The sequence below is a fragment of the Notolepis coatsorum genome (genome assembly GCF_963971535.1).
Source record: "Notolepis coatsorum genome assembly, chromosome: 16".
Lineage (NCBI taxonomy): Eukaryota > Metazoa > Chordata > Actinopteri > Aulopiformes > Paralepididae > Notolepis > Notolepis coatsorum.
Window position 1 is genome coordinate 81,282,891 of NC_140180.1, and position 129,536 is coordinate 81,412,426.

Consider the following 129,536-nt stretch of genomic DNA (forward strand, 5'->3'; position numbering starts at 1 on the left):
AGAGCCCTAAAACCAAACTTTTACATGGCTCAAGGTGCAATATATTCTTTTCAATCTGTACAGCTCGCGTGGGAAGTCTCTCTGTGGATTTCCGTTTCCTTCCTATGGGAGGGTGGTGGGATGTAAAAATGTGAAAAAAATGTACCCCCGGCTGTGTAGACTGGGATACATACTGTTGGTGCTTCCTTCTTTTCTTTTAAAAAGAGTTGGAGTTAGGAAGTATCACACCCCTCTTGTCGTTCCCCTGGGCGCCTTGGGGATTCAATGACAGGTCTAAATAGCCTGTTCATTGATGTGGTTGTGTCCCGACGCACGCATAGTGCTAGCTCGGGGTGTTCTGTAATCAGGCGACTGACTGGCACGCCTTGGTTGCTTGAGGTTAAAACAGCGTTTTTATAAAGCAACTGGGATGGAGGTTTTTCCTCTTCCGACGACCTGTTTTGGTTGTCGACGGATTCTCGTTCATATCTGGGGGATGATGACGGAATGGATCTGAACATATGTAGAGGGGTCTCACGCCCTGGGGGTGGGCCACCAGGCGCGGTTCGCCCCGAACGTCTGGGTGGCGCCTTCTTTTCATGTTTAAGATCCACACGCATATCTGCCCCTTCTCCTGGAGTAGGCATGTCGGCGTGGTTAGGGCACGGGACTGGTTCTGGTCACGCTGGTCCGGATCAGTTAAACCCGTTGTCCGCCGGGGATGCAGATCTGCTGTTCTGGTACCCTGAGGGACTTGGGCTTTTTCAGGGGGAAAATGCCAGGTCGGTCCGGGTGTCACGGGGTTAAGCGCTATGGAGACCCTGGTTGGGTACATTTTGTACTCTGCACTGTCGTAATGGCTTACGGCCATGCCAACCTGTACACGCTCGATCTCGTCAGATCTCGGCCGCTACGCAGGTTGGTCCTGGTTAGTACTTGGTCGGGAGACCGCCTGGGAATACCAAGTACGGTGTGCTTGGGGCTGGTTCTCCATTATTTTCGCTCCTCTCTCACGCATGGCGAAGAGGGGCCTGTTGGGGTGGTCTTTGACCTCCTCTGGTGACCCTGTGCTTCCCGTATTTCCGGGCCCGGTCGGAAGTAATGTTTCGTCGACCCGTAGGCCTGGGTTAACCCTTTTTTGGAAACTGAAACACTTGTACTGCGGTATAGCCGGTGTATACCCGCAGGTGTGTTTTGGAGTTTTTTCTTGAGGGGTTATAGGAACAACCACCGCATTGGGTAACACCAAGGTGGTTGATTCCCTGGTGTGTTGGAGCAGTGTCAACTCCCGGGTTACCCGGTTGAGGGTGCCCCTGCACGTTCATGACGTCTGCCAATCGTGTCAGCCTTCTCTGCCTCAACCCCTCTGGGTGGGTTTTTTTTTTAAATGGAGGCTTGGTCATGCAACAACGCCAGCATACGCCCCTTCCGCCGGGGCGGCTGTGTTCAGCTGTCCCCTCTGGCGCCTGTCTCGTCCGCAGTCTCCAGGCTCGGGTTAACAGCCTGTTGCCTGGTTTTTCCCCGGTGCGCTGCCTGCTTCCGTTGGTTAACCTTTTTTGTGTGCTTACGGCCATGCTGACTGCCTGTTCTGCAGGGTCAGTGTGCCAGGCGGTGGACTATTGGGGGGACAGGGCCCGCTCGGCTGAGGGGCCTTTGTCCGAATACGCTGGCGATGTGGGGGGCGGGGTCACTAAGTGCCCACCTGGTGGGGTCTTGATGCTGGCATCATGGACTTCTCCGGGCCCCCGTTCCAGGGGGTCCAGTCCCTTTGGTGGGTCTGGGCCTTCCTTCGCGCTCCGCTGCTACGGCCTTGCCACGGGGTTGGGTTTACCCTTGACCCCGTGATTCTGGGGACAGTAACGAGGTTGTTCCCTCCGTTCGTTCCCGGGTGGCATGCGGGTTGTGCGTGTGTGTAGTCGTGGGGTCAGGCCACGGTCTGCTCACCCTGTGCGTTGAGTTGCTTGAGTGCCTCTTCGCACGGTCAGGTCCGTCGCCCTCCCGGGGACCTCCAATAGGGGGGGTGCCCTCCATTAGGGGGGGTCCGGGGGGGCTCGGCCCTCCCTGTTCTGATGGTTGTGGGGGGCCTCAGCGGGGTACATTTGTCGAGCTTCTAGCTCCCGCTCAGCTCCTGCTATGCAATATGACGCTGAGCGGAAGCTAGTATGAAGCAGAACGTTAGGTTATGTATATAACCAAGTTCTGTTAATACTAGTGACGCTCAGCGTCTAGACGCCGCTGCGGCCCTTGATTTTTCATTGTGGTGAAATTTGTTGGGAAGGAGATGAGTGTGTGGCACCACCCCTGCTTATGTAGGTAAGCGGATGGGGGTGTGGCCAGATGAATGCTGGCATGTAAAGGTACATTTTGAAATGTATTCAGTGTATATACGCTGAAGCGAGATATATGCAATATGACGCTGAGCGTCACTAGTATTAACAGAACTTGGTTATATACATAACCTAACGTTATCAACCATGTTTTGTTCTTCCTCAGTCCCTGCCAGAAATTTACTTTACAGTTACACTTACTGTGGCGGATAATTTCAATAATAAGGTAAGTGCCTACCTACCGTGTATCTGTGTATTGAGCAGAGGTGTAAAAAGTACCCAGTAATTATACTTAAGTGAAAGTATGGGTACCGTCTCAAAATCGTACTCAAGTAAAATTCAGAGTATCTGGCTAAAAACACACTTGAGTAAAAGTACAAAAGTTTCTACTTTTAAATGTACTTAAGTACTAAAAAGTTAAAGTTAAAACTTTTTTTCTGACTGTCTATTCTTCTGATAGCAGGTGTTTAACCAAAGATCCCCGCTTTCTAGTCTTGCACAAGGACCAATCAGCAAGGGTAGGGCGGGTTAATTTTCCATTGATGGGGATTTGATTGGCTGTTTTTAAATAAAGTGCGGCTGCAGGATTAATAACGTTAACGTCAGTTCGGCCAGAGAAACAAATATACTTATTAAAACCTGCGAGATTTGTACTTTGTAGGTCTGCGTTTTAAATGTAAAGAGTAAAAAGTATGTTTTTTTTCTCTGAAATGTAATTGAGTAAAAGTACAAGTATACAAACCTAATAATACTCAAGTAAAGTACAAATCCCCAAAAACAGTACTTAAGTATTGTAACGAAGTACAATTACTTACTTTACACCCCTGGTATTGAGCAACATTATATCGCTTTGCTGCATATATGGACTGTCCTGCATTCTGCTTTGTCTTTCAGATGTTGAAGGATGTAACAATAATAGTGGTCGACACCAATGACATGACACCAGTATTTGTGAACACTCCGTATAACGCCAGATGGGATGAAGTAAGTCAGTCATCTTTTTTTTTTAAACTTACATTTTTATTGAACATTTATAGACATACAACACAACATATACAATAACATCAATAACACAACAGTACAATGATGTGGGCCCCTTGAACTCGGCTGCGCTCATCCTCCCAGACCCCCGCAAGAGGAACCCCCCCCCCTCCCACCCTCCCCCCCTAGAAACCGGGCTCCCCCGCATCCCAGGTCCGTCCCACGCGGGGTCCAGCACTCAGCGACACGGGCATCTTGAATCTGATTGGGCCCGACCCAGTAGAGGGGCGAGGGGCAATACTCCCCCCCACCGAGCCAAGCCCGCTACCTCCCATGCCACCAAGCCCCCCACCCCACGCACAACCAACCCACAACCCACGGGATCCCACTCTCCCGGGTCAAACCGCATAAACGCTGACCCCCCACCCCCGACTCCCCCCCCCCCCCCCTGAGTTGAGCCCATTGGCGCCCGCCATATCTTAGGCCGCTGCGCCCGTAGCCGGGCCCCCATCGACACGGGTCCCTTGAATCAATTGGGCCAGGCCCAGTAGAGGAAAGGATAGGGGACTCCCCCCCACCGAGCCAAGCCCGCTATTCCCCATGCCCCCGAGAGCCCCACCCCACGCCCATCGGCCCCCCAACACACAGGGCCCCGCCGGGCAAAGCCCAGCCTCTCTGATCCCCCTGTGAGAGACCCCTCCCTCCCGCCCTCCTCCCCGAGAGATAGAACACCCCCATATCCTGGTCCACCATGCACAGAGCCGAGCCCCCAGAGCCCCCACCCACCCCCGCCCGACCGCCAGGCCCCCGGCCCACTAGAGCCCCAAGCCCAGGTCCGCAGAAGGTCTAAGCACCATGCCTCAATGGCCCCCCGACCCCCCGCGACGCCAAGCCCGGTGCCCCCCCGGCCCCGACACCTGAGGACCCCAGGAAACCCACTGTACCTCCCATGTCACCGACATCACCGCACACGTTTATGAAAATAAAACTAACAATACAATAAGCGCACTCTTTCCCCAGTTGGCGGTTTGGAGGGGGATCAGCCCTCCTACTGGAGAAGCCCCCCCCCCAGAGATGAAGATACCCCCCGCAGGAGGCTCTTCAAGCCTCTCTTCATGTCCAACATTTTGAATTTTTGTCCTTCATATTTGTCCATGTGCACATTTAAAACATATATACTTTACCCAAGGTGTACAGGGGATCCATATGTCACCCCCTCTCCCCTGCTGGTAGGTGCAGAGTATTGGCTCTCTTGTTGAGAGGGCTCTGCCTAGTGGCGAGGGGTGCCTGATGTCTTGGCCCCCCTTCATCTCACTATAATTGTCCAACATTCGTGTTATCTATTGTGCTAGAGCTCCTGGTCAAAGTTCTCTGTCTGCTTTTCCTCCTGTTCCGAGACCCCCACCTTCCAGTCCTCCCGTGATTCGAGTCCCATGTTCCATTGTCTCTCCTTCATCCCAGTCCAATGTGTGTAAATCTCTGTGTGTTTATAGTTCTCCATTATTCTATGTGTTGTATATTTACCCTCCTAATTATTTCCATCTGCAGTGATTATAGTGCGCGTTCGTGTATGTGTTTCATTGGGCATTATTGTCTATAGCTGGGGTGGTTAATCCGTTCTTTATGTACTCCTCTCGTTCGCCTCCCCGTGTCTCACCTCGTCTCTTCCTTCACGTCTCCTTATCATTTCCTTCACCTTGAATCTCAAAAAGTTAATAGTAATCGCTCTCGGGGGGCCTGCCAGCGGGCTGCTTCTTTTTATTTCTTTTCGGGTCTTTATTCATCCGTTTTTTTACTTATTCGACCAGGAGCTCCAGCACACGCGTGCTACCCGTTTCCTCTCGTACCGGAAGTCCCTGTAAGTCAGTCATCTTAAAGTGACTCCTTTAATCACTTTGCTTATGCATCTGATGCTAACATGGTGAGCATCTCCATAGGTCAGAGGTCAAATAAGATTCCCTTTAGCTTGCTTGTTTGATTTTCTTTGGGAGATGTGAGCTATTTGTCATGTTCAACTCATCACCTGGTCTCTGTCATGTTCAACTCATCACCTGGTCTCTGTTTGTCATGTTCAACTCATCACCTGAAATCCGCAACACCCCAACCCTGGACACCTTCAAAACTGCTCTCAAAACACACCTTTTCACCAAGACTTTTCCCCATTAGTTAGTTTAGATTAGATTAGGTTCATTATCCCTTACCTGCCCTCATCCCCCCCTTTTTTCCCCTATTTCCCCCTTTCCCTGCCCCTCTTGATTGTGAAGCGACCTTGGGTTTCCTGAAAGGCGCTATAGAAATCTGATTTATTATTATTATTATTATTATTATTATTATTATTATTATTATTATTATTATTATCATCATCACCTGGTCACTGTTTGTCATGTTCAACTCATCACCTGGTCTCTGCTTGTCATGTTCAACTCATCACCTGGTCTCTGCTTGTCATGTTCAACTCATCACCTGGTTTCTGTTTGTCATGTTCAACTCATCACCTGGTCTCTGCTTGTCATGTTCAACTCATCACCTGGTTTCTGTTTGTCATGTTCAACTCATCACCTGGTCTCTGTTTGTCATGTTCAACTCATCACCTGGTCTCTGCTTGTCATGTTCAACTCATCACCTGGTTTCCGTTTGTCATGTTCAACTCATCACCTGGTTTCTGTTTGTCATGTTCAACTCATCACCTGGTTTCTGTTTGTCATGTTCAACTAATCACCTGGTTTCTGTTTGTCATGTTCAACTCATCACCTGGTCACCTTTATTTCACAATATCATTGGTCGCTATCAGCAGTCTGATTCTTAAATAACGAAAAATTAAATCAAAAGCATGTATGATCACAAGTAGGCTAAAGGCAAGAATGTTACAAATGTTTTTTTTTATAAAAAAAAATATATATATATTACAAACTACTATGACACATTTCAGTGCCTTTGTTTCAATAGAATATTTCTTTGTTTTTTTTATAATTATACAAAGGACTCATATTTTTGGGTGACCAAGAATGTGCCTATCCAGGCTGAAGCCAATGCTATCTCTGCTCCCCTAAGCATAGATCATAAATAGTCACCCCTATTGAAGTTACATATTGTTCGGTCTCTATGGTAACCCACTGAGAGACATTATTATCGCTCTTCCTTCTCAACAGAACACCAGTGTGGGCACGCCTCTGTTCACGGCGACCGCCACCGACGGTGACTATGGCATGGCTTCCCTTGTGAAGTACAGCATCAACGAAGTTAGTTTTCTCGCAAAAACAACGTCCTTGCCACATTGACACTCAATTGCGACGCTCCGTTAAATCTATTTGGAACCCGTTTTGCTCTGTAATTCCCAGGTCATTCCGGATTCCGGAACCCACCTGTTTAGCATCATGAACACCACCGGCGAAGTCACATTACGCGGAAGTCTGGATTACAGAACTCAGACATTATATCAGATCATTATAAACGCAACTGTAAGTATTTCCCTATATATACCAACTTATTCCTGTTCTCACTCTCGACATAATGTAACATATATGGTCTACATGGTCTACATGGTCTGTATGGTCTACATGGTCTACATGGTCTACATGGTCTGTGTGGTCTATATGGTCTATGGTCTACATGGTCTACATGGTCTACATGGTCTACATGGTCTATATGGTCTACATGGTCTACATGGTCTGTGTGGTCTATATGGTCTATGGTCTACATGGTCTACATGGTCTACATGGTCTACATGGTCTATATGGTCTATATGATCTATATGGTCTACACTCTACATGGTCTACATGGTCTGTATGGTCTACATGGTCTACATGGTCTGTGTTGTCTACATGGTCTGTGTGGTCTATATGGTCTATGGTCTACATGGTCTACATGGTCTATATGGTCTATATGGTCTACATGGTCTACATGGTCTATATGGTCTACATGGTCTACATGGTCTACATGGTCTGTGTTGTCTACATGGTATGTGTGGTCTATATGGTCTACATGGTCTATATGGTCTATGGTCTACATGGTCTATATGGTCTACATGGTCTATATGGTCTACATGGTCTACATAGTCTACATGGTCTACATGGTCTGTGTGGTCTACATGGTCTGTATGGTCTGTGTGGTCTACATGGTCTACATGGTCTGTGTGGCCTACATGGTCTGTATGGTCTGTGTGGTCTACATGGTCTACATGGTCTATATAGCCAAAGCTATATATTTAGGTTATTGTATTATATGAATGTTTATATGTTTATTTGTATAACCTTACATTGAAACGGCATTAGGAATATTGATTGATTGATATTGAGAAGGCGAGGGTGGAGGAAATGATGTTGCAGAAGTGATTCATATAGTGGTTAGGCTTGAGGGGGAGGGGGGAGTGAGGAAATTAGGTATGTTCGAGTTGCCCAAACTCATTGACGAGCAATTAGGTGAGGTAAAGTACGCGAGAGTTTTGGGGGATGGGAATCTGGCCGTAGGGTGTGTTAGTGAGGAGCAGGTGGAGAGGGCTAGGAAGATGAGGAGCATTGGTGGGGTGGGTATAAGTAAGGTAGTGAGAGTAGGGGAGAAGAGGGAGGGGGGATGTAAGGGGGTGATAGCTGGGGTACCGGTCGAGGTTAGCGTAGAGCAGCTGGTGGAAGAGTTAAGGGGGGACGGGCGTAATGGCATAGTTAAGAGTGCAGAAAGGATGAAGAGGGGAGCAGATAGGATAGTGACGGAGACGGTAGTGATTAAGTTTGAGGGTGGGGTTGTTCCTAGTGAGGTGTTTGTAGGGCATAGGGTGTTTAGGGTTAGGGAATTTGTTCAGAGTCCTCTTAGGTGTTATAGGTGCCAGGAGTTTGGCCATATAGCTATTACGTGTAGGAAGGGACAGAGGTGTGCTAGGTGTGGCGGGGAACATGACTATGGGAAGTGTGGAGAGGGAGTGAAGCTGAAGTGTTGTAGTTGTGGTGGAGAGCATAGTGTAGCATTTAGGGGGTGTGAGGTGATGAAGAGGGAGGTCGTGGTTCAGAGAGTGAGAAGGGAGGGTAAGTTATCGTATGCTGAGGCGGCTAGGAGGGTAGGACAGGAAAGTCAAGATAGGGTGCAGGGGGTTGGAGAAGGGCATTTGGCAGAGAGGGTAGAGCAGGAGGATAGAGAGAGGGTATGGGAGGAGAAATTTGGTATTGTGGCCTTCGTGGCAGGGGTAGTTAATGTTACGGCAGAGATTAAGGGTAGAACAGATAGGGTAAAGATGATTGTTAGGATAGCGGTTCAACATTTGGGAATGGAAGGTCTGAAATGGGAGGAGGTGGTTAGGGAATTGGATAAGGGGGTTGTGAGGGACCAAGCAGTCCAGAATAAGATCGCAGGGGGCAAGGAGTGTCTCGCAGAGGGGGGCTCAGACAGGAAGTAGCAGCATTAGCTGCACTCCATTGGACAATGTAGGGGATGACGGATTCCAGTAGACTGCGGGAAATTCAAAAGAAGAAAGAAGAAGAAGAAGAGCTCATCAAAAGAACTGCCGAGGGCAGTAATACGCCACGATGCGTCTACACTGCCGGAAATTCAAAAGAAGAAGAAGAAGAGCAGCAGTGTGTATCTTGAAATAGGACTGAACAGGACTGAACAGATAGACGAAACAACATACTGACGTCTGCATTTCTCAACCAAAGTGCCAAGCCTACCGGTTTGCTGTGGAAAGATCCGGCAAGTTGATTTACGGCTTTCCAGTGTGGAGGAATTGTGTCGAGTCGGCTGTGATTTTGGAGAGTGGGAAAATACAGTTTTCTTATCTTGTAGTAGTACGTGTAGCTTGTATTAGTACTTGTAGCTAGTAGGAGCCACTTGTAGTAGTATTTGTAGTAGTGACAGGAATATCTAGGAAAGTAGATTTAGGACCACTTCTGTAAAGAGAGACTTTGCAAATAAACCATTTGGATATCTTTACTTTGCACTGGAGCGGCTGTGGACATTGCTTTTCTTTATCAACGGACGTACTACTCACAAGTAAGTAATTTGACCAGTGGAGTGGATCGTCGGCCCTCACATTAGTAAGAAAACTGTATTTTCCCAGTCTCCAAAATTACCGCCGACTCGACACATGAAAATTCCTTCGTAATGTGAAAGCCGTAAATCCACTTGCTGGCTTCTGGCTTCAGTCCATTGTTGAGTCCATCCGTTCGGTCCTGTTCAGTCTGGTCGAAGATGCAAAACTGCTGCTCTGAGAGAATTGTTGACTATAGATACACAAATGTTCTAGAATGTTTGGTTATGACATCATACGGTGACATCACCAAGGTTCTAGAATGTTTGATTATGACATCATACTGTGACATCCATTTGTGGCTGTGGACATTATTTTTATTTATCAACGAATGTACTACTCACGAGTAAGCAACTTTATTATGCAGCCAGTAACGTTTGTTTTTGTCCTGCTGTGTCACTGAATCCAATTGCTCCTTGAGGAATCCCGGTCATATAATACCTCTCAGAGTGACCGACTAGCTGTCTGTCATTTCTCTAACGATGAAGTTCCAGTACAAAGAGGAGCACCCCTTTGAGAAAAGACGGTCCGAAGGCGAGAAAATAAGGAAGAAGTATCCGGATAGGGTCCCTGTAATTGTGGAGAAAGCCCCCAAAGCCAGAATAGGAGATCTGGGCAAGAAGAAATATCTTGTCCCCTCTGACCTGACAGTGGGCCAGTTTTACTTCCTCATTCGGAAAAGAATCCACTTAAGAGCGGAGGACGCGCTCTTCTTCTTTGTAAACAACGTCATTCCACCCACCTCAGCCACCATGGGACAGTTGTATCAGGAGCACCACGAAGAGGACTTTTACCTCTACATTGCCTACAGTGATGAGAGCGTGTACGGGGACACCCAAATGGAAATCTGATCCCCCACCACCATCACTCCTGCCCACCCCCCAAAGCCCTCCACCACCCATTGAAATATTAAATCCAGCTCAGCAGCCTAGAGTTCCCAGAGTAAATATGTAAAATGCACTTTCACATCCCCCCTCCCACCCGCTTAAAATCTTTATTTTTCTTTATCAACGAACGTACTATTCACGAGTAAGCAACTTTAACCAGTAGAGTGGAACGTCGGCCCTCATATTACTAAGAAAACTATGTTCCAAGAGGAAAAAGGAATCAACACAAACTACTGGAGCGCTGAAAGAAGGATAACAACAAAATGTCGGAACCTAAGAAGGTTGATATGACACAAAAGGTCTATGAGGAAGATGTCCGTCATGCCATCAATAAGAGAAGAGCTAAGTTAGGTCAGCTAACTGGTCACATGAACAAGATGAATCAATTAATGGATGAGGACGACGACGGTAACTTGGAAGGTGTACAGACAAGATTGGTAGAATTCAACAAGCTATTTGGAGAGTTTGGTGAGCTTAATACTTCAGTCCAGGTGGTACTAAGCAAAAACATAAGCAAGACATCAGAAGAGGAGATGAAGAAAGATCAGGATGGATGGTTCACGCCGAAGGCTGACACATTTTACAACTTCACAGTAAAGGCTGACACATGGATGAAAGAGGTGCATCAGCGTTTAGCAGAGTCTAAGAAGCACCAAGATGAGGTCAGGCCTGAAGACAGTGCATCCGGCGTCGTAAAAAAGAAAGGGTCTAGAGCAGTGTTTCTCAACTGGTGGGTCGCGACCCAAAAGTGGGTCGCGGGGCCATTTTGAGTGGGTCGCGGAAGTATGTGTAAAAAAAAAAAAAAAAAACGTAATTTTTTTTTTTTTTTTTAACTTTTTTAAACTTTTTTTTTTCTCACTACCTATCTTTGTGAAAGTGGCTTCTCAGCTCTGGTCCAGCTGAAGACAAAGCGGAGGAACAGATTGGACATTGAGCATGACCTCAGAGTTGCTTTGTGTGAGGTTTCTGTCCTTGCTCACTCACTCGTTCTGTTCCTTTAAACCACCTCGCTCTGTTTTCATTTGTTTCTGTTAATCATTCAATTCCCCCATTCACACGCTTCTTCCCAGTGACGTCGTCAGAGACGTCGTTGATTGGTTCTCTCCCGTCCGCACGCTTTTCAATCACATTCCCCAGCTGTCACTGCTTGTCAATCAATCAATCCCGTATTATTTATACCCCGTTCTCCACTCTAGTTTTGTTGGATCGTTTTGATATTTCTCTGTTTGCATTCTCCGTTCCTGCTGCTGCTGCTGTTTGCTCTCTGTGCTTTACCTCCAGGATATTCCAAGAAGCCTTCCTCTTGGACACCTTTTCCCCGTGGCGACGTGCTCGCTCCGCTGCTGTTCCAGCACTCATTACGCACTACGTCTGGGTGAGTTTTTTACTGACTGTCTTGATCAAATTCCGTTTTCGTGTGTTTCTATAACACTGAAGATTACCACCTTTTTTATCAGACAGTCACTCACCCAGCGATCGCCTTTTTGTTGTTCTCACTGGGATAATATTTTGGGACTTTACATCTCCCACTGTGTGTTGTTTCACACCGAAGATATTATTCACATTGGATTGTTTTTTGGACTTCACTCTCAGTGTCTATTTTTGCACCGAAGAGATCCACTTGGGATTGTGTTTTGGAACAGTGCTCACTGTGTGTATTTACACGAAGATATTCACTTGGGATTGTGTTTTGGAACTTTGCTCACTGTGTGTATTTACACGAAGATTAGTTCACTTGGATAACTTTGTATTTGGGTACAAGTCACCTCTCCTGTTCTCCTGCTCGTTCTACCTGCACCCTTGTTGACTCGCTCCCTCTCTCTCCCTCTCGGTTCCGCAACACCTCGGAGATTTTGCCGAGAGAAGTCTGCAGAGCGGCTCAGACGTCAGCATCCGCTACCCCCTACTACCACCACGGGAGAAGCTGCAGAGCAGCAGAACATTTCCCCCCTTGCTTGTGTACCTGTCTTGTTAGACTTGCCTATTCTGTGCTCATTAATTAGTCTCAATAAACAAGCCCTTGTTTTTGGCAACTCTGAATTCCTACTCTCTTGTGTCGTGCGTTTGGGGTCGGTGTCAAACCATAACATTACGATCCAACCAAAATGACGACCCCAGCCGACACAGAGAGGGTCAGAACCGCACTTGCTAATCAAGTCGAGTTGACCAGGGATCACAGTCTCCAATTAGAGCGGGCTGCGGCTGCGGTGCAGAGTCTCAGGGATCAGGTCCTGCCTATGCAAGGGTCAATGGCCGCTATGGCGGGACAACAGTCCAACATTCTCGCTCAGCTTCACTCGCTGGGCGACACCGTTAATGCTTTTCATCTCTCACAACCTTCAGGAGCATTCCCCGCAGCCCCAGCAGATCCCGCACCTCGGGAACCCCGTCTCTCCGTCCCACGGCTGTTCGACGGCAATCCCGAGGAGTGTGCCACATTCATCATGCAATGTGAGTTGGTTTTCCGTCATCAACCAAGCCGTTTTTCTGCTCGTGGGTCCCAAGTGGCTTATATGACGAACTTGCTTTCAGGCCATGCTGCCCAGTGGGTCACTTCCTCCTGGGCAATGGAAGCAGATTTTGTGTTTTCCTATCCAGACTTCGTGGCGGAGCTCCGCAGAGTGTTCCACCATCCAGCCCGAGGTCTGGACCCTGGAGCCCGGTTGGGGACTTTCCGACAGGGGAGCGGCAGGGTGACGGACTATGTCTTGGAGTTTCGTCTGGCGGCGGTGGAGAGTGGATGGAACGAACCTGCTCTTCGCCTAACCTTCTTGAGGGGGCTCAGTGACGCAGTCCGGGACCAGCTCGCTACCCGGGAGTTGCCCGACTCCCTCGAGGATCTGTTTAGCCTCGTCATCCGTATTGACGGACGCCTCCTGGAGAGAAGGCGCGAGAGGACCCGACTGTTACCTCCTGAGGCACCCCGGATTCCCCGGACGCATGACGTCACTCCTGGACGCCCTGTCCTCAACACTACTGGTGGTAGCAGGCCCCCCCGTTCGGTTCGCGAGGAGGAACCCATGCAGCTGGGACGCTCTCATCTGAGCCAGGCGGAGCGTGAGGCAAGGCTCAGGTCCGGTCTCTGCCTCTACTGCGGAGGTGCGGGACACCGAATCGCCGACTGCCCCACCCGGCCAAAAGATCAGGCTCACCGAGACCCCGGGAGATCCTGGTGAGCCGTTTTTCCCATTCCCAGCGCCGCGCACCACCTGACCATCTGATGAGCGTCACCCTGGCCTGGGGGGACCAACGAGCCACGGTGGAGGCCCTCATCGACTCAGGGGCAGACGAGAATTTCCTCGACTTCGAGTTTGCCACCCGAGCCAACATTCCACTTGAGGACCTTGTGAGGCCCTTGGAGATCTTTTCGTTGGACCAACACCGCCTGGCCGACATCTCTCAACGCACCGGCCCAGTCGTGCTGACCATCGCTGGGAACCACGTCGAGAGAATCCAGTTCCTCATCACCCAATCCCCCCTTGTCCCGGTGGTCCTGGGTAGGCCCTGGCTCGCGCTGCACGAGCCCCACATCGCCTGGTCCTCCGGTACCATCAGGGGCTGGAGCTCCTCCTGTCACGCCCTGTGTCTGCAGGCGGCGTCCTGTCCCCCGCCCCGGAGGCCCGCTGGTGAGTTGCCTCCGGACCTCTCGTCCATACCTCCCGAGTACCACGACCTCTTGGAGGTTTTCAGTAAGACCAGGGCTCAGGCCCTTCCACCTCACCGCCCCTATGACTGCGCCATCGACCTCCGCCAAGGGGCTCCCCTTCCCGGCAGCCGCCTCTACAGTCTGACTGTCCCGGAGAAGAAGGCGATGGATCTCTACATCTCTGAGTCATTGGAAGCAGGACTCATTCGGCCTTCCTCCTCCCCGGTGGCGGCCGGGTTCTTCTTTGTTGGTAAGAAGGATGGGGACCTGCGACCCTGCATCGACTATCATCAGCTCAACGAGATCACCATCAAGAACAAATACCCTCTACCTCTCATGAGCTCCACCTTCGAGCCACTGACCCAGGCCTCGTTCTTCACCAAGCTGGACCTCCGGAGTGCCTACCATCTTGTCCGTATCCGTGAGGGCGATGAATGGAAGACCGCCTTCAAGACCCCCAGGGGCCACTACGAGTACCTAGTAATGCCGTTCGGCCTCACCAACGCCCCGGCGGTATTCCAGGCACTCATGAACGACGTCCTTCGTGACATGCTGGAGGTGTTCGTGGTGGTGTACCTGGACGACATTCTCATCTTTTCCAGGACCCTCGAGGAACACATCCAGCATGTCCGCCGTGTGCTGGAGCGCCTCCTCCACAATCGGCTCTTCGTCAAGGCGGAGAAGTGCCGTTTCCACTCCAACTCCGTCGACTACCTGGGCTTCATCGTTGAGAAGGGCTTGACCCGAGCGGATCCTCGCAAGATCCAGGCTGTGGAGGATTGGCCAGAACCCACCACTCGGAAGGAGTTACAGAGTTTCCTCGGGTTCGCCAACTTCTACCGAAGGTTCATCCGGAACTACAGTCAAGTGGCGGAGCCACTTACCAAGCTGACCTCCCCCGCTCTGCCGTTCGACTGGTCCCCAGTGGCATGCGCTGCGTTCGTATCCCTCAAGAGAAGGTTCACTTCCGCCCCTATCCTGCTCCACCCTGACCCCAAGAGACAGTTCATCATGGAGGTGGACGCCTCGGATTCTGGCCTAGGCGCTGTCCTATCCCAACATTCTCTTTCAGACCAGAAGGTGCATCCTTGCGCCTTCTACTCGCGTCGCTTCCTCCCTGCCGAGAGGAACTACGACACCGGCAATCGGGAGCTGCTGGCGGTCGTGGCTGCGCTGGAGGAGTGGCGTCATTGGCTAGAGGGTGCCGAGGAGCCTTTTACCATCTGGACGGACCACAAGAACCTGACGTTCATCCGCGCTTCCAGGCGCCTCAACGGTCGGCAGGCGAGATGGGCCAGTTTCCTCAGTCGGTTCGACTTCTCGCTGACCTTCCGCCCCGGTTCTCGCCGACTCCCTGTCCCGGATGCACTCCAAGGGGGCTCCACCCTCTGAGGACCCTACTCCCATCCTCCCGGAGGCCCGAGTGGTTGGAGCCATCACCTTGGGCATCGAGGGTGTGGTAAGGCGTGCCCTACGCTTCCAACGTGCTCCTAGCAACGTCCCTAGGAGTCGTCTCTTCGTCCCCGACTCTGTCCGGTCCCAGGTACTGCTGTGGGGCCATACCAGCCGGTTCGCCTGCCACCCTGGCGTCCATCGCACGTTCTCCTTCCTGGCTCGTCGTTTCTGGTGGCCCACCATGCGGAACGACGTCAAGGAGTTCGTATTGGCCTGCACGGTCTGTGCCCGCAGCAAGGCCTCTCACCAGGCACCCTCCGGGCTCTTGCAGCCACTTCCCGTTCCGAGCCGTCCGTGGTCACATGTGGCGCTGGACTTCGTCACTGGTCTGCCCTCCTCCCAGGGGAACACCTGCCTTCTGACCGTGGTGGATCGATTCAGCAAGGGGGTTCACCTCGTGGCCCTCTCCAAGCTTCCCTCGGCGGCCGAGACGGCGGACCTCCTGACGCACCACGTGTTCCGCCTTCATGGGTTTCCCCAGGACATCGTCTCTGACCGGGGGCCCCAGTTCACCTCCCAGGTATGGCGGGCCTTTTGCAAGGGATTGGGGGCAACGGTCAGTCTTTCCTCTGGTTATCATCCCCAGACTAACGGGCAGACGGAGAGGATGAACCAGAGCGTGGAGTCTGCTCTTCGGTGTGTGGCAGCCGAGAGACCAGCATCCTGGAGCCGTTTCCTTCCCTGGGTTGAATACTCCATCAATTCAATGGTCAGTTCCGCCACCGGCCTCTCCCCCTTTGAGGTCTCCCTGGGCTACCAGCCCCCTCTTTTCCCCGCACAGGAGACGGAAGTGGCAGTTCCCTCCGCGCAGGTCCACCTCGACCGCTGCCGACGAGTTTGGGAGATCACCAGGACCGCGCTGCTCCGGACATCTGAGCGCGCCTGTCGTGGTGCCGACCGGCGCCGGGTTCCTGCGCCGACTTACCGCCCTGGGCAGAGGGTGTGGCTCTCCGCAAAGGACCTCCCGCTACGGTCCTCGGCCAAGAAGCTCAACCCCCGTTTCGTCGGACCTTTCGAGGTCCTGAAGGTACTCAGTCCGGCGGCCCTGCGCCTGAAACTTCCTGCATCCATGCACATCCACCCCGTGTTCCATGTCTCCCGGGTTAAGCCCGTCTCCCTCAGTCCCCTTATGCCTCCAGCTCCTGATCCGCCGCCTCCCGTGTTGGTGGATGGTCACCCCCAGTGGCAGGTCCGCCGGTTGATGGGCGTTCGTCGGCGGGGCCGGGGGTTCCAATACCTGGTGGACTGGGAGGGTTACGGCCCTGAGGAGCGTAGCTGGGTCTCCCGGCAGCTCATCGTGGATCCCGGCTTGATCACTGACTTCCATCGTGCCCATCCTGACGAGCCGGGTCGGCCTGGTCGCCGGGTGGCTCCCGTGGAGGGGGGGGTACTGTGAGGTTTCTGTCCTTGCTCACTCACTCGTTCTGTTCCTTTAAACCACCTCGCTCTGTTTTCATTTGTTTCTGTTAATCATTCAATTCCCCCATTCACACGCTTCTTCCCAGTGACGTCGTCAGAGACGTCGTTGATTGGTTCTCTCCCGTCCGCACGCTTTTCAATCACATTCCCCAGCTGTCACTGCTTGTCAATCAATCAATCCCGTATTATTTATACCCCGTTCTCCACTCTAGTTTTGTTGGATCGTTTTGATATTTCTCTGTTTGCATTCTCCGTTCCTGCTGCTGCTGCTGTTTGCTCTCTGTGCTTTACCTCCAGGATATTCCAAGAAGCCTTCCTCTTGGACACCTTTTCCCCGTGGCGACGCGCTCGCTCCGCTGCTGTTCCAGCACTCATTACGCACTACGTCTGGGTGAGTTTTTTACTGACTGTCTTGATCAAATTCCGTTTTCGTGTGTTTCTATAACACTGAAGATTACCACCTTTTTTATCACCCAGCGATCGCCTTTTTGTTGTTCTCACTGGGATAATATTTTGGGACTTTACATCTCCCACTGTGTGTTGTTTCACACCGAAGATATTATTCACATTGGATTGTTTTTTGGACTTCACTCTCAGTGTCTATTTTTGCACCGAAGAGATCCACTTGGGATTGTGTTTTGGAACAGTGCTCACTGTGTGTATTTACACGAAGATATTCACTTGGGATTGTGTTTTGGAACTTTGCTCACTGTGTGTATTTACACGAAGATTAGTTCACTTGGATAACTTTGTATTTGGGTACAAGTCACCTCTCCTGTTCTCCTGCTCGTTCTACCTGCACCCTTGTTGACTCGCTCCCTCTCTCTCCCTCTCGGTTCCGCAACACCTCGGAGATTCTGCCGAGAGAAGTCTGCAGAGCGGCTCAGACGTCAGCATCCGCTACCCCCTACTACCACCACGGGAGAAGCTGCAGAGCAGCAGAACATTTCCCCCCTTGCTTGTGTACCTGTCTTGTTAGACTTGCCTATTCTGTGCTCATTAATTAGTCTTAATAAACAAGCCCTTGTTTTTGGCAACTCTGAATTCCTACTCTCTTGTGTCGTGCGTTTGGGGTCGGTGTCAAACCATAACACTTTGTCTACCATCACCCCAGACTTTGAGACTCTTGTCAGGAGCAAACATCATCCCCAGTTATCCCATTAGTTCCCTGCATGTTAAGCTAAGAAGTCTGCTAAGAAGGATATATTATTTATTATTATTTTATTTCATTGTGTTTTTAGCCCTTAGTTGCACTTTTGTTGCAACCCCAGTTATCCCATTAGTTCCCCCAAACGTAGGTCTGTTATGTTAAGCTAAGAAATCTGCTAAGAAGCATATTATTTATTATTATTTTATTTCATTTGGTTTTAGCCCTAGTTGCACTTTTGTTGCAACCTCTGTTATCCCATTAGTTCCCCCAAATTTAGGTCTGTTATGTTAAGCTAAGAAATCTGCTAAGAAGCATATATTATTTATTATTCTTTTATTTCATTGGGTTTTTAGCAATAGTTGCACTTTTGTTGCACTTTTTTGTGTTTATTTCATGTTTTGAAAGATTGCGTATTACTGCAATTTTTTTTTACATAAATCATAGTGGTTCAAAATTTTTGGTCGCGACTTAATGACTAAGGAAAATGTTGGGTCCCGAGGCTAGACCATTTGAGAACCACTGGTCTAGAGCACCATCCGCTACATTTTCCAGAACATCTGCAAGCATGCGTCTGAAAGCTGAATTAGAGAGGGCTGAGTTGCTAGCCCAGGATTCCGCTCTAAAACAAAAACGACAACTCGATGAACAGGAGGCTCTGCTCTTAGCTACCTCATTAGTTACCTCATCTAAGCTAAGAGCAGAGAGGGAGGAACAGGAGGCTCTGCGCTTCGCTAATGAGGCTCTGCTCTAAGATTTACAGGTCCAGGCTGCTTTAGCTGCCGCAGAGGCTAAGTGCAAAGTACTGGAAGAGTACGAGGGCCAGCGAGCCTCATCCAGAGTGTCCCATAGGGATGGAATGAACTCTTACATAGAGAAAAAGAAGCCCTTCGAATCCCAAGCTCACGAGCAGGCTACACCTACTCCCCAGGCCGTAGCGATAAAAAGAGAACCTGCTTACAGTAGCAGCTCCAGAGCACCAGGCGGTGCTACACAGAAAGAACAAGAGTCTCCGCAACAAGAGTCCACACGAGCCATGGTGGATTTCCTAGTGAAGCAACAAAACCATGCTACTCTGCCCCCTCAACAGATTCCTATATTCAAGGGAGACCCTATGGAGTACTATTCATCAGGGCCTTTGAACACAGAGTGGAGGACAAGACAGATAGTAACAGAGACTGGCTGTACTTCATGGAGCAGTACACGGATGGACAGCCAAGAGAGCTGATAAGAAGTTGTCTTCACATGGAACCAGAGCGAGGCTATCACAAGGCACTGAACTGGCCTACTATTAAGTCTGATGACGGAGAGGCGCTCCACTCCTTTGGCCTCTATCTCACTGGATGCCTCAATGCTATGGCTGACGTGGAGTACATGCTGGAGCTTGACAGCATATCAAATATGCGTGCCATCACAGCCAAGCTTCCGTACAAGCAGAGAGAGCGGTGGAGAAGCAAAGCCTATGCTCTTCTAGAGAAAGATCAGCGCAGCGCCAAGTTCAGCGATCTTGCCGATTTTGTCAACCTACAAGCGCAAGAAGCCCTACATCCTCTCTTCGGCAACCTCACAGATGGAAACAAGAGCCAAGCTAAGGCTCACAAAGATGAGAAGACATCCAGAAAGAGCGGCGCTTGGGGAAGCTTCACAACAGCTGCTACAGCAGTCCAGAACCCGGCAGAGACTAAAGCAAGGACCAAGGGGGATGCACTCTGTGCCTTCTCCAACCCTTGCCTCTTCTGCCAAAGAGAACAGCATGCCATGGAGCAATGCAAAAAGATGAAGAAGTCTCTTGACAAGGAGAAGATAGATTTTCTCAAGAGTAAAGGCCTATGTTTCAGCTGTCTGAAACGGGGTCACATGAGCAAGGCCTGCCAAGAAAAGATGAGCTGCCAAGTCTGCCAGCTTACCCACCCTACAGTTCTACATATTAATAACAAAGCTGCCTATGATGAAGCAAGGCACAAGAAGGAGACATCGGATGATGCGCCCAAAGAAAATAAGCACAGGGGCGGGGAAGAAGAAGGTGAAGCCAGTTCTAAGGTCAGTGGATGCATCAATGCAGAAACGAGGACCTGCAGAGCTACTAGGGCCGGCAACGTCGAAAGCATCTTGGCTATCGTTCCGGTCCACATCAAAGCCAAGAAAGGCAACAAGATGGTGGCTACCTACGCGCTCCTTGACCCAGGCAGCAACGTTACTTTCTGCACAGAGAAGTTAATGGCAGCGCTTAACGTCACCGGCAGGAAGACAAGTATCCTGCTAAGGACCATGGGAGGCGAGCAGGTCGTGAGCAGCCAGATGGTGTCTGGGTTAGAAGTCTGTAGCTTGGATAGTGACAACTTCCTAGAGCTACCCAACACCTTCTCTCAGAAGTCAATACCTGCTCGTAAACAGAACATCCCAGTGCAAGAGGAAGTCGATAAGTGGCCCTATCTCAGTGAAGTGAAAATACCGAAGATCCAGGCAGAGATAGGGCTTCTCATCGGGACTGACGTACCCAAGGCAATGGAACCATGGCAGGTGGTATCCAGCGTGAAAGAAGGGCCGTACACGGTGAAAACACGATTGGGCTGGTTCGTCAATGGCCCCCTCAGAGGAGAAGATGGCCATGAAACTACCAGTGGACTCATACAAGTCACGTCCAACCGCACATCTGTGGCCACGCTAGATGCACTTTGGAGTCAACAGTTCAAGAACGACTTCCCAGAGTGTCAAGACGACCGGCTTGAGAAGTCGAGGGACGGCATCCAGTTTCTGGAACTGGTCTCGCAGTCCGTGAAACTTACAGAGGGACACTACAGCATCGGCCTACCAGTGAGGAACACAGTCGTCAAGATGCCAAACAACAGAAGAGTAGCTGAACAGCGAACTCTCAACTTAAAGAAGAGGTTCACGAAGAATCCCCAGTTCCATGCTGATTACTGAGTGTTCGTCGACGACTGGATCGCAAAGGGCTGCGCAGTCAAGGTTCCCAGTGAGGAGCTCAGCCGCAGCAATGGAAAAGTTTGGTACTTGCTACACCATGGCGTGTACCATGCCCAGAAGAAGAAGATCCGCGTGATGTTCGACTGTGGGGCTTCATTCCAAGGCACCACCTTGGACAACCAGCTGCTACAGGGGCCGGAGCTAACGAGTACTCTCCTGGGAGTCGTCAGCACCACTGTGCCCAAATAAATCGCAAACAGAACCAGTAGGTTTCGCACCTTCGTAGCGAATCGAGTGGAGACCATCTTGAAGCGGTCAGAAGTAGGACAGTGGCGGTATGTAGATACTGCAACAAATCCTGCTGACCACGCGTCGAGAGGACTCAATGTGGAATCATTCCTGCGTAATGAGACTTGGATACAGGGGCCGGAATTCCTCACCAAGCCCGAAGAGGAATGGCCTCAGAACCCAGAACACTGTGGGGACCTAACCACGGAGGACCCAGAGGTAAAGAACGCTGTGGTCAGCGCTACTGCAGTACGCAGTTCATGTTTGGTTATGACATCATACGGTGACATCACCAAGGTTCTAAAATGTTTGATTATGACATCATACTGTGACATACTGTGAAATCACCGCCGACTCGACACATGAAAATTCCTCCACACTGGAAAGCCGTAAATCAACTTGCCGGCTCTTTCCACAGCAAACCGGTAGGCTTGGCACCTTGGTTGAGAAATGCAGGCTTCAGTCTATGTTGTTTCGTCTATCTGTTCAGTCCTGTTCAGTCCTGAATCTCAGAGCAGCAGTGTGCATCTTGAAACAGGACTGAACAGGACTGAACAGATAGACGAAACAACATAGACTGAAGCCTGCATTTCTCAACCAAGGTGCCAAGCCTACCGGTTTGCTATGGAAAGAGCCGGCAAGTTGATTTACGGCTTTCCAGTGTGGAGGAATTTGCATGTGTCGAGTCGGCTGTGATTTTGGAGACTGGGAAAATAGTTTTCTTATCTTGTAGTAGTACGTCGTGTAGCTTGTATTAGTATTTGTAGCTAGTAGGAGCCACTTGTAGTAGTGACAGGAATATCTAGGAAAGTAGATTTAGGACCACTTCTGTAAAGAGAGACTTTGCAAATAAACCATTTGGATATCTTTACTTTGCACTGGAGCGGCTGTGGACATTGCTTTTCTTTATCAACGGACGTACTACTCACGAGGAAGTAATTTGACCAGTGGAGTGGATCGTCGGCCCTCACAGTGTGTGGTCTACATGGTCTACATGGTCTATATGGTCTACATGGTCTGTGTGGTCTATATGGTCTATATGGTCTACATGGTCTACATGGTCTGTGTGGTCTATATGGTCTATATGGTCTACATGGTCTACATGGTCTGTGGTCTACATGGTCTATATGGTCTATATCAGTGGTGGGCAACTTTGTATATGGTGAGAGCCACTAAATTTCCACACTCAATCTGGGGGGCTGCATTGTTTATCGGCAGTCTCGCCAGTAGAGTAGAGTAGACGACAGAGTACAGCAACTTGCAATGGGCCTGGTCTACAAGATACACTACACCACAAAGGTACCCATGTACATATCAAAATACTTCCCAAAGGTCAGTGAATACCACGACCACAACACCAGAGGGAGTTCCACAAATCATGTTCAACCCAGATTCGGCACAAACAAGGGTCTAAACATGTTTCGCAATTATGCCACATTAATGTGGAACGCCCTACCCACAGCCGTAAAAAATGGGAATCCCTACCCACCTTCAAAACCGCTCTCAAAGAGCACCTACAGGAGGCTGCTGGCCCCTGTAAATGTCTGATCCTAATGTACAATTCCCTCCCCCTCGTATGTATATATTTACTGTTAGGATCTCTGTTTAACAGTACTGTATATTTGCATATCTTGTATGATTGGTTTAGATTAGATGATTAGAGTCGATTTGTATATCTGTATATTGTTTATGTCATAAATGTCATGAATTGAAAATGGGGGACCCTGATGTAAACAAGACGAAAGTCTTTCTCTGGTCTGCATCCCCTTAACAATTGTGTGTATTGAGCTGTACTGTACTGTACCCATTCTGCAATCTGTTAATTAAAGTTTTCAATCAATCAATCAATCAATCAATCAATCAATCAATCAATAGTACCCCATCACTCAAATAGCCCATAATAGTCACAGATGTGATAAATAAGGCATATAAACAATTATAATTTGTAGGGCTGTCAGTTTATCGCGTTAATTAGATTAATTAATTACACAGCAAATTATCGCGTTATGAAAATTAACTCAAAATTAATTACAATTTTTTTTTTTTTTGCATGTTCTTGGTATATGATTCTAGGAACATCTATGGATCTCAGGGAATGTATTCTCAGTGTCATAAATACTGTGTCTGTTACTAGGCTTTGAGTAAATGAGTAAATGAGTCAAATGAGAATATCAATCAAATATTTTTTTATCTTTGACTGTGAATAACACCATGCTAAAATTGACCAGACCTGAAAAATCTAAGCAAATTAATAGATGATTAAACAGAAGGTTTTGTAGATACAGTACTGAAATCTGCCATCCGGACACATGCAATTTGAAATATGATTATAGAATAATAGAATATCAGGCATAAAATGGTTATGCGATTAAAATGCGATTAATTAGATTAATTAATTACAAATCCTGTAATTAATTAGATTAATTGTTTTAATCGCCTGACAGCACTAATAATTTGTTGTAACTTTGTTTTATATTCCATTTCAAACGCATTTAGTAATGCTTAATTTCAACTTTATGAATTTATAAATACAGCTGAATTTTAAAGTATTGCTGTGTAACCCAAATATATACAAAAATGACAAATTATAATTAAGGCTTCTATTAAAATAAATGTATGAACTTAAAGCCCACTGCTCAACAAACACAAAGCAGCATTCCTGCTGCATTTCACTACAACAGTAAATCAAAAGTGCAATAATAAATGATTTTTTTAAATGTATAAACTTGTATCCTGCTACTAAACAAAACATTCCTGAGTGCTTCATATCCATAACATGCATTTCAGTGTTATTAGTGTTATCTGAACACTACAAAAGTAAACAAGTAGCCAAGTGCAATACTCATCAGAATAATGAATTCCTTTTTGTGCAATTCTACATGCCTCCCATTGACCCTTTATCAAACTGGCATGACATTCACCCTCCCCCCACAGTGGGTCAATAATGGTTCTGTCTTTAATGAGACACTTGTGGTCTCTCCTGTTGGAGCACAATAGAAGGAATGTCAACTTCAATGTTTGTGCATGCAATCTGCATCAGATGAAATAACGTTTAATTTGTGTGTGCACGTGCGTGCACATCCGTGCGCGTACTTCTGCTCAGAAAAGTGCTGGGACGGCGTGGTACCGCGTGGCATGACCACTGCACCCCTGATTATTAGTGACCCACAATAGATGGAAATAAAGGTAGCGAACTTACCTGATGTATAATGCATTATACAACGGCATGCAAATTTCTCGATTCTGATTGGCTGAAACAGTCCATTTACACGTCTTTATTGGCAACAATCCACGGTCCTGGGCTCAGGACCCGCCCACAACCGAATCACATATCACTCCGCCGGCTCACTCCGGGAGAAAACAAGATCGCGGACAACAAATGGATATGTTGATAGCGCCATAACGACTAAATATGAAGCGATTCTGTCACTGCGAATGTGTTAGTCCTTTAAACAATGTTGGATGATGTAATTGATGGGTCTTGAGTCATTCTAGAACAAAAGAAAAATCGCGATTTGATTGATTGATTAATTTGCATTTTTTTTTTTTCAATTTCTTTTTCCTTCTCTCTGACTGTCAGCGCTAGCTCTAGTCTCCACCCACCGCCACCCCCCCCCCCCCCCCCCACACACACACTCCTGTCTGCAACGCGGGTCAGACTGAGAGAGAGCTGGGTGCTGCGCTGTTCTAAGTGAGCATGGCCTATTGAGTTGATTGATTGATTGATTGCTAATTTTATTACTGTACGCTTGGTTTCCAACTGGTTAAGTTTAGGCCCTCTACAGTAGGTTTAAAAAAATAAATAAAAAAATAGGGCGAAGAAAACGTTTTTTTCCTATAGGGCAAAGAAAACGTTTTAATTTGTTTTACCTACTTTCTATAGAAGCATCTAAGAATGAAGTTCTATGGAAAGTAGGTCTGCATTCCCTTAACAATTGTGTGTATTGAGCCGTACTGTATTGTACCCATTCTGCATCTGGTAATAAAATTTTCAATCAATCATTCCAATAATACACAGTTGGATGTGTTAGTTGGTTGGATGCACTTCAAGCTGCTTCCACATGAGGCAACTTCTCTCAATCATTCCAATAATACACAGTTGGATGTGTTAGTTGGTTGGATGCACTTCCGATCTGCTTCCACATGGAGGCAAATTGTCTTTTTTGTAGTTGTGGGAACTACTTTTTCTGGCGGATGGTTTTTTCAATAAATCTTCGATTAATGTGTGTTTATTGTATAGAAATAAGGTTGGATGAATGTGGCAGTTGTATAAAAGCTTTACACCACTTGCAGTCGTGATTTGTGAACAATAAACCATGCCTAGGGGGGTCTAACGACCACCCCTAGGCATGGTTTATTGTTCACAAACCACTCCTGCGCGTGATGTAATGCTTAAGTGCAGCATTGGACACTCAACGCCACTCTGCTTTAGAAGCCCGGCGAATCCTGTGTGTTTTCCTTTCATTGTGGGTGCTCCATCGGTAACAACAGAATCCTGTGTGTTTTCCTTTCATTGTGGGTGCTCCATCGGTAACAACAGCGGACAGTTTATCAAACCCCCCATATTGCTGCACGGCACGTTCAACAGCGTTGAATATGTCCACACTAGGGCTGACCCCTATTAGTCGAATAGTCGACTAATCGATCGAAAGGAGCCGTAGTCGACTGCCAATGTCTTAGTCGAATGCAAATATATATATATTTTTTTATTAAATATTGGCCTGGGGCCGCATGGAGCGTCGGTGAGGGCCGCATGCGGTATACAATCTTAAGACGGCAGGTTGTAAATTAAAGGTGCTATAGATTGATTTAATATTTATTTCCCCCTTGTAACTCTTTGAAGGTTGCCACTAGAGCACCAGCATGTCATTTATCAGGTGCATTCCATGTGGGGAAATGAGAAGTAGGTAGGGGATACATGCACACAACATTCATTTTGGACCCGCCAACATTTTTTTAAATTATAATTCCTAAAAGCTCTGTGGGTGTATTATTTAAAAGAAAAGTATTACTCTACATACAAATTTGATCTATAGCACCTTTAAGTCCTGTTTTGTTGGCGTGACACCTTACTTAACATTCTTAGTATCACATGGACTGCTGCATAACCTTGTATTATTTTTAGTGCTGTCAGGCGATTAAAAAAATTAATCTAATTAATTACAGGATTTGTAATTAATTAATCTAATTAATCGCATTTTAATCACATTACCATTTTATGCCTCATATTCTATATTCTATAATCATATTTCAAATTGCATGTGTCCAGATGGCAGAATTCAGTACTGTATCTACAAAACCTTCTGTTTAATCATCTTCCATCTATTAATTTGCTTAGATTTGTCAGGTCTGGTCAATTTGAGCATGGTGTTATTCACAGTCAAAGATAAAAAAAAAAATTATTGATATTCTCATTTGGTTCATTACAATTTACTTAAAATAAAATGTTCATTCAATCAATCACAGCGCAGATTGATTGATTGAATGAAAATGTTATTAACAGATTGCAGAATGGGTACAATACAGTACGGCTCAATACACACAATTGTTAAGGGAATGCAGACCAGAGAAAGACTTTCGTCTTGTTTACATCAGGGTCCCCCATTTTCAATTCATAATGAATTGTAAGTAAGGGTGCAACTTGCACCGTGCAATCCATTCTTTGTGGATCTAGCCCACAGTATTTCTGACACTGGGAATACATTCCCTGAGATTCATAGATGTCCCTAGAATCAGATACCAAGAACATGCAAATGGACCATATTTAAAAAAAAATCTGTAAATGTGTATTCTACATGCTTATGGAATGAATGAGATACAAAAAAAATATTATTAAAAATAAAAAAAATAAAAAACCTTTTTTTGTAATTAATTTTGAGTTAATTTTCATAACGCGATTATTTGCTGTGTAATTAATTAATCTAATTAACGCGATAAACTGACAGCCCTAATTATTTTACATCAAATTTTATTACAATAACCTTGTCCCATAACAGGATGGTGGAGGAGTTACGTGGAATGGAAGCACTGTGTACCAATCAAGCATCGCCCACGCCTTCATCACTGTTCTGGACGTCCCGGACCTCGATCCACAGTTCCAAAACCTTCCTTACACTGAAGAAGTCGAAGAAGGGTCTCGTGTGGTACGTAGGTGTTGCTAACTCAAAAGTAAAGATAGTAATACTGTAGAGAGATAGGGGACAATGAAAATATGCGTGCTTAAAGTAACACGCAAATGGCAAATGTTCTTACCGTCTTCTTCAGAGTGAAACAATAAGATACAAATTTCCTCCCTGTGTGTTCAGTAGAAACTGAAGCTGCAAGCTAGCCTAGTTTAGCACAAATTAATGGAAGTGGATACTTTCATACTTAAGTTTTACACTAGGCTCCGGGAGAGTTTTCTTTTGGGCAACAGCTTGGCTACTAGTGGTCCATATCCGCTTCCATTCATTTGTGCTAAGCTAGACTAGCTTGCAGCTGGATCACTTTCTACTGAACACACAGGGAGGAAATTGATATATATCTTCTTGTTTCACTCTGAAGAAGACGGTAAGAACATATCCCATAACGTTGGTGTTATGTTGTACGTACGTAGTATTTTGTATGTAGGTAGAGGTGTAGTAATAAGACTCAGGAAGCAGATTACTCGTTAGCCTTTTAGTCAAGCATAGCAGGGTACAAGCATGGTCTATCTCATACAGCGTGGTATAGCAAGGAAGGACTCTTCTTCTTCTCCTTCTGTATGCATAACATGGCATTGTATCAACTACGCCCCATAGTGGAGACTCTTGGGAGTACAGCTTCAACATGTAATGTTAGAGGACACAACAGTTGGCATGCCCCACTGGGCTGATTTTGACGTGGTGATTGGTGAGGTGAGGATAATGTGAAATTAATGCAACTATATGTCTATGTTTGATGTCGCATATGTGACAAATTACTACATCAACAATGGAGATTTTTTTTCTGTATGACATATATTGTCACAGCAGATGTGTTCATATAGGGAGCTGTATCTGACGTCGCTTTGGTCCGCCCGCGAGGTCCACCCTTTTATTTATCATTGGGAAAATGGATTATCGGCTATTGTAACAATTCTGCCGCATTGGAAATTGAAAAGCTTTCCATTTTTGCACAAAATGAGTTCCATTCTATCACTAACATTATTGTTTAAGCATTTTTGGTTGAAATAAATGTCTGCGATTTTCTTTTATGATTAATTGCGAATATTTTCATGTTGAGCTATAGATTGTGGATAAATAAGCACAGAAAGGTACACCATGCAAATGTTAATGCTTTATTTGTTTTAAACGAGACGATTTAGAAATGGGCAATGGGGAAATACATTGCGTTGGACAGAGGGTGGAACACGGAAAAACGGCAATGACGTAACCACTATTTTCACATGCATTGTGTCTGACTTGACAAAGTTGCTGTGTGTTCTGGTTTGATGTGGCGTTCAAGCCAGAATTCAGCAGCTAGAGTATAATGCGTGCAAATACTATTTCCCATTCAGAAAAGTATTTTCTCCCCCCTGCGATCCGGTCGCCGGTACGGCAGCATACGAACAAAAACAAACCGGTACAAGAACAGTTTCTACCCACAGGCAGTAAGCCTGATGAACAGTTAAGCCCAAGCGGTCCGGTACTGGTACCAGATTGACATTGCGCCATAAATCCAAGGCGCTGAATGAGCTCAGTGGCAATTTTTCATGTCTGGTCAATTTTAGCATGGGGTTATTCACCGTCAAAGTGATTCTCCTTTGGTTCATTACAATTTACTCAATGACAGACACAATATTTCTGACACTGGGAATACATTCCCTGAGATCCATAGATGTCCCTAGACACCAAGCACATGCAAATGGACCTTGTAGAAGTGGAGCAATCTTCCATTTACTTAGGTATGTATTTTTAGGTGAATTTTCAGAAAATAATGGCTAGGGCTTAAGAGGTTAATCCACTCATTACTGTTTTCAGAAAGGTCTATTTGTCCTCCTCAGGGCCAGTATGTGTTCAAGGTGCTCGCCCTCGACCAGGACAGAGGAATCAATGACGCCATTGTCTACAACATTGAAGGTGAGTGTCGTGACTGAATTCGGCACGTTTGGTTCAGGATCCGTTCGGAGGAGAAGAAAAGGCTGGAAACAAGTGGTTGCGGATCAATGGTCCAAAAGTGATAGTTTGTTTTATTGGCAAACAGCAGCAAGGCAGTTTCCACAGCAGTAAACAGGATATCAAAATCCCCCTGACACACAGCTCGGTCTCCTGTCGTATGTGTCAGCACAATCGTAAATACAGTCCTATATAAACAATATCTTGACCCCCGTCCCTATCCAGGATCGACTGGTCCAAATAGCATAATTACAATACATTTATTTGATAACAAAGGAATGCCTTTCGTCCCAGACATTAAATGGTAATTCACTCAGTCTGGCTCGGTGTAGGGGGTGATTTGGTCCAACCGGTGTGTGTGTTTTCGTGTGTGTGTGTGTGCGTGTGTGTGTTGTTGTGTGGCTTAATTAAATCAGTTTAGTTTTGTGTGTCTGTGTGTGTCTCCCAAATTCATTTGCATTGGCTCTTACGAGGGGATATAAACCAGTTTAGCCTGTTCAGTGGTTTGTTCTGGGTGAGACCGCTGGGCTGTTTGTTCTGTATCGTTAGTGGCTTAGCTTGGCATCACTACTGCACTATCTCGCGTACGTGCACGCGTACTGAATAAACCACAAATGTACCTCTAATACCAGTATTAGTCTGACCACACCCCTCATCAGCTTACCTTCATAAGCAGGTGTGTGGTCACCTGCTCTCCTCCTTCTCGCTTTCACCACAAGGAAGAAGTGCCTCGGTAGATCCCCACACTTGACACCATGATGGAAGAAATTGGATTAGGAACAGCTTGGGAAACAAGGATACGTTGACATCATATCTTTATTTTCTCTCTCACTATTTTCGAGGAAATACGGCGATATTGTCTTCGTACTGGAGTGTCTAGAAGATGATGATCATTCTAAAAACCCTCCACCGGTTTTCGTATTGGGAGCACGCCGCTGCATGCTTCTCAACTGCAGTTCCTTGCTGTGTTTGTTGGGGTGAAACCTGTCAGGCCACAGCTGAACTGTCGGACATGCCGCTGTTGTGAGGAGCGGTGCGTTCCAGGTTGGGTGAGTAGTGTTTGCTGGCGGGCTCCACTTGTCTGTTAGTGCTATGGGGGCTACTTGACAAAGTTTATGGAAACCGGCCCCAGGCTAGGGTCCTTTGTTTAGCCGCCTAGGCGACAGAAGGCCTTGGTCTGGAGACCATTATAGTTTTAACTAGTGGGCCGCGACCATTGACACTGGTGATCCCTGTGTGTTCTGGACGAGTGGATTCTCTCTGTCACCGTGTTAAGACCCCATCTTTCATATCCAAATGAGAGTATTCCTTCACGAGGGGATATGTGCATGTAATGTGCGATAGCGGCAGATTCATGTTCAAAGTCAGCTATACAGGCCAGTTGGTACTGTGCTGATTCCGCCGGATGTGGTAAAGTCACCGTTGTGAAGCGGTGTTGACGTCTTGTTTTCTCTTTTCTCTTAAAAAGTGAGGAGAGGTTCAGAACGGCGGCCTGTCTGGGTGAGTGTTATGTCATTGTTTACATGTTCATAGCTTACGGTTAGCCGGTCAGCTGTTAACTGCTGCGTTAGCCTGCTGGATCGCTGCATGGCCATGGCTGGCGCGGGGTAGCTTAGCTTCTCGCGCGCCGCCGGGAGCTCGCTTCTGATCGCCGTTAGCTTGATGCTATTCTGTTGAACGTGCTTTGATTTTAACATGTTTTACACTCTTGACCGCGACGTCATCCTTGACAGGGGATGTTTCGTCGACCCTGCCCTGAGCCTGGACGGGGATTGCGTCAACAAAGAGGACTGTAGCGACTGGTTGGAGCGGCGACGCTGCCCGGATCGAACAACACAGGACGGCTGTGTTCTACGGTGTCTTGTGACTGCACTTCGCTGATCTGCGTTCCGGGTAGGAACGGGGTTGGCCAGACCTCATAACACGTCTTCTGGTTTTACTTTGCTAAATGTATTGTGGATAACGGTGTTTTTTCCCAAAACGTGTGTTGTTGCAATGCATTTAGGGTACGTTGCGGGTTATGTGTGAGCTGTTTTTGTCACTGGCAGTTAGCTTCTCCGTGCAGATCGTGATGTATTGATCTGGTTGTTGTGTGAGAAACATCATGGTGTTTATGTGTACCGTGTACTCACTACTAAGGCAACTAACCTATGAAGCTATGCTTGGTGACAAGTGAGTAAAAGAATGTTCTTTCTCAGACTGTAATGACAATGAACAGTGTGTTCACACATTAACAGGTTTTCCTGTTTTAACTGGCCGTATTGAGGGTAAAATAGGAGGATTGTGTTTTCCCCCCCGGTTCCCTGGGGACTTTATCACCTCCTATCAGACATGTTGTGCATTAATTGTGTCTTTTGTGTGGTAGGGATACGATGTAACTCTTAGCTTGATTGCTGAGGTTGTGCTAAATCTGCTGGAGAAACTTATTTCCTAAAGGGAAATTGGTTTGGTTGCTGTCATGTGTGCTTAGCAAGGCCTGTGGTCGATACTAATCAAGAATGATGTATTCTCTCATTGTGAAAAAAACGGCGTTCCTCTGTTGAGTGTTTTTGCCATTTTTTGTAGGTGATGATGGGTTGTGTGTGTCATGTGACCTACAACTGGGTTGTACTGGCCACAGAAGCACATGTGTATGTTGGACCGGGGTTCTTAGAGCCCTCTCTATTCTGTGTTTTTCCTTAGTAAAAATCAGATAGCAGGTTAGCTCATGCGCTGTGTGGAGCTGTGAAACGCTTCATAGAGCTGACTATGACTGTGTCATATTCTCTTTTTGTCGTTACGTCGTATCATGGGTGTGGGGTCGTAAAGGGGTGAACTGGTAACCTTTCCTCTCCCCATTGTTCTGTCGGTCAGGGGTACACCCCCTGTCCTTCAAGGTTCCCGTCACGTGGCGGTTCGGCACGTTACGGGGGGGGGGGGGGGGGGGGGGGGGAGTTCCTGGTCCCACGGCCTGGTATATTGGGCGTGTGCACCGCAGGAATTCCCCCGCCATAGAGTACGTCACCGTGCGCGTCTCTGTTGGTAGGACTTCCGTGTGCTGTTCAGGTCCATGTGATGGATCTGTTTTCAGGGGGGGTGGTCAGGGCTCCTCCTCACCAAGCGCCTATTCAGGCCTTCTGTGAGTTCGGACTCCTTCTTCCATGTGAGGAAGCCTCCATCAGAGTACAGAGCCTTCCTCCTCAGATTGTCAAAGTGAGTGGACCCTCTAGAAGGGTCCTTTTCTATTGTGTGTATATTCGATTCAATTCGTTTATTGAGTGTGTATGGGTTCAGTGCCTCTTCCCCGGAGGCCCTAAAACCAGTTTTTTACATGGCTCAAGGTGCAATATATTCTTTTCAATCTGTACAGCTCGCGTGGGAAGTCTCTCTGGGGATCCCCGTCTCTTTCCTATGGGAGGGTGGTGGGATGTAAAAATGTGAACATTTTTTACCCCGGCTGTGTAGACTGGGATACATACTGTTGATGCTTCCTTCTTTCTATTCCAGAAGTGTTGGAGTTAGGGAGTGTCACACCCCTCTTGTCGTTCCCCTGGGCGCCTTGGGGATTCAATGACAGGTCTAAATAGCCTGTTCATTGATGGGGGTGTGTCCCGACGCACGTATAGTGCTAGCTCGCTGTAAACAGGCGATTGACTGGCACGCCTTGGTTGCTTGTGGTTGAAACAGCGTTTTTATAAAGCAACTGAGATGGGGGTTTTTCCTCTTCCGACGACCACATCCCATGACCTGGGTGGGTTGTCGACGGATTCTCGTTCATGTCTGGGGGATGATGACGGGATGGATCTGAACATATGTGGTGGGGTCTCACGCCCTTGGGGTGGGCCACCAGGCGCGGTTCGTCCGAACGTCTGGGTGGCGCCTTCTTTTCATGTTAAGATCAACACGCATATCTGCCCTTCTCCTGGAGTAGGCATGTCGGCGTGGTTAGGGCACGGGACTGGTTCTGGTCACGCTGGTCCAGATCAGTTGAACCCGTTGTCCGCCGGGGATGCAGATCTGCTGTTCTGGTACCCTGAGGGACTTGGGCTTTTTTCAGGGGGAAAAATGCCAGGTCGGTCTGGGTGTCACAGGGTTAAGCGCTATGGAGACCCTGGTTGGGTATGTTTTTACTTAGCACTGTCGTCATGGCTTACAGCCATGCCATTCTGTACGCGCTCGATCTCGTCGGATCTCGGCCGCTACACAGGTTGGTCCTGGTTAGTACTTGGTTGGGAGACCGCCGGGGAATACCAGGTGCGGTGTGCTTAGGGGCTGGTTCTCCATTATTTTTCGCTCCTCTCTCACGCATGGCGAAGAGGGGCCTGTGGGGGTGGTTTTTTGACCTCCTCTGGTGACCCTGTGCTTCCCGTACCGCCAGGCCCGGTCCGAAGTGATGTTTGCGACCCGTAGGCCTGGGTTAACCCTTTTTGGAAACTGAAACACTTGTACTGCGGTATAGCCGGTGTATACCCGCAGGTGTGTTTTGGAGTTTTTTCTTGAGGGGTTATAGGAACAACCACCGCATTGGGTAACACCGAGGTGGTTGATTCCCTGGTGTGTTGGAGCAGTGTCAACTCCCGGGTTCACCGTTTTGAGGGTGCCCCTGCACGTTCATGACGTCTGCCAATCGTGTCAGCCTTCTCTGCCTCGACCCCTCTGGGTGGGGGTTTTTAAATGGAGGCTTGGTCATGCAACACCGCCAGCTTACGCTCCTTCCGCCGGGGCGGCTGTGTTCAGCTGTCCCCTCTGGCGCCTGTCTCGTCCGCAGTCTCCAGGCTAGGGTTAACAGCCTGTTGCCTGGTTTTTCCCCGGTGCGCTGCCTGCTTCCGTTGGTTAACCTTTTTTGTGTGCTTACGGCCATGCTGACTGCCTGTTCTGCAGGGTCAGTGTGCCAGGCGGTGTACTATTGGGGGGACAGGGCCCGCTCGGCTTACGGCCATACCAACCTGAACACGCCCGATCTCGTCCGATCTCGGAAGCTAAGCAGGTTCTGGCCTGGTTAGTACTTGGATGGGATTCCGCCTGGGAATACCAGGTGCAGTAACTGAGGGGCCTTTGTCCGAATACGCTGGCGATGTGGGGGGCGGGGCACTACGTGCCCACCTGGTGGGGTCTTGATGCTGGCATCATGGACTTCTCCGGGCCCCCATTCCAGGGAGTCCAGTCCTTTTGGTGGGTCTGGGTCTTCCTTCGCGCTCCGCTGCTACGGCCTTGCCACGGGGTTGGGTTTGCCCTTGGCCCCGTGATTCTGGGGGCAGTACCGAGGTTGTTCCTCCGTTCGTTCCCGGGTGGCATGCGGGTTGTGCGTGTGTGTAGTCGTGGGGTCAAGCCACGGTCTGCTCACCCTGTGCGTTAAGTTGCTTGAGTGCCTCTTCGCACGGTCGGGTCCGTCGCCTTCCCGTGAAGCCTCTAATAGGGGGGATACCCTCCATTAGGGGGGGTCGGGGGGGCTCGGCCCTCCCTGTTCTGATGGTTTTGGGGGGCTGTCAGCGGGGTGTATTTGTCAGCCAAGTGGCTCCGCTTGGCCTCCCTTGTGCAGTAGTGATGCCAAGCTAAGCCACTAACGATACAGAACGATAGGTTATGACTATAACCAAGTTCTGTTAGTTAGGGGCGATGCTTGGCATCAGACGGCCGCTGCAGCCCTTGTCCTCACCTTGTGGTGAAAGCTTGGGAAGGAGGAGAGCAGGTGACCACACACCTGCTTATGAAGGTAAGCTGATGAGGGGTGTGGTCAGACTAATACTGGTATTAGAGGTACATTTGTGGTTTATTCAGTACGCGTGCACGTACGCGAGATAGTGCAGTAGTGATACCAAGCATCGCCCCTAACTAACAGAACTTGGTTATAGTCATAACCTATCGTTCTCACTCATAGAAATTAAGCTATAATAACTGACTGTTGTTATTTGTCTAATAGTCTTCAAAAATATACCACATGAGCATAGCATTTTATTATTTTTTAATTTTTATTTTATTTTACAAGTAGTAGCACCGTGTTGAATTAATGAATGAATGAATGAATGAATAAATGCATATGTTTTGACAGATTCCACAGCAGAGAGCCTTTTTGAAATCAACCAAGATAATGGAGAAATATCAGTCAAGTCCGAAATCGACCGTGAAACCATTGGCAACGGAAGTTTTGTTGAGGTTGTTGTGATTGTTAAGGTACATGTCTCTTTTATTTATTTATTTCCAATAATAATGATTTAAATTACTACTACTAGTCTTAGCAGTAGTCATAGTAGTAGTAGTAGTAGTAGTAGTAGTAGTAGTAGTAGTAGTAGTAGTAGTAGTAGTAGTAGTAGTAGTAGTAGTAGTAGTAGTAGTAGTAGTAGTAGTAGTAGCAGTAGTAGTGTAGCAGTTGTAGTAGTAGTAATAGTAGTACTAGTATTACATATGAGCCTAGCAGTAAAGTTATCAATTAATCTATGAAGGGACAGGACAGCCCTACAGAGAATAATTATCTTCTCTCCTCTCCTCTCCTCTCCTCTCCTCTCCTCTCCTCTCCTCTCCTCTCCTCTCCTCTCCTCTCCTCTCCTCTCCTCTTCTCTTCTCTTCTCTTCTCTTCTCTTCTCTTCTCTTCTCTCCTCTCCTCTCCTCTCCTCTCCTCTCCTCTCCTCTCCTCTCCTCTCCTCTCCTCTCCTCTCCTCTCCTCTCCTCTCCTCTCCTCTCCTCTCCTCTCCTCTCCTCTCCTCTCCTCTCTTCTCTTCTAGGCTACTGAGGCTAATCTGAACATCCATGGGGTGTATGCCTTCACCACTGCAGAGGTACAGATCAGAATTCTCGACATAAACGACAACAAACCCGAATTCTACAGGTGCGAAGATACATGTGTCCCGCAGGACACCTTCACAGGAGAGATTATTGAGCACTCATCAGGATCCATCCCCCTCGACATCACTGTCAGAGATGCGGACCAGGTCACAGGATTTTTTTAATTCTTTTTTTTTTTAATTCTTTAAAAAGATAAACAAAAACAGAGATATTGAAAAGAAAAAACAGTCTCTAATTTGATGTTTATTAGATTAGATTAGATTAAAATGTATTGTCATTATACAGCACAAGTACAGTACAACAAAAAGAAGTTTGGCATCTAACCAGAGTGTACCAGACTGTAACAGTTAAGTGCAATAATAATATACAATGTACAAGTAATTAAATGTGATATATATAACAAGCTACTGGTAATATATGCAACATGTATTTACAGTATAATTATATAAAGTGATACAGGTAATGTACTAAGATAAGATAAGATATTCCTTTATTGATCCCCTTGGGGAAATGCGGGCATCATACAGTAGTAGCATGGGGGGGGGGTACATGGGAGAGGGGCATGGTAATAGTATAATACATTAATATAGGCAATACAACTATTGTAATGATACAAATAAGCAGTGTAAACAATATAATTAACTCTGAATATAAGAATATGGTGGTAAGCCATGCTGGCCAGTGGTATAACTATTGAGAGTAGGTATGGGATATATACAGATATAGATATAATATATACTGTACATATTATTAAAGTTTATTATACAGGTATGTGAATAGGGAGGGATATATGCAGACATATCCAACAATTATAGATACATATATATACAGTATATACTGTATAATATAATTATTATCACTGTTTCAAAACACTTCAATGAAAAAAGCAGAGACCATGTTGTCCTGTTGTACTGTCCAACTTGTGATTAAGTATGAATCATTATGTTTATTGTGCAGGGAGGACAAATCAAGCTAACCCTGGCTGGAGACGACAAGGATGTGTTCGCCGTAGTTCCTGTGTTTACCGTTGCAGAAAGCGCAACTCAAGTTCAACTCATGGTCCAAAAACCCTTGGAGCTGGATTTTGAAAAGAAAGAATTTATGGTTGTGCAGGTAAGGAGATGCAAAATGTAAGAATTGAAATATCAAAGTTGCTTTATGTAGAGTAATCATTAAAACATCACTACTTCATACAGTATGCTGTTCGGTTGGTACTGTGTACAGTCAGTACATCACTACTTCATATGTTCTGTTGGTACTGTGTACAGTCAGTACATCACTACTTCATATGTTCTGGTGGTACTGTGTACAGTCAGTACATCACTACTTCATACAGTATGTTGTTCTGTTGGTAATGTGTACAGTCAGTACATCACTACTTCATACAGTATGTTGTTCCGTTGGTACTGTGTACAGTCAGTACATCACTACTTCAGTGTTGTAGTCGAGTCACTAAATATCGAGTCTGAGTCGAGTGTCGAGTCCCCAGTGTTTGAGTCAGAGTCCAAGTCCAAGTCACCAAAGAAGAGCCCAAGTCGAGTCCCCATTACCCGAGTCCGAGTCCAAGTCATCAAGGTTGAGTCCACTCCACTCTGGCAGTCGAAGAGCTGACATACAAATAAAAAAAGGTCTACATTAAACATAAATGACACAGCGTTCACCATTTAAAATGGAGTTTATTTACTTTGTGACACAATAGTCACAATAAATAGACACAATAAAGAAATCTAACCCTAACTAACCTTACTGTCATGCACTTGTCCTAATAAACTAACCTACACTGTAGCACTCAACACTTTGATTAACATTGTTACTCAGCTGATAGAGTTGTACCCTTCCTGATGACTTGTCGTACAGAACTTGTAAGTCGCTTTGGATAAAAGCGTCAGCTAAATGACTAAATGTAAATGTAAATAGCCAAACAAATGCACTAGCCATCAATATCTTATTACAAATGATTAGGGCCTATTACCAAAAAATAACTAAATAAATAACAAAATAAAAACTAAAATAAATGTATCAATTCACAAGTCCTTGTCTGCACCTTCCGAGTCCGAATGCAGTCAATGCTCGAGTCCATGTCCAAGTCCGAGTCCTCAGTGCACAAGTCCAAGTCGAGTCACGAGTCCTGAAAATCAGTCCAGTACTCGGACTCAAGTCCAAGTCCTGGACCCGAGTACTACAACACTGCACTACTTCATATGTTGTTCCGTTGTCATGTTGCCTCTCCCTGAACGTCAGCAAAACAAAGGAGATGATTGTGGACTTCAGGAGGTCGGGGGTCAAGGACTACAGCCCCCTCAGCATCGACGGGGCACCGGTTGAGAGAGTCAACAGCTTTAAGTACCTCGGAGCCTACATATCCGAGGACTTGACATGGACCACACACATTGACAGTGTTGTGAAGAAGGCACGACAACGCCTCTACTTCCTCAGGCGCCTAAGGAAGTTCCAAGTCAGTCAGAAGATCCTTAAGAACTTCTACTCATGTACAATAGAGAGCATCCTGACTGGCAACATCACCTCCTGGTTTGGGAATAGCACTGCACAAGACCGAAGCAGACTACAAAGAGTGACACGTTCAGCCGAACGCACAATTGGAGGGGGGCTCCCCACCCTCCAGAACATTTACAACAAGCGGTGCAGGGGCAAGGCTAAGAGAATCATTAAAGACTCCAGTCACCCGAACAACTGCCTCTTTGAACTGCTGCGGTCAGGCAAGCGATACCGGAGTCTCAAGGCGAGCACAGAAAGACTCAGAAGAAGCTTCTATCCCCAGGCCATCAGGCTGCTCAACGAACAATGAACACTACACAACAACCATCAAACGCACATAGCACACACATCCACACGCACACACTCACTTTAAACAAACACACTGTAGCACCCACTCCCCACACTTTATAGCACACACTCACTTTAAACAAACACACTGTAGCACCCACTCCCCACACTTTATATTTATTGATGAAGGATTGCACTACAACTCGTACACCTTACTGTAAATTGTACCTAAATTGTACCTCATCCCATTTCTGCTTTGCACTATATAGTATTGTACATTAGTACACTGCATAGTATTGTATATTATATGGTAACTCAGTTACGTCTATTCTGCATCGAACATTGTACATATGTCTATACTGAACACTGTGACCTCATTTTCTACTTCTAATTTACATGCTATACTATGTTATTTGATACTATCTTGTCTAGCACAGTCTCTGGAGCGTAACAGTAAGAAGCATTTTGTATGAAAGTATTCTGTACTTCTGTATGACAACTATTAAAGAAACTTGAAACTTGTGTTGTTTTTCTGTCATGGTGCAGGTGATAGCTGAGGATCAAGGTAACACCACCCTCCGCTCCACTGCTACAGTCACTATCGCCATCAAGGACGCCAACGACAACAGCCCTACGTTCCCACAGGACACCTACGAGCTGCGGGTGCCCGAGCACAGTCCTGTTAACACATCACTGGGCACCATTGTAGTAAGTCCTTCACAATCTACTTTGACAACTCAGTATACTGCTATGTTCAGCCTTGCTGCTCAATTCTGATTCGTCGCTCAGATCCGATTGGTTTGCTTGGCTGTTCACATTCTTTTTCGCTTGAACAGAAATATCACCCCAGCGGCTGGGTGGCGCAGCGGACTAAGCGCTCGTCACCAACGCAAGAGACACTGGTCATACTGGCTCGATTGGCAGAGTCAGCGGGAGGGAAGCCGGTGGGTGGGTCCGGGTCGTTGTAAACAGTGACTCCTACAGTTCGGTCGGGGCGCCTGCACGGCGAGGGAAGGATCTGGAGGGAGGTAGTGTGACCCTTCCACACGTTACACTCTCCCAGTGAGAGTCCGCGCTGCCAGGTGAAAAGAAGTGGTGGGCTGGCTACACATGTGTCGGAGGAAGCATGTGATAGTCTCCGCCCTCCCAGACCGACGGTAGGGGGTAGAGTGCGCAACGACCAGGAAGGGGATTGGGATTTGGCATAACGACTAACATTGGGAGGGGAGAAAAACGGAAAAAGAAGGGGGAAAAAGATAATAAAAAAAAGAAGAAATATCACCCCAAATACTAAACACCCCGCTGTCCCTCCATTGACCACCTCCGTCACAAGCTGTCCTCCATGTTTGTATTCACAGAGTGACTCCCGCCGGCGCAGAACTGTGATGAATGTCAATCTAGAGTGACGTAATAGTCGCATGAATTTCGACATGACTGTTCAGGTCACATTGCAACAACAATCAGACCTGTATCTGATTTAGGACCCAAAAGTGGCCCAAGTGGCCCAAATCAGAAAGTGGCCCAAATCAGAAAGTGGCCCAAATCAGAAGTGAAAAGATCAGATTCCATGTAATTTGTGCTGTTCACACTGATCTGATCTGAGTCACATTATGAGCAGATTTGGGCCACCCTCGCCTGCAGTGTGAACAGATCACTGATCACAGGTCACTAACCCCTGAAACACACTGGAAGCTAAAGAGATGCGGAACAGACAGCGAAATCTGACTCGGGTGGAGCTCTGTGTGGCTCGTGGAGCTCTATGTGGCTCGTGGAGCTCTATGCGTGGCTCGTGGAGCTCTGTGTGGCTCGTGGAGCTCTGTGTGTGGCTCGTGGAGCTCTGTGTGTGGCTTGTGGAGCTCTGTGTGGCTCGTGGAGCTCTATGTGGCTCGTGGAGCTCTATGTGTGGCTTGTGGAGCTCTGTGTGGCTCGTGGAGCTCTGTGTGGCTCAAAGAACTCTATGTGTGGCTCGTGAATCTCTGTGTATGGCTCAAAGAACTCTATGTAGAATAGAATAGAATAGATCTTTATTGTCATTGTTACAGTTGTTACAACGAAATTTAAAATGCAGCCCTAGGTGCTAGTAAAAATATAAAAACACAGTCCTAAACACAGTATTAAATATAAAAAGGAGTAAGGCATAAATAACATTAACATAAACAGAGGGGTGTAAAAGATAATTGCACTATCCCTTAATGTTGTGTGTGCGTGGGGGGGGGGGGTGCAAGGGAGACTGTTGTTTTAAATTTTAGCTGAGTTTAGTGCACATATGGCCCTAGGATAAAAACTAAACTTCAGTCTGTTAGTCCGGGTGGGCATGACGCTGAAACGCCTGCCCGAGCGCAGCCGTACGAAGTGTTTGTTGCCCGGGTGGTGTGGGTCTTTCAGTATTTTTACTGCTTTTTTAAGGCAGCAGGAGTTGTATAGTCCTTCCAGTGAGGGGAGAGGGCAGCCGATAATTTTCTGGGCCGAGTTGACGACCCTCTGGAGCGCCTTCCTCTCTGCGGCTGTGCAGCTGAGGAACCACATGTTGATGCAGTAGGTGAGGATGCTTTCCACGGAGCAGCGGTAAAAAGACACAAGCAGGTCTTGTCTGAGGTGGTACTTTCTCAGTATTCTCAGGAAGTAGAGTCTCTCCCATGAGTTTGGGCACTAGTCTGTCAGGCAGGATGGTATTGAATGCAGAGCTAAAGTCCACGAAGAGCAGCCGTGCGTAGCCCCCCGCTCTCTCCAGATGGGACAGGGTAGAGTGGAGAGTTGTGGCGATGGCATCCTCCGTGGACCTGTTGGCTCTGTAGGCGAACTGGTGGGGGTCTAGTCCGGGTGTGTGGCTCAAGGAGCTCTATGTGTGGCTTGTGGAGGGATAATAGTGCGTCTAGGCTGCTTGGATTTGGTGCGTCTACTCTAGTGCCAAGCCACCAACATACACCTCTCACGCTGCCTCGTTCTGCCTCCACTTCCAGTTAGTGGGGGGCCGTGTATGGGTAATTTGTTGTTTTAATTTCAAATTGATGCGAAAGTTTAGTTTTCACTACTAATTTGAAGGTAAGGGTCTATAGAACAATTTTGGTTCAAGTGTCAAGCGTTCAGATATAAACTGGCCTCTAGGGGCTGTCGGTGGTTCCTAACCCCCAACCAGTGCTTGAATAACTCCTTGCACAATAGTTTAATAAGAAAGTAGCTAACAAATCCCATATACATGTCAGTCTTGGAAATTGCTCTGGTCCAGATAGTTCTCACATTTGCACTTCAACTTTGTCCTCATGCACTTCACATCCAGATGTAATACCTTGACGAGGGGCAGCGTGGTCCAAATAGGAAGCAGCTTGCCGTCATCTTCCTTCCACCCATGTTTCAAGTTCAAGTTCAAGATTGTTTTTATTTGTCACATATACACGTGCATGTACTTCACAGTGAAATACTTTGTTCTGTATGAGCCCCTGAGAATGTGCTTCATACAGTAAAAAAAGTAAAGGAGGAATAACACTACAATATACAATACAATATACAAACTAAAGTACAATCTAAGTACAGTGAAAGACAATGAGGTACAAATGCAGACTTAATGAGGTACACAACTTTTAAGGCAAGGTGCAAATGCAAATTAGGAATGAATGTAGTGCAAATCTTTTAATAATAGATAAATATAATGTAGTGTTAAAGTGTCTAAAGTGAGTGTTAAGGTGAGTGTTTGTTTAAAGTAAGTGTGTGCATGTGGATGTGTGTGCAATGAGATGGATGGGTTGATGATGTTACATAGAGCAATGATCCCCCCATGATCATTGGGGTTGTTGACAGGCATCATGGACCTGAATTAATTAATGATTTTATTTGACATAATAATACAATACACAAATGCATACAGATGCATACCTTTGGGCTGTCGTCCAGATTCTTGCTTGGAAGACACTCCTTTTGAGATGTTGATCCAAAACATCACTGGTTAGGGGAACTCTCTCCATGTCCCTAGTCTTCTGTGAGAATAGCCTCATTCGGACAAGATCAACACCATTGTCCTCGTTTGGCTCGTTGTTGTACAGCCTGCCCTACAGACAAAGTTTGTTGCCACTTCTTTCGGCCTTGGCGATGTTTGGAATGGCGTGTAGACGAGGAATAGTTGCAAATTCCTCCATGAGGAATGGCACTTTGTGCATCAACTTGCAGCAGGATCGCTTACTCTTGAACTTGAAGGAAAATTATCCAGTGAATGCCTGGCAGTGAGCCATGGCTTTGCATGTTGTCGTGCCCAGCTTCAGGACGATAGTGTTCAGGGAGATCGTTCTGGTTATCGTTCCAGCTTTGAAGGAGATCCAGATTTCCGCAGCTGCATTCAGAGTCTTGATGTGATGGAAATTAGTCAGAAGGATTACGACAACATCTGTGTCTCCAGTATGCACCCTCCCAAGTGATAATGTTTGGAGGGCGTGGAGATGTACTATAGCAGTGGTTCTCAACTGGTCTAGCCTCGGGACCCAACATTTTCCTTAGTCATTAAGTCGCAACCCAAAATTTTGAACCACTATGATTTATGTAAAAATAAACACAAAAAAGTGCAACAAAAGTGCAACTATTGAGTAAAAACCCAATGAAATCAAATAATAATAAATAATTATGCTTAGCAGATTTCTTAGCTTAACATAACAGACCTAAGTTTGGGGGAACTAATGGGATAACTGGGGTTGCAACAAAAGTGCAACTAGAGCTAAAAACCCAATGAAATTAAATAATAATAATAATAAATAATTATGCTTCTTAGCAGACTTTTTAGCTTAACATAACAGACCTACAGTAAGTTTGGGGGAACTAATGGGATAACTGGGGTTGCAACAAAAGTACAACTAGGGCTAAAAACACAATGAAATAAAATAATAATAATAATAATAAATAATATATCCTTCTTAGCAGACTTCTTAGCTTTCCATCCCAGGGAACTAATGGGATAACTGGGGATGTTGTTTGCTCCTGACAAGAGTCTTAAAATCTGGGGTGATGGTAGACAAAGCAACTCTGAGGTCATGCTCAATGTCCAATCTGTTCCTCTGATTTGTCTTCAGTTGGACCAGAGCTGAGGAGGCCACTTTAACAAAGATAGGTAGTGCAAAAAAAAAAGTATTAAAAAAAAAAAAAAAAAAAAAAAAAAAAAATCTTATTTTTATTTTTTTACACACATATCCGCGACCCACTCAAGATGGCCCCGCGACCCACTTTTGGGTCGCGACCCACCAGTTGAGAAACACTGTACTATAGGACACGAGTCCGTTTCCTCATGGTTGCATTGATCCATTAGTGGACTGTTTCCAGGGGTGTAAAAAGTACCCAGAAATTATACTTAAGTGAAAGTATGGGTACTGTCTCAAAATCTGACTCAAGTAAAAGTCAGAGTATCTGGCTAAAAACACACTTGAGTAAAAGTAAAAAAGTCCTACTTTTAAATGTACTTAAGTACTCAAAAGTAAAAGTACATTTTTTTTGAAAGGGATAGACCAGGGGTCTCAAACTCATTCCATCGTGGGCCAAGTTTTCATTTTAACTATACATTGCACCAGGTGAGTTAGTTGAAGAGGTGAGCCAATTAGTGAAATCATCAGCTGGTGTTTAGGCAAGGCTGGAATGAAACCAAGCAGACACTCTGCCCACAATGGAATGTGTTCTGCGATAGACAATGCTGAAATGAAAGAACAGAGGACACTTTTTTTGCATTACAATTATTTAATGCACTTCTCCATTGAAGGTAAACTAACATGGACGGCATTAACATCACAGCATGAATAATATTACAATATTTAAGACCGAATACTGTAGTATCCTGAATAATATGACAATATTAAAAACAGAATGGTGTATCCTGAATAATATCACAATATTAACCACAGCATACTGGATTATCCTGAATAATATCACAATATTAAAAGCAGAATAATGGAGTACCCTGAATAATATCACAATATTAAAGACAGAATACTGGAGTACCCTGAATAATATCACAATATTAACCACAGCATAATGCGGATCTGACTGTCTATTCTTCTGATAGCAGGTGTTTAATCAAAGATCCCCGCTTTCTAGTGTTGCACAAGGACCAATCAGCATGGGTATGGGCGGGTTCATTTTCCATTGATGGGGATTTGATTGGCTGTTTACCTGCGGTCGCAGGATTAATAACGTTAACGTTAGTTCGGCCAGATAAACAATTCAAATATACTAATTAAAATAGTTGGACCTGTGAGATTTGTACTTTGTAGGTCTGCATTTTAAATGTAGGAGTAAAAAGTATGTTTTTCTTCTCTGAAATGTAATGGAGTAAAAGTACAAAGTATACAAACCTAATAATACTTGAGTAAAGTACAAATCCCCCAAAACAGTACTTAAAGGGGAACTATCTTATAAATGGCCTTTTTGAGTGTTTAGCATTGTTTCCTAGCTATGTGAACTTATATTAATATGATCTATGTCTCAAAATTCTCATATTGGCGCATTCTTCCAATTCTCCTCTCACAATATTCACCCTCACTGAACTGAGTCGTTTGAAAATGTGCCTATATGTGATGTCATATAGTCACTGCTGCATGTTAATGTTCAGGCGGGGCCGACGGTGCACAGTGGTTTAGGAGCCCAGGCTCAAAACAGCTCGAGATCTTGAGGTAGAAAAATGCTGTTTTTGAGGACTTGATTAGAAATACAAAACAATGAATAAAAAAAATATATATATTACAGAGGTGTTCCATAGACTCACAGGAATTGTGTAAAAGTGCCCAAATAGTGAAAGAAATAGTAAAATAGTTCCCCTTTAAGTATTGTAACGAAGTACAATTACTCAAGTACTTTACACCCCTGACTGTTTCCAACATGGTGGACTTGATCACCTACAGACAGTGATGTAGACATCCTTGTCATCTGGGAACTGTCCATCTATTAAAAAATGTATTTGACAGGAATGAGAACAGTTCTTTCTTGTTACACCAGGCTCAACTAACTCCCCGTCGACAGAAATGTTGCTACTCGACGTGTATTCTGTCTAGCACAATAAAAGCTTTCCCATAGAGCTCTGCATGATGTTTGAAGTGCTGCATTCTCAGCTTATTTGCTGTCTTCTTCTGCGTTTTCTTATCATGGAACAACAGTAAGTTATTTCGCTTGATCGGTGCTGTCAGAAGTGTGTAATTTGATTCAAGCTCACTCTTCCTGAAATTGTTGTACTGCTCTTGTCCCGTATACTTGAGTTGATGTACAGATACGGCAGCAGCCACAGACTCACACTCACCTTATTGTCTAATATATTAAGCAGGTCTTTACTGCCCTCCTCAAAGGGATTCCCATTGCTTAGCAACACCTCCATCAGGTCTTTGGCATGGCGTTGAAATCGTTGCTGAGATGCAGATCCTTCCCCGTGACGAGGACGTTCTTCACAATCATCGTTGTTGTTTACAGTTCTCATATCTAACTCTCTCCACATATTTATTGTCTCATTTGTGTGAAATATCATATAAGATATGCTCCAATCATGTTTATTACATTTTTATTCAATTACTCATTCATGAAAACCTTGGTATAGGCACCAACATCACCATTCTAGGTAATTCTTATTAAGCGTAATTCGAAATAAATACAGAAATTGGCAGCCATCTTTGATTTTTGCCATACCAGAATATTCAAAACATCAATATTTGAACTCCAGTTGATTCCTCACACAGTAGGCCCTATTGACTTAAAATAGCAATACACAATTGTGTGAACATTTAAAAAAAAAATCATGATTTCGATTGTGGCCATTTTGGAAAATGGGCATAAATTCAAATTTGGTTTCTTGACACTCAAGCCAAAATGGTTCTATAGATCCTTATCTTCAAATTAAAAGTGAAAACTAAACTTTCGCATCAATTCGATATGACTGAGTGTCCAGGCACCCCACTAAGTGTGCTTGGGGGGTATAATAACCCACTTTTTGAGTTTCACTCACTAGACAGGTTGACGCTCATTTACAGCACATAATTGTTTTCTCTGTTTTTCCAGGCGACTGATCTCGATAAGCTAGATGAGGGCAAAATCACCTACACCCTGCTTCCCGAAAGCATGTATGTCTACCCTCATATCAAAACAAACACAATGCCGGCACTCACAGATCAGTAGTCTTCTATTCATTGTGGGCAACAACAAACGCATTTCAGCTAAAAGCCTGACTCAGTTTTACCATGTCTACCCTTATTATGACAGTCAGAGCTCAGGTAAGCCTCAGGTAATCAGAGCTCAGGTAGTCAGAGCTCAGGTAGATATCAGGTAGTCAGAGCTCAGGTAAGCCTCAGGTAGTCAGAGCTCAGGTAGTCAGAGCTCAGGTAGGCCTCAGGTAATCAGAGCTCAGGTAATCAGCTCAGGTAGGCCTCAGGTAATCAGAGCTCAGGTAATCAGCTCAGGTAGGCCTCAGGTAATCAGAGCTCAGGTAGTCAGAGCTCAGGTAAGCCTCAGGTAGTCAGAGCTCAGGTAGGCCTCAGGTAGTCAGAGCTCAGGTAGGCCTCAGGTAATCAGAGCTCAGGTAGGCCTCAGGTAGTCAGAGCTCAGGTAGGCCTCAGGTAGTCAGAGCTCAGGTAGGCCTCAGGTAGTCAGAGCTCAGGTAGTCAGAGCTCAGGTAAGCCTCAGGTAGTCAGAGCTCAGGTAGGCCTCAGGTAGTCAGAGCTCAGGTAGGCCTCAGGTAGTCAGAGCTCAGGTAGGCCTCAGGTAGTCAGAGCTCAGGTAGGCCTCAGGTAGTCAGAGCTCAGGTAGGCCTCAGGTAATCAGAGCTCAGGTAGTCAGAGCTCAGGTAGGCCTCAGGTAGTCAGAGCTCAGGTAGGCCTCAGGTAATCAGAGCTCAGGTAGTCAGAGCTCAGGTAGGCCTCAGGTAGTCAGAGCTCAGGTAGTCAGAGCTCAGGTAGGCCTCAGGTAATCAGAGCTTAGGTAATCAGAGCTCAGGTAATCAGAGCTCAGGTAATCAAAGCTCAGGTAATCAGAGCTCAGGTAATCAGAGCTCAGGTAGGCCTCAGGTAATCAGAGCTCAGGTAATCAGACCTCAGGTAGGCCTCAGGTAATCAGAGCTCAGGTAGGCCTCAGGTAATCAGAGCTCAGGTAATCAGAGCTCAGGTAGGCCTCAGGTAATCAGAGCTCAGGTAGGCCTCAGGCAGAGCACTAACATACAGTTTTTGACCCAAGTGTACCCCCGATCTTCATCAGCTGACATTATTTGACAATGTAACCATTTCCACATAGTTGTCATCATTTGTGTTTCTTGATTCCGATTCTTCAGACGGAAGTATTTCGACGTGGAGCGGACCACAGGCACTGTCTACGTGACCGACAGCAGCCTGATTAACCGGGAGGTGATGTCTCTGCATTTCGCTACTCTGCAAGCCAGAGACTCTATCAATGGCATGGGCACCACAGTGCTGGAGATCACTCTGCTCGACATCAATGACCAGCCGCCAGTCATGAACCCAGACAAGTACTATGTTCCTGTCAGTGAGGGTGAACAACTTGAGCTTCAAATACAGGTCAATACTGCATTGTGTATCTACAGATAGATTCCTGTGTGTGTGTGTGTGTTTTTTTGGGGGAGTATTTTAAAGTAGACATTAATGGCTGAAGAGGTGCCCTAAAAACACTCTTTCAATATTAGATTAGAATCGATTAGATTAAAATGTATTGCCATCAATGAAAATAATAATAATAGTCATAATAATTTGGCATCCAACCAGAGTGCAAATGTAACAGTAAAGTGCAATAGCAATATACAATGTACGTGATTAAACTGGATATAAAATATATAAATGAGTACTACTGAGTAATAGTGCTAATCAGATGTATGTTCAGTGTGTTATTATTACTGTATGTACAGTGATACAATAATTATAGTAAAATTATTTACTGTAATAAAGGTATACAGACACTATGGTAGTAAGTCATACTGGCCAGTGGTATAACTAGTAAGAGTAGGTACGGGATATGTACAGGTATAGATATAGTATCTACAGGTATGTAAAAATTATTATATGCAGTTATATACAGACAGATGTGGATAAATATATATATACCATGAATATAAAATATATGTATAGAGTATATACAGCATTATTGTACATGCTTGTGGACACAACAGGACCAGACCCCTTTGACCCAGGCCCCCTCTCCCATTGGCTGAATCACTATGTAGAATGGAATTGATTGATTGATTGATTGAAAACATTATTAACAGAATGCAGAATGGGTACATTACAGTACGGCTCAATACAAAACAAACTGCTAAGAGGATGCACACCAGGGGTCCCCCATTTTCAATTCATCATGACATTTATGACATACATGACAAACAGATATACAGAACTGTGTAGTAAAAAGATATCATAAAAAATATATACCTCCGAAGGGGAAGAAATTTACAGGGGGCGGGGGATTTGGACATTTACAGGGGCCAGTTTCTAATTGCAGCCATCCGTAGGTGCTCTTTGAGATCGGTTTTGAAGGAGGGTATAGGGATTCACATTCCTTCACGGTTTTGGGTAGGGCATTCCACATTATTGTTGCATAATTGCGAAACGTGTTGTGGTCGTGGAATTCACTGACCTTTGGAAAGTATTTCGACATGTAAGGTAAATAGCTACATTTTATTAGTAAAGCGCTTTTCTAGATTAAAATCACAAAGTGCTATACAGGCAGTACAAAGTTAATCAGAATAAGATAACCACACATATTACATCACATACAAGATTGTAGAATACTTCAAAAACAAAATCAGGGGTAGAGCGGGTCGTCCAATGATTGAAGGGTTGGTGGTTCGAATCCCGCTCAAGCCCATGTCCATCCCGTTGTGTCCTTGGGCAAGACACTTAACCTACTTGCCTCGTATGAATGTGTATGCATGTGAATGAATGTTGGTGGTGGTCGGAGGGGCCGTAGGCGATGATTATTCGCCACGCTTCCGTGAGTCTGCCTCAGGGCAGCTCTGGCTGCAATTGGAGCTTACCACCACCGGTATGACTGTGTATGAACGAATAATGGACTCTGTAAGCACTCTGGGGTCACTGGGGTGTCATGAAGAGCACTATATAAATCCAATCCAATCCATTATTATTATTATTATTATTATTATTATTATTATTATTATTATTATTATTATTATTATTATTATTATTATTATTATTATTATTATACATGATCAATACATTTTTTTTTACATGGGTATCCCAGTGGTGTAGTGTATGTTGTAGACCAGGCCCATTGCAAGTTGCTGTACTCTGTTGTCTACTCTAAGCCATCCTAGGTTGTCAAAATGTGCAGGGGTAAGGTGGGTTTTGTGAGTAAGGCCACTAGGAACTCCTAGTATTGTGCAGTAGCACAACTAAAACAGACATAGCCATAAACAGCATGTTGAAAAGTCTCTTATCTTGGCAGGCCTCTGATGCGGACGACCCAGAGTCACCAAACAGCCAGATCGTGTATAGCATCGTGCCAAGTGAGTACAGTAATAACTTCACAATTGACAACAAAACCGGTGTGTTGACGAACATCAACGAAATGGATCTAGAGGCTGTGGATCGGGACCTGCAAGGGAAGATTGAACTGGTTGTGATGGCTACTGACAAGGGGGAAGAATCCTTGAATGACACCGCTACAGTTATCATTGATATAAGGGTGAGTCTCAAACGATTTCTGTAAAATCATTGATATTGTTTAATTTTGTGCCTTGATGTTTTTGGTATATGGAAAGGGTTATGATCATAGAGATATACCTTGAATGATGATGATGATGATGATGATGATGATGAAGATGACGACCATGAGACCCATTATAAATAACCCTTTCTTTTAATTGATCACAGGATATCAATGACAATACTCCAGAATTTAAAGCAGCTTCTTACAAGTTCAGTGTTAAGGAAGGGGCGAAGGGTAAGCATTTCATTTTGGTAAATGGCTTCCAGGGACATTTATATTGTGATTCATGCCAGTCGATTGCAGAAGTAATTGGCTTTTCTCCCCCAAACAGGTGCATTTGTTGGCTCCGTCTATGCTGAGGATTTGGACCAAACTGCAGAATTCAACCGCATCTCCTTCAGCATCACTGAGGGAAGCTTAGGTAGGTTCAGCATCCGCAGCTTTCTGGAGAAAGGGAGCTACAAGGGCGACATCTCCCTGGACGCTGGTGTTGACCTGGACTACGAGAGCGTCAAGATCTTCAAACTGCAGGTGGAGGCGGCCAACCTAGACCAGGTGGTCGCCGTGGAGGTGGAGGTGGAGGTGATAGATGTGAACGACGAGAGGCCAGAGTTCAACCCCACCACAGCTACTATAAAAGTGTACGAGAACACCAACGTCACCAGCATTGGTTACTTCACAGCCCAGGACAAGGACGGAAACCATTCTTTGGTCTTCAAGCTGGAGTCTACTAGGTGTCTGTGCAGCTCAAGTTGGAAACCCTGCAAATGGTTTCTGTTGGAGGACACGGGGGAAATCATCACCAACCCAAATATCACTGTGGATTATGAACTCTGTAACCAGGTGGAGATGAAGGCCCAGGTGGTGGACCGGTACACGGAGATGGGAGAGAACAACAGTGCCACATCAGGTCAGCGCTGCAGTGCCACAGTCCAACAGCAGTGTAGCCGGCCAGCAATCAATGTTTCAAACGGGCTCCTCTATAAAATCTGCATGTAAGATAAGATAAGATAAGATGATCCTTTATTAATCCCCTTGGGGCAATTCAGGTGTCAAAGCAGCATGGGGGGGGGGGTACAGGGGGGGGATACAGAGCTTCACAGTCCTTTACAGTCCAATATCTATATAATACTATAGATACAATATAAATACAAATACAATAAAAAAAAAGCTGTTTCACAGCACTAAATCAGTGCCATGGAATTCTAGACCATTACTCCTGCACAGTGACAGCACTCTACTGTTCTACTTGTAACTGTAATGTGATGCTGACAAAAGTGAATTTCACTGTCCTATACTCAAACTACCTACAAGTAGAATGACAAGTCTTGACAACATGTGTATCTAGCTAGCTGTGTCACACACATTTATATCCATTTATTTCCACGAATGGAATGAATTCTTGTCATGGCTGAAGTGATAAGAAATTGGCTTGTGGCCTAGCTATATATCAAGCAAGTTTAGCCAGTTACTAAGCTGAATGAGTAGAAGCAAAACTACAAAACCATGATTTCAGCTAATGATAAATGAAGTAGAGCTACCACTAAATAAGCTTGCTAGCTCACATATCCCGACATTCAAACAAACAGCAAAACTGTTAAACGTAGCGCTAATCGATAGTATAATCATAGCAAACGTCTGATAATGTTTGCTACTCAGCTGTCAGGAATTCATCTGAATGCCATGCTGATGATTCCCTTCATTGTATGGTTTGTATTTTGTACAAGACAACATATTTGCTGACATTAGCAATGCTAATCGTGACTAGTTGAAAATAGGATATAAGCTCCTCCTGTGTGTTGCTTAGTTTCTGACATTTGTATCCATTTATTTCCATGAATGGAATGAAGTCTTACATTTGAAGAAACAAATCCCTTTTTGAGTCTGTTTGAGTTGTGCCATGAATTACACATAGGCCTATGACGTGTATATAATTTAAAAAGATAATTCTGCATTTCAAGAATGTTGATTCACTTAGTTAGCTAACGTTAGCTAGGGGCTCGGGAGGTAAAGCAATCTTCTGGTAATCCAGAGGTTCCCGGTTTGATTCCTGCTCCTCCCGGGCAGCGTGTTGAAGTGTCCTTGAGCAGGACACTTAACTCCTAACTGCTCCCGATGAGCAGGTTGGCACCTTCCATGGTTGCCTCTGCCGTCGGTGTGTGAATTTGTGAGTGAATGGGTAAAATGTGAGGAACAAATTGTAAAGCGCTTACAAATGCACCATTTACCATTTACCATAGCTTTAGATGCTATAACGTAACGTTAGTTAGCTGATAATTAGACTTTTAAATTGACAAACATCATATGTGTAATTCATGGCACAATTCAATATGTCTTCTGATCCCATGGTGGTCCAGTGGAAGGGGAGGGACTCCTCTCTACAGACAGACACACACATAACAGACGGACATTGTTCTGTCGCCGCTTTGTGGCTATATGCCACAAAAAAAGAAATTATTGACCCAAGTAATTTACCTTACTAAGATTGTTGCGTTTGGAAACAAGTAGGAAATTGTAGAGTCAACTCAAAGGAACACACCAACATTATGGGAAATGCACTTGCCGTCTTCTCCAGAGTCAGACAAGAAGATAAATACCCATTTCCTCTCTTTGTGTTCAGTAGAAAGCTATCCAGCTGCAAGCTAGCCTAGCTTTTTTTTTTATCCACCTTTTCTCCTTATTTATTTTTTTCTCCCATCGCCAATTCTCCCTTCAATTCTCCCCTCCCCTGTCTCGACGTTGCTAGACTATGCCTCCCACTGGTCGGCTGTAGTGAGGACCAAGCCTTGCATCACGTGTCCCCTCCGGTACACGAGGAGGCAGCTGTCGCATCTTTTCACCTGAACAGCACGATCTCTCAGTGGCGAGGAGTAACGCGTGGGAGGCTCACGCTGCCCCCGATACTTCCTGATTCTGCTGTACAGGCGCACTAACCGACCTGTAGGAGTCGCTGTCCACAACGTCCAATCCCCACCCACCGGCTTTCCCACCCCTAACACTGCCAATTGTGTTAGTATGACGACCGGCCAAGCTGGTAGCAACGGCGAGAGCTGGGCTCGATACCAGCATCTCCTGCGTTAGTGGCGAGAGCGCCTTGCCCACTGCACCACTCAGCCGCCCTGCAAGCTAGCCTAGCTTAAAATTAATGGAAGCGGATACTGACCACTAGCCTAGCTCAAAACTCCAGGGCCCTCATTCATCAATGTGTGCGTAGAACATGTTCTATTTCCACACGTAAGCACGGAATGTAGAACCAGTGTACGCACAGGGAAGTCGGGATTCATCACACGTGCGTACGCAGGCTCTACGGACACCTGTCATGATGAATCCCACCTTGGCTCTGCGTCGAGGCTCGTGCACACTTTCACGTATTTGCATACCAGAAACGCCCCGATTAACCATATACGGTAATGGAATACACCCATGAAATGTGGAAAAATGGACTAAGCCGAGGGAAGCGTGTCATGAGACAGGCTGACAGACGTGTACACTTACGGTGATGTCGGATATGATATCTATTAACCATTGCTGCCTGGGCAGCGCAAACACTAATAAATACCGCGCTGGAATATGACTGCCTTTTCCCGTGTTGTTTGATTAATACCCAGGGATTAAAGTTCTCCTCAATTTTATTCCAAATCGCGATGGATCTCCCGTCAATTTTCTACCTGCTGCATATGATTTCTAGAGGCATACTACAATCTATTTTGATGTCAGTATTGGGTAGCCTATATAAACAATAATAGAGAGCATATACAAGAACAATGAATCTCACTGCATGTATGATGTAGCCTGCCTTTCAATACATGAACTTGAATTCCATCATGTTTGTGTGCGGGACTCACAAGGCTGTTGTCACAATGGGTGGTACCGGTACAGTAATAATTACAGTCCACACAATATCACAATCCATGCCATATCCTATGTTCTATTAGGACATGATCTGTGACGACAAATGTTCTAGAATGTTTGAAGATATCATACTCTGACAGCATGCCTATGATCAACAAAAACGCGAACTTGAATCCCATCATATACATAGTCTGTCCACTATCTGGTGTCATTGCAATGCGTTTTCTATTCTTTCTTATACAGTAAAAAGGGGGAAGAACACTATATTCATATGACTTGTATTCTGCTTACAGCTTCGAAATTCCACTTGTTTCGTTTAACGTAAAGCCTTTTAAATATAATCAAAACGTTCCCGTGTTTCTGCGGTCTGCGCAAAATAATAACGAGTTGAGCTTTATGATTTATGATGAATTGAAAATGGGGGACCCTGATGTAAACAAGACGAAAGTTGGTCTGCGTCCCCAATTAACAATTGTATTTACTGAGCTGTACTGTACTGTACCCATTCTGCAATCTGTTAATAAACTTTTCAATCAATCAATCAATCAAGCTACGCGGAGCGCAGTCAGTCAGTAGCCTACACCCCGTATATTCCGATAACGCTATATAAACCATGCTGCATTCATTCTGAGAGAAAGATCTATTATTCCAAATGCTATTTATAGGGTTTTGACCATAATTACACTACTGTTGCTATTTTACAATGAACTATAATGAACTACGGTTCGTACAGAACATGCCAGTGTTATTATGCACAGAAGCTCATTTCCTTGTTGTAATAATATATTCTACCACTGGGCGCCAGGTACGCCTGGTCTGACCTGTGCGTAGATGTAAGCACGGAGTCAAGTTCAAATCGAAATTGATGAATCCCACTCTTTGCTTAGAAATGATCGTACGCACAGGGTAAGCACAGATCTGTGCGTAGAACACGTTGATGAATGAGGGCCCAGGGCCCTCATTCACCAACGTGACTTACGCACAGATATGTGCTTAAGCTGTGCGTACGACCATATGCGTACGACCATTTCTAAGCAAAGAGTGGGATTCATCAATTTCAACTTGAACTTGACTTCGTGCTTATGTGTACGCACAGCTCTGAGCATGCTTAGCTGACGCCCAGTGGTAGAATATCGTTACTACGGCACAAGCGCTCCTCAGTACATGCATTCGTTTCAACGCGGAAATAAAGACACTGGCACGTGTTCTGTATGACCCCCGTAATTCATTATAGTTCATTGTGAAATAGCGATATTAGTGTAATTATTGTCAAACCCTAAATAGCATGTGGAATAGGTCTTTCTCTCCGAATGAATGCAGGTTTATATATATAGCGTTATCGGGTGCACTGACTGCGCTCGCAGGAACTGTTTTCAGAGATAGCATCAGATAGGGATGAATGAGGGGCAGTCTAATTGCAGAGAGAACATAATATTAACTAGAGTCCACTACCCGAGACACCTCCTTCATTTGTACCGCAATTTGGGACCCAAATTGGAGCTATGAGCTTAAAAGCTTTTCCGTGCTTATTTGAGAAGGTCCAGCTGCAGAGCCGGAGAGACAGACAGCAGAGAGACAGACAGACAGACAGACAGATAGACACTGTTCCACAGTGTGTGTGTGTGTGACCACTAGTCTCCTAGTAGAGACCCCCCCCCCCCTCTGGACCACCTCCCAGTAGAGACCCCCCCCTCTGGACCACCTCCTAGTAGAGACAAGTTTTCTGAAATTTATGTTTATATATGCAAATGAGGCACTTCCCCATTAAATATGTGGACATTTATGGATGCAATAAGGCAAAATGAAGTAAAATGAACAACTAAATGTGTGTTATTGACGTTTTATTGTCACTAGTTTCATAGAAGACATGTTTAGGAAGCAAAATATAACAAAATCTCAAAATCAACAAAAAAAGTATATTTGCCTATTCACCTGCAGTGTCTCGCCTTAATCCTCATCTTCGTCTTCTTCCTAGAGAAGTCTCTACTAGGAGGTGGTCCAGAGGGGGGGGGGGGGCTGAGTCTCTACTATTAGACTAGTAGTCACACACACGCACACACACACACACACACACACACACACACACACACACACACACACACACACACACACACACACACACACACACACACACACTGTGGAACAGTGTCTGTCTGTCTGTCTGTCTCTCTGCTGTCTGTCTCTCTGCTGTCTCTCTCAAAATAGTATAAGTGCTATCTTGGCCCTGAGAGTTGCTCTCTGGCTCTGCAGCTGGACCCTTCTCCAATCAGCACGAAAAAAGCTATAAGCTTATAAAACGATTTAATATGCTAAACTTCGTTTTAAATTCCTTAATTCACTTTTGTTTATTTCATAAAGATTTTCCCGACATAATGCTATACCTGCCCCGACCAGATCCGTGACTCTGTTGCGATACAGATGAATTATCTACTCAGAAAGCTTATAAAACGATTTAATATGCTAAACTTTGTTTTTAAATTCTTTAATTCACTTTTGTTTATTTCATAAGGATTTTCCCGACATAATGCTACCTGCCCCGACCAGATCCGTGACTCTGTTGCGATACAGATGAATTATCTACTCAGAATAGTATTATAAAGTGGCTATCTTTTATGCTGTAGATCACTGCTGGTATGTGCGTGCAGAACCTTTATTTCAGCGGGGACTGTAGTATTTATTTGACGTTACTGTACAATATATGTGTATTAAAAGACGGAGCTGTCTTTTATTGTATTATAATAATTATTAATATTAAAAATAAATTAAGAAAGGCATTCTTATTCCAGCATGCATTAATGACACTAACGGGCAACGGCAAAACAGTGGTTAATGGTCTTTATTAGTGTTTGCGGTGTCCAGGCAGCAATGGTCTTTTAGGAAGTTAATAGATATAATATCCGACAGTGTACAACACCCTCGGCTTAGTCCACTTTTCCACATTTCATGGGGGTGGTCCATTACCGTATATGGTTAATCGGGGCGGTTCTGGTATGCAAATACGTGAAAGTGTGCACGAGCCTCGGCGCACGGCCAAGGTGATATTTATCATGACAGGTGTGCGTAGAACCTGCGTACGCACGTGTGGTAAATCCCGTTTATTTTGTGCGTGCACTCATTCTAAATTCTGTGCTTACGTGTGGAAATAGAACATTTTCCATGTCACATTGATGAATGAGGGCCCAGGAGAGTTGTTTTTGGCCAACAGCTTGGCTAGCTGGTCCATATCCACTTCCATTAATTTGTACTAAGCCGGACTAGGTTGCAGCCGGATAGCTTTCTACTGAACACACAGAGAGGAAATTGGTATCTATCTTCTTGAGAAGATGATACTGTAAGCGCATTTCCCATAATGTTGGCATGTTCCTTTAATTATTTTTGTTCAGTAAATAACCTCGGATGTAGAACAAATTAGGAATTTCTTATGTTCATATTCATATTCATACATATTATTACCTAGATGCAGCAACACTAGACACAAGTCTGACAATTGGGGTCAGGTTTCATTTCCACCTCATCAAGGCATATCCAACATGACATGGACCCAGATTTGGGGGTCATTATGGGTCATGTGACACATGTGTAGGTTCCATAATATATAGGCATTTAAGATTTTTTTTTGGCATTGGGATTGTTTTTTTTCATTTAGGTGCATATTCTTATCATTAGTTCTTCTTATTCTTATCAGTATCTTGTGTTTTATAATTAATTATATCCATGATAAGATAGGATGATTAACGAGCCAGCAGGTTTAACTGTATGTCCTCCTAATTGCCTACATTGATCTACCTATGGCTAGGGCTGACCCCTATTAGTCGAATAGTCGACTAATCGGTCTAAATGAGCCGTAGTCGACTGCCAACCTCTTAGTCGAATATATTTTTATCATTCTTTCCAAAAGAAAAGAGGCCTAGAAGCGTGGCTAACGCTAATGGCACGCATACCAGAGGCTAACTGCCTAAGAAAACAGGCACAGAGGCACTGAAAGAGGATTTCACCCATCTAATGAACACTACTAGACAAATATCAAGATGTATCCATCAGTGGACCAATTGCATGCTTTTGCAGAGAACAAGACAAGAAGCCTTCAGTCGACTCCTTCAGACATTAAGCACCCCCCACAGCCCAAATGGAATGATAAAAAAAATATATATATAATTATATATATATAATAGGCCTATTATATATATATATTTTTTTTTGTCGACTAATAGTCGACTATCGGCAAATTTCGTCCAATCATAGTCGACTATCCAAATCCTTAGTCGGGGACAGCCCTAGGCAGTACACACACACGCACGCACGCACGCACACACACACACACACACACACACACACACACACACACACACACACACACACACACACACACACACACACACACACACACACACACACAGATATACTTATGAAGACATTCTATTAGCTCTATATTGACATTTCATAACCTTAACCTTAATCACTGTAACAGTAAAGTGCATTAACAATATCATTATGTATTAAATGTGATTACATGTGATATATATATATATATATATATATATATATATATATATATATATATATATATATATATATATATATATATATATATATATATATATATATATATATAACAAGCTATATATAACAAGCTACTGGTAATATATGCTAAACTGATGTATGTACAGTGTGATTATATACAGTGATACAGGTGTAAATATACTATGGTAGTAAGCCAAACTGGCCAGTGGTATAGCTATTGTGAGTAGGTATTAAGAGTACAGCTCCATCGGTGAGTACATTCTTAACACTCATAAAGACAACATGACATTTGTGACTCAACAACAGTATTTTACACATTTCAGGAGAAATGGTGATCGAGATTTTGGACGTCAATGACAACGATCCACAATTCATTCCGGCAGATTCTGTGTTCTGTAAGTGGATTCATGAAGTCAAGTCAGGTCAAGTCAAGAGTTTTAATTGTCACGGCATACAAGTATACAATGAAATGCGGGTGGTCTTGCCCGCAACGATGTGCAATACAGTGGTACAACATATAATAGAATCCAATAAAAAAACAACATTGTGCAATAAACAGGTAACAGGTAACATGGTGTGACATCTCGGTATCTGTACATAGTTATTTACAGAGCATATAGGACATGCTAGGTAGCTTTGGTAGTGCAATACACTGTTCCTGTTGTTATACTAATTTAAAGTGGCCTTTCCTTTTGGCCATAAGTGTGCGTGTGTGCGGCATGAGTGTGTGCCCGCTCATGTTAAAGTGTTAAAGTGGCTGCTAGTGTGTGAGCGTGCACAGCGTGCGTGTCGTGTGTGTGTTCATGTGTGCTTGTGTGTGGATAGTTCAGTGTTCTGTGGCACTCAATGTTCAGTGGTATATGGATCACTCGCCAGTAGGGTAAATTATGCATAGCCATTAGCTGACTCGCGGAGCTCTGTGTTCTGAGTGAACCGGGCCAGTGTCAGACACGGCCAGCACACCAGCAACATTAACAAAAAGATTTAACCCTTTCACTACCACACTACAGTAGGTTAACCCTTTTTATCCGTCTGTAGTGTGGTAGCGAAAGGGTTAACCCTCTGTTGTGTGATAGTGAAAGGGTTAACCGTCTGTAGTGTGGTAGTGAAAGGGTTAACCGTCTGTAGTGTGGTAGTGAAATGGTTAACGGTCTGTAGTGTGGTAGTGAAAGGGTTAACACTGTCGTGTGGTAGTGAAAGGGTTAACAAAAAGGTTTAAGCCACATCACAATGTGCAAACAAAAGCTTTAACCATCCACAACAGAAGAGAACAGTCCTTTTATATTCCTGATGCTCAATTCTTCTCTCAATATCGACATGATATCTTGGAGAAAAAAATATTTCTATTTCTATAGTATTACAAAACATTTCATTTAATTTCAAACTTTTATTTCAACTTGTGAGACACTGAGGTTACCCTCATTTACAGCGACGACGAGCTTACAAAACAAAGTTAAGTTAAGTCTGGCGCCGCTCTGATGGCTGCCTTTCTGATCGCTCCGACGAGACTGTGCTTTATTTTGTTAATTTTTATAGTATTAGGAGTTTTATTTGCACCAACTGTTGGTGCATTATATGTGTATGACCGTCAGTCAATCATTGACATTGGATTAAGAAAAACTTACCGTTTGGATTGCTCTCTGGATCGGATCGCTGAACAGCAGAAATGGCCCGCCGAGATCCTTTGTTATGCCGGCCATGGCCAAGACGCCAAGAAGCCGCCGCGAAGACGAGGAAAGAGAGCCGGGGTCCGGAACAGACTGAGGTCCAAACGACACAGAACCACATTGCCCAGCATATTGTTGGCCAATGTGCAATCGATAGGAAACAAATTGGACGACATCAGAGCAAGGATCCAATTCCAGAGGGACATTCGGGATTGTAACGTCCTCTGTTTCACAGAAACTTGGCTGAGTCCAGATGTCCCGAACCACGCAATAGAACCGGCAGACCATTTCTTCGTTCTCCGCAAAGACCGGACGGCAGAAGAGTCATTAAAGAAGAAAGGAGGCAGCATTGCCTTCATGATAAACAAGGAGTGGTGCGATGTAGGCAACACAAAGGAAATGTCTAACCACTGCTCCCCAGACCTGGAGTTTATCACGATAAAATGTCGACCCTTCTTCCTCCCAAGAGAGTTAACGTCCATCATCCTCATCGGAGTGTACATTCCACCACACGCGAACACTGGGGTCGCACTTTCAAAACTTCACGACGAGGTAAACAAACTCCAGACAGCTAATGTTGACGCTGCCATTTTGGTCTTGGGGGATTTCAACAGCGCGCGTCTTAAAAAGGTGCTGCCGAATTTCTATCAGCATGTGACCTGTCCCACCAGAGGCGAGAACATATTAGACCATGTATACTCGCAATTTAAGAATGGGTACAAGTCACAGGCTCTTAGTCCATTCGGTAAAAGCGATCACGCCGCCATCTTTCTTTTGCCGAAGTACAGACAGAGTCTCAAGCGAACGCCGGTGGTCTCGCGAGAGGTTAAGCGTTGGGCCGTGACGTCAGTGGAGTCACTCCAAGCAGTGCTGGGAAGCACAGAATGGAGTGTATTCCGTGATAACACAGCCAATATTAACGAATACACCGAAACGGTGATTGACTATGTCTGTACTCAGGTAGAAGTAATAATCCCCTCCACCAAAATTAATATCTACCCAAATCAAAAGCCCTGGGTAGACAAATCCGTCCGTGAGGCTCTGAAAGTGCGCACATCAGCATACAACACCGGGCTGGTGACAGGCAACATGGAAGAACACAAGATGGCAAGATACAACGTCAGGAGAGCAGTAATAGAGGCAAAACGGCGTTACAGGGATAAAGTTGAACTTCAGTTTGAACAGGCTGACTCTAGAGGCATGTGGCAGGGCCTCAGAACAATGACAGACTACAAAGGAACCCCCCTCAAACTGAACAGTGACATCTCCTTAGCAAATGATCTCAACTCCTTCTATGCGAGGTTTGAGGCTGTGAATAACAACACCAGCCTACAAACCACGGCAATGGGGGGGGGGGGGGGTCTGCTGATGGAGACTCAGTGTTCAGGGTAACAGAGCATGAGGTGAGACGGATCTTTAAAAAAGTGGATATCAGGAAGGCAGCAGGACCGGACGGCATCCCCGGCCGCGTCCTAAAAGTCTGTGCCGACCAACTGGCCCCGGTATTCACTGACATCTTCAACCTGTCCTTGGAACAGGCCGTCATCCCCACCTGTCTGAAGAAGTCCACCATCATCCCTGTACCCAAAAAATCTACGCCCGCTTGCCTCAACGACTACCGCCCTGTAGCCCTCACCTCCATAGCCATGAAGTGCTTTGAGAAGCTAGTGAAGGGCTACATCTGTTCCTCCCTCCCCATCAACCTGGACCCTCTGCAATTTGCATATCGCCCCAACAGGTCCACGGAGGACGCCATAGCCCATGTGCTGCACACAGCAGCATCACATCTGGACAAGAGGCAGGGGAACTATGTGAGAATGCTGTTCATCGACTACAGCTCAGCATTCAATACCATAGTCCCCTCCAAACTCATAGCCAAGCTCAGGGACCTGGGCTTGAACTATGACCTGTGCCAGTGGGTCCTGGACTTCCTGACGGGCAGACCCCAGGTGGTAAGAGCCGGCAACTGCACCTCCTCATCCATCACGCTCAACATAGGGGCCCCCCAGGGCTGTGTTCTGAGCCCCCTCCTCTACTCCCTGTACACACATGACTGCGTAGCACAGCGGAACAACAACACCATCATCAAATTTGCTGATGACACAGTAGTGGTGGGCCTGATCTCTGCCAACGACGAAAGGGCCTACCTGGAAGAGGTAGAGAACCTGTCACAGTGGTGTCAGGAGAACTGCCTCTCCCTGAACGTCAGCAAAACAAAAGAGATGATTGTGGACTTCAGGAGGTCGGGGGTCAAGGACTACAGCCCCCTCAGCATCGACGGGGCACCAGTTGAGAGAGTGAACAGTTTCAAGTACCTCGGAGCCCACATATCCGAGGACTTGACATGGACCACACACATTGACAGTGTTGTGAAGAAGGCACGACAACGCCTCTACTTCCTCAGGCGCCTAAGGAAGTTCCAAGTCAGTCAGAAGATCCTTAGGAACTTCTACTCATGTACAATAGAGAGCATCCTGACCGGCAACATCACCTCCTGGTTTGGGAATAGCACTGCACAAGACCGTAGCAGACTACAAAGAGTGACACGTTCAGCCGAACGCACAATTAGAGGGGGGCTTCCCACCCTCCAGAACATTTACAACAAGCGGTGCAAGGGGAAGGCTAAGAGAATTATTAAGGACTCGAGCCACCCGAACAACTGCCTCTTTGAACTGCTGCCGTCAGGCAAGCGATACCGGAGTCTTATGGCGAGCACAGAAAGACTCAGAAGGAGCTTCTATCCCCAGGCCATCAGGCTGCTAAACGAACAATAATCGCTAAACGAACAATAATCACTATGCAACAACCATCAAATGCACACAGCACACACACCCACACGCACACACTCACTCAAACAACAACACACTGCAGCACCCACTCTCCACACTTTAGATCACACAAACACACTTACACTTTATATTTATTGATAAAGGATTTGCACTACAACTCGTACACCTACTGTGAATTGTACCTAAACTGCACCTCGTCCATTTATGCCTTGCACTATATAGTATTGTATATTAGTACACTGCACAGTATTGTATATTGTATGGTAACTACGTCTACGAACATTGTACATATGTCTAAACTGAACACTGTGACCTCTTTTTTTACTTCTAATTTTTACTATGTTTTTATTTCATACTTACCTTGTCATGCACAGTCTCTGGAGCGCAACAGTAAGAAGCATTTTGTACAAAAGTATTCTGTACTTCTGTATGACAACTATTAAAGAAACTTGAACTTGAAACAAAGCAAATTCATAAATATATAGACACAACAAATAAAAAGAAATAATACAAATCAACAAGTCGACACACAGTGGTCGGAGATCCTTTTTTTTTTAAATGCAGCAAAAGAAGGAAGAACCTTCAGCTTCAGTGTCAGTTGGAGAGCATTCCAAGTGTTGGAAGCATCAACACAGTTTTTCCTAGTTCAGAGCAAACTCGAGGACCCTAAGAACCAGCCTTCATTTGAACATGTAGAATAGGTTCCAAGATTCCATTCCAACAGTGTTGTGATGTAAGGGGGAAGTTCGGAACACCATGCCAGAACTTCCACCACGGCACTCAGTAGTTCAGCTAACGCCTATGCATCGATTACACTACTGGCAAGTATTTCATACCACGTTATGTCACAACGTCTTTACTATCCCTTTAACCCTTTCACTATCACACTACCGACGGTAAAGGGTTAACCTTCTGTAGTGTGGCAGTGAAAGGGTTAACCGGCTGTTGTGTGGCAGTGAAAGGGTTAAACTTCTGTGTATTGTCGCAGTGAAAGGGTTAACCGTTTGGTAGTGCGGCAGTGAAAGGGTTAAAGGAACATGCCACCATCATGGGAAATGTTCTTACCATCTTCTACAGGGTCAGACAAGAAGATAGATACCAATTTCTTGCTAGCTTAGCTTAGCACAAATTAATGGCTAGTGGTCCGTATTGGCTTCAAATAATTTGTGCTAAGCTAGGCTAGCTTGCAGCCAGATAGCTTTCTACTGAACGCACAGAGAGGAAACTGGTATCCATCTTCTAGTCTGACTCTGGAGAAGACGGTAAGTGCATTTCCCATCATGTTGGCTTGTTTCTCTAAAGTCATTTGATCTCATTCTCGAACATGTTCGTAAGTATCTTCGTAACTATCTTCGTAAAAAGTTCATGCTAACAAATTACGAATTCCTGAACGAGTGAAACGGTCTTCGTAAGTGTCCAAAATCATCGCAGCTGGGTTCCCATGAATGAAGAACGTCACTCATTCTTAAAGGAACACGCCAATTTTCGTTTTCTAAGCAACATTTTGGAGTTGTATTTGGAGTGTATTTCGTGACTGTTGGGAACTAGGCTACACTGGCACACCTACTTCCAGTGAATGACGCTAAGCTAGGTTAACGGTGTGGCTTTTCCCTAAGCCTAATGTAATGCATGCACAGAGAAGAAAATGTATCTGCTTGTCTAACTCCTGGGTAGATGGCAAATAAGCTAATTTCCCAAAAAGTTGGCGTGTTCCTTTAAACTGGAAGCGCATTCTCGTACACCCACATTTGCATACAGAAACGCCCCACCAGCTCCTTGTAAGGAGAGGCTATCCCTTCGTGTTGACCCTTATGGGGGAAATATACAAAAGGTAAAGCAATTTGCGACTGATCAAAATTAGATTAGATTAGATTCAAAATGTATTGTCATTATACAGCACAAGTACACTACAACGAAAACAAACACTGCAAATGACAGTGAATAAATAAATAAATAAATAGATAAGAACTAAACCCAATCACGCGGATATAGCTATAGTGGAATAGACTGTATTAATATTCCATATACCGTCTTGTTCTATATTGTTATTATTTATTGTTGGTTTTATTAAGTCCTTACATTGCTTAGTGTGCACATCGTAAGAGCAATCTTACTGTTCACAAGGATATGGATAAGTTTAACGAATTCCATATAAAATCTATAGTTTATTAACGATGCAGCATCCTGATGCAGATAAATACGGAGCTGCGCCAACACACACACATACACGTCACACACACACGTCACACACACACACACATACTGTATGTGCATAATGAATTGTTCCAGCAACAGTAGGCTTCTATTATTCTATGAATAATGACTTGTTTTATTAGGATATCACATATGTGCTGCCACCCTGGTTCATAAGGATAAGGATAATTAAATAAGGATAACTTTTATCAATCCCTCTTGGAGAAATTCGGTCACATACACATACAGCTCATAGTCTCATTAAACAATCATTTCACAATCATTACATTTTTACAGTAATAATGGTACAACATAAATTCAAACAGGCATGTACATTTGTTGACACATGTCGACTATATATCTGAGACAGCGTATGTATATACCAGTCAGAGAACTGACTGCAGACGGAGCAGGAGGTGGCCTTGAGAGCCAAGCGTGCAGTCATTCCGTATTGACACTTATTTATTTTCTGACATGGTTCATTGAGTCATGACTATAAATGTAAAATGTAATTGTTAACACTTTAATCGCCGGGAACGCCGTAACTCGTCTTTGCTCGCCATGCTCATTCTGCCGAAGACGGCGTAACTCGTCTTTGATATCAATATTTCAAAAATCTGTGATCGAAATCATATTTCTCCTCCGGAGACATGAGATGTACTGGTGAGCTCCACTCAACTGTCTAACGGTTCAAGAGCGCCATCTGGTGGCCGATCGGCAGATCGGCCAACAGGAAGTGACGCGCCAAACAGGAAGTGCTCATCCATATTTCGTCCGGGCACTCGCGATCGTTAGCCGGACTCCATCTCAACACACTGGATAATCAATCGCTCGCCCTAACTCAATAAACAACGTTATTTGGACGTATATAGTATTATACAACCTGGAAATGGTTCATCTAAATCAACATCCCATAATCGAAAACTGTCTACTCCAAGCTGATCGTCCAACGGCGCGAGGAAGATACGGTGAGTTTCAACGTTATTTTCTAACGTGTTCCATATAAACTGCTCTGATGACCATATGACCCACACTAGACAAATGATATAACGTTGCCCACGGAATTATAAACGACCCCCCGCCCATCCGGTCAATATCAGATGATACGTAGTAACTTCTAGAAGTACCTCCAGTTGAAATTTTTCATCTGGCACCGATCGCTACCAAACTGTATTTGATCATCAATATAATGCATTTGGGGCTATAAATCAAGTTCTGGAGAAAGCTGCAGAAAACGATAAAAACATACTTATACTTTAGACCATATTTTAGTATGAATATGTGAATGAAAAAGTATAATGTTGCTACACCCTGAACAATGGATATAGGACATTGAATGGGCCATAATAATGTCAATTTAGCAATAGAATTTAAAAAGTTATAGCCCTGCAAAGAAGGGGAACTTCTCCATAGACAAATAGAGCTGGCTAGGGATGGTAAATTATGAATTTAACCATGGCGATCAAAGTGTTAATGATACAAATATTGTCAGTGTTTATGATTATTATAATAATTTTATTCCGAAAATGTCTGTGGAATCGAAGTGAGCCCAATCCCCAAGGATTTCTCCCAAATTAAGCCGTTAAAAAGACGGGCGCACACCAGTCTGTCCAAATTACGACTGCCTTTTCGAGTTCGTAAATCCTGTTCATAGCTACGAACAAATTTACGAAAAGAAGCCATTCAAGAATGCCAAAAAAGTTTGTAAATCGAGTTACGAAAAAATGTGTTGGTAACTTTCTCGTAAATCCGTTCGAGAATGAGGTCCATTGAGTTTAGAGGAGAACATTGTGGAAGCTTTTGTAGTTTCACTTTTCTCCATAAAAAAGAGCTCTAATGTTATCAAGCATTCATGTATAACTTGGTTAGTATACCAAAGTGTTTGTGTTCAACTTTATACGTCTCCTCTGATTCTCTAGTCGTGGTGTCCGAGAGCGCTAGCCAAGGCACATCGGTTGCAAAGTGCACTGTGAGTACAGACGGACAAATTATTTCAACTAGTCAACGTATTTGCTATTTTATCTCACTTTTGTATATTTTTGTATGTCATCGTCCTCCCCCCACACACATACAGGCTACAGATCGTGATTCTGGACTGAATAAGGTCATTGAGTTCAAGGTAACAGGTGTACGATTCGACTACACAGACAGTAAAACCGACAGTGGCAAAATGGAGAACGTCTTCGAAGTCATAACCACGCTGCAAAACAACATCTACGTGGGAATCATCCAGTGAGTTCAACACAGTACAGTTTTTTTCTATTCATCATTTTTTGTCCCTTTCCCCATTACCCTTCAAGAGGCCCTTTTATCCTCCCACCAGGCAGTAGTAAATTAGAATTTTTTCTTAATTGACCTGCCTGGTTAAATAAATGCTACATACAGTAGCTTCCTTTGTTTATCATTTGACTCAAGTGTGTTTTTTATGTTTGTTTCTTTACGTCACAGATCTCTGAAGGAGCTGGACACGGGGCTGAAAGGGAAGTATTTGGTGGCGGTGGTGGCAACCGACACCGGTGGGCTCTCGACGGAAACCGAACTGGAGGTAAACTGTTGATTCATCTGTGGGAATACACCCTCCCTTCCATGCCAACGCGGTCTCGCCAGAAAATGTAAATAAAGTTGTTACGCACCCCAGTAAGGGGATGCAACACAAGGCCACAGACACGTTAGGTGAGGGTGCAGTGACACAAAACCACAGAAAGATTTGCAAAATAATAGTATTTAATTCACAAAATCAAAACACAACACAGAGAGCAAGGAGGACTTCCTAGTGGCACCAAATAAAATACAAAAGGAAATGAAAACCCACCCTTGCCTTTACAGCAGGGGTCGGCAATTAGGTTTGGCCACGGGCCAGATTTTCCCCAAGCCATTGCTTGGCGGGCCAGGATAAAAAACGATAGGTTATAACTATAACCAAGTTCTGTTAGTATTGGTGACGCTCGGCGTCACTCTCTGCACTGTACCTCGCACGTGCACGCGCACTGAATAAAGACCACAATGTACCTTTATATCCCAATATTCGTCTGACCACACCCCTATCAGCTTACCTACATAAGCAGGGGTGGGGCCACATACTCGCCTCCTTCCCAAGCTTTCACCACAAGGTGAGATCAAGGGCTGCAGCGGTGTCGGACGCCGAGCGTCACCAATACTAACAGAACTTGGTTATAGTTATAACCTATCGTTCTGTATCGTATGGCTCTCGCTCGGCGTCACTCTCTGCACAAGGGAGGCCGAGCGAGAGCCATCGGCCGACAAATACACCCCGCTGAGGCCCCCCACAACCATCAGATCAGGGAGGACCGAGCCCCCCGACCCCCCCTAATGGAGGGCACCCCCCCTATTGGAGGTTCCCGGGCGGGCGACGGACCCGACCGTGCGAAGAGGCACTCAAGCAACTCAACGCACAGGGTGAGCAGACCGTGGCCTGACCCCACGAGGCCACACACGCACAACCCGCATGCCACTCGGGAACGAACGGAGGGAACAACCTCGTTACTGCCCCCAGAATCACGGGGTCAAGCGCAAACCCAACCCCGTGGCAAGGCCGTAGCAGCGGAGCGCGAAGGAAGACCCAGACCCACTGAAGGGACTGGATCCCCTGGAAAACGGGGGCCCGGAGAGGTCAATGACGCCAGGCATCAAGACCCCACCAGGCGGTCACTTAGTGACACCGCCCCCCACATCGCCAGCGTATTCGGATAAGGCCCCTCCAAGAGCGGGCCCTTTCCCCCCAATAGCACACCGCCTGGCACACTGACCCTGCAGAACAGGCAGTCAGCATGGCCGTAAGCACACAAAAAAGGTTAACCAACGGAAGCAGGCAGTGCACCGGGGAAAACCAGGCAACAGGCTGTAACCTGAGCCTGGAGCACTGCAGACGAGACAGGCGCCAAAGGAGTTAGCTGAGAACAGCCCCCCCGGCGGAAGGGGCGTATGCTGGCGTTGTTGCATGACCAAGCCTCCATTTAAAAAAAACCCACCCAGAGGGGTTGAGGCAGAGAAGGCTGACATGATTGGCAGACGTCATGAACGTGCAGGGGCACCCTCAACCGGGTAACCCGGGAGTTGACACTGCTCCAACACACCAGGGAATCAACCACCTTGTCGTTACCCAATGCGGTGGTTGTTCCTATAACCCCTCAAGAAAAAACTCCAAAACACACCTGCGGGTACACACTGGCTATACCGCAGTACAAGTGTTACAGTTTTCAAAAAAGGGTTATCCCAGGCCTACGGGTCGACGAAACATTACTTCGGACCGGGCCCGGCGATACGGGAAGCACAGGGTCACCAGAGGAGGTCAAAGACCAACCCAACAGGCCCCTCTTCGCCATGCGTGAGAGAGGAGCGAAAAGAATGGAGAACCAGCCCCAAGCACACCGTACTTGGTATTCCCAGGCGGTCTCCCAACCAAGTACTAACCAGGACCAACCTGCGTAGCGGCCGAGATCTGACGAGATTGAGCGTGTACAGGTTGGCATGGCCGTAAGCCATTACGACAGTGCAGAGTACAAAATGTACCCAACCAGGGTCTCCATAGCGCTTAACCCTGTGACACCCGGACCGACCTGGCATTTTTCCCCCTGAAAAAAGCCCAAGTCCCTCAGCAGATCTGCATCCCCGGCGGACAACGGGTTTAACTGATCCGGACCAGCGTGACCAGAACCAGTCCCGTGCCCTAACCACGCCGACATGCCTACTCCAGGGCCCTCATGCATCAACGTGTTCTACGCACAGATCTGTGCGTAACCCGTGCGTACGATCATTTCTAAGCAAAGAGTGGGATTCATCAATTTGAACTTGAACTTGACTTTGTGCGTACATCTACGCACAGGTCAGACCTGGCGTACCTAGCTCCCAGTGGTAGAATATATTATTACAACAAGGAAATGAGCTTCTGTGCATAATAACACTGGATGTTCTGTATGAACCGTAGTTCATTATAGTTAATTGTAAGATAGCAACAGTAGTGTAATTATGGTCAAAACCCTATAAATAGCATTTGGAATAATAGATCTTTCTCTCAGAATGAATGCAGCATGGTTTATATAGCGTTATCGGAATATACGGGGTGTAGGCTACTGACTGACTGCGCTCCGCGTAGCTTGATTGATTGATTGATTGAAAAGTTTATTAACAGATTGCAGAATGGGTACAGTACAGTACAGCTCAGTACATACAATTGTTAATTGGGGATGCAGACCAACTTTCGTCCTGTTTACATCAGGGTCCCCCATTTTCAATTCATCATAAATCATAAAGCTCAACTCGTTATTATTTTGCGCACAGACCGCCGAAACACGGGAACGTTTTGATTATATTTAAAAGGCTTTACGTTAAACGAAACAAGTGGAATTTCGAAGCTGTAAGCAGAATAAGTCATATGAATATAGTGTTCTTCCCCCTTTTTACTGTACAAGAAAGAATAGAAAACGCATTGCAATGACACCATGCAGATAGTGGACAGACTATATGATGGGATTCAAGTTCGCGTTTTTGTTGCTCATAGGCATGCTGTCAGAGTATGATATCTTAATCAAACATTCTAGAACATTTGTCGTCACAGATCATGTCCTAATGGAACATAGGCTATGGCATGGATCGTGATATTGTGTGGACTGTTATTATTACTGTACGGCGGTACCACCCATTGTGACAGCAGCCTTGAGTCCCGCACACAAACATGATGGAATTCAAGTTCATGTATTGAAAGGCAGGATACATCATACATGCAGTGAGATTCATTGTTCTTGTATATGCTCTCTATTATTGTTTATATAGGCTACCCAATACTGACATCAAAATAGATTGTAGTATGCCTCTAGAAATCATATGCAGCAGGTAGAAAATTGACGGGAGATCCATCGCGATTTGGAATAGAATTGAGGAGAACTTTAATCCGTGGGTATTAATCAAACAACACGGGAAAAGGCAGTCATATTCCAGCGCGGTCTTTATTAGCCGACAACAAAATAGATGCCTCTAAAAATCATATAGCCAATCGAACACAACTAATAAAGGCATTCATATTACAGCACGGTTATAATGACACACAACCAACGCCAAACAGTGGTCAACGAACGGTCTTTATTAGTATTTTGAGCTGTCCAGGCAGAATTGCACCAATGGTCTTAGGGAGCCGTTGATATCTGACATCACCGTTTACAAGTCCGCCTTTTATTTATCCCATAAATCATAATACGCGATAGTGTCTTCTTGGTTCGACAGCAGTGAATTCTCCGTGGAGTTTCTCGGAGTCCCGCTCGGGTCGGTCCATTATTTCACATCCCATGGGGGGTGTTTCCTCATTTTCATGACCATATATGGATAATCATGCACGAGCATTGACGGTAGAACAAAGTGGTATTCATCAACACGGCAGGGCATAGAGCCTGCGTACGCACGTGTGATGAATGCCGACTTCCCTGTGCGTACGCTAGTTCTACATTCCGTGCTTACGTGTGGAAGTAGGTCAAGTTCTACGTCCACGTTGATGCATGAGGGCCCAGGAGAAGGGGCAGATATGCGTGTTGATCTTAAACATGAAAAGAAGGCGCCACCCAGACGTTCGGTGCGAACCGCGCCCGGTGGCCCACCCCCAGGGCGTGAGACCCCTCTACATATGTTCAGATCCATTCCGTCATCATCCCCCAGATATGAACGAGAATCCGTCGACAACCAACACAGGTCGTCGGAAGAGGAAAAACCTCCATCCCAGTTGCTTTATAAAACGCTGTTTTAACCTCAAGCAACCAAGGCGTGCCAGTCATTCGCCTGATCTTCAACAGAACACCCCGAGCTAGCACTATGCGTGCGTCGGGACACAACCACATCAATGAACAGGCTATTTAGACCTGTCATTGAATCCCCAAGGCGCCCAGGGGAACGACAAGAGGGGTGTGATGCTTCCTAACTCCAACTCTTTTTAATAGAAAAGAAGGAAGCACCAACAGCATGTATCCCAGTCTACACAGCCGGGGGTAATTTTTTTTTACATTTTTACATCCCACCACCCTCCCATAGGGAGGAGACGGAAATCCCCAGAGAGACTTCCCACGCGAGCTGTACAGATTGAAAAGAATATATTGCAACCTTGAGCCATGTAAAATTTTGGTTTTAGGGCTCTCCGGGGAGGAGGCACTGAACCCATACACACTCAATAATCGAATTGAATCGAATACACACACAATAGAGCAGGACTCCTTTTTGAAGTTCTACTCACCTTGACAATCTGAGGAGGAGGCTCTGCACTCTGAGGAGGCTCCCTCACATGGAAGAAGAGCCCTAACTCACAGAAGGCCCGAATAGGAGCTTCGTGAGGAGGAGCCCTGACCACTCCCCGAAACAGATCCATCATATGGACCCGAACAGCTCACGGAAGTCCTACCAACAGAGACGCGCACAGTGACGTACTCTATGGCGGGGGAATTTCTGCAGTGCACACGGCCAATATTCCAGGGCGTGGGACCAGGAAACTCCCTCCCCCCCCCCCCCCCTCTTACCCTGTAACGTGCCGAACAGCAACGTGACAGGAACCTTGAAGGACAGGAGGTTTTAACCCCTGCCCATCAAAGAAGGAGAGAAAAGGATTACCAGTTCACCCCTTTACGACCCCACACCCATGATACGATGTAATGACAAAAAAGAGTATGACACAGTCATAGTCAGCTCCATGAAGCGTCTAACAGCTTCACACAGCGCATGTGCTAACCTGCTATCTGATTTTTACTAAGGAAAAAACACAGAATAGAGCGGGCCCCCTTAAGAGCTCCGGTACCAGACTTACACATGTGCTTCTGTGGCCAACCCAACCCAGTTGTAGGTCCCACGACACACACAACCCATTATCACCTACAAAAAATGGCAAAAACACTCTACAGAGGAACACCGTTTTTCATAATGAGAGAATACATAATTCTCGATTAGTATCGGCCACAGGCCTTGCTAAGCACACACGAAAAGTGACCAAACAATCTTTTCTTTTAGGAAAATACAGTTCCTCAAGCAGTTCTAGACCAACCCCAGCAATCAAGCTAAGGGTTACATCGTATCCCACCACACAGTGACACAATATATTGTAACAACATGTCTGAGAGGAGGGTGAAGAAGTCCCCAGGGAACCGGGGGGAGAACACCCCTCCTACTTTACCCTTAATACGGCCAGTTAAACAGGTAAACCTGTTAATATGTGAACACACTGTTCATTGTCATTACAGGCTGAGAAAAGAATTCATCCTTTACTCATATGTCACCAAGCATAGCTTTATAGGTTAGTTTAACCCCCTTAGTTGTGAGTACATGGTACATGAACACACATGATGTTTTCTCAACACAACAAACCAGATCATTTTCACATCTGTAACAAACAACCCGATTTGCATGGAGACCAGTGACAAGACAATTCACACATAACTTGCATCGTATCCTAAATGTAGTGCAGCAACACTCGTTTTGGAAAACATCGTTATTTACAAAACATTTAGAAGGGAAAGAAAGAAGAAGTGTTCAAGGTCTGGTCAAGACCCTTCCTACCGTGAGCGCAGATCAAGCGAAACTGCAGTCTCTAACAAGGCACCGGTAGTAACACAGCATTCCTGTGTTGTCGACATGGGCAGCGTCGCCACTCCATCCCGCCGCTACGGTTCCCCTTGTTGACGCAGTCCTCGCCGGCCGGCCTCGGTAGGTTCGACTAACATCCTCTGTCAAAGATGACGTCGTAGTCAGAGTGTTTAAAGCATGTTATAGTCTCAGAATGTTCAACAGTGTAGCATTAAGCTAACGGCCGCTCTCGGCCGATAGCAGCAAGCTAACGTTACCTAGCCTAGTGACACAACAGCTGACAGCTGACTGGCTAACAGGTAGGCCACAACTAGCATGCAAGCTAAGCAGCTATCACCTGAACGTGTACACAACGATATAACAAGCCACACTCAGACAGGCCGCCGTTCTGAAACCCTCCTCACCTTTTAAGAGAGAAGAGAAACTAGATGTTAACACAGTTTTACAACAGTGATTTTACCATACATCCGGCGGAGCTAGCACAAGTCCCATCTGGGCTGTAGCCGACTTGAACATGGATTTTCCGATAACGATCATCCATGGCCACATTTCCTCGTTTAGGGTATACTCTCATTTGCATATGAAATACGGGGCCTATACGGTGACAGAGAAGTACCCACGCGTCCAGAGATCCTGGGATCACCAGTTCTACTGGTCGTGGCCCACTAGTTGCTATAATGGGCTTCAAACCAAGATCCTCCACCGTCGCCTAAAAAGGCTGAACAAAGGACCCTAATCTGGGGCCGGTTTTCGTAAACATTGTCAGCTAGCCCCCATAGCACTAACAGACAAGTGGTGCTCGCAAGCAAACATTACTCACCAAACCTGGAACCCACCGCTTCTCACAACAGCGGTGCGTCCTACAGTCCAGCTGTGTCGCTGGAGGGTTTCACCCCATCCAGCCGCAGCAATGAGGACTGCAGTTGGGAGGCATGTAGCGGCGTGAACTCCCAATACGAAAAAACCGGCAGAGGTGTAGAATGATCATCATCTTCCAGACACTCCAGTACGAAGACAATATCGCCGTATTTTCTCGAATATAGTGAGAGAAAATAAAGATATGATGTCAACGTATCTCTTGTTTTCCAACTTTCTCCTACTAACAACCTCGTCAAGTGGGGATCTACCGAAGGCACTTTCTTGTGGTGAAAGCGAAGAAGGAGGCGAGTATGTGGCCCCACCCCTGCTTATGTAGGTAAGCTGATAGGGGTGTGGTCAGACGAATATTGGGATATAAAGGTACATTGTGGTCTTTATTCAGTGCGCGTGCACGTGCGAGGTACAGTGCAGAGAGTGACGCCGAGCGAGAGCCATACGATACAGAACAATGGCTAATTTAATATAGTGAAAAAAGACAAACGTTTTTCTCTGGTCTGCATCCCCTTAACAATTGTGTGTATTGCGCCGTACTGTATTGTACCCATTCTGCAATCTGTTAAATAAAGTTTTCATGGGGGAGCTCCAGTAGCTCACCACGTACCGCGAGTGCTATTTCAGCGCCGTGGACAACCGTGCTCGTCACGGATCTGGGGCTGAGCGAGTTCGAATCCCGGACTGCAGCCGTGCCTTTCCCAGAGTGTCTTCCCCCCCATCTGAACCCTTTCAGCCTGCTTCTGTCGGTCGAACTTGACCAAGTATAAATGCGATAAACGTATAAAAGAGCCAGGGAAATGGCCAAAGTTTAAAAAAAAATAAAAATAAAGTTTTCATTCATTCATTCATTCATTCATTCATGAACAGCAGATCAGCTGTTGCAGATCACCGCGGCGCGTGATGAACAGATCAGAAGACAGAATGCATGAAAACACGACTCACCATACCTTGTTTGTTGTTAAGTCCTCCAAAATCCCTGCTAATGTTTGAAACATGTCACATATCCACTCGCCGCCCTCCAATTCCAGATTGGCGTTGAATGCAGCTACTTTATCTGCCAACTTGAACACAGTTGTCATCATTTCCTCGTTGTTGTTGTTGTTGTCACCACATATTATGCAGAGAGGACGTCGGCTCGGCACGCAAGAATCACCGACCTGTTGCGATAAACCCATATTTTAAGTATGGCTCCTGTTTATTAAAAGAAGCGTTATATTTCCCTGTTGCAAAGAAGCTATCCAAAGATGTTTGTTTTGTTTTTTTAACACATTTTGTTACTCGCTCCATCTCGAACGCGGAAGTGAAAGTGCGTTAGGGAAATATACACGCCGCCCGGTGGGACTATTCCATTGGTTCTCCCAGTCCACGTGACCATTTCTAGCATTTCAATTGGCTATAGTGACAGACATGCTTTTGATGACTACCGGTAGATAGATACAGCTTCACAATAAAAGACACCCTGGCGTCCCGAGTGAATATTTCCTGCACGTAAAATAAATATCATATTCTCTAAATAATCTGACGGGCCAGAAATTATTGCTGGCGGGCCAATGTCGGCCCGCGGGCCGCCTATTGCCGATCCCTGCTTTACAGGCTCTGAACGCCCAAAAGTACAGGTGGTGGTGCTCACTCTAAAGCTGGTGTATCTAACATCAGGTCACCTACGTGATGCAAAATGTACACCTAGGGTATCTTCCTGTCCTCAATGTCCCTGTGTGCGAAACAAAAGATTAATACACAAGAAAGAATCACCATAGGCTGGGTGACACAAGGGAAACAAATATACAAAGGGTTAATACTAGGGATGTCCGATATTATTGGCCTACCGATATTATCGCCGATATTGGCATTAAAATGTGATATCGGAAAATATCGGTATCGGTTTTCAAATTATTATTATTATTATTAATTTTTTTTAGCATTTCTTTTTTGATCCACTTTTTCTCCCATTTTCTATATTTTCTCCCATCCCCCAATTTCGTATCATCCAATTCAACCCTCCCCTGTCACGAACGCTGTTTCTTGCCTACCACAAGCCGGCTGCAATGTGGACTAAGTCATACATCACAAGTCCCCTCCGGTACTTGACGTAACAGCAGTCGCATCTTTTCACCTGCGCAGCTCGATCTCTCAGTGGCGAGGAGTAACGCGTGGGAGGCTCAAGCTGCCCCCGACACTTTCTGATTCCACTGCGCAGGCGCACCAACCGACCTGTAGGAGTCGCTGTCCACAACGCCAGATCCCCACCCATCAGTTTCCCACCCCCTAATACGGCCAATGTGTATTAGTATGAACGACCAGCTAAACTGAAAGCAATGTGGAGCGCTGGGCTCTAACAGGTGAGCCCAGCGTCTCCGCATTCGTGGCGAGCGCCTTGCCCACTACGCCACGTAGCCGCCCTAATTTCTTTTTGCATTTCTATAACCTTTATTTACCCAGGCAAGCAAGTAAGAACACATTCTGATTTTATTTATTGTCAAAAGTATGCATAATGGGACTTCCGGTACGAGAGGAAACGGGTAGCACGCGTGTGCTGGAGCTCCTGGTCGAATAAGTAAAAAAACTGATGAATAAAGACTCGAAAAGAAATAAAAAATGGAGATGCAATCAAGGAACAAGGAGGAAACAAGGAATGAGAAGAAGAGAGAAAATGAGGGATCTCTGAGAAGGGAGAATTTGAAGATACAAAATCCCCGTCGCGAGGGAGAGAGGGACCAGGTGGAAGGAGGAGGTGGGCCGGCCGCGCTCGACAGGGAAATGCCAGGATGGGCGGTCTGCATGCAGGCCGAGATATTGGCATATATGAAAACAATGACGGACGCAATATTGGTGGATATGCAGACAATTACGGACACGATAAGGACCGATGTCGGGAGGCTGGGGGAGGAATTGAAGACGGAGCAGGAGGATATCGGGGGAGAAATGGATGCGGGACTCGAAGCGGTCAATGAAAAGATGGTGGAACAGGGTGAGAGCGTGGCGGCGTTGGAAGGGAGAATGGCAGAGGCGGAGGAATGGGAAACGAAGATACACGAAGTACTGACAATTGCAATTCTACAACAAGAAAAAATGAAGGAAAAGCTGTCGGACATGAAAGGGAGACCGCAGAGAAATAATACCCGGTTATGGGGATTGGAGGACGGAGTGGAAAGGGAGTCTATGGCCCTGTATGTGGTGATGGAGATTCAGAGAGCCCACGGGGCGCCTGCGTCGAAGCAGCCCGCTGGCAGGCCCCCCGAGAGCGATTACTATTAACTTTTTGAGATTCGAGGTGAAGGAAATGATAAGGAGACGTGAAGGAAGAGACGAGGTGAGACACGGGGAGGCGAACGAGAGGAGTACATAAAGAACGGATTAACCACCCCAGCTATAGACAATAATGCCCAATGAAACACATACACGAACGCGCACTATAATCACTGCAGATGGAAATAATTAGGAGGGTAAATATACAACACATAGAATAATGGAGAACTATAAACACACAGAGATTTACACACATTGGACTGGGATGAAGGAGAGACAATGGAACATGGGACTCGAATCACGGGAGGACTGGAAGGTGGGGGTCTCGGAACAGGAGGAAAAGCAGACAGAGAACTTTGACCAGGAGCTCTAGCACAATAGACAACACGAATGTTGGACAATTATAGTGAGATGAAGGGGGGCCAAGACATCAGGCACCCCTCCGCCACTAGGCAGAGCCCTCTCAACAAGAGAGCCAATACTCTGCACCTACCAGCAGGGGAGAGGGGGTGACATATGGATCCCCCGTACACCTTGGGAGCGATTTATGTAAAGTATATATGTTTTAAATGTGCACATGGACAAATATGAAGGACAAAAATTGAAGAGCCTCCTGCGGGGGGTATCTTCGTCTCTGGGGGGGGGGCTTCTCCAGTAGGAGGGCTGATCCCCCTCCAAACCGCCAACTGGGGAAAGAGTGCGCTTATTGTATTGTTAGTTTTATTTTCATAAACGTGTGCGGTGATGTCGGTGACATGGGAGGTACAGTGGGTTTCCTGGGGTCCTCGGCCGTCGTGCCTGGGCGGTCAGGTGTCGGGGCCGGGGGGGAACCGGGCTTGGCGTCGCGGGGGGTCGGGGGGCCATTGAGGCGTGGTGCTTAGACCTTCAGCGGACCTGGGCTTGGGGCTCTAGTGGGCCGGGGGCCTGGCGGTCGGGCAGGGGTGGGTGGGGGCTCTGGGGGCTCGGCTCTGTGCATGGTGGACCAGGATATGGGGGTGTTCTATCTCTCGGGGAGGAGGGCGGGAGGGAGGGGTCTCTCACAGGGGGATCAGAGAGGCTGGGCTTTGCCCGGCGGGGCCCTGTGTGTTGGGGGGCCGATGGGCGTGGGGTGGGGCTCTCGGGGGCATGGGGAATAGCGGGCTTGGCTCGGTGGGGGGGAGTCCCCTATCCTTTCCTCTACTGGGCCTGGCCCAATTGATTCAAGGGACCCGTGTCGATGGGGGCCCGGCTACGGGCGCAGCGGCCTAAGATATGGGGGGCGCCAATGGGCTCAACTCAGGGGGGGGGGGGGGGAGTCGGGGGTGGGGGGTCAGCGTTTATGCGGTTTGACCCGGGAGAGTGGGATCCCGTGGGTTGTGGGTTGGTTGTGCGTGGGGTGGGGGGCTTGGTGGCATGGGAGGTAGCGGGCTTGGCTCGGTGGGGGGGAGTATTGCCCCTCGCCCCCCTACTGGGTCGGGCCCAATCAGATTCAAGATGCCCGTGTCGCTGAGTGCTGGACCCCGCGTGGGACGGACCTGGGATGCGGGGGAGCCCGGTTTCTAGGGGGGAGGGTGGGAGGGGGGGGGTTCCTCTTGCGGGGGTCTGGGAGGATGAGCGCAGCCGAGTTCAAGGGGCCCACATCATTGTCAACACCCAGTTCGTGCAGCCTTTGGAGGAGCATGGAGTGACACTGTGTCAAAGGCTGCACTAAGGTCGAGTAGGATCAGGATGTTGAGGGCACCAGAATCGGCGGAGATGAGGAGGTCGTTGATGACTTTGACCAGTGCGGTTTCGGTGCTGTGTGATGGACGTAAGCCAGACTGAAGGGGTTCGTAGAGGGTGTTGGACTGGAGATGAGAGTGGAGTTGGGAGGCAGCGCTCTAGTGTTTTGGAGAAAAAAGGGAGATTGGAGATAGGGCGGTAGTTGGAGAGGTTGGATGGGTCAAGGGTGGGTTTTGTGAGAACAGGGGTGACAGCGGCAAGTTTGTAGATGGAGGGAACGTAGCCTAGGGATAGTGACTGATTGAAGAGGGCAGTGAGGTCGGGGATGAGAGCAGGGAGGCAGGCCTACGTGAGAGTAGTGGGGAGGGGGTAGACGGAGCAGGTAGTGGCCTTGGAGGTGGTCATGATGTCTGATGAAGGAGGAGTCAACAGGGGCGAAGGCAGTGAGAGGGGTAGGGGGATGAAGTCAGGTGGGGGGGAAATGATAGTGGAGCGGCAACGGGGGCGGAGTTGGCAATACGAGCGGTCAGTGAGCTGTTGATTTGGGAGATTTTGTTATTGAAGGAGTGGAGAAATGAGTTGCAGAGGGCGGGGGAGGAGAGTGTGTTATTGTCCGGGGGTTGGAGGAGTTAAAGGGGGCCTTACCATTAAGAGCTTTGTAGACGAATAGAGAACTTTAAATTCTACCCTATAGCGTACTGGGAGCCAATGAAGGGAGGCAAGAACAGGGGTGATATGAGCTCTCTTCCGAGTACCTGTGAGCAATCTAGCAGCGGCGTTGTGGGGTAGCTGTAGGCGGGCTATGGTTGACTTATTAAGCCCCAGGTACAGGGAGTTACAGTAATCAAGTTGTGAAGATATGAAGGCGTGAATGATTCTCTCAAGGTCTGAGGGGGAGAGAATGGTCTTGATCCTAGCTATGGACCGAAGCTGGAAAAAACACCCCTTCACCACCGAGTTCACCTGCCTATTAACTCATTCAGCGCCAGAGGGCGCTGTTTACTGTTACTGTTGAAATGCCAGCGCTTTAAAGTATACGAATACGTGTCGGTGTTTGCAGGGCTCAAACTATATTATATATCATAGTTATGGATATAATACTATTGCCCATTTGACAGAGTATCTATCGTTCAATTTGTGAAAAAGAAATTTTTTTTCATCCATACATTCCCGTTTTATACCGTGGTGAATATGAGTATAGTTTAAGAGTAATCCTGTCTAATCCCAGAAAACTACGCTATGCAGCAATACGTGCATTTCACAAAAAAACGTGAGTTTCTCGCCTGTATACGATATTATTTCGAAATCAACTCTATATTATCGGTATTATGTTTCATCATGAATGCATGAAAGGGTGGGGGGGGGTTGTTCCTAATGTGTGCTCAGTGTGCTCAGTGATGATACGTGCATTTCACAAAAAAACGTGAGTTTCTCGCCTGTATACGATACTATTTCGAAATCAACTCTATATTATCGGTATTATGTTTCATCATGAATGCATGAAAGGGTGGGGGGGGGTTGTTCCTAATGTGTGCTCAGTGTGCTCAGTGATGATGACACGACACAAATAATTATTACTCTTGTGTGTCGTGTCGTCATCACATACATACTGAGCACTGAGCACACATAGGAACAAATGTAACGTTAGCGGCCACCACATCTACACGAACGTCTACACAACATATAAGAGTTGTTTGTAGGTCGGAAATGATGGAATAGATTTACCAACAAAAAAAGGTGTTTAACCTGCTCATACCTTATTAAAAGCGTGCGGCAGGAGCAGCACGGATAACTTGTGCTTCCATTCAAACAGACGGCAACACACGTGACGTCAAGTCTCGCTCGTGTGAGACTTCCTCTCTAGATACTCTTCAATACCTGGCCAGGGTACTCCTGGGTCCTAGTGCCCCCCGATGTTACACTATATGTCATGCACATGTATTTTATATGTTAATAAAATTGCATTTATCTTTAGTTCTAATTCTGGTTGGCGTTCAACGATTGGTGGACAAACGCGTATAAAATCGTTGTTTGGCAGGGAATGAGTTAAAGGTAAATTTGGGGTTGAAGAACACGCCCAGGTTTTTTACGAAGGGCTGAACTAGGGCAGACAGGTTACCCAGGCAGCTGGGGATAACACTGGTTTGGTTTGGGGCGCCGAAAATGAGGAATCCGCATTTAGAATCGTTAAGTTGTAGGACATTTTGGGCCATCCAGCATTTGATGTCATCTAGACAGGATTGGAGGCTGTCAAGACTGGACTTGTCATTGGGTTTCATGGGGAGATAGACCTGAGTGTCGTCGGCGCAGGGGCGGACTGGGACACAAATTCAGCCCGGGACATTCAGACGCACCAGCCCACGCACCGGCCCCGAAACTGGCCCACGCACCGGCCCCTAAAATGGCCCACGCACCGGCCCACGCACCAGCCCACACACCGGCCCACGCACCAGCCCACACACCGGCCCACGCACCAGCCCACACACCAGCCCACGCACCAGCCCACACACCGGCCCACGCACCAGCCCACGCACCAGCCCACGCACCGGCCCACGCACCAGCCCACACACCGGCCCACACAACGGCCAGTATTAAACAACCCAAGGCTGTGGCTAAGGAGTCAACATCAGGGAGCCCACATTAGTGGCCCACACACCGACTCACACACTGGCCCACACACCGGCCCACATACCAGCCCACATTAGTGGCCCACACACCGACTCACACACTGGCCCACACACTAGCCCACACACCGGCCCACATTAGTGGCCCACACACCGACTCACACACTGGCCCACACACTGGCCCACACACCGGCCCACACACCGGCCCACATACCGGCCCACATTAGTGGCCCACACACCGACTCACACTGGCCCACACCGGCCCGCCGTACAGACCATGAATATTAAAGGCAACCAACTTGTGTTCAGCCTTTCGTTCAGCGTTTCTCTGATTGGCCACACGGCCACGTGACCGCGCTGCCGCGCGGCAGAGAGTTGCACCGCTTCCCAATGACTTGTTTTGTTTACATCAGGGTGAACGCTGTTGTATTCGCAAATATGAGAGCCAGCTTATGTAATTGGTTTGTCATGACAAAACAATAAAAATCGCTACTTTACATCAAGGTGAACGCTGTTACACTGCCACCACCCACTTCAATGACAGAGCTCTCATATTTGCGAATGCATAAACTATATCTTAAATTATGGCTATGTGTCTAATATGGCTGTCGCGAAGTCATTGATAAGCGACAGCCATATTAGACACATAGCCATAATTTAAGATATAGTTTATGCATTCGCAAAATATGAGAGCTCTGTCATTGAAGGGCTTCGTTCTACAACGGAGCACGGCCGCTGCTGCTGGAGCTGGACCGAGTCAAGCAGCCTCCACTGATGTACAGTGACGAGTGAATCTGGTAGTGCGTTGGTTTATGACGTTAAAAACGCGAAATAACGTATAACGTTACAGCTTACAGTTCCACACTGATGTACAGTGACACCCAGAGTTTCTAGTTACAGTAGTGACGCGTGAATCGAGATAGTCCTAACACTGTAACAGTGTTTATTATTAAGAGTCAGATAGTCCTAACAGTGTTTATAGTCCTAACAGTGTTTATTAGTAAGAGTCAGATAGTCCTAACAGTGTTTATTATTAAGAGTCAGATAGTCCTAACAGTGTTTATTATTAAGAGTCCTAACAGTGTTTATTATTAATTAACGTCATAAACGAACTACCAGATTTATTTTGCACCAGGGAACTTGAAGGTTCCTGCCGCACTCGCGGCAAAAGGGGGCGGGCTAGCGGCGTGGGGTCGTGGGCAATCAGAGAAAAGCTGAACACAAGTTGGTTGCCTTTAATATTCACGCCGAGCAGCCTGGGAGATGACTGAAATCACTGCAAGAGCTAGTAGGCTATTTTTAAGCATCTTTCTGTGGCAATTTTCATTTTTACATCTTACTTTTTCAGCCCTACCCTACCAAAGTGGGCCGATCGGAGTGGACTAAATGGGCCAGTCGAACCCCCCCCATTAAAAAAAAAGTACAAAAAAAACATTACAATTCTATTTTTATTTTTTATTTCTTTTTTTGGACCAGCCCAATTTACTTCCGGCCCATCGGGATTCGTCCCGAACGTCCCGATGGCCAGTCCGGGCCGGTCGGCATAACAATGGAAAGAGATTGCAAGACGGTGGTCCCAAAACAGGGATGTGCAGGAATAGGTACAGGCTATTGTTGCCCGGGCAACAGCCCGTTTACTCTGATTGGCTGAGTTGCCCCTCTGGAGAGCCTTTTTTATTTTTATTTTATTTTTACATAAAAAATGAACAAGCATCTCCGCTGCAAATACAGGGAGGGGCAAGAAGGTGCAGCAACACTGCCGCACCCCCTGGTGCCCCCATGGTTGAAAAACGTCACGCTAAAGTGCCCTTTTGAGTGGCGAAAATTAGAGGACGTGCCCCATTGGTGCCCTTCCAATGGTCTCAACTTGACCATATTCCCCCACAGTCAAAACAATGGAATTCTTCGTCTTCTTGTGTCACCTTCCCACACTCTGAGCACCCGTCAGTATTTGATCATGTCTCCAGCACCCCCACAGCCATAGCTACAACCACTTACGTCAAGGCTCTAATCCACATTCATCCATTTCCTCCCCCCACGCTCCCCTGTGAGCTCAGCATACCGGAAGTGTTGCGGTAGTCTATAGGTTTAGTGTGGTGATGATCGAAAGGCGGCAAATTAAACTTTCCAACAATGTATTGGTGGATTGGTGAAAACGCAGCCGACAGACGGGGACAAAGTGCCGCGAAGTGCGCACAAGGGCGTGCGTGATGGCCCGTATTCCGGCCAGTGCACATAAAGAAGAAAATACATACACAGAAGAAGATATACAGAGAAATATTAACAAGAGTCAAACGTTTTTTAATAATATTTGTAATACATGCATATGTTACATTTTCAATATATATTACTTGGTTATAACATAACATACATTATGTACCTTTTGTCATGTGGTGGATTAGTACTTTATTAGTACTTTATCAGCAGTGGACAGACTGTTTCTGTTTCCTTCTTTCCACTTTCTGTAACTTGTCTCACATTTCTTTCCATTTTTCAGATTTTCACTGTTGACATATCATTCAAATCAGTCCTTAGATTTGTCTCTTCAGTGGAAAAAGTGAAGGAGAACGAAGTACTGATTAAAAGGTAACCAACTTCCACATCCACATATACAAATAACATGTATTATTATTATTATTATTTGTATTATTATTATTATTATTATTATTATTATTATTATTATTATTATTATTATTATTATTATTAATTATTATTATTATTATTATTATTATTATTATTATTATTATTATTATTATTATTATTATTATTATTATTATTATTATTATTATTATTATTATTATTATTATTATTATTATTATTATTATCCATAATAAAGAGTGGGCAGTATACATTGGGTAATATAAGATAAAATAAGATAAGATATCCCCTTGGGAGGATAGCAGTCATAGCAGCATGGGGGAGGGGGAGGGGAGTACAGATATGGACAGGGTAATAGAATACATAAATATAGGCACTAAAATGTTATCTGAATATAAAAATAAGAGGAAAAATAAACAGTGTAAACAATATAATTAACTTTGAATATAAAAATATGAGGAAAAATAAACAGTGTCGTACGGCACGTGTTACAGCTTGACTTTTTACACTTTAACCCTTGTGTGGTGTTCAGGTATGTGGGACCTGTTTTCAATGTTTACTAAAAGAGAAATTATACAATTTCTTATTAAATTTTTTTCCATTGGCCTTGGCTCATTTTCTGTGAAGAACATACAAGAACACATTTTCACAATGTGCACCACCCTACACATCCATAATACGTAATATCCACCAGACCTGTGAATATTGGATGAGTAACAAAAATGCGAACACCAAACAAGGGTTAAAATTTCAATTCATATCATTTACATTTACATTTACATTTAGTCATTTAGCTGACGCTTTTATCCAAAGCGACTTACAAGTTCTGTGCGACAAGACAGCAAGAAGGGTATAACTCTATCAGCTGAGTAACAATGTTCATCAAAGTGTTGCGTGTTACAGTGTAGGTTAGTTTATTAGGACAAGTGCATGACATTAAGGTTAGTCGGGGTTAGATTTTTTTTTTTTTTTTTTTTTTTTTTTTTTTTATCATTTCAGATAATGGTTGAAGAAGTGAGTCTTTAGTCGACGGCGAAAGATTGGACGGGATTCGGCTGTCCTAACTGGGATGGGTAGTTCATTCCACCATTGTGGGGCAAGGACTGAGAATAGGCGGCTTCTCTTTGATGACCCTCCGGGAGCTTGGATAGGAGTAGATCTGAGGCGGCCAGAAGACGCAGAGCGTAGGGGTCTTGAGGGTGTGTAGTTAGAGACCATTGACCGGAGGTAGGCGGGAGCGGTTCCCTTTGCCGCACGGTATGCTAGGCTATATCAGTCATTATGTACTAACCCCTGTGTCATTATCTACTCACCCGTGTCATTATCTACTCACCTGTGTCATTATATACTCACCTGTGTCATTATCTACTCACCTGTGTCATCTACTCACCTGTGTCATTATATACTCACCTGTGTCATTATCTACTCACCCCTGTGTCATTATCTACTCACCCCATGTCATTATCTACTCACCTGTGTCATTATCTACTCACCTGTGTCATTATCTACTCACCTGTGTCATTATCTACTCACCCCTGTGTCATTATCTACTCACCCCATGTCATTATCTACTCACCTGTGTCATTATCTACTCACCTGTGTCATTATATACTCACCCCCATGTCAAACCAAACTCTTATATCAGTTAAGACACAGCAAGATTTAGCATTATGTACTTTATTATTATTATTATTATTATTATTATTATTATTATTATTATTATTATTATTATTATTATTATTATTATTATTATCTAATTATTATTATCTTTTTATTATTATTATCATCTTATTATTATTATCCAAGTGTTTTATTGCACTTTAAAGGGGCACTTCACCAACAAACTAAGTAGGTTCATTTTCTAGCACTGCTTGAAGGTCTGAATTAGAATCACAACCTCATTTGGGTGAAACTCACCCAAACATCTTATAGCCTCATGAAGTCAGAGCCTCGTTCGTTGTATATGGAGTGACCCCACATTTTACATCACTAAATGGAACAGGATCAAGCTACATTGGTCAATTCTCCTGTCAACTATGTGCCCCAAGAACACTATGGTCATCTACTGCTGTTTTATTGAAGGTTCCCAGCAACAGCCAACAGAAAATCGGGGGTGCAACTTTAGCTAATTAAGCACATAAATCCAAGCTATTATTATTATTATTATTATTATTATTATTATTATTATTATTATTATTATTATTATTATTATTATTATTATTATTATTATTATTATTATCATACAAACCCCCAAATCCAATCTTTCTTTTGTACCCTAACCCTAACCTTAAACCTCGGTGGAAGTCTGCACTCTTCTAGCTTATTTGAGAACTGATGTTGTGCTGCCCTTGATTGATTGATTGATTGATTGAAAAGTTTATTAACAGATTGCAGAATGGGTACAGTACAGTACAGCTCAATACATACAATTGTTAAGGGGATGCAGACCAGAGAAAGACTTTCGTCTTGTTTACATCAGGGTCCCCCATTTTCAATTCATCATAACATATATGACATACATGACATACAGATAGACAGTACTGCTACATCTATACATTTATGACATATCAGATTTGCAAATACAGTACTGTTTGTGATACAAAAGTGTCCAGAAAAAGAGTGTATATACATTTGGCGTAGAAACTGTACATTGGAGGAGGTTGGGTGGGTGGGGTTGGGTGGGTGGGTGAGGGCTGTACATTGGAGGTGGGGGGGGGGGGGGGGTTGGGTAGGGGACACACACACATTTTACACTGTACATTGGAATACTGACAAAGCCTTACTTGGTCATTTACTGTACAACTAGGTTAGGACATTTGTAGGGGCCAGTTTCGAATTGCAGTCTCACGTAGGTGTTTTTTGAGAGTGTTTTTGAAAGTGGGTAGTGATTCACATTCCTTTACAGCTTTAGGTAGGGCGTTCCACATTGATGTGGCATAATTGCGAAACGTGTTTAGTCCCTTGTTTGAGCCGAATCTGGGTTTTACATGATTTGTGGAGCTCCCTCTGGTGTTGTGATCGTGGTATTCACTGACCTTTGGGAAGTATTTTGACATGTACATGGGTACCTTGGTCGCGTAGTGTATCTTGTAGACCAGGCCCATTGCAAGTTGCTGTACTCTGTCGTCTACTCTAAGCCATCCTAGGTTGTCAAAGTGGGCAGGGGTGAGGTGGGTTCTAGGAGTCAGGTCAAGCAGTAGTCTGACTAGCTTGTTTTGAGATGTTTGTAATTTGTTTTTTAGTGCCTTTGAGGTGCTTTGGTACCATGAGGTGCAAGCATAGTCGTAGTACCCTTGAATGAGTGCTCCTGCTAGAGTCTTCAGGGTATTCTTGTTTACCAGAGAGGAGATCCGGTACAAGAATCGCGTTCGTTGGTTGACTTTTTTTATTACATTGGATGCCATTTTGTCACAGGAAAGATTAGCCTCTAGGATGGAACCCAGGTAGGTAATTTCATCTTTCCTTGTGATAATATTGTCACCCACTGTAACCGAGAAGCCGTCGGTCTTCCTGAGTTTGTTATTTGAACCGAAGAGAATGGACTCTGTTTTGCCCATGTGTAATGATAGTTTGTTGTCGGCGAGCCATATGCAGATTTTGCCTAGTTCCGAGCTGAGGGCTTTTTCAACCTGTAACTTGTTCTTGTCAGAGACCAGCAGGGCTGAGTCGTCCGCAAACAGGAACAAGTTGCAGTCACAAGCTGACGACATGTCATTTGCATAAATTAGGAATAGTAGCGGTCCTAGTATGCTTCCTTGTGGAACACCACAGCTCACTGTGAGGGGGGGGGGATAGGGTACCGTTTACCTCCACCATCTGTTCCCTCCCCTCCAGGTAGGATTGTATCCAGCTCACTGATAAACTATCAAAACCAATTGCTTTTAGCTTGTCAATCAGAATGGTGTGATTGACAGTGTCGAAGGCCTTTTGTAGGTCCAGCATGACCATGCCGCAGTATTTGCCCGCGTCCACCTCTTGTTTGATGTGGTCGTTCAAGTAGAGAAGGCATGTGTCAGTGGAGTGGGATGTTCTGAAGCCAGATTGGAATTCGTAGATTAGATTTTTTTCCGCAAGGTACTTTTCGATCTGTTCGTATACCTTGATGCCAGTGTGTTCATTTCTGGGTATTCTGCCGTTCCAGGGATCTTACTATTGCCACCAAAGCAGAAGTTCATATCTTCAGCATCTTGAAGTTCACTCCAGAAACCCGGTGAGTAGATGATCAAATGAACATTTATAAAAAAAAACAATGATAATAATAATAATAATACAATTCTATCAAACTTACCTGGAATGTCTTTGTTTGTAATATAGTAGTAGTAGTAGTAGTAGTAGTAGTAGTAGTAGTAGTAGTAGTAGTAGTAGTAGTAGTAGTAGTAGTAGTAGTAGTAGTAGTAGTAGTAGTAGTAGTTTTATTCAGTCATCATCACACAATACAATATGCACAATCATTCCAGATTGTAAATACGGTCAACTGTCTTTGTTTTTTGTCAGTGATTAAAAAGGTACAGGCTGAAGCATAATTCTTATTATATGCCTATTCTTATCAAATTGAGCTACCCTCCAAAACGAAAATAATAACATAAGAAAAATCATTCACATTTGTAACCCTCTAAAATAGCTATACAAACTGAAATAATTTTTTTATTTAAATTTTTTTAACCCAAAAGCGAATGACTCATTCTTAAATGTATATCAGCATTGTTCCACAAGTTAACCCCAACAATAGAAATACATCTCATTTTAATCTCTTTCTTAGCTTTTTGAACAGTAAACTTACAAACATCTCTCAAATCGTATTCATATACGTATTTTTGATGTGGTTATTGATCATCATTTTTTGGTTGTTGTTTTACATAAACCTCAAGATAATCCCTTTACTCTTGCTTTCTACCACCAGGCTGTGCCATCGTCTCTCTTGCTACTAGGATAGAGTCTGTGTTTACTGATAGAACAAGTTCATTATAACCAGTGTCTCAAATGCAAGGAAGCTTCCTATATATTATATATTGGTAGTATTTCTAAAAATACTATTTTAAAGTTGTCTGTTACCTACGTACATTCAAATGAAGGTTCCTAGTTGATTTGATTTGTACTTTATTTTACCTTGGGAGTCAATTGAAGGGGACCCCCGCTTTCAATGATGCTGAAGTATTACATTTTAGGTCAGTTTGCAAGAGATTCCATGACACAATTGCATCAATACAACAAGCAGTCTTTCCAAGTTCAACCCTGGCATAGGGTGCCTGAAGAACTGGAGCGTATCAGCATGCAGACCAGAATTCCAGTGCAACATAGCTGAGCTATAAGGTGGTCATTTACAGAGTAGGGCTTTATAAATATACAGATAATGGTAAATGGCTGCTTTTTCAAATAGCGATTTTATCCAAAGCGCTTTACAATTGGTTACTCACATTTTTACCCATTCACTCACACATTCACACACCGATGGCGGAGGCAACCATGCAAGGTGTTAACCTGCTCATCGGGAGCAATTAGGGGTTAAGTGTCTTGCTCAAGGACACATCAACACGCTGCCCGGGAGGAGCGGGAATCGAACCTCCGGATTGCCAGACGACTGCTCTACCTCCCGAGCCACTGTCGCCGCCTAGGTACCGATGATTATCACACCTGTTAATAAGGACTAACCAAACTTACCGTAAAGAACACAGTGGAGTGTTGTACGTAGCTGTCACCGGTAATCAGGGGTGTAAAAAGTACCCAGAAATTATACTTAAGTGAAAGTATGGGTACCGTCTCAAAATCTTACTCGAGTAAAAGTCAGAGTATCTGGCTAAAAACACACTTGAGTATAAGTAAAAAAAGTTTCTACTTTTAAATGTACTTAAGTACTAAAATTAAAAGTAAAAACTTTTTTTTATTCCGGGGTAATGAAATGTTCCGTTTCGTCCTCTTCATCACTCGTACTATAGTTTGTGGCCATCTTCTGTAGCTTGTCACTCTGACTGTCTATTCTTCTGATAGCAGGTGTTTAATCAAAGATCCCCGCTTTCTAGTCTTACACAAGAACCAATCAGCATGGGTATGGGCGGGTTCATTTTCCATTGATGGGGATTTGATTGGCTGTTTTTAAATAAAGTGCGGCCGCAGGATTAATAACGTTAACGTTAGTTCGGCCAGAGAAACAAATATACTAATTAAAATAGTTGAACCTGCGAGATTTGTACTTTGTACTCTGTAGGTCTGCATTTTAAATGTAAGGAGTAAAAAGTATGTTTTTTTTCTCTGAAATGTAATTGAGTAAAAGTACAAGTATATAAACCTAATAATACTCGAGTAAAGTACAAATCCCCAAAAACAATACTTAAGTATTGTAACGAAGTACAATTACTCAAGTACTTTACACCCCTTCCGGTAATAAACCTCAGGGCTAAACAGTGGTAAACAGAGTCTACAGGTCTGAGTGTGGAGGCTGCAGCCTGTAGATTACATCCTCATTACGTCCAGAATTGATAGGAAAGTTGATTCAACGATCCTCTTTTTACAGAACAAGAGGAAACTGGATTTGTTTCTATATACAAAGCCAATCTTTTGTCACAGTTTGCTAGTAAGTGTCCTGATAGGATATTTAAATGTGAATTTGTCATGTCATATTTGTATTCTGTGACCCTTTCAATATTTGAGCCATTTACAGTTGAGATGTGTAGGTTAGCATAGCACACATTACTTTGTTAAGTCGCAAGGTGATGGGAAGCTTCCTTGCATTTGTGACCTGGCCATGATGATCTTTTTTAAATGTCTCTGTCCGTGTTTAGAGATGCTCTCTCTTTGTACCCTGATGACACTGTGTCGTATCTCCCAGGGCTTCCAAGGAGGAAACCGTAATGGAGGCCTATTTCATCTACATCAACGGGACAGCCCTCGATTCTGAAACTGTGAAAGCCATTCTCTCCATGCCTGAGCATTTTGTGGTACTGAGCCAGTATGGCCTCACAACAGTTCAGGTAATCAAAAAACTGAGCGCCCTCCAACCTAACAAGGACACTGGCCATGACAATATCACCTCCAAATTCCTGAGACTCAGCAGCCGCCATCACCCACATAATAAACCTCTCCATAAAACAGGGATACGTCCCCAAATACTTCAAAATTGCGAGAGAGACCCCCCTGCACAAAAAAGCAGCAAATTAGACCCAGGCAACTACCGCCCTGTTTCTATTCTTACCTCCATCTCGAAAGTCATGGAAAAATTGTCTACGAACAGGTCGAAAAGTACCTCGCAGAAAAAAAGCTAATTACGAATTCCAATCTGGCTTCAGAACCTCCCACTCCACTGACACATGCCTTCTCTATTTGAACGACCACATCAAACAAGAGGAGGACGCAGGCAAATACTGCGGCATGGTCATGCTGGACCTCCAAAAGGTTTTCGACACTGTCAATCACTCCATTCTGATTGACAAGCTAAAAGCAATTGGTTTAGATAGTTCATCAGTGAGCTGGATGCAATCCTACCTGGAAGGGAGAGAACAGATGGTGGAGGTAAACGGTACACTACCCCCCCCCCCCCCCCCCCCCCCCCCCTCCCAGTGAGCTGTGGTGTTCCACAAGGAAGCATACTAGGACTGTTACTGTTCCTAATTTATGCAAATGACATGTCATCAGCTTGTGACTGCAACTTGTTCCTGTTCGCGGATGACTCAGCCCTGCTGGTCTCTGACAGGGACAAGATGCAGGTTGAAAAATCCCTCCGCTCTGAACTCGGCAGAATCTGCACCTGGCTCGCTGATAACAAACTATCATTACGCCTGGTTAAAACAGATTCCATTCTCTTTGGATCAAATAACAAACTCAGCAACCCTTTCACTACCACACTACAGTCGGTTAACCATCAGTAGTCATCATAGTCATCATAGTCACCATAGTCATCATAGTCACCATAGTCACCATAGTCACCATAGTCATCATAGTCACCATAGTCATCATAGTCATCATAGTCATCATAGTCATCATAGTCATGATAGTCACCATAATCACCATAGTCACTATAGTCACCATAGTCACCATAGTCATGATAGTCACCATAATCACCATAGTCACTATAGTCACCATAGTCACCATAGTCACCGTAATCATCATCATCATCATAATCATCATAATCACCATAGTCATGATAGTCATCATAGTCACCATAGTCACTATAGTCACGATAGTCATCATAGTCACTATAGTCACGATAGTCATCATAGTCATCATAGTCACTATAGTCATCAGTTAGAGTTTTGAAAGATAATTTTTTTGCAAATGTTACAAAATAGCATAATTTGTCCTTAGAGGTGGTGGAAATATTTATAAAAGAAAATGTAAATTCATAATTTGATATGTGAAAATATTGTTTTGTGTGAAAAGAAAATAATAATAATAGTAATATACTATTGTAAGATGAGTTGATTGTCTTTCCTAAGATCCATGTTCTCCATTTGTGTGTTCTAGGGGAATGTAGCTGTGGAGGAACCAAAACTCAGTCCATGGACTTTTGGCCTGCTAGGCCTGGTGGGCGGGATGATCATTGTCCTGGCTGTCCTCACCACCTCTCTGGTTTGCACAAGGAGAAGGTGAGGAGAGAGAGAAAGAGAGAGAGAGAGAGAGAGAGAGAGAGAGAGAGAGAGAGAGAGAGAGAGAGAGAGAGAGAGAGACGGACTGTCCTATCATACATCGATAAATAGACCGTCTGTAAATGCGCCAAACCGCTTAGCAGTCAATTCCCGCTGTGCTGCACCTGAACACCCGCCTCCTTTACATCCCATAGTTTCCCTTAACGGGAAGCTTATGATAAGGCTCTGTGTGGGTTTATAATGCTCCCCCTGACACCCTACAGCTACAGGACCAAGCTGAAGGCAGCCAACGCCATGAAGTCTGCAGCCATGATGGCCACTGAGAACCAGAAGAGTGGCCCTTTGGTGCCTGGTACCAACAAGTACACCATGGAGGGGTGGGTACATCCTATTACAGTATATACACAGTATTACAACAAGTACACCATGGAGGGGTGGGTACATCCTCTTACAGTATATACACAGTATTACAACAAGTACACCATGGAGGGGTGGGTACATCCTCTTACAGTATATACACAGTATTACAACAAGTACACCATGGAGGGGTGAGTACATCCTCTTACAGTATATACACAGTATTACAACAAGTACACCATGGAGGGGTGGGTACATCCTCTTACAGTATATACACAGTATTACAACAAGTACACCATGGAGGGGTGGGTACATCCTCTTACAGTATATACACAGTATTACAACAAGTACACCATGGAGGGGTGGGTACATCCTCTTACAGTATATACACAGTATTACAACAAGTACACCATGGAGGGGTGAGTACATCCTCTTACAGTATATACACAGTATTACAACAAGTACACCATGGAGGGGTGGGTACATCCTCTTACAGTATATACACAGTATTACAACAAGTACACCATGGAGGGGTGAGTACATCCTCTTACAGTATATACACAGTATTACAACAAGTACACCATGGAGGGGTGGGTACATCCTCTTACAGTATATACACAGTATTACAACAAGTACACCATGGAGGGGTGAGTACATCCTCTTACAGTACACAGTATTACAACAAGTACACCATGGAGGGGTGAGTACATCCTCTTACAGTACACAGTATTACAACAAGTACACCATGGAGGGGTGAGTACATCCTCTTACAGTATATACACAGTATTACAACAAGTACACCATGGAGGGGTGAGTACATCCTCTTACAGTACACAGTATTACAACAAGTACACCATGGAGGGGTGAGTACATCCTCTTACAGTACACAGTATTACAACAAGTACACCATGGAGGGGTGAGTACATCCTCTTACAGTACACAGTATTACAACAAGTACACCATGGAGGGGTGAGTACATCCTCTTACAGTACACAGTATTACAACAAGTACACCATGGAGGGGTGAGTACATCCTCTTACAGTATGTGACATGTCCATTACCTTGACTGCCACAAAAAAACAAGAAAGGGCAACCTTGGATTACTGAAGAGCTAAAGAAATGGTTTATTAACTACTTAGACAACATAGAGCAGTTTGTGTCATCCAATGGATGCTCATCTGTTAAATCAAGGATCCTCTTCGGGGTTCCACAGGGTTCTATTCTGGGCCCTTTACTATTTTTTATTTACATTAATGATTTGGCTATGTCTTGTAATACTCTACTCCCATTATTATTCGCAGATGACACCAATCTCTTAGCTACTCATCATGACTTCAAGTCCCTGATTGTTGGCGTGAATGAGGAACTTGAAATTGTCTCTAAATGGTTTCAATGCAACAAGCTTAAATGTCAAAAATGTTTACTTCATGGTCTTCTGCAACAAAAATAAGTACTACCCTAAAGAAGAATCTAAAATATTAATGAATGGAAATGAAATTCTCCAAGTGCCTTTTAGGAGTTACTATAGATGAAGGGGTAAATTGGCATAATCACATTGACAATGTATGCAAAAAGTCAATGATGATGCTTGGAATTTTGAGAAAGGTCTGCCCCATGATACATCCCTCTGCCCATCTAACCTTGTATTATAGCTTTTTATTTCCTTACCTTAACTACTGTAATATAGTCTGGGCTGCAACATATCCATCATATCTTAACAAATTAGTAATAATCCAGAAGAGGTTCCTCATGATGATTTCTCACTCTACCAGATATGAACCATCTGCACCTCTGTTCCACAAATATTCTCTACTATCAATTGACAAACTTAATACCTTTCAAACATGCTCATTCATATTCAAGTTCATTAACAATAGGCAAGATCTTCCTGATACCTTCCATAGTTTCTTCATCTTTTCATCAGAATTTCCAACAAACCATAGTAATAAACTCCAATTACCTTTCTGTCGGATATCTAGCCATCAATTCAACATTAGCTTTAGAGGTCCTAAACTCTGGAACACTCTAAGTTCACCATTGAGGTCAACAACCTCCTTATCCTTATTATTTAAAAAACAATTAAAATCTCATTTAATTTCAACATAAATCACCATCACATTAAGTAACTCCTGTGCATCAGTGTTACATCTGATGTATGGCTGCTTGTTTCTTGTTCCGCATTATATACTGTTAGTATGTTATTCTCCTCTCCTTTGCCCTCTTGTACTAAAAAAAAAGAAGAAAAAATAAATAAATTGTTCTTGTTATTGACTCGTGTTAATCGTCCATGTTTTCGCTATAGTGTCTTATGTCTCTGATCCTGTTTTGTAGTTTATTTTCTAGACCATGTTTACATGTATTTCGTTCATATTGTTTATGGACAATGAGATGGGAGTGGAACTTTGTACAAGCCCTTCGGGCTTCGTTCCCTCCTAGCACTGTTTTTTTTTAATAATGTGCTAAATAAATAAACTAAATAAATAAACAGTATATACACAGTATTACAACAAGTACACCATGGAGGGGTGAGTACATCCTCTTATATACACAGTATTACAACAAGTACACCATGGAGGGGTGAGTACATCCTCTTATATACACAGTATTACAACAAGTACACCACGGAGGGGTGAGTACATCCTCTTATATTATATTATATGACATGATTATAAAGTATTACAGCTCTTAGTCACCTGGTCACTGTGTTATTCACACACCTGTTGAAGTGTCAGTCTGCTCTCTTCCATGACAACATAGTAACACTGTCCTTACAACATGACTTGTCTTCTACATCTTTGAACTTACATTATTGTTCAATGTCTGTCTGTCTGTCTGTCTGTCTGTCTGTCTGTCTGTCTGTCTGTCTGTCTGTCTGTCTGTCTGTCTGTCTGTCTGTCTGTCTGTCTCTCTGTCTGTTTGTGTGTGTGTCTGTGTGTGTGTGTGTGTGTGTGTGTCACTGTCTGTCTGTGTGTGTGTCTCACTGTCTGTCTCTGTGTGTGTATGTGTATGTGTATGTGTGTGTGTGTGTGTGTGTGTGTGTGTGTGTGTGTGTGTGTGTGTGTGTGTGTGTGCGTGTGCGCGTGTGCATCATTGTCTGTTGGCAGGGCTAACCCTGTGCTGAACCTGAACATAGACTCGGCTACAGACCTGGGTTTTGACGAGGAGGGCTCCAACGTCGACAAAATCAGGTACGAACGCCACATCTCCAGTTGGAAAGATTCCACACAAATCCTCAACTTAAAGGGGAACTATCTTATAAATGGCCTTTTTCAGTGTTTAGCATTGTTTCCTAGCTATGTGGACTTATATTAATAGGATCTATGTCTCTAATTCTCATATTGGCGCATTCTTCCAATTCTCCTCTCACAATATTCACCCTCACTGAACTGAGTCATCTGAAAATGTGCATATCTGTGATGTCAGTGATTTCTCAGCTGCATAATAATTTGGTAGTTGATGTGGCAGTTGGCACCAGGCCACACAGTGGTTGGAGCCCAGCCTCAAAACGGCTTAAGATCTTGAGGTAGAAAAATGCTGTTTTTGAGTATTTGATTAGAAATACAAAACAATGAATTAAAAAAATTAAAACCTTACAGAGGTGTTCCATAGACTAACAGGAATTGTGTAAAAGTGCCCAAATAGTGAAAGAAATAGTAAAATAGTTCCCCTTTAAATAAAAGAAGAAATACCGTGACAGAATAGTTCTGACTCTGGAGAAGACTAAGCACATTTCCCAGAATGTTGGTATGTTCCTTTAACGTGAAAGAGTTTGCAAATCACTGCTTTTACATTACGTTATGTAGCCTCCATGTACCCTAGCAACCAGATATCTAAACGCTAATCAAAGATAGATCAAACATGTTCTCTGTCATATTTCTCAAGACTGCAATGGCATTTCAAAAACATGTGTAATTGTGAGTGATTATATGTTTTTTGTATTTATATTGACTGTATAAAACACATTGAGGTAGTGCTGACACCATCTCGTCTCGGTCTTCTCTCCCTCCTGCCCCCAGCCTCAATTCTTTGGATTACAACATTGACATGAGCCTGCCTGAGAAGGACACAATGCCTATGAGGGTAAGGTTTCATTCCAGAAATGTGCCATGATTGATATTCACTCAATCGCCAAAGGCCGCTACTACTCCCAGGCCATCAGGATGCTCAACGAACAATAACACTATGTAACAACCATCAAATGCACTCACAGCGCACACATCCACACGCAGGGCCGCCTGGGAGAAATGCGAGGCCCTGTGCGAGATTTAAACCCCCAAAAGGTAAAAAAAAAAAAATCTTTCATACAGTCAACATATTCTTAAATAATAGCGCTGCCCGAGGCTGGGCATGATACAGTCAACATATAGCAAGAGAGAGAGCGAGAGAGAGCTCCCGTTCTACAGTCAATATACAGTGTTATCGCTGCACAGTTGTGTGTGTTAGAAAGAGAGAGATAGAGAGAGAGCATGTCTGTTTGTGTGTGTGTGTTAGAGAGAGAGCATGTATATGTGTGTTAGAAAGAGAGAGAAATATATAGAGAGAGAGCATGTCATTTTGTGTGTTAGAGAGAGATATAGAGCATGTCTGTGTGTGTTAGAGAGAGAGAGAGAGAGAGCATGTGTGTTTGTGTGTTAGAGAGAGAAAGCATGTCTGTGTGTGTGTGTGTTAGAGAGAGAGCATGTATGAGAGAGATAAGCAAAGATGAGCCCCTTCAACTTTTAATGGAAGAACAAAACAGAAGGAAAAGATAACTTCACAAAGGCAACATGAATATACATAGATCCAAAAGGACAAAGATCAACACTTAAATCCAAAGAGAAGAGGGTCTATACCAGAGAAAACAAAGTAGCAAGGAGCCAATGGCCGACATCAGCTAAATAGGCTAACTGCAAATAGAGTAGCCAGGTACTGACACCAGGCCACACACAGCTTTGGCCAACGCTACCCAAGCTACACAAACGACCAAGACAATTCACACACAGCACATGTCGTATCTCCAAATGTTGTGAAGTAACATATGTTTTGCCTGGAAAAAAACATTGTTATTAACAAAACATTCGGGAGGGGAAGGAAGGAAGAGTGGGGTAATGTCCAATGGACATCTTACCTGCACCAAGGAACGCAGGGCGAAAGGCCGCAACACAGGTCTCCACGTTGACGAAAGGCCTCTCGCTGGCGGGACAAAAAGAAGCTATGGCCGGAGCCTTGTCATGGTGCAGGCCCGACTACATCTTCTGTCAAAGATGATGTCGTAGTCAGAGTGCCAGGGCCTGCTATTCTCACGGCTAATGTCAATGGTCGTAGCACAAGCTAACAGCTAACTCTAGGCTAACTGATAGCATCAAGCTAACGTTCCCAGCCGAGCGAAAACGAGTAGCTAAAACGTCGTAGCTAAACAGCTAACTGGCTAACAGTTAGCTCAACCCGGCTATCGCTAACCACTAGCTAACGCAGAAGCAAGCTATGCGGCTACCACTGAAAAACTGTACAACGTGAGAAAAGCAATACAGGCCAACACTTCAGACAGCCGCTGTGTTTTCCTCTTCTCATACGAAGAGAGAAGGGAAAAAGAAGGCAATACACGTCCCACTACAGAGTGGTGTTTACCATAGCGGTGCCGGCAACAAGTCCCTCGCGGACTATAGCCGACTTGAGCATGGAGATATTCTCATAATGAAACACCAAGCTCACCTCCCTCGTATCAGGTGCTGACACCAGGCCACACACCGTTAGCTACTACAACAGCTAGCCGGCCCGTTTGGCTCCCGAGAGAGAGAGAGAGAGATATCCACGGCGGGAATAGAATAGAGTGCATTAAAAACTTACCAAACGTCCAAGAGGATGGAGACAACCGCGTGGAGTTGACGAAGTTCATCTGCCGAACGACCGCCCTCTTCATCTTGGCATAACAATGCTGCACGCGCTCTCTCTAGGTTAGCTAACGCTAGTTAGCCTTTAGCTAAGCTAGCTACTAGCCGACATCATCATGGCTATCCCGACGTTAGCACTCAATATTATAACGTAGCTAAAGCTAACTAGCTGTCCCTGCATTTAGCCGGGATGGCTAGCCTGACTGAACTGTCTAACATGCAACAACTTTCATCTTCAGTCCATCTGCCGAATGACCGCCCTCTTCGTTTTGGCTGGCATAACTAAGCATAACCTCCAAAGCTGCACACGCGAAATAGTCAAACGCAGCTGACGCACGCCGGCGTACACATGATGTAAGTTGTAACCCCTCCCTTAGTTGAAACCTGTGCAGAGCCCCAGAGCTCCAATAGTGAGTATGTCTGCAGAGCCGCAGAGCCAGGAACATTCTACAAACGTGTCTAATGTGAAATATATAAGCATATAAGCAAAACTAGATTTTAGGTCTGTGATGAAAAAGGGCCTCGCGGGAAGGAGGGCCTCACAAAAAAAAAAAAAAAAAAAAAATAATAATAAAAAAAAAAAAAATTGTGCGAGGCCCCCCTTCCCACGAGGCCCTGTGCGACCGCACTGCTCGCACACCCCCTGAGGCGGCCCTGTCCACACGCACACACTCACTTTAAACAAACAACTCACTGCAGCACCCACTTTACACACTTTAGAACACCTAAACACACTTTATATTTATTGGTAAAGAATTTGCACTACAACCCATACCTCATTACACCTTACTGTAAATTGTACCTAAATTGTACCTCATCCCATTTCTGCTTTGCACTATATAATATATTGTATATTAGTATATTGTATAGTATATTGTATGGTAACTCAGTTACTTCTACTCTGCATTGAACATTGTACATATGTACATACTGAACACTTGTGTCTACGTACGTGACTTCTATTTTATACTTGCTATACTTATTTTATCTTATACTTATTTATTTTTGTCTAGCACAGTCTCTGGAGCGTAACAGAAAGAAGCATTTTGTATAAAAGTATTCTGTACTTCTGTATGACAACTAATAAAGAAACTTGAACTACTCTACCTTTTTGTATGGAAGTTGCTGTATTATACTGTGTTCATATAATTAGCGACATGAACACAGTTGAATCCTTCAGATGAAGAGCCACGTTTGAACGTTCCTGATCAACCAAAAATACTCGTGGTTGTGTTGCTTAAATCTACTTTTTATTTCTTATTTTTGTCAGTACATTTTTGCAGTGTCTCTCCTGATCGGATGAAGTGGGAACATTATACATTACATTTTATTTTCCACTTACCGTAGAGCTATTATTTTAACATGTAGACCACTTATTTTAACACAAAAAAAACCACCACTTAAAGCACCTTTAACTATAGTACACAACTTTAAAACGTTCAGTTTTTAGAAAACGTCTTTTGGAAAAACAATCAATAATCTGAAAGTGTTCATTTGGACTACCGCTTTGTCTGCTTTTTCCTAGATGATCCAAGAGGAAGAGGAGGAGAACGGGGAACCTGACTACATCGAGCCCCTAGGGGCCGCGCTCGCCCAGCGAGGCCTGAAGAAAAGCCCGGACAGCGGACAACACTTTGCCTTCGACAACCCTGCGATGAGCACCTCAGACCTGTGACGGCCTCGCCTGGGCGTAAAAGACACTGACCGCAGGAATGAGACGGTCCCTTGAAAGGGGACTTATTCTTTTGACTATACAGATTGTTATTTGTGCAGAAATTGTCACCAGAGAGCGCCTTTTTTCACATTCTTCCCCCGGAGAGGGAGAGCTGTTCTGTACCTCCCTGAAATGTACACCTTTAACTTCAGCTACACAGAAGGCTGACATATCTTTCAAAATGTGTCATTTGTAACGACTTGTAATTCCTGGTAAATATCAATTGGTGCTTGTGTTCCAATTTGCATATTCACAGATCCTTGCGTTCTCAATGAGGGTAAAGGTGTAGCGATGCTGCTAAGATTATTGTCAGTAGTTTGTTGAACAATTTGGCTGAAAAAACATATTTATACAAATTGTTATTCAATATAGAACATGTTTATGAGTTTCAAATCCATCTGGAGGAGATTTTTATCAACATTTGGCTGGTAAACATTTTACAACACATTGCAGTAATCTTGCATCATCTGATTATTACTGTATATCAATAACTTTATTGAGGTTTCTTAAATGATGGGGTCTCTGGTGGGTTTGTTTTGAAGCAAAGGGTGAAACAAATATTCTCTGTGTGGGTCTCACCTTTGAAAGGTTTAAATCATGTCAACAGGTGACATGATGTATCATGTTTTTGCCAATACTTTTGAATGCTGTATATAATTATTTTTAAATACCATCTAAACATTGTGAAATTAAGTGGTAAAAAAAATGCGTTGTCATACAATCTCTTTGAATTTTTCTAAATATATTATGCAGTTCTTTTAAAATATATTTGATTTGTAATATGGTTTAATGTCATGTTTATTTGTTGCAATTGAAATATAATAGGGAATACTGGCATTGGAGAGAGGATTGATGCATATGGTACTAGACTAGCAATATCTGAATACAAAAATCACTCATTGTTGCATGTTAAAAGATTTTCAATTTGCACATTTAAAGATTCAATCCACATTGGGCCTGATACAATGAATCACTAGATAGAAGAATCATGTTTCAAAACAACTGAGAGTTTAGTTGAATGTTTCAATTGTACACTGATGTATAAATGAATGTATGGCAAGTGCAATCTTTGAATAAAAGTCATTTCTTTAAAGTTGCATTTTCTTTTTCTTTCAAAAACAATGAGGCTAATGTATAAACATCTAAATCTATGATATTGTATTTAATTGGCTGAATTGCCTACTTGCACACATATAATATCGTTACTGTTGCTTAAACGTCACCATAATACAAACAAAGAAAGTTTCACCACTGAACCACTCATCAGGATGCATGACTAATCATGTCATTATCATTGAAAACCCTCATATTGGGAATTATTACTTTTGTACATGACTGATTGTATAACTGCATGTACATGTTCATTATTTTCACAATACAAGTCACACATTAAATTAGAACATTGCACCAAAACCACAAAAAAAGGAACATTGGCCTACATTTATAAGGACTGGTGGTAGAGAGTTCTCTAATACACAGATAGATCAAGATGGTCAACACTGATTGTAAATCAATTCCGATAGCTTTTTCAGTATACCTAACATCCCTTCCTAAACAAGACTACTTTAAGTCATCATTCCTTAATCAAATAAAAAGATTGTGCTGTACACTATGAGGCCAGAAATCACTGTTCCAGTAATTGTCATCTATCAACACAGTCTCATCAGAAAACTTAATTAAAGTACTAATTGACCATAGGAAAAGAGGTACATAATGTACATTATGTTATAGCGATAAGTCATATATTTACGTATTGCATCGGCAAAAGTTCAAAACAAATGCAGCAACCAGGAGTTGAACCAACAATCATTGCAGTCGCGGGCGAGTGCTCTCAACACTATCTAACTATATTTATAGTTAAGAGTTAAGGTTAGTTTTAACATTCGCTTAACGGTTATGGTTAAGACATAAAGTTAGGGTTCAATCACCAGCAGGGCAACTTAAAGGTTTTCTGAAAACGAGTTAAACGTTTTTTATATGTAATATATGTACTTATTTGTAATACATACACATGTTACATTTGGCTATACTTACTTGGCTGTAACATAATGTACATTATGTATCTTTTTTCCTGTGGTCGATTAGTACTTTACATCTTCTAAGTGAGATTGGGCTGCTTCTATGTATAGTCACCAGTATAGCGTATGCTGCCTACTGATATCAACTGTGACCTCTGACCTTTCTCCATTTCACCCACAGTTTGGCTAAAGCATGTACTGTAAGCAACCAGAAAGAAAAGAAAAACATTTTGGTTACCATGGCTTCACATTATCCGAGGTGCATAACAAAACAAAACAAAAAACCCATCACAGTTCAAAATGATATAGTGTACGATTTAAAGATGGTTATTTTGAAAAGGAAAGGAGGTAAAGATGACATATTACCTACATTTTCCTGAATAAGAAAGGTTTCTGTATGTGTCAATCTCTATTGAGCTGTTTTTGTGGTACTGTTCAAATTGACAACATCACAAGAGAGTTATCCTGAAGAAAAAGGAAAGGAAGGAAATCATGTTTGGCTCATTTTCATTGATTTCTGGTTGTCTATGTACACTACATTATGAGTCCTTTATCAAATGCTGTTTGTGCTTTTTTGTTGGAAGGCAGTTTGTCCCTTTGGCCCTTTGACAGATAAAGAAACATTTGAAATAGTGTTATCTGTACATTGGAATAAACAAGAGGGTGAATGCACTGCATCTCTGCAGTCACAGAGGCATGGTTATGTTCTTACTCTTTCCCAGACCTCGGGCAGTGGTGGTCAAACGGTTATGTTCGTACTCTGTCCAGCGGGCAGCGGTGGTCAAACGGTTATGTTCGTACTCTGTCCAGCGGGCAGCGGTGGTCAAACGGTTATGTTCGTACTCTGTCCAGCGGGCAGTGGTAGTCTAACGGTTATAGAAGCTGGGTTTTATCCCCGGAGTGAGTTTGAAAGCTGAAAGAGCATGCTCAGTTAATATACCCTGGGTCAAAGTACAGCTTTGAGAAAAGAAAAGAAACACGCTGGGATGCGGCTGTTGGCAACCAGTGATCAGCTGAGAGTGGAGACTGAGAGACGTGGGCGCTCTGTCACTCTGTGGCGTGGGCCCTGGAACAACAGTGCGGCTGCTGCATGTTCTGCATCATCATCCGGAAGGGGTTCCGTCTGCGCCGGATCAGCCTCCCGTCACGCTCTCCCCTCCTCTTCCTGCTCAGGCTCCCCCGGGCAGAGCCCCCCGAGGTGGGGGTGAGGGGCACGGCGGAGGGGCTGAGCGGAGGAGGGGGGGGCAGAGACGGCTTCTGTCTGTGTTTCTTCACCTGCTTCTCCAGGTGTTTCTGGATGGCTGAGCCCAGCACCGCCACCTCCACCACTGCGCCGTACACCTCCCACGTCATCCCCTTCTCGTCCCAGCTCACAGCCTGCACAGCGTCCTCACCCTTCTCCTCACCCTTCTCCTCACCCATCTCCTCACCCTTCTCCTCACCCTTCTCCTCACACATCTCCTCACCCTTCTCCTCACCCTTCTCCTCACCCATCTCCTCACCCTTCTCCTCACCCTTCTCTTCACCCTTCTCCTCACCCTTCTCCTCACCCTTCTCTTCACCCTTCTCACCCTTCTCCTCACCCATCTCCTCACCCTTCTCCTCACCCTTCTCCTCACCCATCTCCTCACCCTTCTCCTCACCCTTCTCTTCACCCTTCTCCTCACCCTTCTCTTCACCCTTCTCACCCTTCTCCTCACCCATCTCCTCACCCTTCTCCTCACCCTTCTCTTCACCCTTCTCCTCGCCATTCTCACCCTTCTCCTCGCCCTTCTCCTCACCCTTCTCCTCACCCTTCTCCTCACCCTTCTCCTCACCCTTCTCCTCGCCCTTCTCCTCACCCTTCTCCTTGCCCTTCTCCTCACCCTTCTCCTCACCCTTCTCACCCTTCTCCTCACCCTTCTCCTCACCCTTCTCCTCGCCCTTCTCCTCACCCTTCTCCTCGCCCTTCTCCTCACCCTTCTCACCCTTCTCCTCAACCTTCTCCTCACCCTTCTCCTCACCCTTCTCCTCACCCTTCTCCTCGCCCTTCTCCTTACCCTTCTCACCCTTCTCCTCACCCTTCTCCTCGCCTTTCTCCTCACCCTTCTCACCCTTCTCCTCACCCTTCTCCTCGCCCTTCTCCTCACCCTTCTCACCCTTCTCCTCAACCTTCTCCTCACCCTTCTCCTCACCCTTCTCCTCGCCCTTCTCCTCACCCTTCTCCTCGCCCTTCTCCTTACCCTTCTCACCCTTCTCCTCACCCTTCTCATCGCCTTTCTCCTCACCCTTCTCACCCTTCTCCTCGCCCTTCTCCTCGCCCTTCTCCTCACCCTTCTCCTCACCCTTCTCCTCGCCCTTCTCCTCACCCTTCTCCTCACCCTTCTCCTCGCCCTTCTCTTCGGAGTCCTCGCCCTTATCCTCGCCCTTCTCCTCACCCTTCTCACCCTTCTCCTCGCCCTTCTCCTCGCCCTTCTCCTCAAATGCTTTTTCCTGTTCACTGACACCCGGTTTGACTGCTTTCTTCTCGACTACCTCCTCTTCCACATCCCCTCTCTTCCCGTCCTCAGCAGCTTTCTCTATGGTCATGGGCTTCTTTTTCTCTTTGTCCTCCTCCGATATTTTCTCATCCTTCTCGGTTTCTGGAAACCCTTTTGGGGCAGTCTGCATTTCTGGAAACCCTGTTGGGGCAGTCGGCGTTGTTGGGGTCATAGGCGCCGTGGCGACAGAGCGGAACTCCACCTGACGACCGACCTGCGGCTCTGTGTCTTTCGTCTCGTTCCCCACCGTCCTCCCGGAGGAGTACGGGAAGGAGAAGGCTTGGTCCCCCTCGGGAGGGGTCATGGGGCTGGTTGCCACAGAGTGACACTGGGCCACCTCCAGGCTGACCTGGGTCTGCATATGCTGCGGCCTGAAGGGGATCGGTGAGCTGGGAACAGCAGCATTTGTCACATCTTCTTCTTTTGTCTCTTTGATTCCAGACATTTGCTTATTTCTGCCTTTTTCTATTTGGGGGTGTTTACTAAGCCGAATGGACGGACCCTCAATGTTGCCTCTGTTTTGTAGAAGCGTCGTGACTCTCTGTACCTCACTGGTGTCAACATTAAGATCATCGCTTTCATCCGTCTTCACCACCTCCAATTCAGTGTCCACTCCTCCCTCCTCTTCATCATCTGCCTCAGTGCTGTCATGGTGGGTCACTAAGATAGAGATATCTTGTTCCATGCTTCCCATCCTCAGTCCATGCTGTTTACACTGCTGCTTACTATCGTCAAGTGTTACTAGTGAGCTTCCGAGCATCGTAGGAGGGCAGTTAATGGAGTTCTCTGGAGATGCAACTGATGAGTTAGAGTCTGTCCCTTCAATCGCCTCCTTTGGTGTGTTACATTTGAGAGCTGGAATAGACTCTGTCCCAGGACCGGACTCAGTCTGGACCTCTGGAAAAGTCACCGGGATGGTGGGTGTTCTTGGGGTCATGGGCGCCGTGCCAACGGAGCGGAACTCCACCTGTCGATCGACCTGTGGCTCGCCGTCTTTCATCTCTGTCCTCGCAAGCCTCCCGGAGGAGTACGGGAAGAAGAAGGCTTGTTCTCCCACAGGGGGGGTCATGGGGCTGGTTGCCACAGAGACACACTGGACCACCTCCAGGCTGACCTGTGTGTGCATGTGATGCTGGGGTGGGGTCGGGGTGCTCGGGGCAGGAGTATCTTGACCAGACGACACAGACTCTTTCTCTTTCTCCCCCTCTTTCTCTCCCTCGTCCTCTATGCCGACGTCCTTCTCTTTTTCTCTGGATGTTTTTCCACGCTCTTCGCTACCTCTGTCCGTTAGCGTGAGATGGGTGAGGAGTTCATCAGGAGTCGACTGACGGCGTGAGATCGCCCCTTCACCCGGAGTGACCGGCGGTGGCGTCACTGCTGCATTCGGTTCGGCGTCAATCTGTTGTGTCTGCGGCGACGTGTCGAGAGTCTGGATGCAGTCTGGCTGATCAGTGTCACCACCAGCTTGCTTCTCACCCTCCTCCGCCATGTAGTCACAGAGCTGTGACTGATATCCCTCTTGACTTGTTGCCCGCTGACTGGTGTCTGTCTGAGGGCCGGTGGCCAAGCTCCCTGGGGACTCTTGGTCCTCTGTCACCGCCTCACGGCACTGGGGGTCTTCCGCAGGGCTTCTCATCTCATCCTTACAGCTCTCCATTCTCTCACTGCACATGACGCGTCCAGCAGTTACCTGGAAGACAGGAAACACTGATGCACCTCTACTGCGTATTGCACCATATACTAAAATAACAACATTGCGCAACTGTGGAGCGTTAAAAATAAACATCCGTTTGTGTCCATGAACAAGAGGCTCACACTATTACACTTGAGATCAGTGTCAAGTATCAAAATCCCGTATTTGACTGCTCCACAAAGCTGGGAATATATATTCAAGTTATGCACCTGCCACCCCTGTAGTAGATACTATACTGTATATATGATATGGAGCATTTATGACTGGATATTTACAATAGATGCGCACTTGATAATATTCCACAGGTCCAGGTCCACAATCATATTAAACATGCAGTGGAAGCCCCCCCCCCCCCCCCCCATCAGTTTTCTGATCTGACCCGTAAAATAACAATATTCAACAAACAGAAAGGAGACAAGGAGTCAAACGACAACATACCTCATCATGCCTCAGTCCAAGTCAGATTGAAGTCTCCACGGATCTCACTCACAGATCCAAGTCAATCCCTAGAAATCCCACTGATCAAGACACGCGACTGTACGTACAGCTCCCCCGTTGATGGATGCTGATTGCAGTGGATTCAGGTTTGTCTCTGGAAGAATCTATCTTAGGCAGTCCTTGGGCTTTTGCAGTGGCTGTGTGTGTCTGTTGAAAAGCTTCACATTTCTAGTTTCCCTGGAAACCACGGTTGGCTTCTAGCAGCAAGTGGTAATGTAATGACAAAATCTCTGTTCGGCTCTCTAATCATCGGCAAATTATAATAATTAACACCAGGTTATCACAGCACTACGGTTGACTGTACGCAGAGGACCCAGACCTGTGAATTCAAACATTGGCTTTAACCGAAACGATTCAAGAAGAGTCATGAATCGTGGTGGTAACAGCCTCTATATAAATAATAGGTGCTCATTTACAGGATTTCTCTCTGGGGAGAGGAGAAGAGAGAAGGTCTATTCCATTAATAGTCAATAACCCTCTGTCACAGCAGGAAGGCATGCAGTGACTACTGAAGGCCACAGTATTTTCATCGGCCCCGATGCAAAGGAATGTATGAATGCGAAAGTGTATATTAGGCAAACAGTATCTATGTAAAGTTTATTGAAGCAGAGTAATCACAACGTGTTTACAAGACCAAAGAATGTATTCCAAGTGTCGCGAAGTGTTTTATTGTTATGTGTATAATATTCTTGAACTGGGTGTACACGAAAGTGCTATCTCTGAGGCTACCAACATCGCCTGGAGGGAGCTGATGTGTTCCTCCCACACAGACACTTGTAAACCGCCAAATCCTGCATCCTCTCCACCTCACCATCTGTGCATCCCGATATGGCAATTCTTAGAGAGCTTTAGTATTTCTGGGACCGAGACATTTAATCATTTATATATATATATATATATATATATATATATATATATATATATATATATATATATATATATATATATATATATATATATATATTATTCCATTTCCCCCTAAATAGTGTAGCAGCGAGCCAAGACTTGAGCCAGAACACTGTGTACAGAATTCTCACCATCAATCCAAAAGCCTCCACCAATCCCCGGCCGCCGCGGAGTTCTGTTGCCTAGCAACCGGCAGTGTGATGTGCTGCGAGGGCCAAAGTAAACAGCTACGATCACATTCACATCGTGTGCTACGAACCTGCCAAAGGTCCACTTCTCAGCGCTGTGCTGACAATTAAGACCGCGGTGATGTGTGGATGTAGCACCCTTCAAAGCACTCAACCGGACGAGATAACGCATGCTTTATCAGAGAGTTAATATGCTGTAAATGTTGATATGTCTTTAGAGTAGTCTGGAGCCTCATTCATCCCCCCCCCCCCCTGGTGAATTAGATCACAGGATAACTAACTAACTAACTAACTAACTAACTAACTAGCTAACTCATATAAAACTAGTATTTGATGTCTGTATGTTCCATGATACCAAAACCCATAAACATGACAACCAAGTAAATATTTTCTTTATTTGCCCAAATAATTACATAATAGTGGAGTTTGCATGTTCTCCCTGTGTTCGCGTGGGTTTCCTCTGGATACTCCGGTTTCCTCCCACACCACAAAGACATGCACGGTAGGCAGGGACTACAGATGAAATCTAGCTCATTAGCTAACTCTAGCACATTTACATTGATGTGGAAACTGAAGATGTTGATTCATGTCCACTGTCCCTGGGTAGAAAATAAATAAATAAACTTAAACTTAAACCTAAATCAACAATACAAAAAAGAAAAGTTCCACGAATGGGGCTTGTTTGGGGAGATGAGGGGGAATGAGCTCTCAGTGGGGAATGTTTTATTTTTTTGGGGGGGGTCTCATCCGGACTCGTTGAGGGGATTCTAGAGATCACTTGTTCTCCAGTTTCTGTCCCAGCTCCTTGACGGCGTTCGTGGCCTTGTCCGCAGCTCTCCCTATGGCCACCTCCGTCTGTCTGCTGGCCTCCTGAGCAGCTTCGGAGAGGCAGAAGATGCACGTTTAAGTAATAATAATTAATAATAATAATGCATTTTATTTAAAGGCGCCTTTCAAAGCACCCAAGGTCGCCGCCATACAGGGTTAAAAAAAACATATTCAATTACACACAGTAAAACACAGTATTACAGAGTTACACATAGGGGAGCAGTTATAATAAACTTAAAATTAAAGTGAATATGCCAGAATGAACAGATGTGTTTTGAGATGGGAAACAAAGGTGGGGAGGTTGTCTATTGCACGGATGTCTTGTGGTATGGAATTCCAGAGGCAGGGGGGCACAGCGGGAGAAGGCTCTGGATCCCATGGTAGTCAGACAGGAAGGGTCTGAGTGACCGAGGGGGAGTGTAGGACTGGAGAAGTTCTGTGAGATAAGGAGGGGCTAGGTTACGGAGGGCCTTGAAGGTGAGTAGTAATACTTTGTAGTCAGTGCGTGACTTAACAGGCAGCCAGTGAAGTTGGTGGAGAACAGGAGTGATGTGGTTGGTGGAGGGAGTTCTAGTGATAATGTGGGCAGATAAAGTAGATAAACAATGGATGACAACCACTTGTCTGAAGGACTTCATAAAACGGTTACATACACACCACTGTTGTGAGCTCACACTCATCCGATGTGCTCACACTTGAGTGAGTGAATAAATGAATGAATGACTGCATTTCTACTATTTCTGTATTTCTAAAAGTCATCAGTACTTTTCGAATGCTAGAACTCAAAGTAGTAGTAGTAGTAGTAGTAGTAGTAGTAGTAGTAGTAGTAGTAGTAGTAGTGTAGTAGTAGTAGTAGTAGTAGTAGTAGTAGTAGTAATAGTAGTAGTAGTAGTAGTAGTAGTAGTAGTAGTAGTAGTAATAGTAGTAGTAGTAGTAGTAGTAGTAGTAGTAGTAGTAGTAGTAGTAATAGTAGTAGTAGTAGTAGTAGTAGTAGTAGTAGTAGTAGTAGTAGTAGTAATAGTAGTAGTAGTAGTAGTAGTAGTAGTAGTAGTAGTATAGTAGTAGTAGTAGTAGTAGTAGTAGTAATAGTAGTAGTAGTAGTAGTAGTAGTAGTAGTAGTAGTAGTAGTAGTATAGTAGTAGTAGTAGTAGTAGTAGTAGTAGTAATATTAGTAGTAGTAGTAGTAGTAGTAGTAGTAGTAATAGTAGTAGTAGTAGTAATAGTAGTAGTAGTAGTAGTAGTAGTAGTAGTAGTAGTTTTATTCGGTCATCACACACAATACAATATGCAATACAATCATTCTTCCCTGATACAAAACCTGTGCCATTCTTTTTTCATAATCTTTAACCATTTCTGGAAAAGGATTTCACCACATAAATGAACTCAAGGTCACCACATACATCTACCTTCTATCACTGATCATCTTATTTGAACATTTAATTCAAATGTGGTGACTTTCATGGCTTCAATTTCTTTCAGTTAACGGTTGCAGATTATGAAAAAAGAATGGCTCTGTTATTTTTTGTATCGCGGCAAGAATTACTTGGAACCCACATGTCAAGAATGACTTAGAACCCACATGTCAAAAATACTAGTCTGTTCCTTTCCCTTGTGGCTCCCTAGAACTGCTGACACACACTGGGCTTAGGAGATGAAATGATGGCTCATGTTTAAAGCCATATAATTTTAACTGTTTACTATTTTTTAAACTTTTTTTTCCCCATGATTAACAGTAATAGCATAATCTCAATATATCTCTAACAGATTACTCATATTTCGGAATTATAACCACTCAAATCTGTGTCTGTTTGATACAACGTCTTTTTTCATCGGAAAAAAACGGATAAATGTTTTTTTTACCATATTTCTACACATTTCCGCCGCAACATTACCCGTTATGAAATCTCGACGAAATACCTCTGAACGAATAAAAAAAAAGATTAAAGATTCGATGACTAATTCGGCCAGAAACGGCTTTGAGGCGAAGCGTTACTAAGCGCTCATAGATACCTAAATGTCCTGCGGGCGGTTCCAAGTGGTTCTACGGCTGGAATCTTGAACTCTGGTCGCTGGTGGGAGGAGGACCAGACGTGCTCCGGCAAGTGCACTTCCTCGTTGGAGCGCGCCGGCTATGGGGGGCTCGTGTTTCGGCGTATGGCACGCTGTGGACTACGGGGTCCGGTTCGCCTCTGGTTCTGTGTTGAAAATCCACTCGCTCTAACCCCCCCCCCCCCAAACCATGTATCCGCAGTTTCAATCACCGGAAGCCCGCAACAGCCTCTCTTCACCCTCCCCTGAATTGTGGCAAAGTTATCTGTAGAGCAATTACGCCACCATGTGTTTTACATCGTAACAGCACACCCTAACGTTAGACTGTGTCATTAGGTTGTGGAATATGCAAAGCAGTTGGTAAATATATCGAGAATTTAACAAATGAGAGCAGATTTAAAAATGGTTAAAAATGCCGTTTTAACATGGGAGCGGATGGGAGTAGAAAACATGACCAGGGGTAAACAAGGCACTAAACACTATAACTATTGTTTTAGAGTGTTTCATATTATAAGCTTTTGACACAATGAACATATATGTAAAATTAAGATATTTTCCCAATTTCATGAAATAATAATAAACACAGACACCGCTGTGCTCACACACACACACAAAATATTTCAAAAAAGTAGTTTTCATGACCAGGGAGCCACATGTCAAAAATACTAGTCTGTTCCTTTAAGAAGAATGACTTGGAACCCACATGTCAAAAATACTAGTCTGTTCCTTTAAGAAGAATGACTTGGAACCCACATGTCAAAAATGACTGGTCTGTTGCTTTAAGAAGAATGACTTGGGAGCGGCCGGGTAGCGCAGCGGACTAAGCGTCTGTCTACCACCGCAGAGACACTGGTATCAAATCCGGCTGTCAGCAGTGCCTCCGGCTTGGCCGGTCGTCATACTGACACAATTGGCAGTGTCAGCGGGTGGGAAGCCGGTGGGTGGTATTCTGGTCATTGTAAACAGCGACTCCTACAGGTCGGTCAGGGCGCCTGCACAGCGAGGGAAGGAACTGGGTAAGGTAGTGTGATCCTCCCATGCGTTACACTTCCCCAGTGAGAGTCCTCGCTGTCAGGTGAAAAAGAGGCTGCTGGCTGTCTCCTTTTTTTTTTATCCACTTTTTCTCCCATTTTATTTTTTTTCTCCCATCCCAATTTCGTATCATCCAATTCAACCCTCCCCTGTCACGAACGCTGTTTCTTGCCTCCCACAAGCCGGCTGCAATGTGGACTAAGTCATACATAGCACAAGTCCCCTCCGGTACTTGAGGTAACAGCAGTCGCATCTTTTCACCTGCGCAGCTCGATCTCTCAGTGGCGAGGAGTAATGCGTGGGAGGCTCACGCTGCCCCAGACACTTCCTGATTCTACCAACCGACCTGTAGGAGTCGCTGTCCACAACGCCCGATCCCCACCCATCAGTTTCCCACCCCCTAATACGGCCAATGTGTATTAGTACGGACGACCAGCTAAACTGAAAGCAAATGTGGAGCGCTGGGCTCGAACAGGCAAGCCCAGCGTCTCCAGATTTCGTGGCGAGCGCCTTGCCCACTACGCCACGTAGCCGCCCTACTGCTGGCTGTCTCCTATGTATCGGAGGAAGCATCTGATAGATTTCAGGGCTCCCTAGACCGACCAGTGGGGGGCACATGCGCGCAACGACCAGGAAGGGGAGGGGGGGAATTGGCATAACGACTAAATTGGGATGGGAGAAAAATATAGAAAAAATAGGAGGAGAAAAAGTGGATAAAAAAAAAGAAGAATGACTTGGAACCCACATGTAAAAAATGACGGGTCTGGTCCTTTAAGAAGAATGACTTGGAACCCACATGTCAAAAATACTAGTCTGTTCCTTTAAGAAGAATGACTTGGAACCCACATGTCAAAAATACTAGTCTGTTCCTTTAAGAAGAATGACTTGGAACCCACATGTCAAAAATACTAGTCTGTTCCTTTAAGAAGAATGACTTGGAACCCACATGTCAAAAATACTAGTCCGGTCCTTTAAGGCACGGTGTGCAGCCGTTTAACGCACACCTACTGTACAAGTTGATTATTTTGCTTGGTCATTTGTCAACAATATAAAATAAAAGCATTTGCTAATTTTTTGTGAAGTTTCTGCACTTTGCCATTGGTGTATTTATCTTCAAAAACTGTGCCTCGCCGCAGTTGATAATGAGTAGCTTTGACAGCTGTGCTCCTTAACGTTGCCATGGTTACAGGGTGGGCAGCAGATGAATTCAGAATGGTGAATGGTGAACTCATGCCGAACTACATGTGCATTAAACAGTTTTAACGCACACCTGTCCAGGCCAATCAGAAAAGACTATTCACCCAGAGAGACCGTGGTATAACTAGCTATAAGAACACATTCCTTATTCATTTAAAACATGAATTGCAGTGACATGTGGGAGGTTTTTCCCAGCAGCAGTGTGTGAGTCTGTTACTGTACCTATGTTGGTTGTTTCCTTGGAGGACTCTGCCACCTGCTGCACAGCCGCCTGAGCTGCCTGGACTGAAACCACAGAAGATTTGATCTGAGAAGAAGTGGCTCTTGTGAAACCACTATTAGACATTTTATTAAATTAAATTAAATTAAATTAAATTAAATTAGATTAGATTAGATTAGATTAGATTAGATTAGATTAGATTAGATTAGATTAGATTAGATTAGATTAGATTAGATTAGATTAGATTAGATTCAGATGTATTGTCATCAGGTATAAATACACTACGGTAGTAGCCACACTGGCCAGTGGTATAACTAGTAAGAGCAGGTACTGTTATATACAGATATATATATATATATATATTATTGTACATGGCTATCATTATGCAACTACCAGCAGGCATATTTACCTTTTGAATAGTACCACCTATAAACATACTTTTAATCGTAGTAGCTTCTGCAGCCACTTAACTGTGCTCATATATTGATGTCACTACATCGTAAAGGCCAATTATTAGCTATTTAAAAAGTTGTAGAAGCAATCACAAACAAACAAACAAACAAACAAACAAACAAACAGGCACATTTTAAGTTGCAATATAAATCAGTGATCTTGGAACTATGAAATTCATGTTGGTCGTATGATATCATATGATCTTGCTCTACAAACAAAAACACATTAGATTATATAAAAATGTATGTCATCATACAGCAGCACAAGTACAGTACAACGGAAATATGTTTGGCATCTAACCAGAGTGCAAATGTAACAGTAAAGTGCATTAACAATATACAATGTACAGGTGATTAATATATAGACTGTATATAAAAAATATAAATTAGTACTACTGAGTAATAGTGCTAATCAGATGTATGTACAGAGTATTAATATGCATAGTGATACAGGTATAAAGAGACTATGGTAGTAAGTCGTATAACTAGTAAGAGTAGGTAAAGGATATGTACAGATAGATATAGTATAAAAGGATTATATGCAGAAGACAGATGTGGATAAATATATCTATATCTATGGTAAATATAAATATATGTATATGGTATATACAGCATTATTGTACATGCTATCATACAGTGTAACTACTGTACATGTGACTGAAATAAACACTTTTAGTGTAAAAAAAGAAGAAAGAAATCATGTTAAAAAGGGTGCATAATATGTTTTCTCCCTGAAGTGAGAGAACGTTAATGCTCAACATCTCAAAGCTACTCTGAACCCAGACAGAACCTTAACGCAATTCCCCAAACTCACAAGTAATCTGGAAATTGCGTAACATCTCCTGTTAATGGTGAATAAACAAATATGTCGGGAACACCACTCTTATAGCTCTTATAGCTCTTATAGTATTGCCAGACAGCTTGCAGAAGTTGTTTATTTTTAGCTCTGAGGATGAGAAACAGAAGGAAATCTTATTCTAAGCATCAGTATGTAGGACGACTTTAAAGCAAATGTGTATTTCAGTATGTGGCATAAAACTGTGGAATTCTCTACAAAATGATTTAAAGGGTTGTACGAATATCTTTCAGCTCAAGAAAATGTAAAAAGAAAGAAATAATAATTAGACTTTATGAAGTTGAGGGGTAACAGCTTTCCGTGTGAATATTTTCTTTTTTTTCTCACGTTATTGTAAGTATTGATTGTTAAATGTTTACAATTGACAGACCTTCTATTTCTATTGTTTATTTATTGTTTAGAGTAAGGGGCAGGCAAAATAAGATTTTCTTCTCCCTGCTCCTTTTGAGAGGTGCTTTGATTATGAAATACTTGCATTACAGTTTATTACTGTGCATTACTGTTTATTACTGTGCATTACTGTGCATTACTGTTTATTACTGTGCATTACTGTAGATTACTGTTTATTACTGTGCATTACTGTGTGTTACTGTGCATTACTGTGTGTTACTGTGCATTACTGTGCATTACTGTGCGTTACCATGAATGAAACAAATACAAATGAAATGAAATGAAATAAGCGTCAGGCCATAGATTAGCCTGCGGCTACAGCTCTGTACCTGCAGTCTCGGAGACACTTTTGGCTGCTGATTGGCCGGTGTTTTTCAGACCCACAAAGGACTTCTTGAACGAGGCCATGGCTCCTGTCTTTGTCCTCGTCCCCCAGAGTGTCCAGACATCAGTCTGATCAGACAGCAGTGAGGGGGGCTGTTTAATAGCCTCTGTTTGTGACAGACACCACAGAGGCCGCGGTTTACGGCTGGATTACCAAAACAAAACCGGTCCACAGAGACATGCTTAGACTGGCATCCCAACTATGATAGAACCCTGCCAGGACTCACAGCCCCTCGGCCCACCTCAGCACATTCTACACAGGCTGGCAGCATCACCAAGCCACAGACACCTAGGACAGACGGATGTAAGCAGAGAGAGAGAGAGATTTGATTTTGATTTGATCTTTATTTATCTCGAACAACCATAAACACACAAACTTGAAATAACAAAAAAATAACAAAATTTTTTTTTTAATTATAATAATAAATAAAATACAAATACAAATAAAATATATCTTTCTAGACATGGAAGCAATTGTCAACATAGCTCAAGAAAGACAAATGGTTTTGTTCGAGAAGGGACAGAAAGAAGCAAAGCTTATCTGGTCCTGCCCCTTCCTTACAATACCATATCAATATGTAATAAGTTATCTATCATAATCAAAAATAATATACCTATCCACTACAGCAAAAGATAAATAAATATAAATATATTATTACAAAAATACTAGTTCACATTATTTTCAATAATAATTGAAAGAGAGAGGGAGGGAAAGAGAGAAATATAGGAGGGGACTAAAATTGTAGCTTCTCAAACTACTTTGCAATGAAATAAGACAAGTTACTTATCCTATAACAATGTCGTTTGTCAAATGATCAATAACACTATTTAGAGGAAGTAGTTAAACTACTAGATTCAAACACATGACCAAAGGTAGTTAGTGGTGAAGTACTACCGTATGGTGTGAATATCTGGTAATCTGGTGAATAACTACCTCCTCCACATAATAACATTGTACCTCTTTAAATACACACAAGGTGATGTTCAGTGCCGCTCTTGTGGAGGTTGTGAAAGAAGATGAATGGACACTGATTCATTTTTTAAACAACACATTGGGTTCCAAATGGGTTAAAGCCAAGGTGCTATAGATAAAATGTTTATGTTGAGTAATCATAATAAGAAAGAAATAATTTGAGAGCTTTTAGAAAGGTGCAAAATAAAAGTATTGATTAATACATTTATAATTAATAATGTTGCCATTTGCCCACCTGGAATGTACATGATTGGATAAATGACAACATGCTGGTGCTCTAGTTTAAAAGGCAGCTAAAAACCCACTTCTACAGGCAGGCTTTTTAAACACTCATAGCCGTTTTCTCTCTGTTCATGTCTGTTTTGTTTTAGTTTTAGTTTTTTGTTGTCTATTCTGGTGTTTTAGCCCATTTTAATGTTTTTTTTCTCTTCGCTTTACATATATTTCTTGTATTTTTTACTGATGTTTTAAAAATGCTGTGAAGCACTCTGTGCACTCGTGCTGAGAAGGGTGCTATACAAATAAAGTTGTACTTACTTACTTTACTTCTAGTGCGACATCTAGTGGCTGTACTCTGAGGTAACATGACATAACCTACACCACACTCATCTGAACCCATCAGTTACTAGTTATTACAGTACTTTCAAATAAAACATTTTGCATAGAAAACATGGCATGAATTGATGAAGATAAGATAAGATTAGATATCTTATATCCCGGTTGCGTCCTAAAAGTCTGTGCCGACCAACTGGCCCCGGTATTCACTGACATATTCAACCTGTCCTTAGAACAGTCTGTCATCCCCACCTGTCTGAAAAAGTCCATTATCCCTGTACCCAAAAAATCCACGCCTGCTTGCCTCAACGACTATCGCCCTGTAGCTCTCACCTCCATAGCCATGAAGTGCTTTGAATGGCTAGTGAAGGGCTACATCTGTTCCTCCCTCCCCAACACCCTGGACCCCCTGCAATTTGCATATCGCCCCAACAGGTCCACGGAGGACACCATAGCCCATGTGCTGCACCTGGACAAGAGGCAGGGGAACTATGTGAGAATGCTATTTATTGACTACAGCTCAGCATTCAATACCATAGTCCCCTCCAAGCTCGTACTCAAGCTCAGAGACCTGGGCTTGAACTACGACATCTGCCAGTGGGTCTTGGACTTCCTGACAGGAAGACCCCAGGTGGTGAGAGCAGGCAACTGCACCTCCTCATGCATCACTCTCAGCACAGGTGCCACCCAGGGCTGTGTTCTGAGCCCCCTCCTCTACTTGCTGTACACACATGACTGTGTGGCACAGCGGAACAGCAACACAATTATCAAGTTTGCTGACGACACAGTTGTGGTGGGCCTGATCTCTGCAAACAACAAAATATGCACACCCGAGCCACTAGTGGTCGCCAATGTGCCGGTGGGCAAATCGTGTCGGCCCTTGCATGTGGTAAACAAGCTGATTTGGGCCATTTAATTTTGAAACCTGATCATTTACCGAAATCATCAATTATAATAAGTAACTTTGTGGCTAAATGGGAGGGGTCTTTCATAAAAAGAAATTGTAAGCCATCAGCATAAAGACCAATTTTGTGTGGTGTATCATTGATTATTATAGGGGCGATTTCTTCTGTTTGCCTAATAAATTGGGTTAATGGTTAGAGGGAAAGCACGAATAATCCGGGGCTCAGAGGACAACCCTGCCTAGAAGACCTAGAGACCGGGAAGAGTGTGGAGCATATTTTGCCTGTCATTATCATTGCTGACGATGAGGCATAAAGCACTTTAATCATACAGTATATATACATTTCGTCTGCAATCTATGGAGTTTCACAATAAAGGGTATTGATCTTTGATCCTTACCGGGCCTCGCTAGGTTAGCTCTATGGGCTACATCACATTCCGGTGGTTTAGGAAGAACATCTTTGCCCAGAATTTCCTGCAGTAAGCCGGGTATGAAGTCTGAAGAACGGTTCCCTTCAGAGCCCTCAGGGATTACAACGATTCTTATATTGAGGCGTCTCTCCCGGGATTGTATCTTGCTAATTCTGGCCAACTCCGTCTGTTCGCTCTGTTTCGAGGCTTCCCCAGTGAGCGAGGCTATCTCGTTAATGTTAGCCAAGGATCTTGTATGCAGCGTCCCCACCTCTTCCATCACTGGTTCAATTGCCATTCTTATCTCCTCCATCACTGACTGACGATATGCGTCAAAGTGTTGTCTTTCTGTTGCTGCCGCTGATGCTGATATAAGTTTACTAATGACTGCAAGGCTAGCTTCACTTAGCTCGGTCCCTGCTGTGCCAGCTGTGGTACACAAAGAGCTAATTGGTGTCTTATCGGCTGCCGGCGTCGCCACGCCTCGTCCCGCAGTCCGCTTGCTCGCCATATCCATATACAAATGAAAAATTGTCAACCTGTCGATGTACTTAATAAAAACCAAATAAAAACCAAAAATAAAACAAAGACTATGGGGGTAAAAAGTGTGTTATTCAAAGTTTGTGGGGAGCCCTCACTCCATCACGCCTGGCTCCACCCCTTCTACTTGTACTTCTAAAATAATACTCTTTTATTTGAGTATTTCTACTTTTACTTTTACAATAATACTTTTTATCTTAGTATTTCTACTTTTACTTTAAAGTAATAATCTCTGAACATTTCATATAAATAAATGTTTTGCCACTCTCTCTATCACCAACTAATAACTCAATAGTTAGATAACTGTTATAGTTGGGGTAGGTGTGCTGGACCCATGTGCAGAGTAGAAAGGAGATGCAGAAACGATGGTTGCTCTTTCACTATAAACAGTGTTTCTTTATTTGTGAAACAACGGAGCATAGGCAGGCACGTAGCGAAATTATACGGGTGAGACGCGCAGTCTCCACAACCCGGTATAATAAGGAAAGAAAAGGTTATACAAAACCAACTCTGCAAAAGACTAAACACGAAAATAAAGACTGTAAACAGGGTAAAATAAATTAGAGACAGTAGTATAATGTATGTAAGTATAATGTGGCACTTGGTAATGCTGCAGACGTGCACATAAAAAAATACATAAACTTAAAGGCAATAATGTAAACCCGATAATCACAGCGAGAACGTATCCTCCAAGACAGGAGCGATACAAGCTTCTGCTGACAGGTGTACTCACGGTACCGTTCAGTGATCGACTGACAAAGAGAAAGCACACAGGAGAACATTATGAAGGACATCAAACCACACACAGCAGGCGCTAATCAGAGCAATCAAGAGAATTAGGAGAAAGGAAAAAAGGGTGAAATACTCGAGGGTAACGCCAGGGCCCCGTTCCCCGTACCTGGCTAACTGAGTTAGCCGGATAATTTCCAGTATAGCCTGACTTAAGCCAGACCTTTCCATTCCCCAACGCTCGATTGTCTAAATCACCATGGTAACAGATCAAAAAGTTTGAGCCTGGTCGAGAGCAGGGTTAAGTTCAGTTAGCTGGATGAACCATGGCCACGCCCCCGCAAAGAAATGCCAGCTCGCTTCCTGAAATGATTCTCACAGTCTAGATCTGCATTATACCATTCTGAATTATGTTCTTGTGCTTCATTCTTCTAGAGGGGGCTTTTGAAATGTGAAATAGACCCAAAATGCTGATACTAAATTCACGTTGTCCTAAATAATGCACGTTATATATACCGTGGCGCTCGCTAGGTGCGATGTACACATTATGTGGTTATTTTAACAACGCGCAGCATTGCAAATGTGAATCCCGCGGGGATATTTTTAATGATTGAAACCTATCGCTCGTTTGGCTCTGATTCCTTTCATATTCTCCGCTGTGGATGTTCAACGGAGCGCCTGGATTGTGTTTCATTCAAGCATAAAATTGAAGTGTCTATGCGTGGATTGTGGTTTTTGTGGATTATGAATTACGAGGAATCTGAGGATTGTTGAATTGTATCATCACTCACACGTTATTGTGATATTGTAACTGGGATTAATGCATTTGAGAATAAAGAGATAAAACTTAATTCAAAAGAAAAATATTCTAAACACGGTCTCTTGTCCATTGATGGATACACAATGAATATATCGCATCTGGCACAGTGGTCCAACGGCCAGTGTTCACTCCTGGCAAGCGGGCGACCGGAGTTCGAGACCCCGCGTTTCCAATATAATTTTTTTGTAATATAATATTAATGATTATACGCAAAAGTAGCCTAGTTTTAAGTTAAAATATTATAAATCTACATGCATTGAGGATGTAATTCTTTATATAGCTCTCAACGTGCACCAAATTGAAGTATTTACATTTCAAAAAGAAAACTAGAAGAAGTGGGATTCGAACGCGGGTCGTCCGTGTGAAAGGCAAAATGCTCGACCATCAGACCACGGTGGCAGACAAATGAAACATCAACCATACATCCATCAATGGATAAGAGAGCCGTATCCTTATTCTGAAACTGTTTACTAATAAATAAACTAATTATTTTCGCTAGCAAGATCTCATTTGATTATCCATTCCATGAACCTACTGCCAGCAGGGCACGTTTAAAGAAATATAATCTGATTGATTGGGGTAATGAGGGACTTAAAATTTGCCTATAGATTATGCATTTAACTTGTCGGCGAGGCTATTGAGCCATACTGCAATCTGTTAATAAAGTTTTAAATCAATCAATCAATCAATGCCGTTAGAAAATCAGGATTTCTGCTCTCGACACTTGCTGTCTTCTCAGCTGAGGCGGGCGCGCGCACTGATCCTGAGTATCAAGTCTGGTTCGAGTTAACGAGACTGAATCCACCTTCGAGGAACAGGAAAATCCCGGCTTCAAACATCGGGTTAATTGAATCTGGATAATGGGACTCTTGATCGACTTAGTTGAACCAGGTACGGGGAATAGGGCCCAGGACTCCCGCTGCTAGGTGAGAGCAGAAGCCCAAATGTCACAGTATGCCCCCCCCCCCCCCCGATGAACGGCACCTGACGTTCACCTGGGGGCCTCAGGGTGCAGTCGATGGAAGTCACTAATAAGACTGCAATCTAGGACATCCCTCTGAGGCACCCAGGACCGCTTCTCCACCCCGTAACCCTCCCAATCCACCAAAAACTGAAACCCCCTACCCCTCCGCCGGCAACCCACGATCCTCCGCACAGTGTAGACCGTCTGTCCATCAAGGATGCGGGGTGGAGGAACAGCCGGGAGCGGCGGGGACAAGGGCGAGGTGAGGAAAGGTGAAGAACAACGGCCACCTGGCTTGGCGAGCGTTAAGGCGTTTAGCCCCCTGGATATAAGCCAGATTCTTGTGGTCGGTCCACACAGTAAATGGATGTGCGGACCCCTCCAACCACTGCCTCCACTCCTCCAAGGCCAATTTAATAGCCAACAGTTCCTGATTCCCCACGTCGTAGTTGCGTTCGGCCGAGGACAGACGACACGGGAAAAAAAGCGCAAGGATGCACTTTCCCGTCCTTTAAGCATCTCTGGAGAGCCCCCCCCCCCCCCCCCCCCCCCCCCCCCCACCCCCCCCCCCCCCACCGCGACATCGGAAGCATCCATTTCTACCATAAATGGAAGCTCCGGATCGGGGTGGATCAATACAGGGGCGGAGGTAAACCGGTGTTTGAGGTCACGGAAAGCGTTCTCTGTCCGAGGCGACCAGTCAAAGCCTGGCAGAGACACTTTCGTGAGGGCTGTTAAGGGAGCAGCTAGGGCACTAAAGTTGCGAATAAAGCGGCTGTAGAAATGAGCAAACCCTAAAAAACGCTGCAGCTGTTTGAGCGAGGAAGGACGAGGCCAGTCTAAAACAGCACTCACCTTGGCCGGGTCCATATGCAGATCGCCCCTGGTTAGTACAAACCCTAAAAAGGACACTGTATCTGTATGTAGAACAATTTTTTCAGCCTTAACGAACTGCTGATGCTGGAGGAGACGCTGGAGAACTTGCCGGACGTGCTGTTGATGCTGCGATATATTGCAGGAAAAAATAAGAATGTCATCCAGGTACACATAGACCGACACTCCTATTAGGTCCCGCAGCACGTCATTGACCAGCACTTGGAAGACTGCAGGAGCGTTAGCCAAGCCAAAGGGCATGATTAGGTACTCGTAATGCCCGTTGGCTGTGTTAAACGCAGTCTTCCATTCATCCCCCTCTCTAATCCTAATCAAATTATAGACATTGTGCAAATCCAGTTTGGAAAATAATTGCGCCCCCTGTAATGACTCGAAGGCGGTGTTCATGAGGGGGAGGGGGTAACGGTTTTTGACAGAGACGTCATTTGAACCACGATAATCTATGCAGGGTGCTGTCCTCCATCCTTCTTAGCTACAAAGAAGAAGCCCACACCAGCGGGAGAGGTGGAAGGGCGTATGTGACCAGCGGCCAGCGCTTCCTCAATGTTGCTATAGAGGGATAACAGATGCCCCCGAGGTAGAGAGGTACCGGGTAGAAGATCAATAGTGCAGTCATATGGTCTATGAGGAGGTAGTGCTTTAGCACAGGTTTAGCTAAAAACCTCCACCAGGTCCCAATAAATACCGGGGACCCCTGTTAAGTCGGGATTGGGGGAGGACGTAGAGTCTGCGGCTCCTACGGCTACCCTGGAGGGAGACAGAGAAGAGAGAGAGGTGGATGAACCTTCGACTGAGACCGGCCAAGGGCCTCTCTGTAGCGAAAGCTCACCCGTCAACCAGTTAATACAAGGGTTATTTGTTACCAACCAAGGATGACCCAAGACCACAGGAGAAGTAGGTGACTCACACAGACCCCCTGCTACCAGGAGGCGCACTGGCGCCGTGCACTGAGTAATTAAGCCAGTACCTAGGTTGGGGTAGGTGTGCTGGACCCGTGTGCAGAGTAGAAAGGAGATGCAGAAACGATGTTTGCTCTTTCACTATAAACAGTGTTTCTTTATTTGTGAAACAACGGAGCATAGGCAGGCACGTAGCAAAATGATACGGGTGAGACGCGCAGTCTCCACAACCCGGTATAATAAGGAAAGAAAAGGTTATACAAAACAAACTCTGCAAAAGACTAAACACGAAAATAAAGACTGTAAACAGAACAGGGTAAAAGAAATGAGAGACAATAGTCTCCAAAAACTGAGTATAACATGGCACTTGGTAATGCTGCAGATGCGCACATCAAAATACATAAACTTAAAGGCAATAATGTAAACACGATAATCACAGCGAGAACGTATCCTCCAAGACGGGAGTGATACAAGCTTCTGCTGACAGGTGTACTCACGGTACCGTTCAGTGATCAACTGACAAAGAGAAAGCACACAGGAGAACATTATGAAGGACATCAAACCACACACAGCAGGCGCTAATCAGAGCAATCAAGAGAATTAGGAGAAAGGAAAAAAAGGTGAAATACTCCAGGGTAACGCCAGGACGCCTGTACCGGTTCCGCAACTATAAATTACTTCCGGGGTAGGCCTGATTGGCCCCGACAGGCACGTGACGCGGCAGCCTCAGGACGCGCAACGAGGCTGCTGAGAGCTGTCGCGCGGAAATAGGCTGTCTATTGCCATTCTCTAAGACGAACTCTAACCTTAACCAGCTCCTTAACAGCGCCTAAACTTAACCGTTCTAACCTTAACCAACTCCGAAACAATGCCTAACCTTAACCTTAACCTTAACCATGCCTAACCTTAACCATAGAAAGAATATTGCCATTCTCTAAGACAAACTCTAACCTTAACCAGCTCCTTAACAGCGCCTAAACTTAACCGTTCTAACCTTAACCAACTCCGAAACAATGCCTAACCTTAACCTTAACCTTAACCATGCCTAACCTTAACCGGCGGAAGAATACACGTTAAAAAAAAAATCACGTTAAAAAAAAAATTTGATGGGATTCGAACTCGTCAACAACGGACCGCAGGACCGCTGCTCTGCCAGGTGAGCTGAAGCGCCGAATGAAAATCATGGCGGATTAGGGCGGTTACATAATTCCGCAAGCTCTGCCGCTCCGCTCCGCGGAGCGTGCCGCGCGGCAGAGAAAGTTGCGCGTCACGTGCCTGTCGGGGCCAATCAGGCCTACCCCGGAAGTAACTTATAGTTGCGGAACAGTAACAGGCCGCCAGGACTCCCGCTGCTAGGTGAGAGCAAAAGCCCAAATGTCACATATAACCAGTTCATGAATGTTTTATATTTAATGTTCTTGGCTGGTAGGACTGACTGGTGTCTGGTAGGACATTCCTGTTCTACACACTGGTGTCTGCTAGGACGTTCCTGTTCTACACACTGGTGTCTGGTAGGACTTTCCTGTTCTACACACTGGTGTCTGGTAGGACGTTCCTGTTCTAAACACTGGTGTCTGGTAGGACGTTCCTGTTCTACACACTGGTGTCTGGTAGGATATTCCTGTTCTAAACACTGGTGTCTGGTAGGATATTCCTGTTGTAAACACTGGTGTCTGGTAGAACATTCCTGTTCTAAACACTGGTGTCTTCTAGGACATTCCTGTTCTAAACACTGGTGTCTTCTAGGACATTCCTGTTCTAAACACTGGTGTCTTCTAGGACATTCCTGTTCTAAACACTGGTGTCTTCTAGGACATTCCTGTTCTAAACACTGGTGTCTTCTAGGACATTCCTGTTCTACACACTGGTGCCTGGTAGGACATTCCTGTTGTAAACACTGGTGTCTGGAAACCCGTCCAATCTTTTGTCCATCCTTTGTCGCCCGTTCTATCTCCCCTGGGAATTCACAGCCATTATAACAACTGCAGTTTACATTCCACCGCAAGCCGCCACCACCAGAGCTCTGGCCGACCTACAGGACTATTTGAATCAACACCAAAACAAACATCCGGACGCGGCTATGATCGTAGCCGGTGACTTCAACTAGGCTAACTTGAAAAAAGTTATGCCAAACTTTTCCGAACACATCAAATACACAACTAGGGAGGGCGACACGTTGCATCACTGCTACACCCCTTTCTTTTTTTTATCCACTTTTTCTCCTTATTTTCTATTTTTCTCCCATCCCAATTTCGCTGTTTCCAATTCTCCCCTCCCCTGTGTTGAACGTTGCTCGCATATGCCCCCCACAGGTCGGTCGTAGGGAGGATATAAGCCTTGCATCACGTGTCCCCTCTGGTACACGAGGAGGCAGCCTGTCACATCTTTTCACCTGCCAGCGCGGACTCTCATTGGCGAGGTGTAACGTGTGGGAGGCTCACACTACCCCCGCTATTTCCTGTCTCTGCTGTGCAGGCGTCCCCCAACCGACCTGTAGGAGTTGCTGTCCACAACGTCCAGATTACCACCCATCGACTTCCACCCGCTGACTCTGCCAATTGAGCCAGTATGACGGCCGGCGCAAGCCGGAGGCAACGCAGACAGCCGGATTTGAACCCGGTGTCTCTTGCGTTGGTGACGAGGGCAATGTCCGCTGCGCCACCCAGCCGCCTTGCTACATCCCTTTCAAACAGGGCTATAAGGCAGTACCAGCACCTCCGCTAGGTAAATCAGATCACGACGCCATATTTCTTTTACCAAGCTACAAACAACAAGCCTGAGAGGCTGTTATGTCACGAGAGGTGAAGCAGTGGTCCGAGAGCTCAGAGGCCACACTACAGGACGCACTGGGGGGCGTAGACTGGGGGATGATACAGTCGAGCTCCAGTGACGTCAGTGAATACGCTGATGTTGTTGTTAGCTTTATAGCAACATTAGCTGACGGTATTGTCCCCACAAGGTGCGGGTTTTCCCAAACCAGAAACCGTGGGTGGACAATTCCATCCTAGTGTCCCTGAATGCTCGTACCGCTGCTTACAACTCGGGCAGAGCATCGGGAAGTATGGAAGAGTATAAGGTAGCAGCCTATATGCTACGCAAGGAGGTGCGGGCTGCTAAACGGCGATATGCAAACAGGATGGAGACACAGATGGCACAGAACGACACGAGAGGCTTATGGCGGGGAGTACGATAACTGATTATAAAGTCAGTCCCCCCTCAATAGTGAGTGCCGACGCCTCTCTCACGGATGAACTAAACTCCTTTTACGCCAGTTTTGGAGCGAGCAGTGGCGACGTTAGCTCACCGGCTAATAACGTCATTGACGTGCCGGCTACCGCGGGAAGAGGGGGCTCATCCACGGGGGGGGGGGGCACTCTCTCATTGACGGAACACAGCGTGAGATTGATGTTTAAGGGTATAAATACTCGGAAAGCGGCTGGCCCAGATGGGATAACAGGACGAATACTTAAGTCCTGTGCAAACCAGCTGGCCCCAGTATTTACATCCATATTCAATATATCTCTGGCTGAGTCTGTGATCCCTGCCTGCTTCAAGATGTCAACCATAATCCCTGTGCCAAAAAACTCCTCTCCAACAAGCCTGAATGAGTACAGGCACTCACCTCTGTGGTCATGAAATGCTTTGAGAGGCTGGTCAAGGATTACATCTGTGCCTCCCTTCCTAGTAACATGGACCCACTGCAGTTTGCATACAGGGCAAACAGGTCCACTGACGATGCGGTCTCCCAAGTACTGCACAACACACTATCTCACCTTGACAGTCAGAAGGGGGGCTATGTGAGATTGCTGTTCATTGACTATAGTTCAGCTTTCAACACCATAGTCCCCACCAGGAGAATACAGCAGGGGACACACACGCCGTTGTGGATAAACAGGGCTATCGTGGACAGGGTGAGCAGTTTCAAGTACCTGGGAGTCCACATCACAGAGGACCTGACATGGTCTACACACATAAATTCTGTGGTTAAAAAGGCGAAACAGCGCCTCTATCACCTGAGACAGCTAAGGAAGTTCAGAGTATCGGGGAAGATACTCCACGCCTACTCCGGGGCTGTAGAGAGCATTCTGACTGGAAACATCACTGCCTGGTTTGGAAACAGCACGGCACAGGACAGGAAGGCACTCCAGAGAGTGGTGCGCTCAGCTGAGCGTACTACAGGTATTGCACTACCACCCCTGCAGGACTTATATAACAGGAGGTGCAAATCCAGAGCCTGCAGAATTATGAAAGACCCTCACCACCCCAGCCTGTTTAAACAGCCTGTTTAACACTATGGCGACCGGCGGGGGGCTCAGCGATTTAGGCCTCAGAGGACAGCGGATTGTAAACAAACCGATGTACTTTCTAAGAGCTTTATATATCATTTATAGTATTGCTATATGTCCATTCTCATTGTCACTTGAGTGCATAAACCGTGCCTTCATAATGGCTTAAAGAAAATAAAAATCCATCGGTTGGTTGTCATTTTATAGCGTCGTGAATATAAGGTATATCGCGCTTTTAGTCTAGGCTTTTCTGCAGGAGGCTGCAGAATAGGCTAAATGTTGGCGCCGTTATATCAAACGCCATTTCTGCTGTATATATACGAATGAAATAAAACAAACTGCGTAGCATCCGGACTATTACAGAGCATCTATGGATGAAATGGGGGCGGCGGGGAACGCCGATTACTATTATTGATTAGCAATAAAGTGTGCATTCAATATAGCATTTTCATTGACCGATCACGTTACGTTATAAAACAATGTCCAATCCAGCTGTAATTTGGGGTAATATTATCCTACCGTCAGGCCATGTGATCGCCGGCAGCATTTCCTCACCAGTCATCGGATTCTCGTAGATCGATATGCACATTGGCTAATCATAAATCCCATTATTCCACGCTGAAAAAAACGCTCTGCAAGCTGATCCAAGATGGAGGATGTTCGGCTGGGATCAAGGAACTATGATCCACCCACAGAACTGTACTTGCATTTTTTTTTATTCACATAATGATACTGCAGTGGAGCGATGGGGCCCCTAAACGGGTCTGGCCGGTACTGCATGTTTCG

General features: G+C 44.9%; 3 protein-coding genes across 3 annotated transcripts; 2 read left to right on the forward strand and 1 right to left on the reverse strand.

The window, feature by feature from the left end:
• Positions 1 to 9,774: 9,774 nt before the first annotated feature.
• Positions 9,775 to 10,151, forward strand: LOC311242630 (gamma-aminobutyric acid receptor-associated protein-like; the record flags this gene model as incomplete). The annotated part of the gene is made up of 1 exon (XM_084331623.1): positions 9,775 to 10,151. Exon 1 carries the CDS (start codon positions 9,783 to 9,785, stop codon positions 10,149 to 10,151), a length of 369 nt encoding a protein of 122 aa, XP_084187749.1. The 5' UTR covers positions 9,775 to 9,782.
• An 11,901-nt stretch (positions 10,152 to 22,052) lies between these two features.
• cdhr2 (cadherin related family member 2) lies at positions 22,053 to 101,507 on the forward strand (the record flags this gene model as incomplete). Its single annotated transcript, XM_084332101.1, has 23 exons — positions 22,053 to 22,172; positions 27,064 to 27,210; positions 29,070 to 29,145; positions 35,210 to 35,331; positions 35,880 to 36,086; positions 39,271 to 39,432; positions 46,732 to 46,793; positions 47,993 to 48,200; positions 50,134 to 50,373; positions 50,562 to 50,631; positions 50,729 to 51,307; positions 59,094 to 59,165; positions 67,339 to 67,388; positions 67,494 to 67,651; positions 67,868 to 67,964; positions 84,929 to 85,017; positions 89,171 to 89,239; positions 91,853 to 91,994; positions 93,484 to 93,605; positions 93,869 to 93,982; positions 97,067 to 97,150; positions 97,979 to 98,042; positions 101,358 to 101,507. The coding sequence occupies 23 exons, from the start codon at positions 22,053 to 22,055 to the stop codon at positions 101,505 to 101,507; spliced, it is 3,204 nt and encodes a 1,067-aa protein (XP_084188227.1).
• An 8,635-nt stretch (positions 101,508 to 110,142) lies between these two features.
• adirf (adipogenesis regulatory factor) lies at positions 110,143 to 116,800 on the reverse strand (the record flags this gene model as incomplete). Its single annotated transcript, XM_084332102.1, has 3 exons — positions 110,143 to 110,246; positions 114,697 to 114,759; positions 116,722 to 116,800. The coding sequence occupies 3 exons, from the start codon at positions 116,798 to 116,800 to the stop codon at positions 110,143 to 110,145; spliced, it is 246 nt and encodes an 81-aa protein (XP_084188228.1).
• Positions 116,801 to 129,536: the final 12,736 nt, after the last annotated feature.